Below are 120,330 nucleotides of genomic sequence, written 5' to 3' on the forward strand. Positions count from 1 at the left end.
ATTCGGTGCTGGAGATCAAACCAGAACTTAGTGCATCTTGGCATGCACTCCCAACTGAGCTACCCCAGCCAGCTGGGTTCGATTTACTTGTAATTGACTGTGGCTGTCCTAGAGAGCTGTGGCCCATCAGCCAACCAGCCAGGCTCTTAGCTCTTAAGAATCCTTAAGAGTCTTCCTGTTGACGCTGGCAGGCTTTCTTTTCTTCAGTCCTCCCTCCCTTCCTCCCTCCCTTCCTTCCTAAGGGTTCTTGCTATGTAACCCTGACTGACCTGGGACTCACTATGTAGATCCAAGCCAACCCTAAGCTCAGAGATCTGCCTGACTCTGTATCCCAAGGGTGTGTGCCACCACACCCCACCCTTCTGCTGGCTTTTCTGATGGGTCACCAGCTACAGATAACTTGTATCACTTCTACATGATTTCTACAATCTCCGTTTCCTTGTAACTGGAGTAAGTGTGCCTGCTGGCCACCAGCCTTTCCGTCCCTGAGCAGACAGGGAGTGTGTGTGTCTCTGTCAGGGAGTGTGTGTGTCTCTGGTGAAGTCTGTTTCCCAGAGGGCTCAGTTAAATAATTTTCCAAGGGACAGCACAATTCCTTTCACCCAGACACACTACATGGTCATTGCTTTTTTCCAGCCTTTGGCTTTTATGATAAAGCTGTCATGCCCACTCACTTCAAGGCCTTGTGTAAATACATTTTCTTTCTCTTGAGTGTATATCTTGGAGTTAGAATTGTTAATAGGTCATATCTAGATGCCTATATGCCGGTGATGCCTTGAACTCAGGATGCTGAGGCAGAAATATCTTAAATTCCAGGCCAACCAGATTGAATATCAACACCCACATGCCAGATCCATTCTATTTGGTAATCTCAAGATTACTTCTCAGGCTTCAGGTTTGTCTGGGTTTTGTTTTTGGGTTTTGTCACTGTTGTTTGGTTTGGTTTGGTTTGGTTTGGTTTGGTTTGTTTGGGGCAGGGAATGGGGATTGAAACAAGATTTTTCTGTGTAGCCCTGACTGTCCTGGAACTCACTTGGTAGACCAGGCCGGCCTCAAACTCACAGAGATCCACCTTTCTCTGCCTCCCAAGTACTGGGATTAAAGGCATGCACCGCCACCCAGACTAGGCTTCTGATTTTTTAAAGACTTATTTTACTTTATGTATATGAGTGTTTTGCCTGTGTGCATACGCATAAAATATGTGTGTGCCAGAAGAGGTTCAAAGAAGTCATTGAAGCCCCTGGAACCTGAGCTACAGATAGGTTGTGGGCCACCATGTGGGTGCCCAGAACTGAACTGGGGGCCTCTGGAAGAGCAGCCAGTGCTCTCAACCAGATGGCTGGAGTCATCTCTCCAGCCCCCAAATCTACTCCTTTTGTCTATTTAACCTACCTACATACAAGCCTGCAAGGGAAATGCTGCTAATCTCTACAGCCCGGATCCTGAGATATACAGCTCCTCAAGAACCTCACCCCTGCTCAGCCTCAGGTCTCAAGTACCTCACCCCTGCTCAGCCTCAGGTCTCATGTACCTCACCCCTGCTCAGCCTCAGGTCTCAAGTACCTCACCCCTGCTCAGCCTCAGGTCTCATGTACCTCACCCCTGCTCAGCCTCAGGTCTCATGTACCTCACCCCTGCTCAGCCTCAGGTCTCAAGAACCTCACCCCTGCTCAGCCTCAGGTCTCATGTACCTCACCCCTGCTCAGCCTCAGGTCTCAAGAACCTTACCCGCCAGGCGGTGGTGGCGCACGCCTTTAATCCCAGCACTCGGGAGGCAGAGGCAGGCGGATCTCTGAGTTCAAGACCAGCCTGGTCTACAAGAGCTAGTTCCAGGACAGGCTCCAAAACCACAGAGAAACCCTGTCTCGAAAAACCAAAAAAAAAAAAAAAAAAAAAAAAAACCTCACCCCTGCTCAGCCTCAGGTCTCAAGAACCTCACCCCTGCTCAGCCTCAGGTCTCAAGTACCTCACCCCTGCTCAGCCTCAGGTCTCATGTACCTCATCCCTGCTCAGTCTCAGGTCTCAAGAACCTCACACCTGCTCAGCCTCAGGTCTCATGTACCTCACCCCTGCTCAGCCTCAGGTCTCAAGTACCTCACCCCTGCTCAGCCTCAGGTCTCCAGAACCTCACCCCTGCTCAGCCTCAGGTCTCATGTACCTCACCCCTGCTCAGCCTCAGGTCTCCAGAACCTCACCCCTGCTCAGCCTCAGGTCTCAAAAGTCTTTCTGCCCAGCATCCATGTCCTTGCTGGCCGCCTGCATCTCCTTCTGTTGTTGATTTTTAATTGAATTCTGTTGTGGTTGAAGGGCATTCTATATAATTTCATTTCCTTTAGATTTGCAGAGCCTTGTCTTCCATCCCAGCAGATGGTCTCCTTGACAACTGTTCTGTGACCTCTTGAGATAGTGTTTGTTTTGCTGATAGCGGCAGAGGACCAACTGAGTTAAATTTGTTGCTAACCTTCTAGTCTTCTACACCGTTACTGGTTTTCTGTATACGGTTACCAGCCACTTAGAGGGGCGGGTTTTACAGCTTTAACCATACATTAAAATACTATTTTTTCAGTCAAATATTTTCTAGACTGGGGGTAGAACTAAGGGCCTCACACATGCTAGTCACATGCTCTGCCACAGAGCCCCAGCCTCAGCCCCCAGCTGTGTTTTGCACCTTGCAGTTTGAAGCCCAGGTACCAAGCACCTACTGAGCACCTCCTCAGTAACTACGCGTTTGTCATTTGTATCTGTCTTCTTGGTTATGTCATTGCTTCTCGTGTCCCGTTCACCACTGAGGAGCCATAGCATCTGCAAACCGTTTGCTTGGTTGGGTGGGTGGGTGGCTAATTTTTGTTTGATCTAATATATAATTTTTTGGTTACTCTAGAGGATGGGGACACAGCTCGGCACTTAACAGCTTCTCTTTTGGAGGACTTATATTAGTTCCCAGCCCACGTGGGGTGGCTCACAACTACCTGCAACTCCAGTTCCTGAGGCTCTGGCGCCCTCTTGTGGCTCTTGCAGGCATCTGCACTCACATACACATTTTCATCACACATACACAATTTAAAAAATAAAATTACCAGGCATGGTGATGTAAGCCTTTAATCCCAGCACTCAAGAGGCAGAGGCAGGAGGAATCTCTGAGTTCTAGGACAGCCTGGTCTACACAGTAAAGTCCTTTCTCAAATAAATAACAATTTATTATTTATTTGGTTGGTTGGTTTTTGGTTTTGTTGTTATTGTTTATTTTTCAAGACAGGGTTTCACTGTGGAATAGCCCTGGCTGTCCTAGAACTCACTCTGTAGACCAGGCTGGCCTCGAGCTCACAGAAATTGCCTGCCTCTGCCTCCCGAGTTCTGGGATTAAAGGCGTGTGCCACCATGCCCAGCCAAAATATTTTTTTAGTATGGCTGCTCTAACTTTATGTTCTGTTTTGTTTTGAGACAAGGTCTCTCACTATGTAGCCCAGGCTTTCTCAAACTCCATATTCTCCTGCCTCAGCTTCCCAAGTGCTAGGATTACAAGAGCAAGTCACAATGCCTGAATTTAGATTGTGTATTTCAAAATATTTATATGTTTGTTTTAGTTTTTTTGAGACAGGGTTTCTCTGCGTAGCCCTGGCTGTCCTAGAACTAGCTTTGTAGACCAGGCTGGGCCTGAACTCACAGAGATTCCTCCTGTCTCCCAAGTGCTGGGATTAAAGGTGTGCACTACCTCCTGGTTAACTACTTATTTTTAAATTACATGTGTGTGTGTGTGCCCACATAGGCCACAATGGGGTATCTGAGTAACAGGCTGCTGTGAGCCACCTAATAAGGGTACCGGAACCAAACTAAGGTCTTCTGGAAAGGAAACAAATGCTCAAGTGCTCGTAACTGCTGAGCCATCTCTCAGTTGATGGATTCTGTATTTTTAATTAATTTATTTATTGTGTATACAGTGTTCTATCTGCATGTCTGCCTGCAGGCTAGAAGAGGGCACCAGATCTCATTACAGATGGTTGTGAGCCACCATGTGGTTGCTGGGAATTGAACTTAGGGCCTCTGGAAGAGCAGCCAGTGCTCTTAATGGCTGAGCCATCTCTCCAGCCCCCAGATTCTGTATTTTTTATGGCTTTGTATTGTCCACATTTAAGCAGTTCCAAGTTTTCTCTGTGAATCCTAGAAGTACCAAGACTCTTTCCCAGTGTGTGAGAAATGGTTTGAGCACCGTATTAAACACAGATGGCATTTCCCACTCTCGTTCTCTCACAAGTGCGCGGTGGTGGCCGCAGCTCCCTGTCCTGTGGTGATATTGTAAAAAGGAACAATAGCAGTGGGGGGAGTCGTGCAGCAGCAGGTTTTATGAGCTAGTGCTTTCCAGATGACCAATGAGGTATGCTACCTAATCTTGCATGGATAAAATATCCATTCAAAATGCTAGGAGCAGGGCTGGAGAGATGGCTCAGCAGTTAAGAACAGTTCCCAGCATCCATGTTGGGCAGCTTATAACCCCACCAATGTTAAAACTATCACAAGACCCCAAGAAGATAGGGTTCTGGGCAAACCCTCTACAGCAGAAGCATCAGCAGGCACATACTCAGCCTGAAGTCTTCTCCCTTCACCCTCCTTACTCCCCTGCCAGGAAAGGCCACATTCCCGCAGACAGGCCCCGTGACAATCCACAGAGCCCTGCTTCCTGCTGCCCCTAGTGGATATTCCATAACAAGTCACCCTGTGTATGGGGTGTGTCCTCCAGCGCCTTTCTCATGCTCCTAAAATCATTATTCATGATTTATTGGAGCTGCTTTAATTGCTCGAGGCTTTGCCCAGGCCTCTGAAAACCCCAAGAGAAACTAGTTACTCACTGGGAAGCCTCGGTGGGTGGCTGACTTCTCCCGGATATCGCATGCCCGGGCAGCTCTCCCAGAGGCCGGTGCAGCCCAGAGATGTGCAGGCAGCCCACATGTCGGCAGCCCACATAGGAACCAACACTTCAAACCATCGGATGTGCTCTACAAAATTAATATGCAAAAGGCTTAAAAATAATCGGAATTGGGATGGCCCGGATGTCGGGTGTGCTTAGGGAAAGCTCCCAGAGTCCGTGAGGAGAATAAAGTCACCCCCAGCCAGCCTGCCTGAGACTTTAACCGCCAGAAACCCCTTGGCTTTCAATGAACCCCAGTGAATTAGAATTTCCCCAGGCATTTCATGCTGAGCCTGGAAGACAGAAAGGGCTGGAGCCTGGTGCCAGCCAGAGGATTCCACACACTTCTGACAACCACAGACCACCTTGCTGGAGAGATGGGAGCTGAGATCATGATGGGCCCACACCCTGGTCAGGACTGCCTAGCTCACACATCTCTTGTCTTCAGTTTAAACCCTGTAAGACAGACTACCAAAGTCACGGGATTGCTGTGCTTCTCTGGGTGTGTCCACATGTGGTTGCTGGAAATTGCTCCGGAAGAGCAAGCAGTCTGTGCTCTTAACCTCTGAGCCATCTCTCCAGCCCCACCCCCTCTCTTTTGGAGACAGGGTCTCTCTGTGTGGCCCTGGTTGTCCTGGAACTCACTCTGTAGACCAGGCTGACCCAAAACTCACAGAGATCCACCTGTCTCTGCCTCCCGAGTGCTGGGATTAAAGGCATACCTCCGTGCCTGACAACTTTATCTCTTTTAAGATTATTACTAGCCGGGCGGTGGTGGTACACGCCTTTAATCCCAGCACTCGGGAGGCAGAGGCAGGCGGATCTCTGTGAGTTCGAGACCAGCCTGGTCTACAAGAGCTAGTTCCAGGACAGGCTCCAAAGCCACAGAGAAACCCTGTCTCGAAAAACAAAAAAAAAAAATTAAGATTATTACTATTGTTGTGGTCGTGGTGGTTATTAATTATTATGTGGCGGATGCAGGGGGCCATGGGCTGCATGTGGAGGTCAGAGGACAACGTCGTGCAGTTGGTTATCTCTGTCCACCTTTACATGGGATCTGAGGATCAAACTCGGGTCACCAGTCTTGCGTGCAAACCCCTTTACTTAATGAGCTGCTTGTCCCTTTATTTGGCTTGAGGACAAGTGGTCAAACCTGGCTCTTTAGAGCTGCCTGGGTCAGCACCCAGTGTCTCACCTCAATAGCCTCTGTTGCGAGTCCATTGCCCTTTCAGCTTGCCATGGCCAGAGACTGTTGTAGATGTGCCCCCCCCCACAGGAAGATCCCTCAACTCCACCACCCCTCCACAGGGGAGACCCCACAGCCCAAAGAGGACTTAGCAGGATTCTACAGGGATACAGATTCGTCTAGGTGTTTCCTGCAAGTTATGCTCATTCTGCCCATCCCAAGCAGACCAGTGGGACCTCCCCTGGCACTGCATCAACTCACAGGTGGGGCAGAACAATTGGACAGGTGCAGGAGAGGCTTCGTCTACACACAACAAACAGTCTCAGTCTCCCAGAAGGCAGATACCACCTCTCCTCACTCTGGTCCCAGAGGGGCAAGCGGGTCTCCTCCAAAGTGGGCATCTCAGCAAGAGTAGGTTCCCAGGCAGCTCAGTCACCTGACATCCCATCCTTGAGGCATAGTCCTCTCTGCCACTGGAGTGAGAGACAATAGGGACCTTTTCTCCAGCTGGCGTGATGACTAGTTAGATTCAACATGCAGACACCCCAGAACAGATATCTGAATAGCTCTTGGTCAGTTATGGACTTGTTTAGGGTCGTACAATGTCTGCTTGGCTGTGACCCATAGTAGGTACTTATAATCACAGCCAGATGGAAGAGAGGTAGAACCCTGGCAGCTCGCTAATCTAACCTATCTGGGAAAGTTCCAGTAAAAGATCTTATCTCAAACAAAGGTAAAGGCACCTGAGGAGTGACCCTCGTCTTCCATGTGCACATGTGCGTGCTCACACTCACACCAAGGCCTCTCTGAAGCAGCCTCTATCGAACGCCGAAAGAGCCACTGGCCTGCTCATCCCAGGCAGGTCTCTGGGCGCAGTGAAGGAGCTGTCAGGGAGAGGTGCTCACAGCGTCTTCTGGAGAGGATGTGAGTATCCGTGTTTCACCAGCCCTGCTGGGAACTTCAGCCTAGACCTTCCAGGACTTCCAGCACACTCCACTGAGAAACTGGCTTCCTGCCTCAGGCTGAGCACCTCACCCACCTGGGCATGCCAGGGCCCTGGATCTCAGGACACCTGGCCCTATGAGTCACCAGCTTACCCATGCACACACCGCTTCTGAGCTGCTTGCCTAATGGCCTGAGGCCAGGTCAATACGTGTCAGAGAACTAGAAACCAAAATAGACACTCAGAAGCAGGATGTGGAGGACACAGAGCTAAAAGAAGGCTTCCAGTCCGTCCGTTCCCACAGAGTTTAAACCTGTGTGGAGGGCCAGGTGTGGTGGACCGCACCTTTAATCCCAGCACTTGAGAGAGGCAGAGGCAGGTGGATCACTAGGAGTCACAGGCCAGCGCTACATAGTGAGATCATACTTCAAAAAATAAAAGCAGCTCTGGAAAGATGGCTCAGCTGTTAAGCGCACTTGTTGCTCTTGCAGAGGACCCAGGTTTGAGTCCCATCACCCACATGGTGGCTCAAACCACGGGTATCTAGTTCCAGGGGATCTGAAGCCTTCTGACTTCCTCAGACACCCATGTGCTGCAAGCCAAACACCCATATACATACAACGAATAAATCAACAAAAATACATTTAAACTGGGGTGATGGCACACACCTTTAATCCCAGCACTCATGAAGCAGTGGCAGGCAGATAACTGTGAATCTCAGTAAACTAAAATATCAGTGCCGAAAGCCTTTTGCTTTGTTTTTGAGGTGGGCCATGCAATGGTAGTCCTGGCTAACCCTGAACTCAATACTTGTATCCCCTCCCAACATTGGACTATAGGCATGTACCACCTTGGCGGCTCGTTTTGAGGTTTTTAGGGATTTAGATTTTCGAGACAGAGTCTCACTCCACGGGGAGAGATGGAGCATACACCAGTGTGGAGAGTTCTTATGTATGGCGACAGAAGGTTGTCCCGTTAGATTCAAGGAGAAGCCCAGAGTCTATTGGATGAGCTCCGGCCACAGCCGGGCCACAGCTGGGCCACAGGCAGGGTCCTCTGCTTCTCCTGTTCCACCAAGACCCAGGAAATAGGCTGCACTTGTGCCTTGGTGGGACAGCTAGCTCGGTGACCAACTGATGTGGGATGCCCCTCTGTATACTGTGAATATGCTTCATTGCCATTGGTTAATCAAGAAGCTGCTTTCGGCCAATCCTTTAACAGAGTAAAGCCAGGTGGAAAATCTGAACAGAGATGTAGAGAGAGAGTAAACGGAGTCAAAGAGACGCCGTGCAGCTGCCACAGTTGTAACATGCCGGCACCAGTAAGTCACAGCCTAGTGGTGATACATAGATTAGTAGAAATGGGTTAATTCAAGATGTAAGAGCCAGCTCGAAACATGCTAGAGTCATTAGCCAAACAGGATTGTAATTCATGTAGTTTTCATATGATTATTTCGGGTCTGGGTGGCCGGGAAGTGAACAAGCAGCCTCAGTCAACAGGGGATGTTAGGACAACAGTTCTCAACCTGTGGGTCTCAGTCCCTTTGGGGTTCTAATGACCCTTTCGTAGGGGTCGCCTAAGACTGTCAGAAAACACAGATATTCACATTATAGTTCATAAGCAGTAGCAAAGTTACAGTTATGAAGTAGCAACGAGAATATTTTTGTGGTTGGGGGGGGTCACCATAAAATAAAGAACTGTATTAAGGGGTCGCAGCATGAGGAGGGTTGAGGACCCCTGAGCAAGGAACTTGGAGTGGCGGTTAAAGCAAAAGTCAGGTTGTCCAAGGTTCATCACCATGTAAGCCAGTCACATCGAACCCTCTAACCCATTGTGTTTGTTGAGCAACATTGTGTGTCGTGCCCCAGAGATGCACAGGTGCGCTCTGCCTGCCCTGCCTCCCAGAATCACAGTCTAGGCCACAGGGCCCAGCACAGCTTCTCTGGGAGCCCCTGCCGTCTTCATGTGGATTTTTCTTTCTTTCTTTTTTAAGAATGCCTCCAACTTCCCCACCTCCTTCCTGCCACCCAAATCAGTGCCCAGGGTCATCATGTACATGGCAGAGAGGAGCGGTGACTGCCCCTTCCCTGGTCCGTTTGTCTCCTTGGCTTTAGTGTCCTGGTCCCCAGCACAGGCAGAGGGAAAAGCAACCTTGCTGCAACGCTCATGACCTGGAGTGACCATGGTTCATGAATTCTCCTGCTTTCTCCGAGCACTCACTCCTGGGATCCGAAGGCCCCTTCTCTGGGTCTTCAGAGGCTTCTGAGTTTCCATTTTGGGAGAAATAACTTCTGAACAAGTTGCTTATATATAGTAGCCCAACTGCTTGGGTTCAGGGAGTGGTTTAATGAAGAAAGCAGGCATGGTGGTTCATGTTCCTTCACCTGCCGCTACCTCCTGGGTCCCTGCCATCCCAAAGTTTGAGTTCTGCAACCTGTGCTGGGTTCCATTCCTCCGAAGCCACCAAGTTCCTTAAGGCCACGGGGAAGCCTCAGACTTGTCTCATCCTTTGTCACCTGTGAAGACCACTGGGCCTGGTGTATGGGAAAGAGAATTCGTGGAGGAGCAAATTAGGAAGTCCTCCCCATCACTACCTGCAGTAGAGGTCACTAGGAGGGGAAGCCTAGGAGTGGAGGAGGTGTTTCGCCAAGCCCTGCTCAGTGTTCTGAAGAGCTTCCGGAGTGGGCAAAGGTCAAAGGCCTCCCACGTCATTGCTCTGGTTATAGAGAGGTTCACAAGCCCAGCTGATATCCAGGCGTGGCCGGGAATGCCGTCACCCATCAGAGCAGGTGGCCCAAGTGAGCTCCAAGACCAGAGGTTGGTCTGCTGCCCACACTGGGGCAGGTCTGTCCCTGCTGAGGCAGCTTTGGCTGGCCCAGTGCCAGAACCATTTCTACCCGTCCAAGTCTGGGTTTCTTCCTCACCCGGCAGACATTGCTTTATTCTCCTGCCCAGACATTCTCTTTTCCCTCCAGCTGAGCCCTTGAAGTCTTCATCCGGATAGGTCATGAGCATCAGATTCTTGCTAGGGTTGTGGGCACTCACTGTTCTCAAGTGAGGGAGATGTAGCCACCATCTGGAACTTCCTTGGTCAGCTAGCCCATACAGGTCCCCGTCCTGGAACATCCAGGAGCCTACCTACCAGGGCCGCCAGAGGCCAGGGCTGCCCGGAGGAGGCACCTGCGGAGAGGGAGCTGGAGCAGGGGCGGGCGTGGGCGTCTGTGAAAGCGAGCCACCACTGACAGTCCTCTGCCTCAGGTGTTCCAGCAGGCGCGCGCTCACGGCCGGCTCCAAGACGCTGCAGGCCGGCAGCAGGCGGGCCAGGTGCTCCAGACAGGCTTGGTAACCCTCGTGGTAGCTATCCAAGGACCCTGCGGACAGAGAGCAATGTGAGGCTCAGGTGCAAGCACTGTGCACGCAGCAAAGGCCGTGGGGAGCGAGGAGCGTGGTCACTCACCCGGCGCTGCAGTGGGGTAGGGGGACGCAGGCTGCTCCTGCAGGAAGCGCACGGTCATTTCCAGGATGTCCGCTTTTTCCAGCTTCGAGTAGCGGGAAGTCTGCACCAGGCCAGGCAAGAAAGATACTCCATAACAAACCGGGCAGCTGGATACCTCGTTTTTGTATCCAAATGCTAGCCAGTTGCCGGATGGTCTCTACCACTCCATCGCTCAGATCTCTTCAGGAGGCCTTCTGATCCCGAAGGAGCCCCGGGACCACGCCCGCCCACCCGCCCCACTGTGTGCCTCAGGACTCTCCACCTCGGTTTTCCGAGCTCCCAGACACTCACCTCCGCGCCCAGCAAAAGCAATACCAGCCCCTTTAGCTGGCTCAGGCTCTCGTTGATCCGTGCGCGCCGGCGCTTCTCCAGCAGCGGTTTCAGGCTCTGCCCGAAGGTGGATGGGCGCAAAGGCCACAGTTAGGAAAATCACGGGTGCCTACCCACCCTGCCACGAGTCCCTATCTCCCACTCCTACCTTGCGCAGCTCAGCCGCGTCCCCTACTCTTCTAGGCAGTCTCATGCTCCGGGGAAAAGCGAAAAGCGCGCAGGGTCCGGTACCTCGGGGTGGAGGATCCTTGTCCTTGCTGCAAGGCAGAGCTAAGAACGAAGCCGGGAACCAAGTTCAAAGCCCAGCCCAATCTCGCGCCAAAGAAGTGCGCGCCCAGACAGCCGCAGGCCTTTAAGAAGGCTGTGTCCCTGCTCCGCCCCGCCTCAGGGAGTCCGGCCAGTGGCCACTCCCACCTCCCGCCTTTGTCCCTGCACAGGGTGGGGCTGGAGAGGACGAGTCAGTGTTACCCCCCAGAGACGCCACTCTGGCCTTAGAGTCCCTTCTGTGACAGGGTCGCGCGACGTGCGGGCGCTGACTCCCTGGACAGGAAGGGTGGGTGGGGCCGGTTCTTGACTCTTCTCCAGCACCCTCTGGCTTCATTCACGCCCACCGGGCTTCGAGCTCCTCCCTGGGCCGCAAGGGCTCCAGCGGCTGCAAAGCTACGAAGCCCCGGACCTCAGGATGACCATTCGCTCTACCAACTGCCCCGAGCTGGACGTGGAAATCCAGTCCTAGCAAGGTCCAATCTGGTTCTGGCTGCCAGAACCAGAACTGAGGTCGCTGGACCCCTGGCTCAAAACACTTCGTAGAATTTAGGGCACCCCACCTGGTTCCCCGGCCCTAGAGTGTGAAAAGGAAACCTGAGCCCCACTCCCCAAGATGAGGCAACCCAAAATCCTCGGAGTTCATTTTCAATTCAATGGGCTCTGGGTTCCCGATTCCTGCTGTCGGACAGTCGGAGGTCACATGGCCGGCGAGTAGGGGCGGTCCTGGGTGTGTGCCCCGGCTGCTCCCCTCGGCCCCAGCGGGCCTAGACACGCCTCCACAACGCGTGGCCGTTGCTGCGGCAAACTGGCAGGCGTCCCCCGCCCATCTGCTGCCGGCTCCCCGCCCTGGGTCGGCTGGCAGGGCAACGGCCGCCTTCTCGGACCCTGTTGCAGCTTTGAGGCAGTCTCAGGCCCAGAAAGCGAGGCTCGCTCAACCAGAGCCAGTAGAGGCGCTCGTGGGGCGGAGCCGGGGAATGCTCTGTCCAGGGTACTGGAAGGACCCCCTCCTTCCTGCCTTTGAGCCGCATTCCCTTCGCTAGCCCAAATCCTTGGAAGTAATCCCACAGCAGGCCTTCGAAAACGATGGAGGCCAGTGCACCAGGAAGGGGACGCAAGGCAGCCTGGGCATGAAAGCTCAGCCCTCCTCTTTCTATCTATGGCACACAAGGTCCCACAACTACCACCAAGGAGTTACTTTGTGTAAGCTCAGAGCTCATTTTCGACCATCAACCCAATGATCCTAACATGAAGATTTGTCCCAGCAGGCCTTGAGATGCCTGATTCCCTAGTTCTCTCTCACAGCCCAGTCTAGCATGCCTATGGGCTAGTCCCTCACCATGTAGACCAGACTGGCTTCAAACTCACACAGATCAACCTGCCTCTGCCTCCCGAGTGCTGGGACTAATGCGCCACCTCACCCATTAATTATTCCCTAAGAGCTCAAAAAGGGCCGGTGGTGGTGGTGGCAGGCGGATCTCTGTGAGTTGGAGGCCAGCCTGATATACAGAGCTAGTTCCAGGACAGCCAAGGCTACACAGAAAAACCCACTCTCAAAAACAAAAAAGAGAGAAAGAAAGCTCAAAAAAGGACTTTAGAATTTTACAGGGCTCCATGGTTAAGAGCAAGCACTGGACTTGTGGAGGCCCCAAGCTTGATTCCCAGCACCCACGACAGGTGGCTCACAGCTAACTACCTGTGACTCCAGTTCTGGGGGATCTGGCGCCCTCTTCTGGACTGCTCAGACATAGGGGTCATATGCACAAGTCTACAAGTAGACACACATACACAGTTGAAAATAAAAAGGGGGGGGGGCTGGAGAGCAGAGGTCCTGAGTTCAATTCCCAGCAACGACATGGTGGCTCACAACCATCTATGAGATCTGGTGCCCTCTTCTGGCGGGCAGGTATACATGCAGACAGAACATTGTATACATAATAATTAAATAAATTTTAAATAATAATAATAATAAAAGGATTTGTGGGTCAGGCGGTGGTGGCACACGCCTTTAATCCCAGCACTTGGGAGGCAGAAGCAGGCAGATCTTTGTGATCCAGACCAGCCTGGTCTACAGAGTGAGTTCCAGGACAGTCAGGGCTACACAGAGAAGCTCTGTCTTGAAAAACAAAAAACAAAAACAAAACGACTGTGTGGAAGGGCAGTGGTGGCATGCACCTTTAATCACAGCACTTGAAGGCCGAGGCAGGCAGATCTCTGAGTCTGAGGCCAGTCTGGTCTACAGAGTAAGTTTCAGGACAGCCACAGCCAGGGTTACATATAGAAACCCTGTCTCAAAATATCAAATGTTTAAAAAAGTACAAAAAATAAAAATAAGGGGGCCTGGAGAGATGGCTCAGTGGTTAAGAGCATTGTCTGTAACAGCGTAAACGAATGCAGACAGATTGTAAAAATATATATACATCTTTAATGGCGAAATAGACTTACAGAACCACCATTCCCGCAGAGACCAGGAAAGCAGAAGGGACCTCTGGGAGCACGCTTGCCAAATTTATAGGCAAACATTAGCCCGAGGCGAACACGCCCCCTTAGGGGCGGGACTTATCCCTACATCTCCCCTTTTTGTCTAAATAAGACAGAACTAAACCAAATACAACTATATACAATAATAACAAATAATGAATATAACAAACAATATTGAGAACAAAAGTTTTGCTAAACATTCTATCTCAAGGAGTCTAAATAATGTAGAGAGTAACTACAATTATATAATCTTCAACTCCGTCAAAGATCTGAGAAGGGAATAAACACTACTCAACAAACGAGATATATCCAAAATGTGCAACAATTGACAGAGACAACTGACTACCTGGGCAATCACCCAAAGTCTCGTTTGCAATGTTGAGTCAACCAATTTTGGCTAAGGCCTAACATAACTGACAAACCATTATTAAAGGCAAGGAACTTTTCAAAACTATCTTACCCTGTCTTGGCAGGATATGACAGTCCTGTTTTATCCATTGATGCACGCTCTGTATCTCTGTCAGTGGTTGAGGTATGGGCATTTCTTTGCCCAAAGGCCAGTTCTGCCAAAAAGAAAGGCTCCAGGTGGAGTGTCTTTGGTGCTCAACATTCTCTCGGGAATAGAGCGGTGTTGCCAGGAGCAATTGTGTCTCACTATCACGAAACTCTGAGTTAGATTAAAGGCCATTTTCTACAGCTCTTTGAAGAGGTCGAAGATTATCTATCTATACTGAGTATAATCTCTATATATCTAGAGAACCTGATTAGTCTAATTATAAATGACAAACTTAGGTGACTATTTATCTATATAATTCTCAATATCTATCTAACTTAAAGACTAAGACAATAAACAACTGTGTAACAAATGAGGATAATGACCTCCAAATATAAACACTGTACAAATATACATTGCAATATGGTAAATATATATCAATACACAAACATTATATAAGTATCTTAATCAGAGGTAGAAATGTACACTGCAATATGGTAAATATATACAATATATATTTATCAATACAATATATGTCAATACATAAAAAATGTTTTAAACAGAGATAGAAACATGCATGCATACAATAGTCAATATAATTTAACTTTGTATCAATATACAAGAATCTATACCAATATATTTGTCTAAAAGCAATAACTCACAATTATAAATCTATTATCCCATCATTCCCTCTTTTTTTTTCAAAATGATCCCTGAGCTTATAAAATTCCTCCCCCAACCTCCCAACCCCTAAATGATGTCCCCAAACCAAGGGGTAAACTTTACTGGGAGAGGGGACGTCGTCCTCTAGAATTACTTCCAGCTGTCATGGGGGCTACGTTCTTTCTGGGGGATCCTGTGAAAGTAAAATGATGGTTAAATTTCAAGATCAATGTCTTTTAAAATTGCAAATAGTCTCTGAGTATTTTGTGGAGGTCTGGCCAGAATGTTGTACAAGATGTGCACCATTTCAGCTAATCAAGTTGGGATCGTCTTGTGCAGCTGGTATCGAAAACAGGTCTTGTAGTAGCGCTATCAGTATCATGACATCATATCAACCAGGTAGAGTTGTTGTTGTGGGGCCCCATCTTCTTCCTGGAAACTTCAAATGTCACTTCAGGAAAAACTCATTGTTCATTGTGAAAAACTTAAACATTAGTCATATAGACATATATAGACATACATATATATATTCAATGAAAGGCATGATAGATATATTCAATGAAAAGTATGATAGATATGAAGAAAAGCAAAGATGTTTTCTAAACTCATATTTCTTTCTGTCCCATATCATGGCTCTTGACATGAGACAGAAACTCCAGAAACTCTGGGTTTTTCTCTTACTAATAGGCTTGGAATTGGAGAGGGACTGAGCCAGAGTCGAACTTCAAAACCAGCTCTACATATTTATAAAGAAATGTTTAATAAGACATATATATATATATATAAATTAATACTTACAAAATGTGTCCATCCATCAGTAATTAAATATTCAGGGTCCCTCAATTTCTTTGAAGATGAGTATTTTCCTGTGGAGATAAGAAAAGAACCCTGCCTCCAACCTATCTGTATTTCTTACCATCAGTATGCTCGCCATCATTATGAAAGAATTGTTATTTATCTTTTCCAAGTGGCTTCTCTTCTTCAAACCGAACCTTTATTAACTTTGATGGTATCCACAATTTTTCCTCACCTGTGGAGACAAGAGCAAAACCCCTTCCCCAACGTAGCACATCTCCTGGCTTCCATTGTGAGGTCAGCACATCCTTGAAATAAACTGGTTGATTTAGTTCAGTAGACTTTTCCATTATCCAATGTCTTTCTGCAGCTGTTGTTCCCTTCTCATTAGCGCTGAGAAAATTCAAGGTTAACAAAGCATTATGTAACCTATTTCTGGGGGTGTTTTCCACCCCTTTCTGTTTGTTCGACATATCCTTTATAGTTCGATTTGATCTTTCTATGACTGCTTGACCTGTAGGATTGTATGGTATACCTGTAACATGCTTGATATTGTAATACTCAAAAAACCGTTGCATTTTCCTAGAAACATAAGCAGGACCATTATCTGTCTTTATTTGTGTAGGTACACCCATGATAGCCATGACTTCTAATAAATGAGTGATTACTGAATCAGCTTTTTCTGAACTTAAAGCAGTTGCCCACTGAAAGCCTGAATAAGTATCAATGGTGTGATGAACATATTTTAATTTGCCAAATTCTGCAAAGTGGAACACATCCATCTGCCAGATTTCATTCCTTTGGGTGCCCTTTGGATTAGCCCCTGAAGGCAGTGGCGTTTGGTTATAGAAAGAGCAATTAGGGCATTTCTTTACAATCTCCTTAGCTTGTTGCCATGTAATAGAAAACTCTTTCTTCAAACCTTTGCTATTAACATGATGTTTTTTATGAAATTCAGAGGCTTGTATCACACGACCAATCAATAATTGATCAATTTCTGCATTACCTTGTGCTAGAAGACCTGGCAGACCCGTATGGGATCAGATGTGTGTTATGTACATAGGGCAAAGCATGTTCCTGATCAAATCTTGAACCTGGCGAAACAATGAGGTTAGTTCTGTATCATCAGGTATAAATTCAGCAGTTTCAATATGTAAAATAACTCTTTCTGCGTATTGTGAATCAGTGACTTTATTAATAGGTTCTTTAAAATCCCTTAGCACCATAAGAATGGCATATAATTCTGCCTTCTGGACAGAATCATAAGGACTTTGTTCCACCTTACCCAAGTCTTCTGATTTGTAACCTGCCTTCCCTGATTTATTGGCATCAGTATAGAATGTACGGGCTCCAGTTATTGGAGCATCACGGACGATTCGAGGAAGAATCCAAGAAGTTCTCTTTATGGAGTTAAGTCGCTTGCTTTTTGGATAGTTGTTATTAATGTCTCCCAAAAAATTAGCACAAGCTCTTTGCCATGGTTCATTATCTTCCCATAATTTCTTTAGTTCATCAGCAGTGAAAGGCACTATAATTTCTGCTGGGTCTATGCCCGCTAGTTGACGAAGTCTCAGCTTGCCTTTTATAATTAACTCAGAGACTTTCTCCACATAAGTTTTCAGTTTCTTACTTGGTTTATGTGGTAAAAAGATCCATTCCAAAATAATATCATCTCTCTGCATTAAAATTCCTGTAGGAGAAATTTTTGATGGTAGTATGACGAGAATACAATCGAGCTCTGGATTCACCCTGTCCACATGTGCCTGTTGTAATTTTTCCTCAATCATTGTCACTTCCTTTTCTGCTTCAGCTTTTAACTCTCTGGGACTGTTTAAATTTTTATCACCTCCAAGGTTTTGTTCAAATGAATTATTAGATCAGGTGTTATTCCAATAGCTGGTCGTAGACTGGAAATGTCTCCTAACAGTCTTTGAAAGTCATTAAGAGTTCGTAGGCGATCTCTCCTAATTTGCGCTTTTTGTGTCTTAATTTTTTGCAAACCTATTTTATAACCTAAATAATTAACAGAATCTCCCTTCTGAATCTTTTCAGGAGCGATTTGCAATCCCCATTTAGGTAAAAGTATCTTTATTTCTTCAAACAGTCTGTTCAAGGTATCCATGTTTGAATCGGATAACAAAATGTCGTCCATGTAATGGTATACTATAGATTTGGGGAATTTCTTGCGTATTATTTGCAATGGTTGGTTCACAAAATATTGGCACAGGGAGGGGCTATTTAACATACACTGGGGGAGGACGGTCCAGTGGTACCTCCTCGAAGGTTGAGAATTGTTATAAGTAGGCACTGTGAAGGCAAATTTTTCTCTATCTTCTTTTTGCAAAGGTATAGTGAAAAAACAATCCTTTAAATCAATAACTATGAGAGGCCATCCTTTTGGTAACAAAGAGGGCAAAGGAATTCCAGATTGCAGAGGGCCCATAGGTTGAATAACCTTGTTGATGGCCCTGAGATCTGTCACCATTCTCCATTTACCTGATTTTTTCTTAACCACAAATACAGGAGAATTCCAAGGGCTGGTAGATTCTTCTATATGTCCAGCATCTAATTGTTCTTGTACCAGCTGTTCTAAAGCCTGTAACTTTTCCTCAGCTAAAGGCCATTGCTTTGTCCATATTGGTTTCTCAGTCAACCATTTTAGAGGCAAGGCTGTTGGTATCTCTGAAGGGACATCAATTGCTTGTTCTTGTACTGCCTGAATGGCCGGGTTTCTCCGTTTGTAATATCTTTTAATATTATTCTCAGAAATATAGGCTCTAGAAGTAGCAGGAATGTTAATTTTGGTATTCCATTGTTGTAATAGGTCACGACCCCATAAATTCATTGCGATATTGGCTACATATGGCCTTCATTTTCCTATTTGTCCCTCTGGCCCTATACATTCAACCCATCTCGTGCTCTGCCTTACTCGAGATAGGGTTCCAATTCCCAGGAGCTGAACATTTACATTCTGAAGAGGCCAATATGGATGCCAAGATTCTGGGGTAATGATACTTACATCAGCACCTGTGTCCAGCAGGCCAGTAATAAAAATGCCATTTACACACACTCTCAGTTTAGGTCTTTGATCATTTATAGAAGTTTGCCAAAACACACGTAACTTATCTTTCTGATCATTATTGCTTGTAACAGTAGGCATGGGGCTTCCTAATTGTCCTGACGAGGCACGTTCTCTGCAGAAACTGGAAATGACTGAACCATGTTTGCCATGGGGGCCTGTGAGGCCCCCCCCCTCACGTTTCCCGACTGTATCAGGTTGCCTTGTCTATCTCTTGTAGACCTGCATTCATTCGTTCAATGTCTGCCCTTTCCACATCTTCTACATAAACCTGAAGGCTGAGTCCTCCTATTTCTGTTATTTCTAGAAGATGCATTATTATTATTTCTGCAAGATGCATTATTATTATTATTATTTCTGAAAATCCGTTGTCTACAATTCCTTTTCATATGACCCATTTTGCCACAATTAAAACATTTGGTATTCTGGTGTCTCCTTTTACCATTGGAAATTGCTTCTTCTACCCCTGCTTCAGTGCCATAATCAAATGTATCAACACTGAGTGTATGCAAGACCCATTTTTCCAGGGGCGCTGATCTGAGCTTTAAAGGGCCCAAAATCCTTTTGCATTCCACATTTGCATTTTCATAAGCCAAAGACTCAATCATTATACGTCTTGCTTCTGGGTCAGATATCCCTATTTGTACAGCCTTAGTTAATCTTTGTAAAAAATCCCTAAAGGGTTCTCTCTGACCCTGTTTAACTCTGACAAATGATTCCATTCTCTGTCCTGGGTCTTGTACCCTGTCCCAAGCCCTTAAGGCTGCTGTAGTACACATGGAGAGTGTGTTTTCATCCAAATTAGCTTGTTCCTGAGGGTCAGAAAAGAGCCCTTCACCTAGAATTTTATCTAGGGAAATGTCAATTCCCTTCGCTTTTTCCTGCTGTTCTAAAAGTCTAGCCTCTTGCCTGAATAAGCATTTCCATTTCAATTGCGGTCCACTCTCGAGTACCGCAGAGCTCAGCTGGAGCCAGTCCGAGGGGGTTGCTCTGCTTGTTGTGGTCCAAGATTTTAGCATCTCTTTAACAAAAGAGGCTTGCATCCCAAAAGTCATGACAGCCTGTTTAATTTCCTTGAGATCATTCATACAGACAGGCTCCCATGTATCCTCCTTGATGACCCTAGGGTTTCTGGAACCAATCACCTTCTCTGTTGTTATTACTGGAAAGGCAGGTAGAGCTGTAGGTAGAACTTTGTGGAAATTGTCCCGGAGAGATTTACCCACAGATGTAGTTAAAATTTGCCTTTCTACCCTTTGCTCTTCTTCATCATCAGAATTTAGAAATTCCTCAATCTTTTCAATTCTATTCACCATTGCCTTCGGCAATGTCTGAATCTCCTGTCCAGAATTATGTTCCTTCAAAGCCTTCATTGAGGATTCTAAAGTATGAAATTTGTCCGTTAGAGATAACATCTCATCTTTGGACATAATTTTTATGGCATAAACCGTGCCTTCTTTTTTTTTTTTTTTGGTTTTTCGAGACAGGGTTTCTCTGTGGCTTTGGAGCCTGTCCTGGAACTAGCTCTGTAGACCAGGCTGGTCTCGAACTCACAGAGATCCGCCTACCTCTGCCTCCCGAGTGCTGGGATTAAAGGCGTGTGCCACCATCGCCCGGCTTAAACCGTGCCTTCTTGTATTGACAATCTTTCCACCAATCTGTCATAAGCTTTAGACAAAATCCGATTGTCACATTCAGCAGTTTTGATTCTCTCAGTTAATGTTTCATTTCCTACAGAAAGGGACTGAAGCTTATGATCCAAATCAGCTGTTCCCTCTTCCATAGTAATGAATTTCTCCTTAACATCAGCCTGGAGAACTTCAAACTGATTCTTGAGAAGATTGTTGTCATTCTCAATTGTTTTTAAGCGTTCAATCTCTGCCTTAAGAATCCTGGATTCGTCTCGTAAAGACTTTATCATATTTCTATTATCAAACCATTTAGTGACAATGAAAACTACAAATCCCAGACGGATCCATAGATGTGGGGTGATAGACACCTCTTGTAAAATCTCCCACATGGTACAATTAAAAAAACTGTTAAATTCTTGAATACTAATGTGTTCAGACATTTTATTTATAAAAGAAAATTTTTTTACCTGCAATGATCGGTTCCTGCCAGTGTTGGTCTCTGTGTTTTTGGAGCCTGTCCTAGAACTGTCCTGAGTTCGATTCCCAGCCACCACATGGTGGCTTACAACCATCTGTAATGGGGTCTGGTGCCCTCTTCTGGCCTGCAGGCATACACACAGACAGAATATTGTAGGCATAATAAATAAATATTTTTTAAAAAGTAAAAATAAATAAAAATAAAAAGGACAGCCTAAGGGCCCTAAAGCTACAGAGAAACCCTGTCTCAAAAATAGATAGATGATAGATTGATTGATAGATAGATGATAGATAGATTAATTGATAGATTGATAGATAAATTGATTGACTGATTAGCAGATGGTAGATATAGATAGATAGATACATAGATAGATAAATAGATGATTGATAGATAGCTTGATTGATTGATAGATGGATAGATAGCTTGATTGATAGATAGATAGATAGATAGATAGATAGGACAGTGTGGAGTCCCTTCTCCTGCCAGTTCATTCAACTCATCATCCCCAAGCCCACCCTACACTGACCAAATCCCTGGAGAGAGACTGATATGAGGCCCTAGGGTGAAGGGTGGGAACATCCCTTTCCAGAGATGAAGACTGCTATTTGAAGACCTGAGAACAGGGAAGCAAATTCCCTTTGCTATGCCAGTTACCTCGACATTAAGTGTCTCTCCCCTACCACTCCCATCCCCACTGTAAAGGAGTTTAACCAGGTGCTGCACCTCTCCCTTCAACCAAAAGACTAGCAATTTGGAAGATGGGGTCTCTTAGAAGCAGAACTTGGGTGATCAGAGAATGAGTCTCAAGCTCACTAGGACAACCTATAGCACTATGGGGACACACTCTACCCCTGATGCTACCTGGGATATCAAGAAATGTGCTGGCTCTTGGCTGGAAGAGAAGCCTGAGGATTGGTTTGCACCCAATTCAGGAGTGAGAGCTAGGGTGGGCCCAACCGAGGGATAGGAAGAGGGGGGAGGGAGCCAGAGGGGAGCTGTGGGGAGAGGGGATCAGCCTGAGAGGCAGAGAGAGAAAGCACAATTGGACAGTCAGGTTTGCCACGTCCCATCTGTGCCATCTCAGGCTTTAAAAAGCAAAGGATGGGGAGACAGCTCAGCAGTTAAGAGCACTGTCTGGAGGCTGAAGAGATGGCTCAGCCATTAAGAGCACTGGCTGGGGCTGGAGAGGTGGCTCAGAGGGTAAGAGCACTGGCTGCTCTTCCAGAGGTCCTGAGTTCAATTCCCAGCAACCACATAGTAGCTCACAACCATATGTAATGAGACCTGGTGTCTTCCATGCCAGCAGTACATTGTATGCTTAATAAATAATTAAATATTAAAAAAAAAGAGCACTGGCTGTTCTTCCAGAGGTCCTCTTGAGTTCAATTCCCAGCAACCACATGGTGGCTCACAATCATCTGTAATGAGGTCTGGTGCCCTCTTCTGGCCTGCAGGCATACACACAGACAGAATATTGTATACATAAAAAAAAAGCCCTCCTATAAGGATTAACCATTTGAATGAAGAGCTTGCACCATGCCTGGCTAGTGGCAAGGGTTTCTGCATTTGTATCACCACTGACGGCCTCTTTAAAACTGCTGGGGAGAATTTAGTGGAGTGGAAAGTCCTGATAGGACAGACAGACACACAGATGAAAGGTCATCTGTGTCCTCAAGGAATCTGAGGACTTACTTGGTACTGAATACAGACAATTCTCCCGCACCACAAGGACGTGTAGTAATACCTGGCTTTATGTCAGAGTCACTGGCTGAGTTGGGAATGACTCAGAGGCTTTTGAGTGCAGGAGCAATGCATGAAAAAGCCATGTGAGGTGTCCAGGGTCAAGGCAGCAACCTCACAGGGTGGAAGGTCTGCAGGAGTTCTGTCGTGAAGGAAGCACAGGGGAGTGGAGCCCAAGTCCAGTCATCATAGTTTAGAGACTCCTGCCTGTCTGCCAAGCAGGCATAGTTATGACACAGTAAGGAATCCAGAAATCTCTGGGGAAAGGTCACAGATCCCAGTAACAGCAGGAATGAGGCCTCACCAGCTAGGCAGAAGTGCTTGGACGCCCTTGAGCACACAGCGAAGTTTGAGTTCACCTGAGAGCTCCAGCCACCATGAATGGCGCCACCATGTGGTGAAAACAGAAATGGTAGTAGAGACTGCTCAGGACCAGGAGATTAACGATTCGGTGTTCTGCAAACAGCTTCCGTCTCCGTTTCCAGCACCTCCCTGGCTGATAGGAGTTAGGCACTCGATTGGAAAACATCGGCCAGGAATGCGCCTGGGTTCTGACAGACCTCCGCTGTGCGTAGGGGAAGAAGAGGTAGAGCACAAGCTGTTTCAAGGTTGTACGATATGCTTGCTGCGCTCCCACGGCTCACGCGCTCCTTCCTGGGAGCCTTTGCTCCAGTCCAGCAGACCTTGCCTCCTCCAGTTCCCATGATCTGTGTCCAGCCATGGCCCATAGGGTGGTTTGTACTTACCTGCCTGGACCCCCAGTGTTCTTGATCACGTGGTGATACCGACTCTTTGGACAAAGGCACTGGAACATCTGCCTACCAGCCCCCCAGCCCTCACATCCTCCATTTCTGATCTCTTGGTTTGACAGCCCTGCACCTTCAAGTTCATCATCCTCTCTCTCATCCCCCACTGCAGCCTGGGTTAATCAGAATCTCCAGCATCCTGTTCCAAACAGCTCTAAAACACTTCGTCACGCTTGTCCTTCCTTCCTTTCGTTAAGAAACAGATCCTTTGGGAGGCAGAGGCAGGCGGATCTCTGTGAATTCGAGACCAACCCGATCTACAAGAGCTGGTTCCAGGGAAGGCTCCAAAACTACAGAGAAAGCCGGGCGATGGTGGTGCATGCCTTTTATCCCAGCACTCGGGAGGCAGAGGCAGGCGGATCTCTGTGAGTTCGAGACCAGCCTGGTCTACCGAGCTAGCTCCAGGACAGGCTCCAAAGCCGCAGAGAAACCCTGTCTCGAAAAACAAAACAAAACAAAACAAAAAAAAAATCAAAACTACAGAGAAGCCCTGTCTCGAAAAACCAAAAATATATATATATATATATATATATATATATATATATATCCTATGGGTTTGGGGTTGGTTTTGGTGGTGGTGGTGGTTTGGTTTGGCTTGGTTTTTCAATCATTGTATTTATTTATTTGGGGGGGTCCATGTGCATGTGCATGTGGGGGTCAGAAGACAGCTCATGGGGGTTGGTTCTGTCCTCAACCCTCTAAGTCCCTGGGACCGAACTTAGGTTGTCAGGTTTGGCAGAAAGCCAAACTTTACCCACTCATTTTGCTGGCTCCCTCCTTTCTTTCTCTTTCTGCCTTCTTCTGTCTCTCCTCCTTTTCTTGGATCTAGACTCTAGAGACACCTTGGCATGCAGAGAGCACTGGGCACTCGGCATTCTGCACGTGATGAGACATTTTTAAGTTTATCGACAGTGGCGTCCAGTTCCCTGGCTTTGAACGTCCCTTCTTACCAACCAGATCCAGAAACAGGCACCTTCTTGATGCCCATGACAAACCATTTTCTATCTCCAACTTGCCAGGTTCTAGTGACACTTGTAGCTCCTTGTAACTGCCATCAGCTGCTGGCTTGTGTTCCCAGCACCCGAAACAACACGCAGTGGCCACTGAACCGCTGAATGAACGGGTTTGTGTCTGGGTGACAGTAGAACCCTACTCAATTTTTTACGTGCAGTAAATCAGAAGAGGAACCTGCTGCGCACCAACCCTTGTCACCCGCCAGGGCTGGGGGACGGCTCAGAGCCCGGGAGGCGGGGCAGAGAGGAGGCGTGACGGGGGCGGATCCAAGGCTTAAGCGGGGCACTCTCGGGGTCCCCGCCCCAGAGCGCTGCAGAGACGGAGTTGAGTCCCAGGGATAGCAGAGCCGGAGCTGACGGGCAGCCGCTCGGCCTCTGGGGTTCACACTCCTGCGCCGCGGGGAGAAGGCCACCCGCATGACGCCCGGAGGAACCCACTGAGCGCGGGTCACGGCGCCGACGGCGACACCATGGCCTTGGAGCAGGCGCTGCAGGCGGCACGCCGGGGCGACCTGGACGTGCTGAAGTCCTTGCACGCCTCAGGCCTGCTGGTTCCTACTCTGCGCGACCGGCTGGATGCTCTGCCAGTGCACCATGCAGCCCGATCTGGCAAACTTCACTGTTTGCGCTATCTGGTGGAGGAGGTTGCCCTCCCGGCCGTGGCCCGCGCGCGCAACGGCGCCACACCCGCCCACGACGCCGCCGCCACAGGCTACCTCTCCTGCCTGCAGTGGCTGCTCGCACAGGGTGGCTGCAGAGTGCAGGTGAGTCCACTGCAAGAGAGGGTTTGGGCCCAAAGAGGACTCCAAAGGATGGGCGGAATATAAGTGGTCTTGGCTAGGCTGAGTCCTGCAGGCTTCTCTTTCCAGAAGGCTTTAGACAAGGTGGGCTCCCGAGACTGAGGACATGGGTAGATTCCTGGCTGCTTGATATCAGGGAAACCCAAAGGGGACCGGACTCAGTAGAGCTGGTATCTCCAAGAGCAGGCAAAGCACAGATCGTAGAGGGAATGGCCTAGGCTTGGAGGAAGGTGGGGGCCGTGATGGGCCTTGGCTGACAAATTAGAAGCCTGTGTCCTCCAGGCTCAGGTCTGGAGGGGGAGTGCACAAGGTCCCATAACTTACCGTAGGCCAAGATCCAGAAACCACTAAGTCAGGGACAAAGGACGTGAGGTGGGGGAGTTCTAGGACATAGGAGGATCCAAAGGCATCAGCAACGCTGGGCCTTCCAACTCCAAGGTCCTTCCCAGCCCAACCTGAATCTTTGTGCCTGGGATAACCACCTGGTTCCTCTGAGGACCTGCCAGGGGGACATCTGGTTGAAGAGTGGACAGAGAGTCCTCATCACAGAGAACTAGAAACGCCCTGAGATGCCCACACTCCTGGGGGAAAGCTAAGGAAACCAGAGTGATGGAGAGGGGTGGGGCCGGGAGGCCGCCAGGCTTGGCCCAGAGGCTCTCCTAGGCTGAGGGAAGGGATCGGTATGATATTCTGGTTGCCTGAGCAGCCAGCTGAGGAAAGAGCACATCTGATCTCCGCCTGACAGAGACCACTGGATGGTTCACATCTATAATCACAGCACTTGGGAAACTGAGGCAGGAGGATGGCTGTGAGTCTGAAGTCACCCTGGGCCTCAGAGTTGAGACCCTGTCTCAAAAAACCAAACAAACAACAAAACCCCTACAGACCACTGGGTTAACCGCACACCAAAGGGGCGCAAGCCAGCGCCAGTCTGGTCTGCAGGGACCTAGCAAAACACAGTACAGCTCCCAGCTCCGGTCCCCCCTCCTGTGGGAGGGCAAGCCCCGCCTTCCCATCTTTCTGGGAGATTCTTTCCTTACCTTATCTCCTGGCCTTGTTATTTCCACGTGGTCCATGCCTCCCTCTTTCGGGAGGTGCCTGCCTCCCTGATTCCACATCCAGCACTGGTCAGAAGACTCTCTACAGAGGAGGTGGAAGGAACAAGCAGCCTTGGGCCGGCTAATCAGTCTGATGTCCTGTACACCCAGAAAGCTGGGGGCAGAAGCGTGGAGGGGTGACCTCGATCTCTGGTCCTGTCCAGCCCACAGATAAACAACTTAGGATTTGGGCCTCAGCACACAAGGCTCCCAGGGCCTACCCAGCTGGTGGCACCTTGAATGCAGGCCATTGGCTTCACACTGCCATCATTATCCAGAAACCCTGAGCTGCGGAGATGCCCTAGAGCCTCAGGCCCATATCCCCAAGAGCAGTGGAGAGGGAAGGCCTTTCTCCAGAGCCAAGTTACCAGACCTCCATCATTGTAGTCCTCCTTCGGCCACCTCTGGCCGGCCCATGGCTGAACTCGGGAGAACAGACTAACCAAGCCTACAATGTGCAGTAGGGAACTGAGGCATCTTCCTTACTCTCTTATGGGCATGGGCCATTCACTTTCTGTCCCATGATCCTCCCCGCCTCTACAGCCTGACAGATAACAACCCAGTCCCTGTGTCCCTTTCTTTTTTCATGAGGCTCTGAGGTCTCCCTCCTGAGATTCACCTGCCTCAGGGTCTCTGTGCCTTGACCAGAGGTGTTGCTGAGGTACCCTCTCCCTGCAGGAGAGAAGAGGCCTCACTTCTCTCCTGCAGGTCACCGGTCACCGCTCACAGCAACTCCACACTTTCTCTGGTGTCTATGTGCTGGATGCTGACAGATTGTCAGCTTCTACAATAGCACCTGCTCTCAAATGCAGCAGCCTCAGTGGGGACATCTAGGGTCTCAGTGGTTCTCTCCCTGCCCATGACCTCAGCCCCTACACACACACACACACACACACACACACACACACACACACACACATATAGAGAGAGAGGGGGGGGGGTTCTGGACCCAGAGGGTGTCTGCAGGGTTTTACCCAGCCTCTCAAAGAGCCTGCCACTAGTACACACCCACACCATTGGCTGGCTGCCCCGGGCCCTGCCCACCAGTGCCCAGCAACCTCCTCCTCCACAGGGTGAGGACACAGCTTGTTCCTGAAGCTGTGTGCAGGGGAGTCTGCAGGAGGGCAGCTTCTTGCATGGGGGTTGGGTTGTTGGAGGTATACCACAATGGAAGGCTCTGTCCCTCCCAAAGGACACCTGGGAATGAGGAAGAGGAGGAATGAGGGCTGGAGGCAAGGGGAATCCTAATGCCAGCCTGGTAGAGACCCAGCTATCCCCTCCTTGCCCACCTCGCTTAGCTCAGCAACGTAGTCATGGGCTCACATGTTTCCTAGGTGCCAGGGCTGCGCACAACTGTTGCTGTGACAAAGGGTGCCATGTCCTGGGAGCCTCGTGTACTGGCAGCTCTCCATCATGCCCCGAAGGCCTCCAAGAGCCTTTCTACCTATGGCCCAAGGGTCAAAGCCAGCCAGGAGTTGCCTAAGGACAGAAGTAGATTCAAATTCCTGAGATCTATTTCCCCTCCAAAGCATGCTCAGCTAGGCACAGCCGTTCCCTCAAGGGAGGGTCAGCACATGGACATGTGCCCCACCTCCCGGAGGAGGCTGGCCGTGGACTGAGCGCCTGGCAAGAACAGGTTCCGGCAACAGCGTTTTAACTAGCTCTCTCACCGCAGGAAAAAGATAATTCTGGTGCCACAGTCCTGCATCTGGCTGCCCGCTTTGGCCACCCACACGTGGTGAACTGGCTTCTGCATCACGGCGGTGCGAACTCAGCCATCACCACAAACACAGGTGCCCTGCCTCTCCACTATGCCGCCGCCAAAGGAGACCTTCCCTCCACGAAGCTTCTGGTCGAGCATTACCCTGAGTAAGAGCCTCTCTTTGTGTCCTTGTTCTGGTTTTGTGCTGGGAATTGAAACTGGGACTTGCATATGCACAGAGTCTGCCACGGAGCTGCACTCCCAGGCCAGGTCGCCCTCTTTGTGTTTTGAAACAGGCTCTTAAATAGCTCAGGCTGGCCTCGAACTTGCTAAGTAAAGGATTTGGGCCTTGGATTCCTGATCTATACTTTTTTTCTTTCTTTTATTCGTTTGTTTATTTATCCATATTTCTTGAGATGGGTCTTTGGTTGGCCTGGAACTTACTATGTAGACCAGGATAGCCTCAGACTCACAGAGATCTGCCTACGGGCCTCTGCCTCCTGAGTGCCTTCCAGGCCCAGCCTAAGGGTTCTCAGTCGTTCTGCTGACCACTTCCCAAGGACTGGGATTACAGGTCTGACTACCTACCACACGGGATTTCAGGACTTTTCTCTTAAGGGGGTCTCAGAGGCAAGGCTCTAGGGGATTCCTGGAGGCAGCCATCAGTGATAATACCGGATTCAGAAGCCCAAGCCTAAGACAGGTCCAGCCAAAGTGAAACTTCTGCCTTTTACACAGCCCGTCGGGGCCTCTGTTTCAGGCTCTGCAAGCAAATGCTCCTTACCTTAGCCCCCCTAGCAGCTTAGAGTTGAAGTTGAAGCTGGGCGGTGATGGCGCCCGCCTTTAATCCCAGCACTCAGGAGGCAGAGGCAGGCCTAGTCTACAAGAGCTAGTTCCAGGACAGGCTCCAAAAGCTACAGGGAAACCCTGTCTTGTAAAACCAAAAAAAAAAAAAAAAGTTGATTTGCTACACTGGGCATGCATGCAAGCCCAGGCCACTCACCCTCCTCTGGGCACTTGCCTGGATGCAGCAGGTGGTCTTCGGTCTGTGCTCAGAGTGATGAGTTAGGGGTCACCTCCTAGCCTGAGCATGACCGGAAGAGGAAGGATCAATGATCGAGCAGGTAAGAGGAGAGCCATCCTGTAGTCCCATGATTCCTCCCAGCCCCAGAGCCATGAGCAGGCTTCCTCTAGAGAATCTTCCTACTCTGCGGCCTCTCAACCCATCCGTGTCACTGGGAGATCCTGGGACAGGATGGGGACATGTTGGGGAAAGAGACTCATAGCAGAGCAAAGTGGCATAGGAGAGCCTTGGGGAGGAAGACAGTCAGGTCTGACCTGTCCTGGGCTGAGGACAAGGACCTCAGGGAAAAGACATGGATTCTCCCTAACGGTGTAGGATGTGAGCAGCCACCACCAGGACCTGAGGCTGAGGGGGCTCCTCAGTTTCTGTCCAAGTATGGGTGCCCAGCCTCAGGAGGACCTCTGCAAGATGACAGGGTTAGACACAACAAATATTCATTTCCGAGGTTGCCTCATGGCCACTGCCCACCAGGGAGCAGACTGGCAACAGGGCATAGGACAGACACTGGTGTGGACACAGGACAGCTCTCAGACCAAGAAGGCACCAGTTGTCTCCTCAGTTCTGGGTAGGCAGGCTGGGCCTGTTTGGCATCTGGCAAGGGTTTCCCTGTCTGGCATTGGGTGGGTGGGGTGAGCCAGCAGGAAGGAACTTTGCTGGGGTGGCTTCTCTGCATAGCCATTTGGTGGGCACTGAGGTGTGAAGGCTTGGCATTCAGACAAGCAGAGCTGAGGGTCAGATCCAAGTCAGTGGCCCCAGGGACTTCTGAGTGTGGGGTCTGACCTGCCACCATCAGCAGCCCTAGGGAGCGCTGGCCCAGATTCCTGTTAGCCCCTTCAGATTAGGGCCTGGCCATTCCTGTGGCAGGTCCTCAGCTAAGGCTGTGGTTCTGATGTGCTCTCAGGAGCTCTCACTCTAAGCACAGGACACCGAGTTCCTAAGATGACAGGTTATGGACTATGGACATTGTCCTGCTCTCTCCTTCAGACACAGCACACCGAGAGGTCCAGACTAGTGTGAGTGCTATGAGCAGACAGGGCTCCGAGCCTGCTCTGTGGGTTCCAGCGAAAGACCCCACTCAGGACAAGCCTAGCATCCCCCATGGGCTGAGATTCCTATGGAGGAAGACTCCAGCTCTGCCGTGCAGCACGTTCGTGAGCTCCAGCCCTTGGAGCCCCTGGAGCCCCTGGAGCCCCTGGAGCCCCTGACTCTCCCAGGTTCTGAGTAAGATCAGACCCTGGTGCTGACTCTGTGCCAAATGACCTCATTGAGGGGCTGCTAGACCACCCAGGAGTCACTAAGAATCTCAGGGAGTTAGATGGAGGGCCTGGGGTCTGATCCCTGCCAGGGTTTGTGACCAGGTTGATAAGTTACCTTTGAACACATGCCAGGCTAAGCTCAGGCAAGAAAGGAGACTAGAAATTGGGGTCTGGCCTTGGGAGTGGGATTCTCTGGGGTCACAGGGTCCAACCGGAGGACCCCCACAGCCCAGCCATGAAGCTGAGGCTCCATGCTCGCTGGAGCCTCCCAGGCCTGCTACGAAGCTTGTGAATTATTCACAGGGACTCAGCTCTCTCTGGGGCGTTGGTGAGGGAGGAAGAGTGCCATCCGTGGGAAACTCGATCCTGCCCAGGGAGGCTGTGGGTAACCATGGGCCATGGGGCTGACAAGCTGCAGAGGAGCCGGAGGGCTGGGCAGCTTTGGGAAGGGCCCTACCAGTGCAGGCCTATGCCTTCGGGGCATTTCAAAGGGCTTGAGGTCACAGGAACACGGAGTACATTCTTTTCCTCTAGTCTACCCCAATTCATTGGACTGAATCTCTCCAGAAAGAGAACTAGCCACAGAACACCTCCCTCCCACTCTGGGCAGGAGGAGGGGGTCCTTCCTCTAAAAACCCTGCAGAAAAAGGGCCCCCTAACCTGGGAGTCCTGGAGACAGATGGGCTGACAGTCTGGGACAGAAACACAAGAAACTCACGGTGACTATGGTATCTGCATCCCCAGACGGGGCGACTGAAAAGCATAAACCAGCTGGCAGACTTCTTTGCTTCCAAACTTTTTGTTTGCTTGTTTTTTTAAGACAGGGTTTCTCTATGTAACAGCTCTGGCTGTCCTGGAACTCACTTTGTAGACCAGGCTGGCCTCAAACTCACAGGCATCTGCCTGCCTCTGCCTCCTGAGTGCTGAGATTACAGGCATGTGCCACCACCGCCCTGTTTGGGTTGACACTTAACAGAGATGGTAAATCCAAGAGTCCCCTTCCCAAATGCCTTTGGGCTGTTCTCCAGCGTTTACTGCTGGAGGAGGGCCCTGGGCTCAACCCTGACTGAGCTTTGAGACTGGAGAGTAGGGAAGGCTCTGAGGTCTTCCCCTCAGGCTCTTGGGCCCTTATCATCTGTGAACATAGCCTTCTACATGTCTCTCTGTGTTTTCTTACTGTTGGACCCCATGACTAATGACGCTACAAGCTTATCTTCCTCGCTTTGTGTGCCCAGTGTCTGCACACCATGGGCCTTTGTTTGCTGATTGATGAGGAGTCTGGAATCCTGGGTCTGTGCCTGGTGACAGGTTACTGCTGGCGACCTTATCTGGAACTCCCTTTCTGAATCTCCCTGTGCCCATTTGGCAAAGGCTCCCAGCCTACCCGAGAGGCCGAGGCCATGGTGGGCACAGGGCTCCCGGCTTGGCTGCCTCTTTTCGCTTACACACTTCTTCACCCCACAAGTAGGTCTGAACTCTGCCCAGCTCACCAGCACCGGGGACACAATTGTCCCAGCTTAGGAGACACTCACATAGGTTGAGAGCAGCCCCGGCCCCCAGTTTGGAGGAATACTTCTACTCAGGGGTGTGTGGGTGTGCAGGCTGTGTCCCAGCGGGCAGCATACAGCGGCTCTGCCATAAGCCTTTGTGTATACAGAATGAGCTAAACAAAAGAACAAGAGAATACAAGGGTGATCAAGGCTCGGTGGTAAAATTGGGATGTCTGGAAGGAAGTCATGGCAGGATCCCTCAAGTTGAGGGGACCAGGAAAGGCATGGCCGTGGCTGGGGCACAGCAAATGAGTTGAGAGTCAGGCAGAGGATAGGAGAGAATGTGCTGGAAATGTCACGGGTGTGTGTGCTGTTTCCGTTGCCGTGACAAAATACTGGATAAAAGCCGCTTACAGAAGGTTTGACTCAGTTTAAGAAAAGACATAGCCCATTATCTTATCAGGCAGGAGTTTGGGGTGGAGGGAGCAAGTCAGTGGGAACCCAAGGTGACATCGTGTTCACAGTCAGGAAGCAGGGAGTTGAGCGGGAGCGGGTGATCAGCTGGCTCCCTGCTCTCTTCCCGTTTCAAATAGTCCAGTACCCCAGCCAATGGGATCACTTCCCACACGCAGGGTGGATCTTCTTCTCAGGAACTGTCCTCACACACTCACTCGAAATGTCTCCTAGGTGTGTCTAGATGCAGTCAACCAGACAGTGAAGCTGGGCCAGGCTTGCTGCTGGACTGGGACGCCCGTGAACTGGGCGAGACCCTTCCTAAAAATAATGCTGTGATTTCCATTTCTCCCCTCCCCCCCGTCCAAGCCAAGCTCTTAGCATAAACAGAGATGTGATTGACAAATATCTTGTGTGTTCAGGCCCTTCCCAAACTCCCTTAGGGCAGGTGTTATTGGCAGCAGGAGAATAAGCGCCATGGCCCTCTGGCCTCAGCCTGACGCTGCAGCGAGGGATCACTCCTTGTTCTCGGTGGCTGCGTTGGCTGTAAGCAACTCTCTAAGAACACCCCAGAAGTAGAGTGTACCCCTTTCCCTAACAGAGGGTCTTTTAGAACATATCACCCTCTTCCCCCAGGAGGAAGACTAGAAACTACTTAGGATCTACTAGGTCACCTCACACCAGCAGGCGATCTTGGAGCAGGGTTTTTTAAAATCCCAGAGTTTGGGGTTCAGAAGGAGGGTAGCAGGGCTGGAGAGGTGGCTCACCAATTAGGAGCATAGGCTGGCTTTCGCAGAGGACCTGAGTTCAGTTCCCAGCACCCACATGGTAGGTCACAACCACCTGTAATGCAAGTTCCAGGGTATCTGATGCCCTCTTCTGCCCTCCGTGGGTACCTGCATACATGTGGCACACAAACATTTATGGCCTTCCACATACACATAAAATAAAAATAATAAATCTTGGGCTGGAGAGATGGCTCAGTGTGGCGGACCTCTCGACAGGCGAGAAAGAAGAACCACCACATCAGGATTCCACTCAGATCACGCTTTACTGGAGTACCCTTGATTGATGGGGAGCAGGAAACGAGGGGGGCAGGAGAATAAGAGGCAAGAAGGGAAGGGCAGGGAGAGCATGAAGCGAAGGGGCAGGGAGCAAAGGGGCAGGGAGCTAAGGGGAGAGACAGCATGAAGCGAAGGGGTGAAGGGCTCTTAGGCAGCTGCTTAAATAGGGAAATGGCACACAGGTTGCCCTGTGATTGGCTGCCACCAACAGCTGACACCAGACCGCATCAGGATAGGCTCAAGGATCCTCATCCACCACGCATGCGGGAAGCGGGGGACGCGCAGCTCTCAAAGGCATAGCCAAATATGGAGTTGTTTATTTCCAACAAGACAGGATGTCGGCGCCATCTTGTAATGGCGATCCTGTCCGGCTCACTACAGCTCAGGGGTTAAGAGCACTGGCTGCTCTTCCAGAGGTCCTCTGAGTTCAATTCCCAGCAACCACATGGTGGCTCACAACCATCTATAATGAGATCTGGTGCCCTCTTCTGGAGTGCAGTCAGATATACAGGCAGAATGCTGTATACATAATAAATAAAAAAAAAACTTTAAAAAAAAAGGAAAAGAAATACATTTTTAAAAGTCTTAAAAAACAAATAATAGATCTTGAAAAGCAAACAAACAAGGGTGTGGGTTGTTGAGGCTCAGTGCTAGAGTCTTTGTGACACACACATGAAGCCCTGGGTTCCAACCCCAGCACCCTATAAACTGAGTGATCCCAGAACTCAGAAGGTAGAGTCAGGAGAACCAAAAGTTCAAGGGCCATCCTTGGCTAAACAGTGAGTTCTAGGCCAGCCTGGACTGCGTGAAACCCTGTCTAGGAGAGACAGCCAAGCGATTGTCCTCCACCCCCGATTGAACGGGGTGGGATGGGGACATGTATTGTCCCAGAAGCCTGTTCTGGGCCCAAATGAACAGGCAGCAAAGGAGCTGGCGCTGGGAAGGGGCCCTGGTGAGCAGTGCTCAGCCAGTCAGGTGTGGATCGAGAAGACCACTGGGTATTGACCGAAAAATAGCCCTGAGACTTTGACTGGACCCGAGCGAGGTTTGGGGGTGGGTGCTGGGCTCAGGAGAAGGCAGCTGGGAAGGCCAGCACCCCCACCCCACCAGGGGACACTTTGCCCTTCACAAGCTGCCTTAATGCGGACTCACAGAAGAGTCAGCTGGGAGGGAGAGGCTGTGCAGGGAGGAAACTGAGGCTGGGGAGGGCAAAGGACCCTGTGCTGGGGCCTCACATGATGGGTCATGAACGGACGTGGGGTGCATGGAAAGTCAATGGGCTAGAGGAGAGCCAGGCAAGAGGAGTCTGGAGGCCCCCCTTTGCAAAGGTCTCCTGAGATCCTTTTTGTCCCCTTTAGTTGAGTCCCCCCCACCATGCACACACACAGTAGACATGAAGTCTGGCCTGACATACGCTTGGCAGGACCCCTGGTCCTGGCTCATCCTCCCAGGCACAGAAGAAACAACCTAACCATAGGTTTGAGAATTCAGACAAGAAGGGACACTGTGACCCAGTTTGGGGGAGGTAGGACTTACACCTGGTCCTCCTCAGCCCTTGTCATGTTCCCAGGCCCAAGCACACCTGAGCCCACCCACTGGCAAAGGGTTCCTGAGAGAAGGGTAGAGGTCTGTGTGCAGAGGGAGACAGACAGACAGACAAGAAAGGTGTAGACACAGCATGGCTGCAGCTGCAAGTTCTCTCTCTCTCTCTCTCTCTCTCTCTCTCTCTCTCTGGTTCACATCATGGCTTTGTTTATTTTGTATCAAATGATCTTAGCCCTCTCTGCCCCAGTTTCCCCGTTTGAGAAAGGGGAACGGTGCTAACATTCACCCCTAAGACCATAGCAAGGACTGAATGGGAAGGGGCGTGAAACTGGCTAACACTGAGCTTGCAGTGAGTAACCACTCAGCTAAAGTAGCTGTTAGAGCTGGGCAGTGGTGGCACCACCTTTAATCCCAGCATTTGGAGACAGAGACAGGCGGATCTCCAGCCTAGTCTACAAAGCAAGTTCCAGAACAACCAGGAAGTTACACAGAGAAACAATGTCTCGAAAAACCAGAGAAAAAGGTAGCTGCTAGCAGTCAGAAGTCATTCTTCTTTAATTAAGAAGAGTCTCTCTATGTAGCGCTGGCTGGCCTTGAATTCACTCTGTAGAACTCACAGAGATCCACCTGCTGCAGCCTCCAGAGTGATATTAAAGGTGTGCCCCATGACACCTGCCCCCGTTTTTCTTATTGCTCTTCTTGTTCATTCCCACACCCAGTCCCAGGAGTTTTACTTCCTTCCTTATGCTTATCCATAGTTTGGGAATTTCTCCCCAGTGAGAGTGAGGGAGCCTGGGCTTCCTCTTACCTCCATGCCAAGCAAGAAGATGGCTGGTTGCCCCCTTCTCACAGCCCATGTTCTGGGCCTCCCACTCCTCAGTAGGAGTCCTGAGGGCAGAGGTTGACATGCTGGTAATAATGGGGCCCTTTACTATGTGCCAAGGCTCTGCCGGGAGGGGCAGCTAGTGACTGACAGGAGGATGTGGGCACCACGGCCCTCTGCAGTCCAGTTCCTCCTAGGTGGATGGATACCCCTGGAGGGCGGCTACCCACCAACCAGAAGGTGCTGGGAAGACAGCTCATAATGGCTCTGGCTTTCTTTGTTGTGTGAACTGCCTTGCCCCACCCTGAAAACTCACAGGCCCTGGGGGTCACCCCCTCTGGCTTCCGATCCCCGGGACCCCAGCACTCACTGTGCCTTGGTTACTGGGTGAATAATTCAAGCGGCTGAGTGTCGGGCATGAAATATTTAGCAGGCTGTTCCTGACACACCAGAGTGTGGGGGCGACGCTGGCACTGGGATTGCAGGCTGGGGCTGTGGGCCAGCAGGTATATAAGGAGAGATGTGTGGCCAACCACTGGGTCTTTTGCCGGCCCTGGACTGTGTAGGCAGGACCTACTTTTTAATTTTTTCTCTGTTTCATTTTATTTTGGGTTTTTAGATACAGAGTTTTACGATGTAGTCGAGATTCTCAGTGATTCTCCTGTCTCAGCCTTCCAAATGTTAGGATGATAGGCGTGTGCCAGGATACGCAGTGCATGCATGCATGTGTGTGTACATGTGTGTGTGCATGCATGTGTGTGCATGCATGTGTGTATGTGTGTATGTACATGTGTGTCTACATGCGTGCATGTATATCCGTGTGTGTGCATGTGTACATGCATGTGTGCATGGGTGTCTACGTGCATGTGTGTATATCAGTGTGTGTATATGCGTGCGTGCGTGCGTGTGTCTGTGCATGTGTCTGAGTGTCTGTGTGTTGCTGAGGTTGTAACCCAGAGCATTCCACATGCTACCCAGGCATTGTAATACTGAGCTACATCCGCAGCCCTCACTGGAGCGGCATGCTGAAGGATATCTAAAGGGCCAGATTCAACATGAGAGCAACACGCGGCAGCTTTGTGTTGGAGTATGGGAAGGGTGCCCACACAAGCAGTCAGGAGAGACAGGGAATGAGAACTAAGTTGGGGATGCATACAGCTTGAGCGGAGAGGCTCCAGGCTCGGAGCTGCTGGGATGGCTGTGGTTAAGGAGGGGAAGACACGCTCGTCTGGGTAAGGGTAGGGATCTAAATTATGTTGTGGGGTTGGCGCATGGGCAGATCTATCTAGAGGAGGAGGGACATGCAGACTATTGGGCCAATGAGGGAGGGGCTTAATGGGTCTGGTTGATATGTGGATGCTTATCTAGGAAGAATAGTTTGGGTGGAAATATGAAAGACTGGAGAGTAACAGGATGGATCCCCACTCCCAGCTTGATGCGTTTGTAGACTTGAATGGGCAGGTGATGGGTCTGGAGTAGCTTGTGGCTCCACCCAGTGTCCATTCCTGGTAACTGCATCCCACGCAACCCAAACCCGTTACCCACCTAGTGGCCAGGCCAGCTTCAATGCTCTTCTATTGCATCCCTCCCACCTGTGGGGATGCAGCTCTGTTACCCAGTTAGGAAACTGCTGGGCTGGGGAAGCAAGGATAAAGGGTGCTAATAGTCCAAAGTTAGACCATAAGGAAAGCCATCAGGACATGGGTCCTGCCCGTTTTTCCCCACTCTGGACCACTATCCGCGTGTCCACTGTGGGTCACACCCATCAGGCACTGAATCCCACAGATATGTAATCCTATCACATTTGCCAGTTGTGTGGCATAAGTTAAGAATGCCCTAGCCTAGGAATAACAACAGAACTTAAAAGAAATACTTGTCTGGGCTGGAGAGGTGGCTCAGCGGTTAAGAGCACTGGCTGCCCTTGCAGAGGACCCAAATTCTATCCCACCCACACGGAGGCTCACAACCATCTGGAACTCCAGTTTCAGAGGGTCTGATGCCCTCCTTTGACATCTTGGTGTACACACATAAATGTAGGCAAAGCATCCATACACATAAAATAAATATTTAAAATATAAAGATCCAGGCTGCTGGGGGGGGGGGGGGTGGCCTTTAATCCCAGCCCTTGGGAGGCAGAGCTAGGTGGATCTCTGTGAGTTTGAGGCCAGCCTGGTCTACAGAGCAAGTTCTAGGACAGACACCAAAGCTACACAGAGAAACCCTATCTCAAAAAACTAAAAAACTAAAACAAACAACAACGAAGAAGGAGAAGGAGGAGGAGGAAGAGGAGGAGGAGAGGAAGAGGAGGAAGAGGAGGAGAAGGAAGATGAGGAGAAGGGGAGGAAGAGGAGGGGAGAAGGAGGAGAGGAGGAGAAAAATATCTAGGCATGCCAGTGCACCCCTTTAATCCCAGCACTAAGGAGGCAGAGGCAGGCGGATCTCTGTGAGTGACAGGCCAGCCTGGTCTACAGAGTGAATTCCAGGGCAGTCAGAGCTACACAGAGAAACCCTGCTTCAAAAAATACCAAGTCTTAAAATTAGTTAGTTAGTTAACTAATTAATTAAATAAAAAGAAATACAGGGCTGGAGAGATGGCTCAAAGGTTAAGAGCACTGGCTGCTCTTCCAGAGGTCCTGAGTTCAATTCCCAGCACCCACATGGTGGCTCATAGACATCTATAACGGAATCTGGTGCCCTCTTCTGGCCTGGTTAAATTTTTTTAAAAAGCGGTAGGTTTAGGCACTACATAGAAGAGTTGTGTAGGCAGAAGGAGGTGGAAAGTGTCGAGGGACTCGACTGAGCCGGAGAACCCAGGAACACACTGCCTCTCCAGGCCGCTCTTGAGAGCCAGGCTAGAGGAGGCTTTGAGGAGAGTGCAGTGGGCATCCAGAACCCATGGCGGCGTGTTGTCTATTCGCAGGGGAGTGAATGCCCAAACCAGCAACGGTGCCACGCCCCTGTACCTGGCGTGCCAGGAGGGCCACCTGGAGGTGACAAAGTACCTGGTACAGGAGTGCAGCGCAGACCCGCACGTGAGCGCCCAAGACGGCATGACGCCTCTGCACGCCGCGGCGCAGATGGGCCACAACCCCGTCCTGGTGTGGCTGGTGAGCAGGGACCAGAGCAGGACAGCGCTGGGGGTGAGCCGGGGTCTCAAGGGGCTTAGTTCATGCCCCGCCCACTCCCTCCCTACCAGGTGAGCTTCGCAGACGTGAGCTTGTCCGAGCAGGACCACGACGGCGCCACGGCCATGCACTTTGCCGCCAGTCGCGGCCACACCAAAGTGCTTAGCTGGCTCCTGCTGCACGGGGCAGAGATCTCTCAGGACCTGTGGGGCGGGACCCCGCTGCACGACGCTGCTGAGAACGGGGAACTCGAGGTCAGGGCGGCCCGAGAGGGGCGGGGCCAGGCTCTGGGGCGCAGGCGCCCTCTGGCGGCCGCAGGCTCTCCTTGCAGCCTCTCTGGCGTGCAGGGCGTGGAAGGGACCCAGCCCTCTCCTCCTCTCCCGCTGCAGTGCTGCCAGATCCTCGTGGTGAACGGCGCGGGGCTGGAAGTCCGGGACCATGATGGGTACACAGCTGCCGACCTGTCTGATTTCAATGGCCACACCCACTGCTCCCGCTACCTACGTACCGTGCAAACCCTGGTATGACTTTACCCCTTTTACAGAGAAGGAAGCTGAGGGTCAGGGGTATGAAGCTTCTTGCCTGGGGTGGTACAAGGGGGAAGTGTCCTTGCCCACTGCTTGGCACCAGCTGAAATTCAAAACCATTGTCATCGGGCATGAGGCTAGGCAGAGGCCAGGAGACACTGACCACTGGGCCCAGCCAACTTCATTTTTCACCCACCCACATGTATTAGCGGACTTAACTCTTACAGACCCTCTCTTGTAGGCTGTGGTAAGTGGTCCCATTTCAAAGATGGGTAAACTGAGTGTCCGTTAGGCCAAAGGTCACACATCCATGATGGAGCCCAATGGCCTGGCGTTGACTATGAGCTATCTCTTCTCTCCTTCGGTGCTGAGGGTTTGGAATGCTAGGCAAATGACATACCATTAAGCCACACCTCAGGTCTCTTTTCACCTGTCTTTTTTGTGACCCTTCTGCTGTGGCCTCCTCAGTAGCTAGGATTACAGCCATGCACCATTACAGCTGGCAGGAACCGCCCCTCTTGACTAGTACACAATTGCTCACCTTGTAGTTAATTCATAACCGAAAAACGATGTGACTCTTGTAAATTGTTTTATTGTATGCTTACAAAGCCATGAGATGACCCAGTGGGAATCTAGGCTCAGATGTGGGCGTCTCTAAGTCCAGGGCCCTGCCCCTGCTGGTACAGTGCCTACTTTGGGGCAGTAGAGGAAGAAGACAGTCTCACAGCCCCCGCCCCCGCCCCCGCAGAGGGATGCTATCTCCACAACCTAGCCCAGACATGAGGAAGGCTTCCAGATGAAGCCCGGAAGAAAGAAGGCGGATGGCCCTGCTCTATCTGCTAGCATGTGGGGTAACCCTAGTTGGGATCTGAACAGTTCAGCATGGCCTAGGTGTCAATCATAGCTGAAGGTTGGGGGGATGAACCTCCAGAAAGTCCTCCCATCACTGGGGCACACAAGCAGGGGTAGGCACTGTGAGTCTCTGTCTGGACCAGGAGTGAGGTCCATCAAGCAGACTGTCTGCTATGGAGCTGCGAGTGTGCAGCACCGGGATCACCTGAGAGCCTGCCAGGCTGCGGCTGCCACTGCCCATAAACACCAGCGTTGATGTCGGACTCCGGCAGGCTCTCTGTCCTGTGCTGTACAGGTGTGACTCCGGCTCATCTCTGTCGTGTTTGTTGGTAATTTACACTTAAGGCATGTCCTGGGCACCATGCCTGTCACAGACTTCCAACACCTTTGCCCCCTGTGGAGCAAATACCATTATCCCCACTTTACAGATGAAGGGGTGCAGAAAGTATTGGCATATGCTGTGCTCATCATCCATAGGTAGGGAGGGGCTGGGGAGTAAAGGCTTTGCTTCTAGGCTGCCAAGCCTGCGTGCCTGGGTCCTAGCTCTTGTCTTCTGTGGTCTACAGAGCTCAGGGCAGGGTCCCCATGCTGCCCACTCGTGTTAGTTAAGAGAAGAGTACCTTTAGGTTGTCTCCCCCCAAGTTGTCTTCTGGGTCTCTCCTTTCCCTCATAGGGTAAGAACAGGGCTGGACCCCTTGAAGGGAATGAGGTAGGCAGTAGGATCTGGTCCCCTCACCCAGGCAGGCCAGGCAGCAGCCACGACAGATCCAAGCCACCAAGGTAGCTGGCCCAGAAAAGGCAAACACTAATTACAGGGCCAATGAGGGTGGCCGCTGAGCCGTTACCTGGTGCCAGCCTGCTTCCCTGTCCCAGGGGGCCTGTGACACTTCTCAGGCAGGGAGGGGCCAGGAGGGCAGGAGGCAACAGAGGAGCAGGCTTGCCGGTAGCAGGGACAGCATGGGCAATGTAAGTTAGCTCCTCACCCTAACTGCTCCCAGCAAAGACGAACGGACCTTCCTTCCTGTGGGAGGAAGAATGGGAGGGTTGGCAGCCCCAGCTGGGGCATGCCATCTAGGGCCCAACCTCCCCACCCCCATCAGAAGGGAGCTGGCATGCCAAGCAAATAAAGATGGGGTTGCAGGCAGGAAGTGGAGGTTGTCCCCCTATATGTTTCTTCCTGCAGGAGCAGCCCTTGGGGCCCTCTGCCCACAGATGCATAAAAGCCCGGGCCTTCTGCCCACTGATGAGAGCGGGAAGTCTGGTGTGGGGCTGCACTGTGCCTCCAGGGGCCTTCTTTCCAGGTCTCCGCCTACCTGAGCAGGGGGAGAGCCAGGTGGGAATTTAAGGCCGGAAATGCTGCTGGGAGGGTCTGTTCGTGACGCGCATTTGAAGAAGCTGCTGATCCTCTCAGGGTAGAAAAATAAGGAAGTGGCTTGGCAGGTCATTCACTGGGGACTTGTGGTAGGACCCCTGTTGCAGAGAGTGTGGAGTTTATCCCCACAGCTGCCCTCTTTCTTCTCAGAGCGTGGAACACCGAGTCCTGTCCCGGGATCCGTCCACTGACCTGGAGGCAAAACAGCCTGACTCGGGCATGTCCTCGCCCAACACCACCATGTCGGTGCAGCCGCTGAACCTGGACCTCGGCTCGCCCACCAGCACCCTCTCCAACTATGACTCCTGCTCGTCCAGCCACTCCAGCCTCAAGGGTCAGCGCTCTACCCGAGGTGAGCGGGCCGGGAAGAAGAGGAACCGGAGGAGCCAAGACAAAACGCATGGCTCTTCTCTCCACGTCACTCACTGTCTTGACGTGGGGAGAGGGACAATAGGGCGTGTCCGTTAGGATATACACTCCCTGCCACAAAGCCTGCATGTGCCCCACACAGGGTTTGCTGCTCTCTGGTCTAGGCTACAAACTCAGAGCTGCACATATGGACAGGTGTGCCTAGGAAACAGATAAGCACGCACAAACGCATACAAACAGATGAGCACATACAAACTTACGCTGATACTATAGATACAAACACACACCTATATTACACAAACGGGATACAGATATGGACTACTACAGATATGGACACCCGCACAAAGGTCCCCCAGACCAATACAGACACACAAATATACAGAGGGACCGGGTTAAACACACACATAACAAAAACCCTCACAGACAGGCATCTGTGTACACACTGACCACACCCTGAACAGTCCAATTACATGCAGTGTCCACTTCCCATCACTAGGTGGCGATCTGCAGAGCTGGTTTGAGTGTAGCCATCCAGACTCCTGCCTTGCCTGGCCCCTGCCAGGTGGTCCCACTCCACAGGACCCTGGAACCCAAAACTCCCTAAAGTGACCCCTAAAAACCCGAGAGCATCACCTTCCTGCCTACTGAGGAGGCCGAAGCAAGTGACCCCCATTCGCCTTGCCACTGGTTAAGCCATTTGCAGTGTTGGGATACCTTGGATCTGGGATACATTTTGCAAACTTATACACCCTGATTGCCCTTCTGCCCTCCGCCCAGGGCTTCCCAGTGCAAGAGCTGCAGATTTACAGAGCTACATGGATATGCTGAACCCAGAGCTGAGCGTGCCTCAGGGCAAAATAGGGAAGCCTACTCCACCACCACCGCCACCAAGCTTCCCTCCGCCGCCACCACCCCCAGGCACCCAGCTGCCCCCACCTCCACCAAGCTATCCAGCTCCTAATCCCCCTGTGGGGCTACCTGCGGATAATATCTACATGCAGACCAAGAACAAGCTTCGTCATGTGGAAGTGGAATCACAGAAGAAGGAGGTAGGTAGAGAGCTGGCCCTGTTGGCAAGCAGTAGGACTAGGCTGGGCCGATAGAGAACTGGCCCGGTTGTTTTGTGGTCACAAATGAGAATTTCTGGGCTCAAGGCAAGTTCAAGTATTGAAAATCTTAGCCGGGCGGTGGTGGCGCACGCCTTTAATGCCAGCACTCGGGAGGCAGAGGCGGGCGGATCTCTGTGAGGTTGAGGCCAGCCTGGTCTACAAGAGCTAGTTCCAGGATAGACTCCAAAGCTACAGAGAAACCCTGTCTCGAAAAACCAAAAAATAAAAAATAAAAAAAAAATTAGCGAGCGCAGAACTGAACATGGTGGACGGGTGGGGGCCACAAAGCAAAGTCGCCATATTCCTTTCGAGGGGGCGAGGCTGAGGGAGCATAGGCCTAGTCGGGGTAGTGAGGAGCTATGCCACATCTTGCACAGAGTGGCAGGACTGTTGCGGAGTTAGCAGAGAAAGCATGTAGATGACATGGATACCCGTAGCGTGGGGCTCACAGGTGATGGTGGCCTTCATCTTTAATGCCAGCATTGGAGAGGTAGAAGCAGGCAGGTCTCTGAATTTTAGGAGAGCCAGAACAGGGCTACAAGAGAACTTGTGTCTCAGAAAACAAAAATAAAAAAAAAAGAATGAAAAATTTAAAAAGAACACTTGAGGTGTCTTCCAGGTGGGTTAGTCCGGGAGTTTAACTTGAAGGTGAGGGCCAGAAGGTGGATGGGGAAGTTGAGCAAACACTAGAAAGTTCTGCTACCTACTGGCTGAAGCTGGCTCCTCTTCCATCAGGGTTAAAAAAGGCTCCCTCCGATGCTAACTCCCCTCCCACTCCGTAACCTCTGCGAGGGTGGAGGCTGAGCATGTGTGTGAGGAACCCTTCAGAAGGGGCGCTACCGTGAGGGGCTGGCTAGAACATCCAAGGCATTTGGACTTGCGGCTAAAGCTGGGGAGCAGAGAAGGGGCAGATGAATGTCAGGGAGGCCCGAAGCCAGGCCAGGGGGAGAGGTGAGGGGACAATCTAAGACCACAGGTGGCCAGGTGTAGGGTGGCAAACTCACAAAGCCTTGCCAGAGCCCAGACCTTGCAATTCTCTCCCCAGCCCAAGGCATACCACCTCAGGGTGGAGCTGAGTGCTCAGTTTGCACAGGTGAGCCAGGTCACAAGGCCATGGGGGCGGAGGTGGCTGTGGGAAGGACACAACCTTTACAGGGACTGCACCGCGGTCTTTACCTGCCTTCCTGTGCACCAAGCTCTTCCCCAGAAGGTTCTTTGTCATCTGGAGATGAAAGAAGGCTGGACAGAGGTTGGAGAGAGTTGAGGCCAGCCCATTTTCGCAACCAGGCGAAACAAACGAACCTTGCCCCAAACCATGCCCCCTCCCCACCCCTGGGCCTGAGTGCCAGCATTATGCCATGCCCGAGCCCCTCTGCGGTGTGTTCGTGCTGAACTGAAGGCGCTAATAGGCTCCACAAAGGGCCCTTTGTGTGCCGGTTGCGTCCCTTGTCCCCCTCAGGCGCGGGTGCCCAAACTGAGTTAAGGGGTGTGCGCCTCGGCGGCTGTAGTGGGTGCCTGCCGAAGGGGCTGGCTGACCCAGAAAGCAAATCTGGCGTGTTGTGTTTCCTGTCACGTGCACCTTGTCCAGTGGGGTACGGAGGGTCTGAGGCCACTGCAGAGACATACAAACTGGGGACTGGGTCAAGGGACAGGCCCCACCTGGTCATTAGGTCTTTGGCCACGCCACCTTTTCTCTCTCGCCCAGTGCAGGCCTTAGTGGGGAGCAACCGAGTGAGAAGTGGCTTTGTCACCCGAGCCCACCTGGCCACCCTTGAAACTTGAGGCCTGGGCGCGGGTGTGGTGTCGTTTACATGGATAGCGATGGGTTCCAGATGCGGGAGGGGAAGGTCCAGGGCGCGACCTGGGTTGGGGTGTGGGTTGGGGGCAAAAAAAAAAAGCGGTTTCGCTGCCCGAGGTCAGCCTCTCTTACGGTCCTGGCAAATGACTGAGGGCGGGTAGGATGAAGGTAGGGTACTCAGAACCTCTAGTCGGGGGAGAGGTGCAGAGGGCGGAGCCGCCCCTGGCCCGGTGTGGAGCAGCGGGGCTCCGTGACATCCCCGCCTGCCTGGGGGGTTGAGCCTGGGATTGGCGGACCCTGGGTGATGTCAGGCCGACTGAGCTCATAGGCGGGCCGCGTGCGGCCGGGCTGTAACCTGAGAGGAAGGATCAGGTAACGCAGGTGTCGGGTCCGTGCCGCCCCCGCCGCCAGGTGCACAGCGGGGGCCACCGGAACAGTCGCAGGTAGGAGCAGCCCTAGGCTGTGGGCCCCCCTGAGTAAGGAGAAGCGTTCCGGGGCACCAGCTCTAGACAAGGCCCCCTCCAGGCCGAGACCCCCGCCGGAGAGGGTTCGAGGAGCCTTGAGCTCTCACGTGCGGTTTGTGGAGTAGCTAGTAGGGTGCAGCCGAGCCCTCGGGGCGGGCTAATTGGGAACTGTCCTAGCTCAGGCTCCCCCTGGCGTCCAGGCTGGGCCTCCCCGCCCTTGGGTCCGCCCCTTCTGGCCTTAGTGGGGGCCCCTGTGCCCTTGGCCCTCACCCAGACCCCTCCCTGTGAGCCGGCCGAGCCTTCGCCCTTTTACCAAGGTCCCCACGCCCCTTGCCCCATCCTGGTCGGAGAACTGGGGGTCGGGGGAGGGGCAGGGACGCGGCCAGCTGCGCCACTCGACGGCCGCTGGCCGCGAGCCCCCTAGGCAGAGGGTGGGAAGGGAGGTGCGAGGGGCATCCGGGCTAAGTGCATCCTCCTCCACTGTCTTCCCGCAGCGGAGCTCGGGCGACGGCCACTCAGGATTGCGAAGGCAGGACTCGGGGCTGCCCTGGCACAACATCGGACTGCGCAGGCAGGACTCCGGCCGCAAGCAGCGCTCGTTCAGCAAACAGCCCAGCACGGGGGACTACTACCGCCAGCTGGGCCGCTGCCCGGGGGAGCCGCTGGCCTCACGCCCGGGCATGGCCCACAGTGAGGAGGTGCGTGCTCTCCATCCCGCATCCATGGGCCGTCCGGGCCCGGACCCTGTTGCGCGCTCCTCACTCTCTGGCCCCTCTGCACCCCCGCAGGCGGCGCTGCTCCCCGGGAACCACGTGCACAACGGCTGCTCAGCGGACCCCAAGACGTCTAAGGAGCTGCCACCACCACCGCCACCACCACCGCCGCCTCTGCCCGAGGCCCTGAGTTCGCCGCCACCTGCCCCACCTCTGCCCATCGAGGGCGCGGTCGCAGGCTGCGGGCAGCGTCGTTCCTCGTCGTCTGCTGGCAGTGAGTAGGGGCGGGATGAGGGGTGGGGGCGGCGCCAGCTGTAAAGGGGAGGGAAACCTAGAGACCGCCCCCTCCCCAGCTGCGACTTGCCTTCCTCCTTCCCGGTTCTTCTTTCCAGACCCTACCCTTTGAGGACAAAGGAAAAAAACTTTTGAGTTGCTTCGGTCCCACGGCAGGACTGGGCTGAGTGTGGCTTTTGACAAGGCCCCTGCCTTCTCTGGGCCTTCTCCTTTTTGGCTAGGGAGAGCCTCCGGGCTCTGGTGGCTGGTGTTTCTTGAGCTCTTTTCTTCCTGTACCTACATCTTCAGTCCCCGCACTCGCCAACCTTTGACTCTGGTTCCCTCAAGCTAAGCACAGCCTTGAGCTTTTCTCAGCTACGACAGAACTCACTGATCAGCTGTGTCTGGCGAGGGGAACAAAAACAATGACCCAGCAATCCATCACAACCCTTTCCTTGGGGTTTGTATGTACATGGTGATGGTGCTCATGCAGGACACCTCAGGGCCCCTTCAAGCGTGCTAGGCTTACTCTCGACCACTGGCTGGACGCTGTTGTTTAGAAGTTCAGCTAGGGACCAGGACTGCGGGACCATTCCTTCTGCCAGGGATCCTGGAAGGTTCTGGTTCTCTCATCCTAGTGAGGCAGGGCTGGGCGCAGAAATCGTACTCGGTGGTTCCAGCCCAAGCTTCGTTTCTCTGACTGGACTCGGAGAGCAGCTCCTCTGGAGCCCGTCAGAGTGTGTGCACACCTGGGCCTCTCGGTCCATCTCCCAGCTCTCCAGCCAACTCTCTTTCCTCTGCAGTCTGTCCTGGGGACAAAAGGGAAATGCTAGTCTCTGGCTGTCCCAACCAGCCCCAATGCCAAGATGGTCTCCCTGAGAGGACCGAATGGACCACCCTTGTGGGGCCCCCAAGTGGCCTGAGCCAGGGTCACAAGGGCAGGAGAGCTCCTCCCCTCCCTCCCCTGCCCTCCCTGGCCTTCTTGCTGTCCCGGTTTCACCCCAGCCCCTCTTCCTCTAACTTCGCTGTCAATTCTCTCCCCTCGGTTCCTAGAAGTGAGAGTCCTGAGACACAGGAAGAGTGAGTAGCTGCGCGGGCTCACGGCTTAGGCTAAGGCGTGGGGTGGGGGAGGTGGCTTGCCCAGAAATAAGGCAGAAAGAGCCTGGGACTGAAGAAAGGGCTTGCTAGGGGCCAGTAGGTGAGAGGGCCTGTTACCCTGAACACCTACGGCATCCCGGCATCCGGTGCCTGGCTTGCAGTTTTGCTTAAGTAAATGAGCCAGCGGCGGCATGCCTTCCTTCTCCTTGGGATGTGCTCCGGATTATCGGCCCCAGCATCCAAGGGCCTTTAGTATCACTTTGTTCTGCCCCATCCGGGGCACCAAAGACCGCTCTCCCCAAGTCCTCATTCACCTCCGCCAGCCCTGCTGGAAATGCAAACTCAGTCCAGGTATTTGCATGCCTTTGGCCTGGCCCTTCTTCCTGCATGCCCTCTCCCGTGTCCTCAGCAAGCTCCTCCTTCCACGGTCCCCCAGGGTCATGCAGTGCTTTGCCATAAATGTCTGCTCCGCTTGCCGTCATTGTGTCTGCTGTCTGTCTGTGGGTGTGGGGCCAGGGAAGGTCCAGCTGGGTGGCACTCCAGGGTCCTGAGTCTTATAGCCACGGAGGCTCCAGTCTGCTCAGTCCAAGGGTCACTGGGCTTTGCTGATGAAGGGAGAGGGCCATAGGGAAACTCCGCCCTAGTGGGGGCTGAGCCAGGAAACCTGGGACAAAGGTTGGGTGGCTAGCAGGGTAGTGCACTGGATCTGGGCAGTCGATGGTGGGCAGAGATCCGCTCAAGTCCCCAGGGCTGGCCCAGGAGCCACCATGAATTCCCAGGGGCCTCCAGGTGGGGGCCGTGTGCCCAGTGAGTAAGACTTGGTGGGGTCACCGTGGACTGGGAGCTGATGGCCCACCTTTAGGTGTCCTGATAGCTATCTGAGGTATCCCAGGAGCTGGAGAGCTGCCTCTGGGCCCAAAGGTGGGCCCTACCCATCTGGCTTGAAAGGGGGTCTGGGGTGAGGTGGGGGCAGGATGGAAATGGGAATGCTACCTACCCCCAACCAATCACCTCTTCTCTTTGGGCAGGTACCAAATCTTTCAACATGATGTCTCCAACGGGTGATAACTCAGAGCTGCTGGCTGAGATAAAAGCAGGCAAGAGCCTGAAGCCAACGCCACAGAGCAAGGGGCTGACCACTGTGTTCTCAGGCAGTGGGCAACCAGCCTCCCAGGTAGGCTCTAGACGGGTGCCCCGCCCGGGCTCCCAGTGCCTGCTGGGTGCTCAGCCCTACTGCTTCTCCCGGCAGCCTGAGTCACCGTCACCTCAGCCATCGCCACAGCCCTCGGTGTCACCTGCGCCATCTCGAGCCCGGAGCCCCACCCCACCAGCCTCTGGGCCTCAGCCGTTGCTCAATGGCAGCCTAGTGCCGGCACCACCTGCCACGCCAGCACCTGGAGTACAGCTGGATGTGGAGGCCCTCATCCCTACGCTGGATGAGCAGGGCCGGCCCATCCCGGAGTGGAAACGCCAGGTGATGGTCCGGAAGCTGCAGCAGAAGATGCAGGAGGAGGAGGAGCAGAGGAGGAAGGTGGGTGGGGTATGGCTTCCTAGAAAGCCCTGGGGTCCGCACTAAGCCTACAGCCTGTTCTGACCCTTCAGCCTCCAGCAAAGCCCTTGGAAAGAAGCAGGAATATAGGATATCCTATACATAGTGGGTCTCTGTCTCACCACGGTTAGCTGTCCCTTGAAGGGAGCTGTCAATGTTTACCAAACTCTAGTGTGCCTTCAAGTCACTTGGGACCTTATTAAAGAGCTTATTCTGCTTTGGGGACAGGGTTGAGATTCTGCATTTCTAACAAGCTCCTGGGTGGACCACACTGAGTGTGACCTGAACTCTGTCCTGGCACTGCCACCCTCCAGCCTCTGCTGCTGAGTCTTGCTCAGCGTCAATCCCTTATCTGTAAGATGATTTGGTCATCACTAGCTGCCGGACGGTCACCATTTACTCAGCCAACCAGTGTTCCCTGAGCGCCACCTATGTATTGCACACACGATTGTATCTTCTGAGGCTCACAGTGAAAATACCAAAGCCTGCTATCAAGGTGGCTGTGGAAGTTATGTGTGTGTGTCAACAAGCAGATAATGTCCCTAAGAGATGATGATGATGTGAGAACGACAGTTTGGAGTAACAAACAACTAAGCTTTATAATACACTGAGTGATCAGGGGCACAGGAGACTGAGGTGCCACCCAGCTGGTGGCCAGCTGTGGGCTGAGGGGTGGTGTATTAGCCCAATGTGAGATGGGAGCCGGAGACACACAGGAGTTGATTAGGAAGAGTCGCATGCGGAGGAAAGCAAGCAGAGTGGGAGGTCTGGAAGAGGATGTGTCTTGTGCATTTGCGTTTGGTGTGAGTGGTGGGAGTCAGGATACAAAGTTTCAGCTGACAGCCTGGAAAAGACTAGCCCCACCCCCTCTTCCTAGGAAGCCCCACCCCCTCTTCCTAGGAAGCTTGGCGACTCAACAGACTTGTGTGGGAGGTGGGCAGTACTAGATCTAGATGGATCTGGCCCTAGAAGTGGAGCTGGGTCCCGCACATTTTATGGGGTAGGAGATTGTAATTTAAGAATGGAATATGGAGCCGGCGGTGGTGGCGCACACCTTTAATCCCAGCACTCGGGATTAAAGCACTCGGCAGAGGCAGGCGGATCTCTGTGAGTTCGAGGCCAACCTGGTCTACAAGAGCTAGTTCCAGGACAGGCTCCAAAGCTACAGAGAAACCCTGTCTTGAAAAGTGGAGTATGGAGAAAAAGAATGGAGTGGAGTAGGAGGGGCATATGAAACATTGACTTGACCGCTGGGACAAGGATGGACTTGGACCACAGGAAGCCTGAGGAAGGGTCTGTGATCTGGTGACAAGAGAGGAACGTTGGGATCTGGCTTGGAAAGAGCTATGGATGGCAGGGGAGGGCCGCTGTGCTTCTCGGCTTCAGTGCCTTTCGCATGTTCTTCGGGTGGTGTAATGAGCGACCAAGCCAGGCATGGAGACCCAGTTTGCCAGTCCGCCTTTCCTGCCTCAGGCAGCACCGCAGCCCCAGCCAATGCCTTCTACCAGCAACCAAAGCGAACAGTGCTCTGAGCTGGGAGCCGAAGCCTTACTGCAATGCAATCTCCCCGCCAGCCAGGCGGCCGGTCCCTGCAAACGCAGCCCAGCGGAGCCATTACACCACCCAGGACTTGCAAAAGGTCGCCTGCTCTGCTGCGGGAGCTGGGCCAGAGGGAGACGCGCTCCCTCCCCTCTCTTGTCTTCCCCGCCTTAGCTGACGGCTGCTAGCTCCTGCTGCTATCCCCCGGAAGGCTGGAGGTACTCCCGCGAGCACAACGCCATCCTAGGGCCCTTTGGCGAACTCATGACCGAGGCCGACATCCTCCGCATCGAACAGCAAATTGAGAACCTGCAGGTGCTTCACAAGGCAAACAAGCTCGAGGCGCGCCTAGAGCAGCTAGAGCTGGAGTTGGAACAGCTGCTACCGATCTCGGCTGCTCTGTCGGCGCCGCGCTTCACCGTAGACCCACGCCGCATGCGTGGCCACGCACCCAACCTGCCCGCCTGGTGCACCAAGATCTCCACGCTGCTCAGGAGTATGGCCACGCTGCTGGCCGCGCTGGGCGGCCGGCCCGCACACCTGGCAGAACTGCTGACTGCAGACACTGGCCAACCGCTGGCACCGCTGCCAGACGCACCCTCGAGGCCTGGACCTCTCTGTTTGGGCCGCTCTCATTCACTCAGCTGGTGCCGGGAGGCCGTGGCACGGGAGATCCTCGAATGTGGCGTCTCGGTACAGCACCTCCGCGCCGCGTATGAAATGCGCACTCAGGGCGCGGCGCCCACCCCGAGCCTGCGCCGCAAGCTCCCTCAGCCCGCCAGCACCCCGGACCGGGAACCCATCCTCGAGGAGGACTACGTGGCGATCGGTTCCAGTGAGCCGCGAGCCGCCGTTGCCAATGGCCTGTGGGCTGCAGAGGAGACCCTGGACACCCTGGACCCACCCGAGCCGTGGCACCGCGAGGAAGCTTTTCCGGAGCCCGAGCAGCTGGCTAGCAGGCCCCCACTCTCCACCGAGCTGCCTGGCGTCCAGGACTACATCGACATGCGTAAAGAGCGCATCGTCTACCTCTTCCTGGAACACTGGCGCAAGTGGACCTTCCAAGGACCTGGGCGTCATGCTCAGGCGCGCCTGCGCAGACTGCTGCCCCGGGTGGTGGCCTCTGGCGCCGGTCCCCTCCCAGAGGCAGACGACACTGCCCAGCAGCAACCAGCTAGTGACGACTTGGACCGTCACCCTGAAGAGCGTCTGCTGCGGCTGCTCAGGCAGCGACAGGTGGTGGGAAAACTGCTGGGCCACTGGAGAAGCCTGCTAAGGCAGGTACCAGCGCGCCAGGTACCCGGCTCGAAGCTGACACATGGTGTGTACTGGCCCGAGCACTTCCTGCCACCACTCGACGGCGGCGCTATGCGGAGCTACGACACTCTCACCCTAGATCTCTTCATGTTAGGCTACTTTCAGCTGCTGGAGATGGGCCTGAGCCGCGAGGAACGGAAATTTCGCCACCTATTGTGCTATGAGATGTTCGACCGGCTGGGCAGCCACCCGTGGGAGCTTATCCGCCAGTTCCACCGAGCAGTGCTGGAGGAGGTGGAGGCTGGAAAGCGTGGCTGGGACGATGGCTTTGAGGATCTCAGGCGCCAGTTCTTCGGAGACAGCCCCGAGTCTGAGACGGCTCCAGAAGAGGCTCAAGAGGAGAAGGGAGAAGGGTCCGGAGAGAAGGAACAAGACCAAGAGGAAGAGGAGGAGGAAAAAGAGGAACAGGGAGAGGAGGAAAAAGAGGAGAGGGGAGAGGAGGAAAAAGAGGAGGGGGGAGAGGAGAAAAACGAGGAGGGAGGAGAGGAGAAAAAACTGGAGGAAGAGAAGAGAAAGGAGGAAGACAAGGAGGAGAGAGAGGAGGAGCCTTCTGAAGAATCCACTCCTGCTCAAACACAGGACCTGCCACAGGGGCAGCCAGAGGCCCCAGCCCCAGCACCGCAGCCGCCTCCCGCTGCACCTCCCCCAACCTCAGACCGACCTAGTTCGGAACCCCCAACTGAAGAACCCCTGGAGCTGGTGTCTGAGATGGGCGAATTCAGCAACGAGGACATCTGCCGCTATATTGACCGGAGCTTCTCCTTTTGGAAGGAGAAGGAGGCAGAACTCTTTGACATCTGAGAGCAAATGCACAGCTTAGTTTTGTGCCTGGATGCCTGTCTGGCATCTTGAGGCCAGAACCAGAGAGAAAACAACCAGATTTTTAAAAGCCTACTTCTCTGGGACCTTTGAGGTCCCTAGGAGGGAGGAAATGAAGGCATTTATGAGATGGGTTAGTCACAGGGTCACAGGGCAAGTCAGGCGTTGCTATGAAGCCAGGAAGCACAAGTAAAGGAACTCTGGGTCCCCTGAGGGCAGTGTGGTTTTGTCTCTGGTTTTGCACCGGAGTTCACAGCTACTACCTCCTTGGCCACCCGTGCAGTGTTCTGTGTGGTGTGTGATGTGTACAGACCCTTGCTATTCTGTGACATCAAGGAATAAAGCGCTCTGTCATAGGCTGTGTTGGCGCCCCCTTTCCCCATGTCATTATAGTCCCACATAGTGGAATAATTTCTGTCCCATTAAGAAAAGAGCAAGCATGGGCCAGAAGGCCCTCCATAGGGATCCGGAGCAGACCCAGGTCTTCCTGAGCTGACCCGGTGTGCGGTTCAGTTCTCTATCTTCCTAGAAATCCGGAAAAACAGACTAGGAAATTAGGACCCAGCTACTTTTCTGCTTCTTCCTTTTTACCTTCCCTGATCTATCTGGTTCCACTTCTAGGAAACAGGTTGGGTCATTGGGGAGCAGAAGGCCCCTTTTGAGCAGGCTACCACCAAGCACCATTATCTGATTGTACCATAGCAGGCCACCAAAAAGGTCTTTCTTATAAACACATATATATTCTTCTCCCCCTAAATTCTCCATGTCCCCTGGGTTGGAAATGCATGCCCCTGGCCTGCAAATCTCAAGTCAAGCTGGTCCCTGAAGCTGTGTGGTTGTGTTTTAGGAGGAAGAGGAGGAGGCCCGGCTGGCCAGCCTGCCTGCCTGGAGGCGTGACATCCTCCGGAAGAAGCTGGAAGAGGAGAGGTGAGTGTCTGGAGGAGGCTGCTGGGCACTGTCTTGATCACCTCTGGGGTTGGGATGCCATCTCATCCTGTCTCTTTCTCTTTCCAGGGAGCAGAAGCGGTAAGTTCGATCCTGGCCCAAACCTGTCACTTCTTTCTACAACCACTCACTGAGGCTTGTCCCTTATGCGCCTTCATCCAGCCCATTACTTCAGTCTTTGTATCATATCCTTTCTGCGCCCACTAATGACATAAGACCCTTAATTATTTAGCACCTGTCCCTCAAAGTCTAGCTCTCATGCTCAGATCACATTACCTCGACCCCCCGCTCCCCATCTCCTATCACTAACCTAGCTTTTCACCAACTGTATTAGCACTGTGTGTGTTAGTATATACCTAGAATCCCCACCTGGTAGGAATAGGCAGAATTACAAGTTCAAGGTTGTCCTTGGCTTCACAGCCAGTTCAAGGCCAAATTGACCTACAAGGTGACCTTGTCTCAAAACGAGAGGCAAACAAAAGCTGGGCTTTCTATCCTACAGTGCTGGCTTTTCTGCTTTAATTGTGTGTGTGTGTCTGTGTGTCTCTGTGTGGGTAGGCACACATGAATGCAGGTGTCTGTGGAGGCCAGGTGTCAGATCCCTTGGAGTTCCAGTTACAAGTGGTTGTGAGCCACCTAGTATGGGTGCTGGGAATCCAATTTGGGTCCTCTGCAAGAGTAGTCTATGATCTTAATTGATAAGCCATCTCTCCAGCCCCAAAGACAGTTATTTTAATGCCAGGATCAATAAACTTGATCATTCACATTCCCCTCAACTTAATTTCTGTACCCAGGAATCTATCCTGGTACTGCCAGCTAGAAGTATAATGTGTACCGCAAATGTAATTTTAAATTTTGTGGTAGTCACATTGAGAAAATTTTTTTAAAGATATAGGTAAACTTAATCTGAATGCTTTAATTTAATGTATGAAGTCTTATTTTAGCAGCCTGTGTGAGGGTGATGGAGGAGTCCTAGGCTCACGGCTCAGGTGGCAGAGTGCTTGACCAGAGCACAGGAAGCCCCGGGCTCAGTCTGCTCTGCAGCATTGCCTAAATCTGGGGCCTGGGACTGGAGAGATGGCTCAGTAGTTAAAACACTTGCTGCTCTTCCAGAGGACCCAGGTTCAACTCCCAGCACCCACAAGGCAGCTCAAAACCCTCTGTAACTCTAGTTCTAGAGGATCCAATGGCCTCTTTTAGCCTCCTTGGGCACCAGGCACACATGTGGTGCACAGACATAAATGCTGGCAAAATACTCATTCATACTCAATTAAATAAAATTGAAAACAAAATAACACACACATACACACACACACACACACACACACACACACACACACAAAACCAATCCTGGAGTGATAGCACAGGCCTATAATTTCAGCATGCAGGAGAATCAGAAGTTCAGAGTAACTGTGTCAACATAGCAAGTTTGGGGTCCCCCCAAATATATCACACATACAACTCTTAAGATGTTTTTCTTAAAAAAAAAAAAGCTTAGTTTTGAAAATACCATGTGTATGCCAATTTGAATATTTCAATTGCTCCTTAACTAAATAGGATTAGCAGTGATCCTGTCAAAAAAGCAAATCTATCCTTCTGCTTCTTTAGAGTTAGGGCTCAAAGCTGAGTGTTCTAGGCAAGGTCTAACCTGGGGAGCTATACCCCAGTCCGTAGTCCTGTGTTCTGAGAACCTGTCCCTAGCTGGCTGGCCTGTTCCCCTGTAATGAGATCCCCAGCATCTCAACCCTATTCCCTGGTAATTTAGATTGACAGTTCCCTAACAACTCAACTCCTGTCTCCAATGACAGGCCTCTTGTCATTGATCCCCTGAACTCTGAAACATTCAATCCTCACACAGGGCCATCTGTGTGAGCCCTGTGTGACCCAGCACCCCCTCCCGGTAACACTCCTCCACAAAATAACCCAACCTTAGCCTCCACCTGCCCATCTCTCCATGACCAACATGACCCCATAAAAACCCCAGGGTCGTAAGTGGAGAAGGCCCTGCCCTCATTTACTCCCTCTCTCCCATCCTGGTGTCTGGCCGGCCCAGTATCTGGCCCCAGGCATCACTGAGTTTTGCCACCCATAAACAGAAAAGAGGAGGAGCGACAAAAGCAGGAGGAAATGCAGAGGGCGAAAGAACAGTCTGAGAAGCTGCGGACACTGGGCTACGACGAGGCCAAGCTCGCACCCTGGCAGCGACAGGTCATCTTGAAGAAGGGGGAGATCCCTAAGTAATAAGAGTCTCTCGTCCTCTTGCGTGTAGCCTCACCAGTTCTGAGAGATGGGGAGCGGCCCCCCAGCCCCCGCCCCATCCTTTCAGGTTGGTGCGAAAGGGCTGGGAGCCTTGCCGCCCTTCCCTTCGGTGCCGGAACCCTCCCTGTTTCCCCTCCCTGGCCCCACATGCCCAGCCCTGCTGCTGGAGAATGCTTGCGCACTGCTGCTGTCGCCTGGAAAAAGTGCCCAAGCTGTTGACGCAAAAAGAAAAAAAAGATAGAAAAAAAGATGCTGCTTATTTGCATGCTCACTTACATACATTTGCATGTTCGTCTACCTTGTGCTGAGCTCTCCCCAGTCCCGTGGGTGGTGACTTTTCCTGCAGGGCGCACACCGGCTGCAGCCCCCTCCCCCACATCCCGGAACCCACACTGCCAGCCCATCCTGGGTGGAGACAGACCCCGAGCTCGGGGAAGGGGTTTTCCTCCCTCCACGACCCAGATCTGCGCTAGCCAAGGCCAGGCTGCATTTCTCATCCCCGGTGAGGGTTTCCTCTCAGTCATTTGTTTACCAGAACCGATGAAACTTGCCTGTCGGGGCGGAGCCACCGCTCCCAAGGGGCCCCATCTTAACCCCCTACCCCAGTCAAGCCCTCCCAGCCCCCAGCCAGGACCTTCGCGCTCCCCTGACCGTTTCACTGCCCCAGTGGTGTAAGTGGAGGGTCAGGGACCCTGCACCTGGAGCCGCAACTATTCCTGACCCCATACCCCACCCGTTTCCTTCCCCTATTAAACCTCTATCCGCCAACTGTGGCTCTCATTCACTCTCACTCGCCGGCTTAGTGACTTTCTCCTGGGGCCACTGGGTCGTGGCGGATACAGGAGGGGTTGATATAGGAGCCACGAAGACCACTGGTTTCCATTGCGCTCCCCAGTTCCCGAGGCGTCAGGACCCCTAGCCAACTCAACGCCCAGGGAAACAAAGGGAACTAAAGCGCCACTCAACAGCCCCAGCCCCACTGAAACACCAAGAAACTATTTAAGATATTTAATACCAACTCCAAACTCAGGTTGATAGACAGTTGTGCAACTGATCATTTGGCCCCTCTTGACATTTCTCCATGACGCTTCGCTTCCCTTAGCTGGAGCTCCATAGGGCAGGTAAGCAGGGGCGAGGCCAGCCGGTGCTGCTACGCAGGACCGTGTTAGGGGGGTAATAAATGACATAAAATGTCTACACGCGTAAGTAACGATACTTAAGGCTCCTGCGAGGGTCACTAGAATGACAACGTGACTGGTGGGTCTCACATCACGGGCCGTGCTGCAGACGGCTGCGCAGGTCCTCGGCACAGCCTTCCAACCCCATGCGCTCCAGGGCCGCATAGATGGCACCCAGGCCTGCAGGTTGCTGCTGGCGCCAGCGCTTGAGCATCTCATACTGTTGGTCTCGGAAGCGGCAGATCTCCACCTCCACGGCCTCAATTTCTGCCTCCCGCAGCCCCAGTGTGCGCACGAACTCCTTCCACCGTCGTGCTGGGACTGCATCCATCACATCATAGAGCTGCGGGCCAGGCTGGAGCATAGCAGCTGGCGAGCCTGCGGGGGGCGCTGGCGAGAGCGGAGGTGCCAGAGGAAGGCCTGAGGTGGGGTCAGGGAAGTGAAGTAGCTTTCCACGAGGAGGCCTAATGGACTTCTTTGGGCAGGCCAGATACTACTCAGTGAGGACAGGAAGTCCACCTTGGACTTGGTATGAGGGAGTCAGGCCTTCCTTAGCCACTTCAATCACTTACCAAGAGTTCTGTTTGGCGACTGATTCCAGGGCTGTGGAACCTGGTTGCAGGCCATCTCCTGAGTGTGGGATAAACCAGGGGTCCAGCTGTTGCCTACCAACTGGACAGTGGTGCAGACTTTTCCAGTACTGCCTTGGGGTGCCAGGACGGTGTGGGCACTGTCTGAGGCTGAGGGATGGGTAGTCTGGAGTGGGGAGAGGCACCAAGTCAGTCATGTGTGTCTAAACAGGCCCCTTTGCTAGCTTCTGCCCAGGGGTGGCCATTCTCTGGCTCAGGAGGCAGAACTGCCTCCCCTAGGCTCTGGGTGCGCGTGCGTGCGTGCGCGCGCACACACACACACACACACACACACACACACTCCTGTGGCCCAGCAAATCCTTTGGAGTTGTTCATCCTCTCAATGTTAGGCCTAGGGCACTTGTCTGACTCGAGGGGGCAGTCACTTGAGAGCGGGTGCTGTAGCTGGTCCTGTCACTGATAACTCAGCTCTTTGACAGATGACAGCACTGGTCTGTTAAGTCTAATCTGTGCTAGCAACCATACAGAGCACTAAGGACTGTAACTCTCCTAATTCCAGAAGCTTCCCAGTCCTGAGATAATTACCTGTGGTGAGGTCAGGGTCTCCATCTCAGTTGTGTCTGCTGAGAGAGAGAGAGACAGACAGACAGAGACAGACACGCCATGTCAGCAGCAGCCAAGGCCCCTGGACTTAGGTGCCAGTCCAGGCATCTTGAGTCCCTTTGCACCTCATACTCCCTTCTGCACAGAGTTCCAGGGGCTCTAGAGTACCTACCTAACTTTACCCCATGTCTCTGGTAACACATGTGTGCAGTTCATGTATGGACTTACCAGGAACCATAGGCTTGCAAGGCTGGCGTCGGTAATATGAACAGATCAGGGTGGCCCCAAGCAGGAATGAGGTCCCTAGAAGCACCTGGACCCAAACTACTGTGAAAACAGTAACTGGTGAGTGCCAGCCAGCAGCCATCCCCTCCATCCCAGCCTGCAGCCACGCCCTCCCCACACTGGTCCCTCCCCCCCAGCCTGCAGCCACCCCCTCTCTACACTGGCCCCTCCCCCCAGCCTGCAGCCACCTCCTCCCACACTGGCCCCTCCCCCCCAGCCTTCCCACTAGAGTTACCACCTACTCCACTTCCAGGCACAGGCTGTTGTGTAGGCATCGGGACAGATCCTGCAAAAATCCCTGCAAAGGGAGTGGGGCAGGACTGAAGGCTACCCAGGACTGCCTGGTACCTTCCCCATCTTTTAGGAGGTGGGGGTGTCTATTCTGTGAGCCTTATTCCGTCGTCCATTCCCTGAGCATCACTGAAATGTCACTTGGGTCACTAATATCAACCATCACTCTTGAGCGTCCAGCTAGATCCACAAGAATGGGAGGTTTGCATCTTAAGTTCCTGAGTGGTCCTCACACCTAGAATTAGTGTCTGTGAGGTAGGTAGCAGATAAGCAAACGGTTGAGCCAGTAAGGTGCCTTCCCCTTATTACAGCTCTGGGAAGGCAGCACAGCACCCTCATGCTCAGAGGGAAAACTTGAGATCTCAAGAGGCAAATCCAGTCTCAGTGCAAGCCGCGGAGCTTGTAACCAATAGGAGGGCAGAAGGTCTAAGGGACACTGTGACAGAGGTGACGATATACCCTATTATGTATCTGCACAACCTTTTACCAGCCTGTTGTCTGAAATGTCACTTCCATGGCCCAGCCAAGCTGCCCCCACCTACATCTTTAACCATCTCTAAACCAGTAGCTCTGTCCCCAAAGTCCCCACCCTGCTCCCAGCCTCCTACTCAGGGCATGTTAATTGAGCCCTGAAGACCAAGAGATGGTTTGTTTCAGGGCAGGAGAGGAGGGAGATGAAAGAAAAGGGTTTAGGGGAGCTGGAGGGATGGTGGTGCATACCTTTAATCCCAGCACTCAGGAGGCAGAGGCAGGTGGATCTCTGTGAGTTCAAGGCCAGCCTGGTCTACAAAGTGAATTCCAGGACAGCCAGGGCTACACAGAGAAACCCTGTCTCAAAAATAAAGAAAGAAAGAGAGAGAGAGAGAGAGAGAGAGAGAGAGAGAGAAAGGTCTTAAGGGTAGACAGCCCAGGATGGGATGGAGTACTTGGGGTACTCACCGAGGGTTGGGGGAGCAGTGCAATCTGAACATGGGAGGCAAGACAAGGGCGAACTTTCCCCGCATGGCTGGATGGAGCAGACACGCCGGCCTGACTGGCAGCCACAGCGGGTATCCGACACGGCTGAACAGTTCTCCAGGATCACTTGGAAAGCTGTCAGGGGTTCAGGAATATGGGAACGTGGGTGTGTTCAGGCTACTGACCTCCACAGAGAGAAGGAGGTACTAGCTAGCCCCACAGGTAGAGAAGTAGGCAGTTCATAGTGGACCAGAGGCCACGGCATGTGAAACAGGAAGGCCACAGGGGAAAGGAGAAGAACATTTGGAAGCAGAATACATGGTGGCCATGGAGTGGACTGAACACAGGGACCTCACACCCACAGGTTGGGCCCAAGCCAGCTTTCTGAATGGCCTGTCCGCAAGAGCCCCCTGCGCCCTGGGCAGGCCCCTCACCCCCTTCATCACAGGCTTGGCAGCGGGTGCAGTCAGTCTTAAAGTGGTTTCCCCTGGTTAAGAAGGTGCCCTGAGGACAGGGAAGGCAGGTGGAGTTGCCACAGGGCTCCGTGCAGGGGGCCGTCATGTAGTGTCCTGCGGAACCCAGGCAAATGTCAGAGTCAAACCATCCTACCTGCTTCCCACTGCTCGCCATCTCTCTGGCTCTCTACCTGCCTCCCCCCTGTGGCTGCCACCCCAGCCTCCCTGGACCCCATCCCCAGCCTGTCTCACCCTCCCCCACCCTCCTTTTCCCTGCTTCGCCCTCTTTACCCTTCCAGCCACCTACCTTTTGGGCAGCCCCTGCAACAAAACCGGCCATCCCTCTTCTGTGAGTCAGTGGCACAGTCACACGGGCCAGGAGGGCTGCCCTGGCCCTGGCCCGTGGGCAGCAGCAACAGTAGCACCAAGAGAGCCTGGGGAACATGCGGCTGCTGACCCCAGGGTGGCTCCCAGGCTCCTCCTCCATCCCAGAGCCTTAGCATCTGCTTTCTCAGGCTTCTGGGCAGAATGGGGCGCCCATGGGAGGGGGAGCGGGGCCAGTTTCCTTCTCGGTCTACAGACCCAGCTTACGCACGCACAACACACGGCGGTCCCTTGTCAGCCCTTCACCCACTTCCCCTACAATCAAGACAGGGCCACCCTGCCCCCATTCATGCCTTCTGCGATATAGAGGCCCCCAGACCCCTCTTTCCCCCGGAGCGGGAGCGTGTGCTTCCTCTCAGCGGAAGGGCGCGCCCGAACCTAACTAGGTCGGTGGGTGGAGGCAACCCAGCCTTCAGGGAGGTCGGAGTGGAGGGCTTCATAGACACTTAGCTCTTGGGCTGCAGGACAAGGCTGTTTCCAGGCCTCCCTCGATCCCACTCACCTCCTTCATGTATCCCCGTGGCAGTGGCTCCATGGCGGTCTGTACCGCCTGGGACCTTTCAGTGCTACTCTGGCCCCGCAGCCCGGGGCTTCCCCACTAGCCCAGCCCGAGTTCCTAGCCCAGGCCTGCCCGCCCGCGCCATCCAGAAAAGCCCGCCTCAGGGGATGGCCAGGGTGGGGTCTGCGGTTCTTCCGCAGTTAAGGGGGTGTGACTCTCTACCAGAAAGAGACCTTCCCGGCGCGGTGCGGTGCACTTCAGGTACTGGAAGCTGACACAGGCTTTGACTAAACCCATATAGGACACGGTTGCATCCTAACCCCACCCTCGGGCTAGCTCCAGTCCTGAGAACCGTTTCTTAGAGGTGGGTCCAGGGCAAGTGTCTTTTCTCTGGGCCTGGAGTATTTGGGATGGGGTTGGGAAAAGTTAAGATCTGCGAGAGACCTACATCTCCCAGAACAGCTGGGTGTGGAACCTGGGATGGATGGAGCCCCGAGTTAAGCAATACCCTCTAGAATCGTCTAGAAGGGTTCAGCAAGGGCGGGGACAAGAAGCATTTCCTGGGGGCTCCAATTTAATGGTGACCTCCTGGTTGTGGCAGGAAACAAGTTGATCTTGGGGTACTAGCTTACAGTATCTTCCACAGGGGCCCCACTACAGCTGGGACCCACACACCCCAGCCAGCTCAGTGCATGTGAGCAGGGAACAGATCTGGTTCCAGAACCACAGGACTCTCTCCTGGGGAGTATATACAAGTCTTTATAAAAGAGCCAAACTCAATAAATACGCAGCTTGACAGAGTCCAGCCCGAGCCTCAGAGGCAAGCCTGAGTTCAACCAAATGAGGGTGGTGGGGGAGGGCTGCTTGGGAGCCTCGCCCAGAGGGTTAGGGCCAGCCATGTCAAGAGCAGAGGAAAAGAGGCTGCCTGGGCAAGGGGTGGAACTCGGCAGAGTCCTTCTCCATTCAGTCCAGTCCGGCAAAGTGCAAACTGGCCACGGGGTGATGGGCAGCCATCCTGCCCGGCACACGCGGCAGCGGTGAAGTAGGTACCATACCCCCAGGTGGCAGTGTTCTCTGCTGTCCCTTAGTCAGTGGCACCCTTGGGGTCTCCTTCCGCTCACACCTCTCTGTAAGGGGCGGGGAGAAAATCCATCCTTGGTTGATGCCATTCACGTGATGGCTTTAGTTAACCCTGCTCTTCCCCATGGTCCTTTGACCCCTTCCCTGCTGCCTACTACAGATAGTCCACAGGAGCTGGGGCAGGTCTGAAGCTCCTTTTCACACTCCATCCCCACGCTGATGCTCGCAGTCATGGCTACATCACTACCCACCCAAAACTCAGTACTATCCACGCCACACTGAGTCATCCGGTCCTCCCCCAGCCGGGCCACTCACGAGGCTGTGAGCGTGGAGTTAAGCAGCAGGGTGGTCCTGATCCGATAGAGCTGGGCCAGGGTCAGCTTCCTGTGCTGAGCGGAGATTCCTGGGGGAGGCTCAGGCTGCACCCTGGGAGCAACCCCTGAAGGCATGTCTCTCCTGGCACAACCTGTAGGTCCCCTGGTCAAGTGGCTGGCTCTGTTCTCAGGTTCTGACAAGTCAGAGCCACGGCCAGGGCCACAAGCCCCTGGGCAATTCCAGCCAGGCCCACCTTCCTGAAGGGAGCTCCGAGTCCTAACCCCAGGGGCCGTGGTGACCAGGCACAGTTCTGACAGGCTGCGGCTGGGAGCTAGGGGCACTCCACAAGTGGCAGTTCCCGAGAGAAGCTGTAAGAGACTAGCCTCAGATTTGGACTTGAGCAGGCGGGGCAGACAAGGGATCAGCTGGACAGGAGTGCGGCGGCGGAGGCAGGGTGAGGGGGTCTGTGGTAACTCCGGGGGCTGGGGCAATGGCACTGGCTCTACCACAGGGGGTGGAGCCACAAAGTCTTGCAAAGAAGTGGGGGACAGTGTGCCATAGGCAGAGTCCATGGAACAAGAGCGGCCGTCCACCGGGCCCAGGGGCAGCAGCTCGCTAGTGGGAGTGACGGATGAAGCCGTGGTGCTAAGTGAAGTCCCGTCCGACTGGGAGCTGAAGGGACCACGGTCAAACTCCGGAGAAGACAGCGTCTCCCCAGGCTCTACCACAAGCATGGCCAGGGTCTCCGTGGAGCCATCTGAGGCACTGTAGAGACAGAAGGCGAGTCAGCCAGCCAGAAGATCCCTAAAAAGCCTAAAGCAGCCTAGAGAACCAGGGGCTCTGAGGTCAGGGCTTCCGGTCCTATCGTCACTGACCCGAGACACCTGTGCATGGCTGCAGGCAGCGACACGCAATGGGTCCACCATGCCTGGACTCTGGTAGGAGACAGAGCTGTCCCCTAACAGTCCCACTGGGTTCATAGCATGACGCTATTCAGAGGGCAATTCCTATGTCCTGGGCTGCCTGGGGTCACTTATCCTGATGGGCCCTACTGAATGCTCTTTATTGTGTGTGTGTGACCTGGTCTGGCTGTAGAGCCCTAGAGCTCGCTACAAAGACCAGGTTGGCTTCAAACTTCTGGCAATCCTCCTGCCTCCACCTTTCAAATGTTGGGATTAAAGTCATGTACCTTAGCTTGGTGGGTAGATTGTATGTCGACCTGTCTCTTTTCTTCTTCTTTTTCTCTTTTTTCTTTCTTGAGACAAGGTCTCACTTTGTTGCCCAGGCTGCCATACACTTGAGATAATCCTCCTGCCTCAGTTCTCAAATGCCGGGATTATAAGCACGAGGTTCGAGTTTACCGGGTAGTCTTGGATAAACGTACCAGTGCTGAGAGTTGAGGCTGTTGCTGCTCTTTCGCAGGATGGTGGGGGAGCTGGTGGCCGAGGTGCTGCTCTCCCCCTCCTCTTCCTGTTCATCCTCCTCCTCTTCCAGGCTCTGCAGGGGCTGGCTGCCTGGATGCTCCTCCTGGGCACGCAGCTGTGCACGCAGCTGCTGCAGCTGGTTCTGCAGAGTGAGTAGGCAGACACAGGATGAGCTGTGAGCAGCAGACCCCAGTTCCCTGCACCTGTCACTCTGTTCTCACCTGGGCATTGTAAATAGTGTCCACCCAGCTTCGGCATAAGGCCTGGCTGCTGGCCTGGAATGTGTAGGCCCCCACAGCACTGTGGAATTCATTCAGGTAGATGAGGAGGAAGGAGCCTGGTCATGGAAGGGCCAGGTTAGTATCAGAGCCCTTGTCTGTGGCAGCCCCTTGACCAGGAACAGGGGGCCAGAATTCCTCACCAGGGTCCCGAAGCTCCCGGCACACAATCTTGTCCACCAGCAGTGGTGGCCTGATGACCTTGGTTCTCTCAGCTTTCTTCACGGCCTTGGTCACCAAGAGCAGATCAGTGAACAGGAAGCAGTACACATCCATCTGTGGCAGGAAGCAAGAGCTGTAGGGTCACGAACAGGACCCTGAGGTCACTGAAAACCTCTGCTGTTGTTCATTTTCTGTTGTTGATTTTCAAGACAGGGTTTCTGTGTAGTCCTGGCTGTCCTGGGACTCGCTCTGCCTCTGCCTCCCAAGTGCTGGGATTAAAGGCATGTGCCACCACTGCCCAGCTTCATACTTTGTAAATTTTAAGCAGGTAACCAACTCTGCTGTGACATCTGTCACATGTTCTTAGGTCAACGCACTGGTTAATTCCTATGTTATTCTTGTTTCTAGAGACAGGGTTTTTCTGTGTTGCCCTGGCTGTCCTGGAACTCGCTCTGTAGACTGAGCTGTCCTTGAACCTCTGTCTACCAAGTGCTGGGATTAAAGGTGTGCAACACCATGGCCCTGGTTAGTTTCTTTGTCAGTTTGACATGAGCTAGGGTCATCTAGGAAGAGGGACCCTCAACTGAGACAAATACTTCCAGATTAGCCAGTAGACAAATCTGTGGGGCATTTTCTTAATTAATGATTGATGTGGGAAGGCCCAGCCCACCACAGGCAGTGCCATCTCTAGGCAGGTGGCCCTGGACTATATAAGAAAGCAAACTGAGCAAGCTAGAAGGCATCCTTCCAGCATGACCTCTGCTTCGAGCTCCTGCCCTGACTCCCCTCACGGATGGCCTGTGACATGGAAGCCAAAGAAATGTTTTCCTACCCAAACTGCTTCTGACCACGGTGTTGTATCCCATCTATCAGAAGCAGACCAGGACAGTTATCACATAATTAACTAGGCAGCTATGAGCCACCGACTCAGGCCCAAGGGGGAGTCAGGAAGGATGGTGCCTATAAAGTAAGAGTGGGCGGGGCAAGGGCTCAGGTGTAGGGCGGTCCTGGGGTCACCTTGCTGTCTCTTCCCTCCTTCATCCTCAAGCTCCCTTCCACCAGCAGCTGCCGAATCTCTTCAGGGGAGGCGCCAGGCATGGGTGCGGTCAGGTCCAGATGCAAAAATTCCTTCAAGAGCTTCAGGTGGAGGGTGCAGATGTCAGGGAGGTCAGGGTCAAATCTGAGAGGCCCCCAAAGGAGATTTGCAGAGCAACCACCCCCTCTACTAGCTAGAGGCTCGGTGCTCACCTTATCCACCTCGTCATTGCTGCCCTCCACAACCTCGTAAGCATCAATCCGGCTCACCACCCCTGCCAGCCGCTGGCGCTCCTGTCGCTGCCGCATGCATGTGTTCACGTGGTGGATGAAGCATTCCACAGAGCTGATCTGAAGACAGACGATGGGGTTTAGGGCCAGGATCTGGGAGAGACACAGACTGGGAGGGCGGTATGTTCATAATTCGAGTTACCATGGTGATCACCGCTTCCTTGGCGCGCGGCTCATCCGTCTTCCTCAGCACTGACTTGAGTAGCAGTGGGTATTTGGTGAGCCGCTGGTGGGGCTTGGCCAACATGTCACTCAGCTTCAGGCGCTGACACTGCTGGTGCTTCTCAGCCCACTGTAGAGCGGGGGCGGAGCTCAGGCTTAACCTCGCCCCCTCAGGCCCCGCCTACCCAGCTGTGCCCAAGGTCCTGCACCCAGAGCTCCAGACCCTCACCGTGACATAGGCGCGGAACAGGTCGTTGTCGCGCAGCAGGCCACGCATGTATTCCATACAGCCCTCCTCCTCCATACAGTATCGGATGTATGGCTTGAAGAGCGAGCCGAACTGGTCCGGGGCAGAACCACAGCACCTGTTACTTCAGGATTTCAGGGGCCCCAGGGGCTTCCCATACCACCCCGGAGGGGTTTCCAGGACAGGATACTAAGTCTCAAAGATACCACCCACAATCGGGTGGCAAGGACTCAAACCCAGGTCACCAACACGCACTACTTCCTCTCTTGGCCACAGAGTTAGCCTGGGATTAGGGTTAGTGGGAACTAGAGGGAATGGACAGACAGACAGGATCTAGCCCTGGGGGATTTTCAGTGTCCCTGCCCATACCATCTGTTTTTGTTTTTGTTTTTTTTTGGTTTTTCGCGACAGGGTTTCTCTGTGGCTTTGGAGCCTGTCCTGGAACTAGTTCTGTAGACCAGGCTGGTCTCGAACTCACAGAGACCCGCCTGCCTCTGCCTCCTGAGTGCTGGGATTAAAGGCGTGCGCCACTATCGCCCGGCTTGCCCATACCATCTTGAAGCCTTTGAGAAAGTCCCCAGGCTGCAACAGCGCCCGCGTGCGCCGCGCCTTCTCCAGCACCGGCACCATCACGCTGCCCCACAGCCTGCGGTGCAGCCGCACAATCTCAGGGATGTTGCTGAACAAGCGTTCAACCTCCACCTAGACGAACACAGGCGCGGGTCGGCTCCGCCCCGTCCCACCCACTCCTCCCTGCTAACCCCGCCCCTGCCCCGTACCTCCCCCGACGCCGCCCCAGGCCAGGTCGCACCTCACACAGGAGCCCCGACTCTTGCAGGTTAAGAAGACAGCACAGGAACAGCTGTAGGGGGAGGGGACGCTGCAGCAGGGGTAGGGGTGGGGTTCCCAGCCCTGAGGCCCTACCCAGACTCTTAATTACCCCTTCCCCCTAAGGCCCTTAAGCAGCTAGAGAGAAAGAGGGTGTCTGGATCGCCAGACCCAGAAGGGCCAAACCAAGCATGGTCTAACTGGGGGGAGGGGTCACCCTGACTGTTCCCACCAGGAGGAGAGCTGGGGAGAATGGTTTCTCAGCAAACCTGGAAGGTTCTGGGTCACCTCTGCCCTGGTTCCTCCTCCCTCCAGGGCAGGTGCTCGCCCTCCCTTGTTTAAATCCCCTAAGTGCCTATCCACTCTTTGTTCCTGGCGACTTGACAGATAGCAGGTGTTCAGAAACAACCGTTGAACAGCTAGGGCCTCACCAAGGATAAGTCAGCTTCACCTGGCCGGCAAGACTGATGTCCCGTCCCGTCCCCGCCTCCCCCCCCCCCCCCCCCCCCCCCCCCCCGCCCCACCTCCCAGACACCTCAGAAATCCACACCCAGGATGCAGCCTGGAGCCCTTTGATTTCCCTGCTTTCAACCACCTTCAGGTAACCACCCTGCTTAGCCGAGGGTACACTCAGCTGGCCTCTGCACCCGGGTCCCACACTCACGTTGGTGATCACACGCAGCTTCCGGATGTAGGAGACTTCTGTATGCAGGAGTTCCCACACTGCCTCCTGTTGGTGGCACTGCCGCCGGGTCAGCTTCTAGAGGGAGGGGCAGGACAGGTTAGCCAGTAGCCTAGGATGTGTGGGGACAGTCACGGAGGGTGGGCAACCCTGCACACAACGTCCTCATTTTCTTGACAGGAACACAGAGATCCGGAAGGCGAGGCATCCCCATCATTTGGATTGCGACTGTCAAGACACCCAAGATAGCGCCACTATAGTGGGCTTCCTCTACCACAACACAGCCAAACAGCCCCCTTTCCCCAGCTACACCCACCTCCCCCAGCTACACCCACCTCATGCCCATCAATGAGCTCCCTCCAGCTGTCCTCCAGCCTCAGGCTTGAGTTATCTTCATCTTCATCCTCATCCTCTTCCTCCTCCTCCCAGGAGTCATGGTCAAAACGCAGCCTCCTGGGCATCCGGGGTAGCCCGAAGAGGCTGTAGGCATGCAGTTTGCCCTCCAGCTGTTCCATCTTGTCCACTTCCTGGAAGGAGACCCAGGGCCAGGGTTAGGGTCAGGGTCGGTTAGCTGCTCTGCCCTGAGCCCTTGGCGCCACATACCCGCCCAAAGGCACTGGTGCTGGGGCTGGAGCTGAAGAAACCGCTGAAGCGACTGGCTGCCCGGTTCTTCCAGCTCTCGCTGCTCCCACCGCCGGTGCCTCCACTGCTGCCAAGAGGCAGAGAACAGCTGGAAGGCGTGGAGGGCTCCTGCCCCGGGATGCTCGTCTCCCCCAGGAACTCAGACATGTTCTTGCGACGGCGGCCAGGGGCCTGGCCAGGGAGGAATGGTCAAGCGCAGCTCCCACTAGCCCCACAGCTCCACACTGGGGCTTCCGGAACACAAATCAACCACGCAGGCAGAAGTGTCTCTGCATCCTTGACCCAGGGTACCACCTCCCCTGAGACCAGATGTCCAGACACAGATTCACCCCAACTACTGCCCCAGGCCACCCAGCCATAAGCAGGGAACAGGTAGGAAGAAACTCAGGGTTACACACACACACACACACACACACACACACACTCTCTCTCTCTCTCTAAGAAGCCCCCACAAGCAAGAGCTTCAAAAGGTTCCATTGGTGCTGAAGAGATGGTTCAGCAGTTAAGAGCAAGAACAAAGAACACTGGCTGCTCTTGTGGAGGGCCTGGGTTTGGTTCCCATCACCTACACGGTATCTGGCAACTGTAATAACAGTTCCTGGGGATCTAATGCTCTATCACGGCCTCCAAGGACGCTGAATGTATGTGGCACACATACATACATAAGCAAAGCCCTCATACACATAAAGTAAAAGAAAAAAAATCCTAAAAAATTTAAATGCTCACCGGGCAGTGGTGGTGCACACCTTTAATCCCAGCACTTGGGAGGCAGAGGCAGGGAGATCTCTGTGAGTTTGAGGCCAGCCTGGCCTATGGAGTGAGCACCAGGACAGACGCCAAAGCTACACAGAGAAACCCTATCTTGAAAGAGAGAGAGAGAGAGAGAGAGAGAGAGAGAGAGAGAGGAGAGAGAGAATCTCTGAAAGAGCCAGGAGTGGTGGTACATGCCTTTAATCTCCTGGGAGGCAGAGCCAGTGTGATCTCTGTGAGTTTGAAGTCAGCCTCCACTATATAATAAGTTCCAGGGACAGGCAAGGATACACAATGATACCCTGTCTCAAAAATAGATAGATAGATAGATAGATAGATAGATAGATAGATAGATAGATAGAGATAGACAGACAGACAGACATAGATAGAAAGATAGATGGATGGATGGATGGACAGACAGAACAACAGAAAAGAAAAGGGACAAAACCCACGAAACATTCATACCCAGTGGGTAACGTATTCTGACTTCCCAACACAAACATGCTGTTGGGAAACCTCATTCTTCCTGCCCTACAGATAACATACCCCACGTCCTCTGACTCCCTGGGCACTAGAACAGAGACAAAACCCACCATCTAGACCAGTTACATACAGAGAGAGACCCCTGTTCTCACAGCCAACCACACCTTGCAGAAATGGGACCCAAGCCCCAAGAGAGATGCCGAGGAGAGTCCAACATGACTCTTCCTTAGGAGGTTTCCTGCCCTACATCCGTCCCGACAGGCCCTCCTGCTCACCAAGATGTCCAGACTGTTCTCTCGGCGGTTCTGAGGGTCCACACGCTCCGATACAGGTGGCCCAGCTCCTGTGGGCCTCAGGATGGGCAGACTGAGGGACTTGGAGTCCTTCACTCCCAGTTCCACTTTGCCTTCATCTCCCGGCTTGGCTAGCATGGCATGTGGAAGCGCAAGATGCCCTCAGTGCCCAAGCACAGGAGGCACAGAGGCCCTAGTCCTCTTTCCCCTGAGGATTCCTGTCTAGGCCTCACTACCCTCCCTGGAAGCCCCACCCTGCCAACCCAGCAAAGACACCTGTATGTTAATGAGTCTGTTCAGGAGCATGGCCAATGGGAACCTGAGCCCAGGAAAGACTCCACAGCTTGGAGGCCCCAACAAGCCCCAAACACCCCACCCAGCTAGCTGGCCCTGGAGCCTGCTGCTCTGCTCACCTTTGACCCTCAGGTAGTGTCCTCCAAACCGGTAGGCCTCAAATGTGAGGGACAGAGGTGTGTTGGACTGGTCCAGGTAGATATCCACTTTACCCAGTGCGATGCCTTTCCTTTCGAACACAGGCAGGAGCACCTCCCTGCCCCCAGGAAGAAATGCATGTTTTAAGGGAGCGATCATGTGACTCCCCAGCCCATCCACAGACACAGTTCCAGCCACCTCCCCAATAAAAACACAAAACGCAGCAGGCACAGCATCTCACACGCAGGTACAGACACCCGCCCCCAGGGCCTTACAGGTCCTCTTGGGCACACACGCAGGTATAGACACCCGCCCCCAGGGTCTTAGAGGTCCCTCTTGGGCACACACGCAGGTATAGACACCTGCCCCCAGGGTCTTAGAGGTCTCTCTTAGGCACACACGCAGGTACAGACACCCGCCCCCAGGGCCTTACAGGTCCTCTTGGGCACACACGCAGGTATAGACACCCGCCCCCAGGGACTTAGAGGTCTCTCTTAGGCACACACGCAGGTATAGACACCCGCCCCCAGGGACTTAGAGGTCTCTCTTGGGCACACATGCAGGTACAGACACCCGCCCTCAGGGACTTAGAGGTCTCTCTTAGGCACACACGCAGGTATAGACACCCGCCCCCAGGGACTTAGAGGTCTCTCTTGGGCACACACTCAGGTACAAACACCTGTCCCCAGGGCTTTACAGGTCCCTCTCGGGCACACATGGAGGTACAGACACCCGCCCCAGGGCCTTACAGGTCCCTCTCGGGCACAGCTGTACAGTCAGGATTAGAGTGCACAGGTGAGCCTCGTGACCGTGTCACATCCACATGGGTCTGCCCACAGGAAGGGTGTGCACATACATGGGAGTGCATAGACACACGTATACACACAGAGAGACGCAGGCAGGCAGATGCTTGCACACACACACACACGCGCACACACACACGCACGCGCGCCAGGAGCCTTGACAAAGGAACTCCATCTGTCCTACCCCCACTTCCTCCTCAGGCCCTACCCCAGTGACTTCTTCTTCATGGCTGGCACAATTTCTGTTTCAATGTCCACGTTGAGGTCAAATTTCAAAGTGAAACACTCCTTGCTTGGGTCCTGAGGGTACATGTATCTGTTAGCATCTCCACGGCCACCCCACTGCTTACCTGACACATCCTGTGGTCCAGATAAATCCCAACAGGGGCTCCCCGGTCCTACTCTTACTCCCAGAGTTCCACCGGCCCAAGGAGTTCCAACCCGCCCCCGCCCCCATCGCATCTGGGATATGCAGGCAGCTCTGAGCTCATCTAGACCCCCATCTCTGGCTGGAGTTCTCAGCAGGGAGACTAAACTCAGGGAAAGAAAAGGCCTGGAAGAGAAGGGGGTTTTCTGGGAGCATGGCCCTCCTGGCTCCTTACATCTGTGTGCCTCCTTCTTGCTTTCTTCTTGGAGATCTTTAGGCCGGTGCTCTTCCGGTCCCTGTAGGGAGGCAGATGTTGAGGTGCAGGTGGGTCCTTCCCAGTGTGGATGTAAGTGGGACTCTCCCACCCTTGATCACTAGGAAGTTAATTTGGATGCATTCTACCAGGCTGCCTCTGTGGGACTGTCTGCCCTCTGGTGGCCATCAAGGGAATCACACACAATGGTTAACTAGTCAGGATGAGCCAACCAGGCGTGTTGGCCTGAGCAAGGGTCGTTTCCTCTAGAACAAGGCAAGGCAGGGGTGCAGAGGGATCAACCATCATCTCTGGAGAAGGACACTGAAGTGTGTGGTCCCTGGTCTCACTCCTATGGTGATGCTTTGTTCACAGACCACACCTACCCTCTTCCATCCACACAGTCCTCCTCTTCCTCCAGATCTGCAGCAGGGCTAGTGCGTGGGGGACAGGAGCGGGTGGAGACATTCCGGGCCAGGACAGAACCTTTGAAGAAAGGGAGCAGGGGTTATAACCTGACCCCGCTCCCTCTATGGTCCATCCTTAACCCTGAAATCGGCCTCTTCCAAAGGCAGAGCCTGGAGCTCCCCAGCGGCTCAGGCCCTTCAGTTCTGCCAAGAATGGGATGTTCGTTATTATCTATTTCCCCAGACCCTGAAGGACCACAAGCCTTTGGATGACATACCAGTGATGCCCCACTCCAAATACAAACCCACCTGTAGCCTCAGTTACCTTTCTACAGCACGAGGATAAGAAAGCCATGCCTCTGGAGGCTGTCTCCGACAGGGACCAAATCCATAGATCTTCCTTTTAGGCCTCCCCTCCCCCCTCTACCACAATCACACCTGAAGTCCCAGGAGCCCTGGAGGAGTGGAGAGTCCCTTTGTGTCTCTAACCAGCTGGGAAAGGTGACAGTCAGACTGGGTGTCTTCCAGAGCCAGTCTATTCAGCAGGTGAGTGTAAAACCCAGGATCCATCTTTGGAGGCCCCTCCCTTGTGCCCCTTGAACCTTGGTCCCTCCCTGAGGAGGGTCAAGGTAGCCCGCCAAAGCTTGACCCCTCCCCAGAAAGGTCAAAACCACTCCCCCAGGCTATTTAAGACTCCTCCCATTGGTAAAGTTGGCAGCTTTTCGGTTCCCCTCAGGGCCACCCGAGAGCTCAGGAGTCCAATTAAACCTGGATATCTTTTAATTTCATATGGTTTGATTTGGCTTGATTGGGATTATTTTGCGTCGGCAGACAGCTCGCATTAGAAAATATTCCTAACATCTTGGAGGTCCACGGGGTGAGGGCAACCTTTCCCGTGGCCCACAGCCACGTGTTGAAAGCACCCTTGTCCATCCGCACCCCCCCCCCCCAGATCTCTGTGCCAGGCTACAGCGGCTGTGTCTTGGTGAGTCCTTTTTTTTTGTCCATGCTATAGGGTTTTGGGGAACCCATTAATGTTTACTTTTGTCGATTATCCGACTTTTGTGGAAGACGCGGGTCATATCCAGAGCGTGACCCAAGCGGTGGAAGCTGACTGAAAGCTGAGGTGGATTTTGTTTGTTTTAGGGATGCCTGGCATTCAATTTTAACAGCCCCGTTCTGGTCTAAGAGCTTTTTTTTTTTTTTAAGTATTTTTTTAAAGTTTTTCGAGACAGGGTTTCTCTGTAGCTTTCAAGCCTGTTCTGGAACTAGCCCTTGTAGACCAGGCTGGCCTCGAACTCACCTGCCTCTGCCTCCTGAGTGCTGGGATTAAAAGAGTGCACCACCTCCGCCCGGCCGCTGTATTAGTCTCAAGCCACACAATTGGGCATAGACTTTTAAAATGGGCGCTTACAATTCTAAGCCAGATCCGCTATCGCCCTGGGATGCCTCTTACAAAATCTTTTTTTTTTAATATTTATTTTGTAAAACATTCTGTCTGTGGTGCAGGCCAGAAGAGGGCACCAGACCTCATTACAGATGGTTGTGAGCCACCATGTGGTTGCTGGGAATTGAACTCAGGACCTTTGGAAGAGCAGGCAATGCTCTTAACCTCTGAGCCATCTCTCCAGCCCTCTTACAAAATCATTATAAATTGGGACTGTCTGATACAATCTGTCTCGAACGGCTAATTTCTCTATGCACTAAGATTTGGCCTCAATACTATCTTGACAATGAGACACATTGGCCACCAGAGGGAAACCTTGAGCTTACCGTCCTCCGGGACTTAGAAAATTTTTGTCGCCGCCGTGGGGACAAGTGGACAGAACTCTCCAGTGTCTGGGCTCTGCGTTCTCGCCCCTCCCTCAGTAGCCAGTGTCTTGCGGCGCCTCCAAATTGCCGGTCATCTGGGAATTGAGACCCTGACAATTCCAGCTGGACCATGCAACCAGAGGCACTGGCACCTCCCCCGCTTGAACCCTCACTACCCACCCCCCTCCTGAGGAGCTACATTCTCCACATTCCTTTCCTACCCTGCCCTCACCTACTCCCTCACTAGCTAAACGGAAGTTCAAGATCAACTGTCCCCTTACCCACCAACCTCCCTCCAGCCCCCTCCTCAGCATCTCCCAACCCTTGGACCCCCTATGCGCACTGGGCTAGCCCCGCCCATCCCTCCCCTGTCTCCTCCCATACCAGGTCACCAAAATTCTGCCCATATTCCATTTTCTCTTCCAGATATCTCTCAGATGGAAAAGCGGCTGGGTTCCTTTTCTGCTAATCCTTCTGCTTATATTAAAGAGTTTTGTTATCTGTGCCAGGCCTACGATCTAACCTGGCATGGCTACTGTGTCATCCAAGCTTCTACTCTCACTCCTGAAGAGCCAAGTAGGATTCAGTCAGCAGCTAGACAGTATGCAGACCAGACTCATCTGGCAGACAGTACAGTTCCTGTGGGGGAAGTGGCTGTGCCAGCCACAGAATCACACTGTGACTACCAACCTGGTCAAAGCAGCCAACAGAGGCAGGGCATCATGGTTTGTTGCCTCCTTCAGGGTATGGAAATGGACTCAAATCGGTTACAAGAGACCATGGTCCAATATACCAGGCTAGATCCAGCCTCCCCAGCGGGAGCCACGGTCCTAGCTACCCATTTCATTTCTCAGTCAGCACCAGATATAGGAGAAAGTTAAGAAAGGTTGAGGAGGGTCCCCAAACCCCTATACAGGAGTTGGTGAAAATGGCCTTTAAAGTTTTTAATGCCCACGAAGAAGTAACTGAGTCTCTCCGACACACAGGCAGCAACCCTGCAGGCTCAAGCCTTAGCAGCTGCCCTAAGGCCACTGGAAGAGGGACAAGGGAAGTCAACTATGAGGCTTCATCCTGGTGGAACCAGCCTAAGTCAACCTCACCCGCGGGCTGCTTCAAATGTGGCCTAAATGGACCTCCTATGAGGCCATGCTCTATCTTCCAGCAACCTGGACAGTGGAAATCAATGCCCTCATGCGGGCTCGTCCTCTATGCCACGCCACGGAGGTCCAGGCTCACCAACATCAGCAAGTGAGACTGTGCCAGCCTTTAAACTTCTTAGCCTTGTAGAGGATTGATGCAACCCAGACTTGGTAATTCCCGTAACCCTATCTGAGCCTAGGGTAAAGCTGCAGGTAGCGGGTAAGTCCGTTAGCTTTCTTTTGGACACGGGACCTACCTATTCTGTTTTAACATCTCACTGGGGCCTTATGTTCCCCTCATCAATTTCGGTTATGGGGGTAGACGGGACCCATTCCTCCCCACTTAAAACGTTGCCACTGCCCTCAGGAAACCCCAGGCAGCGTCTGCAGTAGTCACTTCCACTGACACAGTCCAAGAGACCCGCCTGCCAATGGGAACCTCCTCACAAATGGTTAAATTAATTGCCTTGACTAGGGCACTCCAGATAGCCAAGGGCCAACGGGCTAATATCTACACTGCCTCTAAATATGCCTTCTTAATAACCCATACCCATTCTGCACTCTGGATGGAAAGGGGCTTCGTTACTACCAATGGCACTCCCATAGTTAACGGACCCCTTATAGCCAACCTTTTGGAGGCCCTCCAGGTCCCTGCAAAAGTAGCCATTATTCACTGTAGGGACACCAGTCCTCCAAGGACCCAGTGGCCTTAGGCAATCAGTGGCCCGGGGGCTTCCAGCTCCTCAGATTCCACAGAACATTTTGTTCTTAACTCCCTCCTATCAGCCCTGTTACCAACCAGAAGAGGAACGAGCTCATAAAAAGGGGGGCACAGAAACAAAGGATGGGTGGCTCTTTTTAAATAACCGTTGCATCCTTCCTCAAGACCAGGCATTGTCAATCATTTCAGACATCCACCAGACCTTACACATGGGCCCTAAAGCTTTGTTCTGCTTCTTGGAGTTTGACCCCACCCATCTCTGACATCGTATTTCACAGGTTCACTCCTGCCAGACCAACCCACAGTGGGCTCTCCACATACGTCAGTCTCTACACCAGCTTCGTGGACACCGACCAGGTGAATATTGGCAGGTTGATTTCACCCATATGCCTACTCATAAAAAACTCCGTATCTGGGGCTGGAGAGATGGCTCAGTGGTTAGGAGCATTGCCTGCTCTTCCAAAGGTCCTGAGTTCAATTCCCAGCAACCACATGGTGGCTCACAACCATCTGTAAAGAGGTCTGGCGCCCTCTTCTGGCCTTCAGGCATACAGACAGAATATTGTATACATAATAAATAAATAAATATTTAAAAAAAAAAACTCCGTACACTTTTACAGGATGGATAGAAGCGCTTCCGGCCTCCAGGGAAACGGCAGATGTGGTGGCTCAGGTACTCCTGGACCACATCATTCCTGGGACGATCCCACGGACCATCCAGACTGGTGATGGGCCAGCCTTCACTTCCAGGGATGTGGAGCTCATGTCAGAAGCTCTCAACATCTCCTGGAAATGCCACACCCCCTACCATCCACAATCCTCGGGAAAGGTCAAGAGGGCCAATGGGCTCATCAAACAACAGCTAATCAAGCTCTCCATAGAACTCAGGTTATCTTGGCCCTCCCTTCTCCCCATTGCCCTTACTCACCTCAGGGCCACGTTCCCCTAGGGCCTGAGCCCTTTTGAGCTGCTTTATGGAAGGCCCTTTCTCCTTAACCATCACCTCCCAGTCCAAACTCCTCCACTGGCGGGGTACCTACCCTACCTCTCCCTTTTAAGGTCCCTTCTCCGTTCACACGCTGACAGTTGTCTCCCTGCCACCACACCAATGGACCCTAATGTCCCTAAACCTGCCCCGTTCTCCCCAGAGGACAAGAGTGCTCCTCAAACAATTAACTCCTAGGTCTCTCGAACCTCGATGGACAGGGCCTCACACAGTAATCCTCACCACCCCCTCAGCTGCCAAGCTCTTGGGACACCCATGCTGGTATCAACTCTCTAGGCTCAAGTGGGCACCTACTCAGGACACTTGGTCTGTCCAGCAGTTAGGACCTTCCACCCTCCGGTGGATGCCACAATGAAGGGCCTACCTGCTCCTCATCCTGGCACACTCATCTTTGGTGATGCAAACAAGAAAGGTAATAACAATTTTTTTTCTCGTAGACACCTGCCTTCTTATCTCCTTCAAGAAGCAGATGCCTGGGATGCATCTCCAGGATGACAGTGTACAGGATGCCTTTCCAGCCACACCTCTCGCTGTGTGGACCCACCAACACCCAGCTCTCCCCACCCACACGTCTCCCGTGCCCGCAGGAAGTAGCCAGACTTGAGTCAACGCCCCTTTTCCAAAGAGAGCCTAAACGTTGGTCATAAGTATCACCTCAGCTTCCTATCACCCCTTATACAAACAGTCTGGTATGTAAATCCCAGTCTCTGGCCTCCATCTTTGGAGGCCCTACCCCTGTGCCCCTTGAACCTTGACCCCTCCCCAGGAAAGGTCAAGACCACTTCCCCATGGCTATTTAAACTGCTTCCCCAAAAGAAAAAATATGTGGTCCTGCCCCCCCGCCCCTCCCCCTTGTGGTCGTGTTGACAGCTTTCCGGTTCCCCTTGGGCCACCTGAGGGCACAGGAGTCCAATTAAACCTGGGTATCTTTTAATTTGGTTTGATTGGGATTTTGTGTCGGCAAAGAGCTCGCGTTAGAAAATATTCTTAACAGAGAGGTTTCTGATTCCCTTCCCCAAGTTCTTTCCAACCACAGTGGCCACCAACCTGCTCTCCTAGGCCAGTGGCCTGGTATGGAGAGTTCGCCCAGAAGCTGCTGGCCTCAAAGATGGGCAGAATGAGGAAGAAAGGGAGCTCCTGTGCTGACCCTGGCCAGCGGCAGGGACAGCTGCAGGAGGTAAGGAGATTTATCTGTAAATTTGTATTTCGTTCTTGTGTTCTTCACGTGGCCCTCCCTACCAGGGTTCCAATAGCTAACCAAGCACCACTTCCACCAAGCGAGGGAATTCTGAGCTGCCCTGACTTCTAGAGGCCAGGTCTGCTCTCGGGCTTACCTTGCGGGGGCAGGTCAAAGCGAACATGTCCATCATAGTGCATGGCGCTGTGGAACTTGCTGTCACAGGCCTCACACAGGTTGAGGGGCCCCCGGCGGTGTAGCTGCTGGCAATCAGCATGGTGGCATACCTGTGGGTGAAAGGTACAGTCAGAATGCGCTCCAGAGAGACACACCAACACTCAGACCACTGCTGTGGTCGTCCACCATCTTCTCCATGAGAGGCCCTCTGCTCCCCTTAGCCGAGTCATCTGGACAGCCTTCCCCGGGCACCCACTGCCTGTTTCCAAGGAATGAGCGAAAAACAAGCCCTGCTCCTGAGACTTCAAAGGATCAACGGTGGGGCAGGGGCTACCGGACCTTTCTGGCAGGAAGAGCCCTCGGAAAGATGCTTGAGACTTCTTCAGTCAGTATCAGAACACCTTAAGCTGTGATTAGCATCAAAGTCTGGCTGCTTGGACCCTCGGCTCTTGGCTCTGCGGTCTGCCTGAGTCTCGAATAGTAGATTCCACCCAGATTGCTACAGACACGCGGAGCTCCCGAGGAGTCCAAAGCAGGTGCTGTGGCTCACACGCGCATGCCCACACACACACACCGGCCTGGAGACTAGATTTGTATCTATCATATTTATCTATATTTATCTCTTCCTCCCCCTTCCTAGAGACCTGTCGGCTTTGTAACCTTCTAACTGCCCAAGGCCTAGGAAATGGCCTGGCCCCAATGCAGACCCGCTTCGCCTCCTGCTTTTCCACAAAAATTTTTAAAAATATCAAAAAAACAAAACAAAAACCAGAAGCTAGCAAGAAGCCCACAGCCTCCAACCATGTCCACACCCAGGGCAATCGGGTCTTCCTATGATTGGCCCTGATCCAATCTGCTGCCAGCTCCTCCTCCCAGATCTGCCCTCACACTTTCACCCCAGACCTCCCATTTCCTGAATGGTCAGGTTTCCCTCCCTCAGCACAGGGCAGGCTACCCCTCCGCCTTAGAGACAGTCCTGGGCACACATCTGCTCACCTCACCCTTTCAGGGAAAGCCGCACAGGATCCGTCTTCACGGCTTAAATGCAATTCTCCACTCTCCCTGCCTTGGCCTTGTGACAGATCTGGGTTATCAGAGGTTTCTCGTTTTGAGATGGTGGGAGTACTAGATAGGGCCTCGCTCTATAGTTCAGGCAGGCCTCAAATTCAAAGCAATCCTCCTGCCTCAGCCTCCCTAGTGCTGGTATTACAGGCGTGAGCCACGGTGCCTGGCTCTCCCCCAGTTTTCATCTTAAAATAGTTCAAGCCCACAGAGAGTTCTAAGAATAGTTCAGCCGGGGGCTGGAGAGATGGCTCAGTGGTTAAGAGCATTGCCTGCTCTTCCAAAGGTCCTGAGTTCAATTCCCAGCAACCACATGGTGGCTCACAACCATCTGTAAAGAGGTCTGGTGCCCTCTTCTGGCCTTCAGGCATACAGACAGAATATTGTATACATAATAAATAAATAAATAAATATTTAAAAAAAAAAAAAAGAATAGTTCAGCCTTCTGGATTCTGAGACTATCTGCCTCCTCTCATCCTTTGTGTCTCTGGTGCAGAAATCCCACACGGCCCTGAGTACCAAGAGCCCAGTAAGTCCTCAACCATGAAGCATTCCTCTCTACTCTCTTCTCGGCCTCACCAAGCTGCAAGAACCTGTGATCCTCCTCCTGACGCTGCCCTACAGGACCTAGGATGACAGGCCTGTACCACCAGTCCTAGCTGATGTCCTTTTCTTTTCTTTCTTTTTTTTTTTTTTTCAAGACAAGACAGGGTTCCTCTGTGTAACAGTTCTGGCTGTTCTGAAACTCACTCCATAGACCAGACTGTCCTCGAACTCAAGAGATCTGCCTGCCTGCTGGGATTAAAGGTGTGCGTGTGTGTGTGTGTGTGTGTGTGTGTGTGTGCACGCGCGCGCGCAGATCAGGAAAGAACCTTTAGGAAGAAATTCTCGAGGGTGGTAATGGCACATGCCTTAAATCCCAGTACTCAAGAGGCAGAGTCAGATGGATTTCTGAGTTCAAGGCCAGCCTGGTCTACAGAGCTAGTTCCAGGACAGCTAGTACTGTTACACAGGGAAACCCTGTCTCAAAAAACAAACAAAACAACAAAAAAAGAATTCTCTACCTTGCACTGTGGGTTTCAGGGAACACAGGGAAACCCTGTCTCAAAAAACTAACAAAACAACCAAAAAAGAATTCTCTACCCTTCACTGTGGGTTTCAGGGATTGCGAAGGGTCATGAGCCTCTCCCAGCAAGCACTCTTACCTTCTGGGTCATCTGGTACACCAGCTCCCCTTTCTTGTTTATGTATAGATTTATTGACTTAGAAACAGGTTATTTCCTGCAATGCCCAGGCTGGGTACAAATGATCCCCCTGCCTCAGCCTTCCAAATAGCTGGGACTTGTGCCGGCAAGATTTTCCTCAAAACCCCACACAATGTCCAAACCTTGACAGAGTCCAACTATTGTCCTCTGTGCTCACACGTCCTCTCCCAACAGGATCAAGGCCTTCGCAAACCCTCCCACCCTGAACCCGACTGGAAATCTAGGCTCACACAAGAATCTTCATTTGCTTCTCTTTTTTTACTCATAACATTGACTCTCTGGAGGTGTCTGAATGTTTGCCAGGACAGAACATCACTGATTCTTTTCATCAGAACACTGGATATAGAGATCACTTGGGGAATCTCCCTAAAGCCCCTTTCCTCCTTACAGTGTGTGTGTGTGTGTGTGTCGTGCACACACATGGAGGCCAGGAAAGTGAGTGAGTGTGAGTGTGAGGGGGCGGGGAGAGTGGGAGTGTAGAAGAGTTTCAGGTTGGTGGTTTCAAGCCACCCAGCGTGCGTGCTAGGCACTGAACCAGGTCTCTCCGAAGAGCAGCCAGTGCTCCTAACCGCCACCTCGCCCTCTACCTGCTCCTGGTAGTTAGCAAAGAGTTAATGGCTCACACTGAATCTGCCATCATCTCCGGTCACCTCAAGGGTGACCACAAACACTGATGGTTTGTGCCTGAATCAATCACTCCTGCCGTGGTGCAGGCTACAGGGATTTCCCTTTTCTTTGTCCTGGGCAGGAAAGGGAGGGATAAGAGGCTCTCGTGTACCCCAGCTGGCCTGCAACTTACTACGTAGGTGAGAACGACCCTGCTGTTTCCCTTTTTGTTTTTATAGGTTCATTTTATGTCATGCATGTGAGTGTTTTGCCTGCTTGCATGTGTAACATGTGTACCGTGAGCATGCAGTTTCCACAGAGACCAGAAGAGGGCGCCAGGTCCCTTGGAAATGGAGTTGCAGGTGTGCTTGTAAGCCACTACTTGAGGGGCTAGGAAGGACTCAAACTTGTGTCCTTTGGAAGAGTAGCCAGTGCTTTTAATAGCTGAGCCTTCATGCTGATGCCCTGATGGTATCTCAGAAAAATGGAATCCTAGCCTGCTAACTCCCCAGCCCCTAGCTGGTTGGCTGTCCATGGGTGGTCAGAGGGACTCACAGCATATCCACTCAGAACCCTCAGTGACTCTTCCTCACTCTGAGTAAGAACAGAAAGTCCCCAACAGAGCCTGTGATGCTAATGTTCCTCCCTTTACCTTGTCTCCAGCCTGGCAACCCTGCTCCCTTCCTCTCCTGAATATTCCACCCTGGTGCCGCCACACAGTGAGCCCCACAAGGACTCGTATTTTAGTCTACCCGACTCAAAAGCCTATCTCCAGGCCTAGACACACCCAGGCTGTCAGCTTTTGTGGCAAGTGCCTTTCCCCCACAGGGCCATCTTGCCAGCTCAGTACTTGTATGGTTTATTAGTTAGATGCTGGAGGGTGTTTGGTTGAGAGTACCTGAACAGAGACGTCCAAGATGACAGACAGACGGAAAATGGCTGAGACAGCGGAGGAAGGGACGGAAGTGGGGAGTGGCAGGGAAGTAGGGGAAAGTCAGAGCTCCTTTCCAGGGGCTGCGTTCAAGTCTTCTCTGTCATTTCCTCTCAACCTCCTTTATACAGGTAAAGCTCAGAAGACAAACTGCCAAAGGTTGCACACCCAGCAGAGCCAGGGCTTGAAGCCAGGGTGTGGAACGCCAGACCACAGATTAGCCTCTTTCCTGCCACTGCCAGGTACCAGACAATGGAGAAATAAATGGGAGGGGGAGGTGGACCCGAGTTAGCCTTGAGGGAGGGTGGCTCCCAGGAAGAAACCAATCTGAGTGTGAGGCTTGGTGTTCGGGCTCTTGTGTCTCTCCTCTCCCCCAGAAAGGACCGTCGGCAGGCGGCCCACTTGCCCCAGGGGAGATGACAGGAACTGAGTCCTGTGCATTGGCAGCAATGGACATTATGATGACCCAGATTCCGGACAGCGGGTAGCCAGTTCCAGTTCCTGTGTTAATCCACTGCTAATGAAGGCAGGAAAACACGTACCTGCCTACAGCCACAAATCCCAGGGAAGGCAGAGAACAGCCTGGCTTTGTTTAGTTAGGGGCCTCCCAGCTTCAAGAGCCTCCTCCTGACAGTGATCTGGGGGGGAGACACCTGCTCCCCTTCAATCTTTGTCAGGCACTGCCAGGCTTCTGGCTCTAGCCCCGCTGCTGACTAGGATAACTTCAGCCTATACACCAGCTAAGCCTGGTTCTGGCTCAGTGTGGCAGACAGTAAGCACTGCTCTAAGTCGTGTGTTCAGGAGAAGGGTTCCCAATTAGGGGCCAGGATTCTGTTTTTAAATTAAGTCAATATCAAGACAGCAGATTCGGGCAGGACGAGGTGGCTCAGGCCTTTATGCCCAACACTCTGGACACAGAGTCTGGGAGATCTCTGAGTTCAAAACCAGTCTGCTATTCATAGTGATTCCAGAACAACCAGAGATACCCAGTGAGACTCTGTCTCAAAAGCGAAAGTGCAGGAGCAAGAGCGGATTTGTTCAGTGCCTTCTGGCTGATGCATCGGACATGGCAGCGATTGCTGCCTCCACCTCTCCTGGCCTATAGTGTAGGTTCAAGGGACCCACAGAGTCAGTTTGCAGGAACTGAACCTGAGTTTCCATACAAAGTAAGCAGGCTGTTCTGGAATAGCCAGAGAAAATCGCAGGCTCAGATCAGAGGTTGAGGCTGGGCCTGGCAAAGCCCTCTTGGGTAGCCTTCCCACTTCCTCATATCCCTCTTGCCAAGTAACAGAGTCTCCCAGCACTAACTAAAGTAGGCTCCTTCCTGGCGCTAGACTCTCTGATCTTTCTTCCTAGAATCCCCCGACTTCCTTACTGTCCTCCAAACCCACCTCCATATGAAACAGCACCCCACTCCACAGGAGAAAGTCAGCATGTCGGTAGGGAAGTTCCTCTGGAGACAGACACACACACACAGAGGACACAACCATCCCCCTTCCACCCCACTCCTAGGCCAGGGCACAGAGCTCGGAAAACAGGCTCTCTGCTCACACAGGGGCCGAGACTAAGGGCAGGAGAAGCAGGGCCTGAGTGGCAGAGGGTGTGGGACAGAGGAAGGAAGGGGGGAGGGGCGGCTTGGGCCCCACAGGTGTGTCCGGAGGCAGCAAACACAAAAGGCCCAGGGGTTGAGGGGCATCTCTGCCCACCAGCTTCTTAATCCCAAGGTGGGGACCCCCCTCTCAAGCCCCCACTCCCAGCTGTATACAGTTCACAGGTTCAGCCACCCTGGCCCTCTGGAGTGGGGGACAGAGAGGACCCAGTTAAGCGTACCCGCTAGTCTTTGGCCCACCCACGCCCCCCTACCTGGCTGTCGCTGCTGCGGGTGTGACCCCCGACCCAGGGGGACTGGGAGTCTGGGGAGGGCAGCTCGGAGCCCGGCCTGGTTGCTGCTCGGCGCCCGGAGACGCCGGGTCCTGTCCCCATGGTGGCTGGAGGAAGCGGCGGTCTGCACTGCGCTCAGGACAAAGCGCGCAGCCCCGCTTCCTGCCATTGTGCAGTCGCGCCTGGGAGGGGGTGGCTGGATCGGTGACACCCCGCGGAACCCCAGCCACTCCCAGGCAGAGCCACTCAGCTTTGAGTACAGCTTGGAGACCCTGCCTCTGGGACTGAGCCCACCCCAGGGGCTCGAGACACAGCACAAGACGGGTGCAGCAGGTTTAAGGATCAAATCCCTTAGGATCCCGCCCTGGGCCAACTCTTTGCTGGGACTCTGGCATCTTGTTGCATCCTGTGTTGAGTCCCATGCCAGCTCCATGCAAGGTTCTAGGGGACCCACACCAGACACACCCACACATAAACCCCAAGCAAGAGCCTGGGGATCTCTGCTCCAGGGGCAGAGGTAGAGACTCCAAGGCAACACCTGACCTGGGAGAGAAGCGGGAGGTGGGAGGAGGGCTGGTGAGAAAGAGTGGAGGAGCTGGGCAATCTTCAGCTGTCCCCCGGGAGTTGGGCCAGGGAAAACCCTCAGCCAGGCAGGCTTTCGCGGGAGGTCACTGGTATTGCTAGGACGGGGCACTGACGCCAGAGGGCGCTCAACACAACATGACAAGCCGCCAGCTCTCCCCCCACCCCCATGGGGGTGGGACTGTCTCCACTCTGGTTAGCAAGGGTTTCTACACTCATTCCAAGGAAGGGGGGGGGGGGCACACTATTTTTTTGGTTGGTTGGTTTTGGTTTTTCAAGACAGGGTTGATCTGTGTAACAGTCCTGGATGTCTTGGAACGCGCTTTGTAAATCAATCTAGCCTCAAACTCAGAGATCCGCCTGCCTCTGCCTGGGTGCTGGGATTAAAGGCAAGCTCCAAAACCTCCCAGCTGAGGGGTGCGGATGACACCACTATTATCCCTTCCCGTTACCCAGGGGATAAAGCAGACTAAAAAAACAAGTGCAGAGTCATGGCTAAGCCCAGACTGGTTCATACAAGAACTCACTGGGTAGCTGAGAATGGCCTCGAGACAGGGTCTCCAGAAACTCCAGAAAGCTGCGATCACCACGGTGGGCGCTAATTTTTTTTGTTGTTGTTGCTGCTGTTGTTTCAATTTTGTTTTTAGAGACAGGGATTTCGAGTGCTGGGATTAAAAGCCCACGCCACCACCGCCTGGCCACGAGCGTTATTAATGGTTGTCAGTCGTCAACCTGACTACATCTGGAGTGAACTACAACCCAGAAACGGAGGACACACATGTGAGATGATGGTTTGCTTGGTTTGAAGGAGATGAATCCACCTCCAGTCCAGACCTTTGAGGCAGGAAGATACATCTTTGATCTGGGTCATACCTCCTGCTGGAAGCCCAAAGAAGGGCACGGAAGGAGGAAGTCTTTGCCTACTAGCAAGTCCATTCCTTTCCTGGCACTAAGACTCCTTCAGGATTCCAGAGTCTACCATAGACCGGCTGAGAAAGTCAGTCTTGTGAACTCCTGGACTTTCCAGTCACAGCCCGCCATGATTGGATCAGCTGGCGCATAGTGATTCTGTATATAGAAAGAGATTCATTCTATAAATTCCGCTATTCTAGAGACCCACACCTGGTTCCCCAATTCTGGGAACCGAGTGCTAGGCAAGCTTCTACTGATGGAACTATATCCAAGCCCTGCTTTGTTAACAGAGCATTGTTCAAAGACAGGATCTCACTCTTGTAGCCAGCCAAGGTTGGCCTTGAATTTGAGCCAATCCTCCTACCTCAACCTCTTTTATTTTATTTTATATTTTTATATGCACAGGTATGACGGTGTCAGATGCCCTGGAACTGGCGATACAGACAGCTGTGAGCTGCTATGTGGGTGCTGGGAATTGAACCCAGGTCCTCTGGAAGAACAGCCAGTGCTCTTAACTGCTAAGCCATCTCTCCAGCCCCCTACCTCAGCCTCTTAAGCGTTGGGATTATAGGAGTGAGCCACCATGCCTGGCTTAAACCCAGACCTTTGACTCAGGTTGTGGCATCGCTTCTGTGGGCACTCCTCAGTCCCCTCTGAGGAGCACATACTGCCACTGGCACATCTACCTCCTAGATAGCCCTTGCATCTGACACCGTGGAAGACGGCAGGAAGCAGGGACTTCTGAGATGGTTCTTAGGGCAGCAATTAAGCATTCACTTCAAGGGCTACCTTTATCCCCAAAGCCAGATCACTCACCATCTATGAGTAACTCCCCTGAAAACCAAAACAAAAAATCTCACCAGAAACTGATTGCCCTTATCTCCTAGGTGGTCCCATGTAGTCATCTGTCCTCTGGCCTTCTGGCTGACAGCCCTAGGGCTCCCCAAGCTCAGAGCCCTCACCCCTCCGTACAGAACTGTATGTGCTCTCAATTGGCACAGGGCCCCAACCCTACCTCCCCAAAGGACTCTCAAAAATAACGCCGTGGCCTCCTCCTTAGTCCCTAAGGTCAAATGAATCCCTTCTTAGCTTTCTTATAACATGACATTATTCTGCTTCCTTGTTCTCCGTCATTCTTTCCTGCAGAGGCCAGCGGCCTAGCTCTCTGGCTCACTCGGTGTCCTTGGCCTTCAGCACACAACCACAAGCAAGAGCAACAAACAAAGAAAAGCAAAGGAAGGGTCTTCAGCTAACGAAGAACTTGGGACAGAGAAGTTCTCAGGGAGGTTATCCCACCTGGGGCCAAGGGTCAACCAGAGCCTTCCCCACAGCTTAACTAAAAGGATTTCTCCCTCTTCCTGGAACCTATAGGTGACCTTGGGCCTGCTGGCCTCAGAAAGATGAGCTTCCATTCAAATTCTGGTGGTCCTCAGCCTGCCCCGTGGTCAGACAGCTGCTGCCTTCCACTGAGTCCTCCCAACTTCCTGTCCAGGAGTTTGAGCATCAAATCCCACTCAGACTGTGGAGACAGTGACTGTCCCCAACTTAACAGGAAGAAGTTAAGGCCCGAGAGGCAGCAGGTTCCCCAAGGAGTCGGCAAATGCACGTCTGTGCTTGGAACTGCTGCCCACAGCCCAGGCCCAGGGTGGGGCAGGGGCATAGCACAGGCTAAGTGGTGGTTTGGACAAGGTCTTGAAGACTACCTTCTTGAGAAGAAAGCAGAGCTCAAAGACAGCTTGGAGGGATCCCAATGGTATGGGGGTAACTAAGTCCCGGAAAGTAAAGATCACTGGAGCCAAGACATTTTACCTCAAGAGGACTTCCGAGTGACTGGGCTCTTGTCATTCTCTGTCTTGGCTATTCTAGCTTGTGGGGAGGGGGGGTGGAGGGCTGCTTAGGGGACCAGGAACTGCGGGGGGGGGGGGGTGGAGGGCTGCTTAGGGGACCAGGAACTGCTGCCCCTTGACCAGAACGTAGGGTCAAGTTAGTGACAGAGTGGGGGTGAGGGAAAGAGCCAAAGTTCCTGCCATGAAAGGGGAAAGGCCTCCCTCCTAACAGACTGCAAGGAGCTAAGGGGCAGACCTGAGGTCCTGGCCCTTGGCTCCCTGAGGAAGGGGGCCCCTTTCCAGACCAGCCTGGCTCCAGGGTGTGAGTCAGGGCTGCCTTGCTGAAACTGATACCCAGAAACCAGATGCAGAAGATGATAAATATTGGAGTCTCTGAGGCACCCCAAGCAGGCACTTTCCTCTCTAGGACACTTTCCCCAACCCCAGAAAGTCAGAGAATTCTGTGGCCATCGATGGTCCACACAGGGCCAGCCTGGAATAAGAGGAGTTCTGGATCCAGTAGGAACTATGGATCTGGGGCAGGACGCGGAGCCAGCTCGGTGCTCGGCACACAGCAGACGGCCCCAAAAACAGCAGCCGGGGTTCTTGTCTGAAAGACACACTTGCCCTAGGCTTCTCTAGCAGGGCTGGGCTCCCCTGAGAGATGGCCCAGGGCTCTACCCGCCACCTCAGATATCCAAGGGTGGAGCCTGCATGCGTGGGCAGGCCAGTCAGGGTGGGGTGGCTCTGCCAGGCCGCTCTGACTACAGGCGGTTCACGGGCCTCTTCCTTTCCCGAAGGCTGGGCCTCACCCTTTTGTCCTATGGGTCTCCAGTCCTGCTTGGAGGCAGAGCCTGACCTTAGACAGATGGCACAGGAGCAGAAGCCAGACTACAGCTCCCTCAGCACAGACCCCTTCCTTAGCCAAGGTCCCGGCTGGGCCGCGGTCTGTGAGTTTTACCCCCCTAAGGCAGCACCCGGATTCCAGGGACCTGCTTCACCAGTGGCGCTCCAGAGGATCATGGGGAAGGAATTCTTAGAGATTTTGTGCCCCACCTAGCCCTGCTCTCGCCCAGCGGCAGCAATCTTCTCACCGCGTGAAGGCAGCGCTGGCCGGCCACCACTAGAATGTGCCACAACAGCTGTTGTGTCCTAGTAGGCACTGGACCTTGATGTGGGACCCAGGAACAGTAAAAACCCAAGAGCAAGGTCACTGAGGAGGGTCACCCAAGGAAGGGGAAGCATTTGTAGGGCCTAGGGACCCTTAGACTTCTCTTTCCCTGTCTCCCACCAAGACTGGCAGATTGGTCTCATTCATTGGTTCATCAGGCAGCCTGAGGCACAGCCTCTTGCGACCCCTGCTGGCCCCCAGGGACCTTTTCATCTGAGACCAATCGGGATTCCCGCATGGGACAGGGTCATTCCCTACATCCCCACCCTCACTAGCCAGTGGCCCTCACCCCACGGTCAGACTCCTCATGGCGCAGGAGCAGTGTTTGAGCACATTCCCTCATTAAATAAGAAGAGAGGTGTCAACGGGAACCATAAGCAGGGAACTGCGGGCCTTGTGAGGCCCCCTAACCTGGACCACTGAGGGATGACACTGCCTCCTCCTTATAGCCCAGGCTTGAGCTACACACGTCAAACCCAGAGGTGCACAGAGCCCAGAGCAAGGAGAACAGCAGACACGGGCCCTGACTCACCCATCAGGCTGAGACATAAGGTGTCACAGCAAAATCCTGCTCACCAACCAGAGGGTGGCAGGAGGCCAAGCGGTGGCTCTGGGGGATAAGCTAGGATCCTGGATACCAGGAGTGAAGAGTGGGCTTCATGGCATATGACAGGCTGGCACTCCACCCATCTATAGCAGTCAGAGTCCCCGGTCCTTCACCTGGGTTTCAAGAGAGGACACAGGGAGAGGAGGGGCTGTGACAAGCTGTCCCGACAGGAGCAAGCAGGGGAGCAGGCTGAAGCACCCGCAGCCTGAGTCGATGAGGAAACGGCCTCAAATCAGACTGGCTTCTGGGTATCTGAACAGGGTGTCCCAGAGGTGTGCCTGCCTCTCTCTGGGTCCTTACAAAAAACATGCATTGATTTCTATTTGACGTGTAAGTATTTCATCTGCATGTACGTATGTGCACCACAGGTGTGCTTGGTGCCCACACAGGTCAGAAGAGGGTGTCAGATCCCTTGGAACGGGAGTTATAGACAGTTGTGAGCTGCCATTGGGGTGCTGGGAACTGGATCCAGGTTCTCTGCAAGAGAAGCCAGAGCTCTTAACCAATGAACCATCTCTCCAGTCACCTTACCCCCTTTTGGAGAGGATTTCATTGTATAACCCTAGCTGGCCTAGAACTCTCTATGTAGACTAGGCTAGCTTTGAACTCACGAGTTCTCCTTAGTATTCTGAATGCTAGGATTAAAGGCAAGCGACCACACCTGGTGTGTTGTTTTTATTTTTATGTGTGGGAATGTTTTGTCAGCATGTATATATGTGCACCAGGTGTGTGCCTGGTGCTGGAGAAGAGACTAGGGTGTTAGCCCCCATGTTGTGATCCACCATGTAATGCTGGCAATAGAACCCAGTCCTCTCCAAGAGCAGCCAGTGCTGTAACCCCTGAGCCATCTCTCCAGTCTCCCTCTCCTCTATGCTTTTTTATTTATTAAAGATTTATTTATTTTTATGTGCATTGATGTTTTGCCTGCATGTGTTTGTGTGAGGGTGCCAGATCTCCTGAAACTGGAGATACAGACAGTTGTGAGCTACCATGTGGGTGCTGGGAATTGAACCTGGATCCTCTGCAAGAACAGCCAGTGCTCTTAATCACTGCGCCATCTCTCTAGCCCTGCTTTTTTTTTCTTTTTTAATAAAAGGTCTTGCTATGTATCCATCCTAGGCCAGCCTCAAACTCACAATAATCCTCCTGCCTCAACCTCTTGAATACTATAATTACAGGCATGTACTATCATGCCTGGCTGGGGCCCTTTGCAATTGGCCCATGCCTGTCACCCTTGGGTGGATTGTAGCTCTCCTCTCTCAGCAGCCTGTAACTTACTTAGGACTGGGGGGTAGAGAGCCACAGTGGAGCAAACAACCCAACCTTCTTTCCTTACCACAGAAGGGTAGAGCTGGGGTTCCAACTACCAGCACTGGCTCTGTGGAACTGGACTCCACCAGGCAACTCCTCTCCTCTGATCTTACTTGCTGGGCAGGTGCCCCGAGTTTTCAATTGCTTCCCTCAGATTATTTAGCCACAGCCTAGGCAATCGACACTCATGGCTTCTCTGGTCCTGCCCTGTTCAGCAGTGACAGGACCACCACCAGCTCACAGCTGACCAGCCTCTAAAAGGACCATCACCTCCAAAAGCCCCCAAACCTGGCCATTCCCAAGGGAAGCTGGTATCCTGCCTCTCACTCCCAAAGCACTGCCCAGAGAACAGGCCAATCCTGTCACCTTGCTCATGGCATCCCACCTACCCCTGCTCAGGGACATCACAGGTGCAGTTCACTCTCTCCTTCGGCCCCGAGGACACAGGCCTTCACCTGGACACAACCCCAGATTACTCCTTTCTCCACTCCACAACACTGAGAACTCTGGGGGTTACATCTATACCCACTCCATCAATCCTAGGCTCCTCATCTGCTTGAATACGCTCAAGGACGGGGGGGGGGGGGGGCTCATGACTAGACAATGGAGGAACAGCTCCAGACGTTGAAAACGTCTCTATATAGAATCAAATCTCGCCTCCCTAGCCAGGCCCTAAAGAGCAAAGCAGAAAGCATCACCTCTCTCCCTGGTGGCTGTGTGGGACCCTAGAGCAGGAAGTCCTGACTGAGGCTCAGGCCCGGCCCTGACGAGTCATCGGCACAGCGTGTTGGTCACTCTGCGGAAATGGAGTTGCCTCTACCACCCAGAGTGGGCTGCTGGCATAAGGCACACGCTGGGGCTAGCGTAGGATTCTGAGCAAACACAGCTTCTACGTCAATATTCCCAAATCCTTCAGTGGTCCAGTATCGGCCCTCTGCCATGTCCCCTTATGACCCAAATTGCGGAGCAGACTTACCAGAACGCTTGCCACAAGGAGGCCCAGCAAAGAACAGGGCATCAGTCACCGCCCTACGGCTATTTTGTGGGAGGGCTAAGGACACCCATGACACTCACCTGCCTTGGTCACCCCCCACCCCCAGTGTGTAATATGCACTTATCGGGCAGAGTCTGGTATGGAGCCCTGTGAAGTCTCTCTCTCAGGGAGAGACAGAGGGCACACCCAAAGCCTGGGAGATAGGCTTGCTGATTCCCCCCACACAGTACGGATGAAGTCCATGATGGCATCGAGCATTCCCATACGCCATGGCATGCACACCGGGCACTGCACTAAGCATGCTACACAAGGGGCTTCTTTTCATCCCGGACAACTGAAAGAGGCGCACTGGCCTGCCCAGGGTCAGACAATTGCAAAGAAATCCTGGAACTCGACAGTATGAGCTATGTATGCATCCTCATCCTGGACAAGGAGAAGCAGTACCACGTCTCTTTAGGGTCTCCACGGCATACAGCCCTGCCACTCAGGACAGGACACGTAGAGTGCTCCTAATGCAGCCCACCTTCCTTCTCTTCAGGGTCTGTCCTCTAGGGACCACTCTCCCAACACCCCTCCCCTGCTCACTCTGTTCTCTGTCTCCACACCGCCTATTCCCAGGACCAGAGTTGACTCAAGAAAGTCCACCATGGTTACCCTGGCTCCAATGAGTTCCAGAGACGGAAAGCCGGGGTGAGGCAGATCTCAGAAGTCCCAGCACCCAAGGGAGCCCCCACCAGACTCAGGTGCAGCCCTGTCTGCAGACGGCCTTTCCTGCTAGCAGCTCCTGGTGCAGCTGGAGATTGAGACCTTGTCCTCAGAGAGTCTCACCCTGGGGCAAGCTCCACCACGTAGGCAGGTTCCTTTGCCTCTCTGAGCCTGAGCTTCTCCACGGCACCTGGTACATCACCACAGTGCTAAGTCAAAGCACCAACAACAATCTTCGTCATTCTCTCCCCGAACCCTGTCCCTGTCCTCTCTGCCTCCACATTCCTCTCTATCTATCTCATCATCCCCTTCCCTGGTCCACTCCTGCTTTCTTCCTGTTACCGCCCATACCTCCACTTCCGTCAGGGTATCCTCTCCTTGCCAGAGATGACCCCATCGTTACAAAGGAGCTGAGCTGAAACCCAGCAGGCGAGGGTATGTCTGAAGGCTACAGAGGGCCAGCTGCTGAGACCAGCCCTCTTCTCGTGCCACTTGGGGCCCTGTGGGGGGTGGGACAGTGTGTCTTGTCCCTCTGTCACCCCTTCAGGACAGATGCTTCAGGCTCCCAGCAGATGTGCTGAGGGAGAACTGGCCAGCTTGCTTGCCAATCTGGGGGAGAGGCAGCCAGCCAACACCAGAGCCCAATGCCAGGCACCACCCGTGCCAGCAGATTGTATCTGACATCACTGCCGCCCCCTTGCCTGGTGACCACGGCAACTGGAGGCCGCCCCCTTCTCTTTCCACCCCCAGAACAGTCCTCATGTTCCTTCTGACCATGGGCCTCCTGTACCGGATGAATGGTGGCGGTGGGGCGGCATTTTAAATCTCCCCCACAGCTGGCAGGGCCAATCTGCGTGGCGGTAGGAACGTGGGCGCTGGCTTTGCACACCTGACTCCTGGGTTCGGATCCCCAGACTACCACTAGCCGGCCACGTATTCATAGGTCAACCATTTCACGTGTCTGAGTCTCAGTTTCCTCATCTATCCATAGGTGAGGGGATTAAGGCCAGGACCTACCCCAGAAGAGAGGAGCAGGCTGCTACAGCTCTCAAGAGCTATTGTCACACAAATGTGTGCCAGGAAGGGGCTGCCTCTAGGAGTGTGGGGCCTTGTCCAAGTCACAGGACCTCTCCGATCCTTGGTATCTTCATCTGGAAAGCAAGGTGACAATACCTTCCCTGCTGAGCTGCCACAGCCTTGGGTAAGCGCAGAAAACGTGTGGCACGGAGCCCAGGGCATCAAAAGATATTCTTGCTGCCACCTCTCTCCCTGGCTCCCTTCTTCTCAGTTTATCCAAGGCCAGTGGCCCCCCTCTTCTCCCCTCTGCCATCTCCACGGCTGTACTCAAGCCCCACAGTACCCCAGAACAAAGTCCAGGTCTGAAGTGCGGCCAGGTGCCGAAGCAAACCCTGGGGACCGCTTGGCTCCCATCTTCTCAGGCAGTGACAAGGACCCCATGAGGCTGATCTTGTTTTGATTAAAGTCCCCCCACTCCACTGTTCCTCGCCATGGACACCTTCTCGCCTCCTAAACCAGCCACCCTGAATCTAGAGGGCACCGCTATGCCCTGGCAAGGAGACCATGGATGTCCTGGGAAGTGAAAACTTGTCCTCCCTGCCCCAAGCTATCCAGTCCCCTACCTTGGCAGCCCGGCCCTTGTCCATGCAGGCTGGGTTCTGGCAGCGCAGCCCCTTCTCTTCTGCTGGGCTCTGGTCTTCTGTGGAGAAGCAGAGGGCATCAGTTCATGGATGGTGGCGGGGACCCACCCTCCCCTGGGCCCTGGTGGCCTCCAGACCAGGGGACTGGTAGGGCAGACTGCTCAATCCTGCCTTCAAAGGAAGTCAGTGTCCTTTTCTCTTTTAAATGCCAACTTATCTGCAGGGGAATCTGTTTGCAGAGCCTTTTTCTGTGCAGTTCCCCGGGGAAATTGTCCAGATTCCAGGGGGGAGTCCTTGGAAATCAGCTACTCCCTCCCTCAGTCCCACCAGAGGGAGGGGGGTAACTCAATGGTCTCCTGGGGCCCCAGACTTTCTAAGCTATTCCAGGCAGGGCCACGGGGAGGGAAGAGGGGTTCAAGGGTCCAGGATGCCCTTCCTAGCCTAGTTCACTAAACTCAGACCCTTTGAAGCTAGACATTCCCTTCCCGAGGCCTGGGGCGACCTCTGTTCCCCGCTGTCCATCTCTGACCATGAGTTTGGCCCCCTCCAAGCTGATGCCTTTTCTTCTCGGAGGCTGGGGCGCCGCAGCGAGGGGGCAGGGGCGAGGGCAGGGCAGCTGCAGCCAGCCCCGGGTGCAGAGGCCGGCGTCCACCGGGCTCCAGCAAGGCCCTCCCCGGGGCAGGCCCGGCCCCCACCCCGCGCGGAGCCCTCCGAGCCACCCTGGCGACCAGCCGGCCTGCAGGGCGGGAGCAGACGTCCGCCGGGTCGCACTCACCCATGGCGCCGAGCCGCCCGGAGCCGAGCGCGGGAGCCGGGAACCGAGCGCGGGAGCGGAGAAACCGAGCGCCGCGGCCGTCTGGCGCGCGAGGCGGGGCGGGGCAGGTGGGCGGTGGGAGGAGCGCGGGGCGGCCCGCGGGGGGCGGGGAGCCGGCGGCCCCCGACGGCGCCTCCCCCAGAGACGGGGTGTGTCCCAGGTGGGGTCCCAGGCCCGGCCCTGCTCCCCGCCCCGCAGGCCTCTCCACGGATGGCCGCGCGCGCGCCTAGTGCGCCCCGATTCCTCTCGGCCTCCTGCATCGTGGGCCGCACGGCGGCGGTGGCAGCGGGGGCTGCTGCTGAGGCCGGAAGTGCCTCCAAGGAGAAGGCGCCTCCTGCACCCAGACACGCGGGTCGGCGACACACACGCACCCCCACTGCTCCATGCCGCGCCCCCACTCTTTCTGAAAGGCTGCCACCCGCGGTCCCAGGGTCTAAGGACGCGGTGGAGGTGGGCGGGCCAGGGGCGGGTGGCCTCCTTGAAAGGCAGCTGCTGTGGTTTTAGTGTTCCAAGCTCAGCAAACACACAGAACTTAAGTTTCGCAAAATTGCCAGCATTCCCCCAAGCAGCTCAGCACTCAGAGACCGCCCCTCCCAACCCGGCAGGCCCTCACGGGCTGGGTTTTTTCGGCTAGTTAGGAAGGTTTCCCTAATGGTTTATGGAAATGAGATTACCAATAGGTGGACAGCTTTTATTGTTGGGTTGTTTTGTTGTTTTTGAGTCAGGGACTCACTGTGTAACCTCGAATTTACAGAGATCCACCTGCCTCTACCTCGGGAGTGCTGGAATTAAAGTCGTGCACTCCCACACTCCCCACAGGGACAGCGTTTTTTTAAACCCTTGTTTAAGAAGCCCAGGATAAAGGATTTTGCTGCCCAAGTCTGACCCCCAACCCAAGATGGAAGGAGAAATCCAACTGTCCTCCGGCCTCTCTGCAGGCACGTTTTGGCAAATCTGCAAGCACACACACACACACACACACTAAATAGCTCTGGCTAACCTTGAACTCACAGAGGTCAGCTCTTCTCTGCAGCTCAAGTGCAGGTATTAAAGGTGTGGGCCACCACACCCAGTTTAGAAGGGGGACTTTTGTAAAACAACAAAACTCCTCAGGGTAAGGAGAGGCCCTGGGGCAAAGGGCTGTGGTGCAGGGGAACCTGAGGCCTTTGGGCTGAGACGAAAGCTTTTGCAGCCGCCCCTCAGGCTTCTCTAAAGACTCTGAGACCACCCCTGCACTTGGCTCACTTTCTCTGGTCCAGCCACACACCATAGAGCAGGGACCTTCTCGGAGTCTCTGCCGCTCCAGCTGTCCAGCGCACAGGTGGGACTGACCCTCAGAAGACCCTGACCAGGCTACCTGGGTCACCAGTCCAGCTGACCCCAGCTGCCTTGCCTTTCAGGGGCTAGCTAACTCCACGACGTTCACAACTACAGCAGCCATGGGGGGGATTTCCCATGCACCCCACCCAAAGAGTTTGCTCCTGGAAGATTCCAGGCCTCTGGGTTCTTAAAATATCAGTCAGTTTCTAGCATCCTTTGACCCCAAAGACCTCAGAATTCTGAGTCCTTATTCATTCTCCCCAAACCCCTCCCCGGGGTTTTATATAGCCCAACCTTGAACTCATGAAAAGGCTGAAGATGACCTAGAATCTCTGACGATCTTGGCTCCTCATCCTAGAAGCTGGGATTACAGATGTGCACCTTTTGTTTATCTGGCTCCTTACTCAGGACATTCGGTTGTTCCTCTGCCACCAGAAACCTTGTGCCCTTTAAGTCCTGCTACACCTGTTCCAGGACAAGCCACCAGACAGACTGTGGTGGCCACAGCCTGAGGATGTACTTCTAGATGTATCTCTCCAGTGTCGTGTCCCTCACTCATGTTTCTGGGTGCTATGGCCTTTGCCTCCTGGGCTCATGTTCAAAGCACAAAGTCTCATGGGAGAAGGACTTTGGCATGTCTCAGGGCCCAGCGTGGTGCCTGGGCTGAGGGAGCAGGCAGAGAGACAGACAAGCCCCCCCCCCAACCCTGTCCAGGGCAAGCATGACCTCCCTTCCAGGAAATCTGCTGTCCCTGAAACCCAGGTGGAAAGGGTGGGCCTGGAGGGCGACTTGAGGGGACACCTCCTTCTGTGTTGTCATATCTTGAACACACTGATTGGGCAGAGGTGGCCACCTAGCCTAGCTAGCTTGGCCAATTAGATCTGTTCTCACGAGAGTTTGAACTGGGCCCTGAGGGCTTAGAGAGTCAGTCTGAGTGGACAGGAAGCCTCAAGCTTGTTGGGAAGCAGTGAGAAGGGGGCTTTCAGGAGAAACTAGTCAGTGGAAAGACACGGGGCAGAGAGGATGAGGAGGTCTGCCACTGCTACCTGTCCTGAGCTTACCCAGGGCTCCTGTACCTTAACCCGGCCCCAGGCAGACCTGGAACTCTGAATTTGCTCTTCCTTGACCCCCAGCCCCACCATGCTAGAGATCATCTCCCTGAGTCTGAAATGACCCAGCTGACCTTCTGCTCCTCTGGCTCCTGCTAGCCTGAGGAAAGTCAGGGTCACTCATCCAGGAAACAAGCCCACTAGCTCCTCGCCCCCTGTGTTAGTCACAGGACACCCAGCTTTGGCTCCCCGCTACCCCCCACCCTGCAGCACGTTCTCTACCAGAACTAGGCAGAAGCCAGAGCCGGCAGACGTGTTTTGTTTGGCTGAGCACAAGATTTCAAAAGAATCTCAGTTGGTTGCCAACTTTGAAAAGTCAGTAGATTTTACATAAAAATCCAGATTGTTGGCTCCCCTTGACAAACCAGAGGAGCCTGGCAGCTCTAGATCCATATTCCAGAAGGTTCCAGTTCTCAAGTGGTGTCTGTCTCAGATCGGTTCAAACCACCGCCATCCAGAAACCTTGCTACACCCTGTGGCTCACACCAGCCCCTCCAGGGCTACTTGGGCACTTTCCAGGGCTCTCTTTAAGGCCCTTTCTGCACTGGCCAACAAAGTCTTGCCCATTCTTCTTGGCTCGGGAATGCTGTTTTCTGCCCTGTTGCAACACATTTTAGATCCAGGTGGATCTCCCTGCTTGACCCGCCCCACCCCCTGTCCTGGTCTGTGCCTTTGAAGCAACCTATTATTTTCTCCCCGTCCTCTCCAGATAGCTCCCAGAGCAGCCCTCACGTGTTGAGCACCGAAGGGAATTCTGCCTGCTCCCTTGAAGGCTTCATTTCACAGTCAAACCTTTGTGGCAACTGCTAGTCCCAGATGGGAGCCACTGGCCCCTGCAGTGAGGCAGCCCAGGCAAGCTCAACATTCGGGCGCCCTGTGTATATGCAACCCGAACCAGATCCCTTAAGAAATAATTTATTTTGTATGTATGTATATGTTTGTGTGCTTATGCACATATGTGCAGGTACCTGCAGAGGCTAGAAAAGGGCATGAGCCTGCCAGCTTGGGTGCTGGGACGTGAACTCAGATTCTCTGCAGGAGCAGCAAGTGTTCTTTGCCACTGATACACCTTAGCAGTCCCTTAACCCATCTTGAAGACTTAGTGTGGGGTTGGGGGAGAAGGTAAAATGTTTCAATGATGTTTGTTTTGGTTTGGGTTTTAGTTTTTTGAGACAGGGTCTCTATCTAGTTCCAACTATCCTGAAACCCCACTAGGCCTAGCTGAAACAATGTATTTCTAGAAAAAAAATTTCAGCCAGGCAGTGGTGATGCACGCCTTTAATCCCAGCACTCTGGAGGCAGAGGCAGGTGGAGGGACAGGTTCCAAAGCTACAGAGAAACCCTGTCTCAAAGCCAAAATAATGATGATGATGATGATGATGATGATGATGATGATGATTGAAGAAGACACCTTACAACAACTTCTGACCTCCACATGCATATAATACATACAGTCATGTATATATGCCATACACAAAAGCAGTTAAAGAAGGGGAGAGAGAGAGAGCAAGAAGGCCCAGCACTTGAGAGCACTGACTGATATTCCAGAGGACCTGGGTTCATTCCCAGTACCCACACAATGGCTCCCAACAGGCTCTGTATCTCCTGTTCTAGGGACTCTGGTGCCCTCTTCTGACCTCTGCGGGCACCAGGCACACAAGCAGCACACAAACAGGAAGGCAAAACACCCACATACATAAAATAAATAATTTAAAAATTAAACTGAAATTGAGGCCAGCCTGGTCTACAAGAGCTAGTTCCAGAACAGGCTCCAAAACTACAGAGAAACCCTGTCTTGAAAAACCTAAAAAAAAAGTTCTATTGGGTGGACTTGTTTCCAAACACTTGAGAGTAGAAGTATGATCACTGCCTCTGTTTATACATGAAGAAACTGAGTCATTCTAGACAAGCAAACTCATCTAAGGTTACAAAGGCAGCCAGCCAGTGATGAGACTGGAACCAGCCTATGTCTCTAGGACTTCAAGCCTGACCCTAACCATCAGTCTACAGAGCCACCATTGTGCCCGGCACAATTAGGTATTAAACAAAAATAAATAATCCTTCCAGCATGAACGAGCGCCTTCCTTCTTTCCCCGTGGGCCTTGGGCTAACACAAATGCACCTGTCCTCAAATTCTCCGGCAGAGCCCTCATCTCGGGGCTGGCACACTCCCAGCTGTCTACTACCTCCCAGCCCCAGGGAGGACCACCAAAAGGCTGCCCCTCCCAGGAAAGAGCTGTGACCTTGGATGCCCCCTCCCACGCTAGCCCTGCCCTCCCAGAGGCCTGTCTATGCCTGAGCAACTGTGCCAATCCTTGATGGGATGCAGTACTCCCCAGCCCCTCCCCCACACATACACACTGAGAAGGCTGAAGAAGGCAAAAATTGTCTCAGAATAGGCCAGAAGCCAGAGGGCTGTGCCCTGAACCAGTGACCACTGGCCCGGATATCTGCCACTCCCGCTAGCAGACCCCAGTCTGGGCATCCCAAAAAGCCTAAGGGAGAAATGGAACAGGGCCGGGGTGCAGCTCAGCTGGTAGGATGCTCGCTGAGCATGCAGGAAGTCCTGGGTTCAATTCCCAGCCCTGCATGTGAGGTGTGGCAGAGCCGCCTATCCCAGAAGCTCACAGGCTGAGGGAGATGTCAGAGCCAACATCAGCTACATAAGGCGTTGACACAGATTTAGATGTCCCTGGGAACATGTCAGTGGAGGAGCTGCCGCCATCAGACTGATCTGTAGGCAAGTCTGTAGGGTGTTTTCTTAAATTAATGATTCTATGGGAGGGCTGGTGCCACCCACTGTAAGGTGGTCTAGGCTACATAAGAAAATGAGCAATGGCGAGCAAGCCAATAGAAGCATTCCTCCGCAGCCGCTGCTTCATCCTGCCTCCAGGTCCCTGCCTCTGCTTCCCCTGATGGTGGACTGCAAGCTGTAAGTCAGATAAACCCTCTCCTCTCCAAGTTGCTTTTTTTTAAAAAAGAGATTTATTTATTATGCATACAGTATCCTGCCAGCATGTATGTCTACATACCAGAAGAGGGCGCCAGATCTCATTGTAGATCATATGGTTGCTGGGAATTGAACCTAGGTCCTCTGGAGGGGCAAGCAGCCAGTGTCCTTAACCTCTAAGCCATCTCTCCAGCCTCTCCAAGTTGTCTTTGACCGTGGTGTTTTTTCACAGCAACAGAAACACTAAGACAGAGGCCAATCACTAATACATGAAACCCCGTCAGAAAATAGAATCATTGAGAGGCAGCGGTGGCACACGCCTTTAATACTAGTGCTGGGGGGGGGGGGGGCTGGAGAGATAGCCCAGTGGTTAAGACCACTGACTGCTCTTCCAGAGGACCTGGGTTCAATTCCCAGCACCCACATGGCAGCTCACAACTGTCTGTAATTCCCTGTTCCAGGGGACTCAACACACCCATGGCAAAAACACCAATGTACATTAAAAAAAAAAAAGAATAAATACAGAGGCAGGTGGATCTCTGTGAGTTCAAGGCTAGCCTGATCTACAGAGTGAGTTCCAGGACAGTTGGGACTGTTACACAGAGAAACCCTGCCTTGAAAAACCAAAAAGAAAAAGGAGAAAGAAGGACAGAAAGAAAGAAAGAAAGAGCAAGCTTGAGCCCCTTCCCAAAGTGCTATGGCAGTGTTTCTCAACCTTCCTAACACTGAGACCCTTTCATACAGTTCCTCATGGTGTAGTGACCCCCCAACAATAAAATTACTTTTGTTGCTACTTCATAACTATAATTTGCTACTGTTATGAACCATAATGTAGATATCTGATATGCAGGATAGCTGATATGTGACCCCCCTCAAAGGGGTCATGACCCACAGGTTGAAAAGCCTTGTGTTGTGGGAATTTGGGGTGTGCGTTAGTTAAATGCGGATCCCATGGAGGAATAAGCACAGGCCATGGGCCTTAATGCAGCTCCTGCCTACAGCCCAGATTCACCGCTGCCATCATCCGGGTGCCAGAGTCTAACCATCACCCCGCACCCACCCCGCACCCACCCCGCACCCACCCCACCCCCTCAAGCTCAGTCAAAGGTGGGAAGACACATCTAGAACTCCTTCCTGTGGCTAGGAAAACTGTCCACACTGTTTCAGCACGTAACTTGTGGCCAATTGGCCACTTCCTCTGCCCGAGGCTGCCATGGGTCCCTGCTCATCTGTCCATCTGCCGGCTGTGGGCTTCCTCCTAAGGCTCCGAGGAGGAACTGAGAGAAGGACAGGAAGAGAGGCTGCAGAAAGGGTTTGAGATTCTGACTCTGGACAGCCGTGCTCCACGGAGGGGCCCCACCCCCAACCAGGCTTGGCTGGTTCCAGGACCCAATACCCACCCACGTGGGTCCAGGCCAGGGGCTGACTGGCAGCAAAGGACTGAACCCACACAGACAGCTGTGTGCCCTGGTTCCCCCACCCAGCTGCCTCAGCTCCTCCCGGGATCAGCTCACGTGCCGTTAGTGCCTCGCCAGGACTTCTGCCCACCGTGCAGAGAACTGGACCTGGGAGCAAGTGGGCGGGAGAGCCTCAGCTGCGGGCTTGGGCTTAAGGTACATCTGAGTGCTGTCACGGAGCTTCACAAGAATAAAGGCACCAAGAGACTAGCCCTGCCCCAAGAGGATAGGCATGAAGATTCAGGACCAGGGCTTAAAGCCCACCCAGGGAATGTCAGCTAGGGGATCTGTGTGTCTGAGGAACCCAAAACTGCAGGCAGTTGGTCATTATGGAACCCCAGAGGCAAGAGAACACCCTAGGCAAAAGAGAGACAGGAGAACCCTGGAGAGAAGGAGGTTCGGCACATTGCAGTTGCCACCGTTGTGCCCGTGAAGCTCAGTCCATTCCTGCTGAGTCTCCCTGGCTTGCAGCCTCCCTGAGACTGGGTTTCATGGAACTTGACAGTCAGCAGGACTAGCGAAGAAGATGGGCCTCCCGCAGCTGGCTCCATCCCACCTTCTGATTGTGGATTTCTCTGGCTGAGGCCAGATTTCAGCCACATGTTTCTCCCCACACCTGCCCCTGCATCCTTTCTCCTCTGCCACTTTGCCATGCTCCTCGCAGACCCATGTTCAAGGCAGCGTGGCCACTGCTCAAGACACTTGGACACACTTCTAATGGAGCCCAGAGCTCGGGCCAGCATGGGCAAGAAACCCATCTCTGGCGCTGGAGAGATGGCTCAGTGGTTAAGAGCACCGGCTGCTCTTCCAAAGGTCCTGAGTTCAATTCCCAGCAACTATATGGTGGCTCACAACCATCTGTAATGAGATCTGGCGCCCTCTTCCGCCGTGTGGGCATACACGGAGGCAGAATGTTGTATATATAATAAATAAATAAATCTTTATTAAAAAAAAAAAAAGAAACCCATCTCCTCCCAGCAGTGACAGTTGGCAGCGGGAGGGCTGTCCAACACACTTTTCATGCCTCCATGTGGTCCAACGGCTCCCCCAACTTCTCATGGCAGACCCAAGGCCTAACCTAGCCCTCTGGACACAGGACAGTCTCGTGAGAGGACTCTAGGCAAGCTGGGGAGTTCATATCCCTGGTGAGACTCCCGCTCTCTTTGCTTTGGCCTCCCAGAGCATGAGGTTAAAAGTAAATGAACCAAAGCTGGAACCCAGCCATTCTGTGGGCTAGTCATCAGCTTCTGGCTTGGCTGCTGTGGTCCAGGACTGTTTTCCAGCAACCAAGCCAGAACAGATCACAGGTCAGGCCCACAGAACCAGTCCAGAGCGGATCAACGTTGCTGAACTTAGACTGGCAATTACAACAATCACAGCCTGCCCAAATTGGGCCCTATCTGACTGCCACTGTGGGAGGTGATCCACCCAGTCACCCCAGGAATTGCTCTCAGCCTCTCATGATAACACGAGGGATACTATTTTCCCCAACTATGCCAAGGCCCTAGAGCTGAGCACCCCAAAACTTTGCCGGGCCTCTTGAGGACCACAACCTCACCATGGTTCTGTTTGCGTATTTATAAAGTGGAGGATAACATGGCAAATAACCCACATCCCTAAATTAGATCAGAAATATTCTGGAAAAGCTCAGCCCCTGGCCTTATCTTGGAGGAAGGGATAGGGCAGAGCCAGAGCCTTGGCCTGACTAAGGCAGGTGGCCACTGCTACCACTGCTCTTCAGCTGAGACTCCAAGGTTAGTGAGGGGCAGGCGTGCCCAGCTGGCCACCCGGAAGGATGGAGCACTTTGACACGTTCATTACCATCTGATCATCACGTTTGGGGCCCTGTCCCTTCTGCGGTGGCTCTCCAGAGGGACCCCACACCACCATAAGCAAGCGATCTTCAGCAACACATGCCCAGCCAGCAGGCCACAGGCTTTGGCCAGCAAGAGTGGCCAGGCAGACCAGGTACCCACAACTCCTCCAAGTCCTCAGAGGGAAATGGCTGTACCTACCCTCCAAGTCCTCAATGATATCCAAAGCCGAGCTCCAGGAGAAGCGTTCCACGGCCCCCAGCTCCAGCTGGGTCAGGTCATGGGGCAGGGTCTCCAGCTCATAGGTACCCCGCTTCCTCCAGTAAAGAAACATGTTGACACCTGGGGTTCCCCTTGCCTGGCCCGCACCTTCAGAAGCTGGGTGGTTCTGGGGACCTCAGTCCCTGAGGCCTGGACACGGTGGTACCAGGATGCAGAGGGGCTGCAGAGACCAGTGGGGCAGGCTTTGGGCTGGTAATCATGGCCCTCCCCAGGGAGGAAAAGGAGCATTCTGGGAGTGGCCGAGGGCCTTACATCTGACCAATGGCCGGGGCCCCTGCCTCACACAAAGCCCCTTTCTTCCCCTCCTACAGACATTTTACACATTTTGCCTTCCCAGCCCCCTCAGAGCCCCCACCCAGGAGATGGGCCGTCCGTCTGGGGATGCAGAGGCCTGGAAAAAAGTGCAATTGTTTCCTGTCTCTTTGCTAAGATAAGTTTTCAGAGGAGAAAAATGTGCTGCCCCAGGGACAATTCCAGGTCTCCACCATGACCTATGACCGGAACAGCCCCAGCTAGCTCACAGATTCTCAATGAAAGATGAAGGCACCTGTGGGAATGCCAGGAGGTACCCTGAGAGCATGCTCCAGGCTCTCCCCGGGAATTTCAGATATATCTCCTGCCTCTGTTGAGCGAAGGGTTTCCAGGGAGTCAGAGGGCACAAGCCCTTGCCTAGTAGGCCAGTTATGCCAGCTGGACTTTTTCTGAGCTTCTCTTCACCCTTCACCAGGCTCCCAATCACCATCTCCTTCCTCAGCCTGTGACCCACAGCAGGGGATGAGCACTGGGTGGTTGAGCTTGGGCCAGGGACCCCTAGCATCATCAGGGAGCCTCACTGTTCCCTGCAGCATAGGCCCCAGGTCAGGATCTGAGAAGGACGGAGCGGGAGTGAGGGCTCGGTGGTACAGAGTTTAAGACAGGAACCAGGGGAGGAGGGGTAGGACCTAGCTGCATGTGTGTGGTCTGGCTTCCGTCTCAGGCAGGGGTGGGGGTGACAAGAACCATGGAGGAGAAGAACCAACAGCATAGGTTGGAAAAGAGAAAGTTCCAGGCCAGAACTTGTCTCAGCAACAGCAAAGCTGGGCATGGAGAATCAAGTCTGAAATCCCAGAAGTCAGAAGGCTGGGACATGAGAATCCAGAGCCCCAGGCCCTGGGAGGTTGGGTCAGTAGAATCGAGAGCCCCAGGCCAACTGGAGCTATATGGCAAGATCCTGTCTCAAAAAAGAAATACCAGGCCGGGCGATGGTGGCGCAGGCCTTTAATCCCAGCGCTCGGGAGGCAGAGGCAGGCGGATCTCTGTGAGTTCGAGACCAGCCTGGTCTACAGAGCTAGTTCCAGGACAGGCTCCAAAGCCACAGAGAAACCCTGTCTCGAAAAAAACAAAAAAAAAACAACAACAACAAAAAAGAAATACCAGTAACAAAAATCTGAAGCTGGAGACGAAGACAGCTCGGCATTTAAGAGTTCTTGCTGCCGGGCGGTGGTGGCGCACGCCTTTAATCCCAGCACTCGGGAGGCAGAGGCAGGCGGATCTCTGTGAGTTCGAGACCAGCCTGGTCTACAAGAGCTAGTTCCAGGACAGGCTCCAAAACCACAGAGAAACCCTGTCTCGAAAAACCAAAAAAAAAAAAAAAAAAAAAAAAAAAAAAAAAAAAAAAAAAAAGAGTTCTTGCTGTTCTTCCAGAGGACACGAGTTCAATTCCCAGCACCATGTCAGGCAGTTCACAACTGTCCGAAACCCCGGTTCCAGGGGACCTCACACCTCCGGCCCCTGTAGGCACTGCTGCACGCATGTGCACACACCGTGCAGACATGCACATAATTCAAATTAATAGAAATCCATCCTTTTTGTTGTTTCTCTATGTTACCACGGTGTCTGTCCTGGAACTTGCTTTGTAGACCAGGCTGGCCTCGAACATACAGAGATCCCCCTGTCTCTGCCTCCCAAGTGCTAGGATTAAAGGTGTGTGCCACCATGCCTGGCATAAAAATAATGTTAAAACAACAGCAAAAGCCAAACCAGCCTTTTCCCTCATTCAAAAACTGAAGGCAAATGGATCACTAGAAGGTCTCCTGGAGTCACCCCCAAAAATTCATCCCTGGAATCTCTCACCATGTCTTTTGAAACCACCAAGACCTTATCCCAAAATCCAGGCTGAAAATTTTCCCAAGTATTTCTCCATCAGTAGGCAAAGACACAGGCTTCATGGAGTTGTGTTAAGCCATCTTTTTTTGTTTTATTTTCTGTGTCTGGGTGTTTAGCCTGCATGTATGTCTCTGTACCGCTTGTCCCGGTGCTCTTGGAGATCAAAAGAAGGCACGAATCCCCGAAACTGGAGTTACAGTGGCATGAGCCACCATGTGGCTGCTGGGAATTGAACCCAGATTCTCTGGAAGAACAGCCAGTGCTCCCACCCCGAGTGACCTCTCCATCCTCTGGAAGAGCAGCCAGTGCTCCCACCCCTGAGTCACCTCTCCATCCTCTGGAAGAGCAGCCAGTGCTCCCACCCCAAGTCACTCAAGATTCTGGACCCAGTAAAGAAAGCATGCCATGCTTTGTACACAAAAATGAAAAGATCAGGGGTACAATACCTGCAAAATACCATAACACATGAAATATTTAAAAATATACAAAACGTTAATACTTCTCAAAAAGCAAAGCACAATAAACCAAACAAAAGCCCTACTACGAGTTTAAGGCAGCCCACGGCGGCTCTCCCGAGAGAGGAGGGCACCTTCTCTACACCACCCGCAAAGAAGAAGCTGAACTCTGAGCAGAAGCTGGGGGCATGGAGAGATGTCTTGGAGACATCTTGCCGCTGCATAGGACCTGGGTTACATTCCCAGCATCTTGTGGTGACTCACAACCATCTAACTTCAGTCCTGGGGGTTCGGAGTCCCTTTTCTGCTCTCTGTAGGCCACAGGCACTCTTGTCGTGCAAAGCAGCCACACACATAAAAAACATTAAAAAACAAGTAGAACTTGGATTTAAACTCAGGACTGTCCATCTTGAAAGCCAACCGGAGGCCAGGAGACAGGACAGCAAGGTGGCCGTTAGAAATCCAGACTTGAGGCGGGCCTGGCGGCACAGGCCTGCAACCTCTTCCATTACTCAGGAAATTGAGGAGGAGGACCCCAAGTTCAAGCCAGCCTGGGCAACTTAGTGAGGCCCAGTTTCAAAACAGAAAATACCAAAAGGAGGTTGGATATACAGTTCAGTTGGCAGAGAGTGATTGCCTGTTGGGTACAAAACCGTAAACTTGATTTCCGTTATTGTATAAGCTGGGTGTGGTGGCTCATGTCTTTAATCCCGGCCTTGGGAGGATCAGAAGTTTAATGTCACCCTCAGTTACACAGCAGGTTCGAGGCTACGTGAGACACCCCCCTAACACACACACACACACACACACACACACACACACACACACACACACGTGTGCAAATATAAAAATGGCTGAGACTAGAGCACAGAGATAGTGTGGGGCCAGGGCGCAGTGGGAGCGTGGGGCCAGGGCACAGTGGGAGCGTGGGGCCAGGGTGCAGTGGGAGCCTGGAGCCAGGCACAGTGGGAGCGTGGGGCCAGGGCGCAGTGGGAGCCTGGAGCCAGGCACAGTGGGAGCGTGGGGCCAGGGCGCAGTGGGAGCGTGGGGCCAGGGCACAGTGGGAGCCTGGAGCCAGGCACAGTGGGAGCGTGGGGCCAGGGCGCAGTGGGAGCCTGGAGCCAGGCACAGTGGGAGCGTGGGGCCAGGGCGCAGTGGGAGCGTGGGGCCAGGGCGCAGTGGGAGCGTGGGGCCAGGGCACAGTGGGAGCGTGGGGCCAGGGCGCAGTGGGAGCGTGGGGCCAGGGCGCAGTGGGAGCGTGGGGCCATGGCACAGGGGGAGTGTGCTAGGATGCATGAGGCTTTGGGTTAAATCCCAAGCACTACAAAAGGGGGAAGGGGAAGGAAATAAAAGAAATTCAGACTTCAGTGTGGTAAAGGCACCCTGCACTGGCTCCCAGCCATTCGCCGTCTGACCCTGCCTCTAAATCCTCAGCCTGTCAGGTCTGAGGGACCTGGCCTGGGCGTGGCAGTATCAGCCCTTCCAGATCCGATGCCTGCAATAGAGAGGCACAGGCAGAGGGAACTAGCTGCTTTGCTAAGGGTGGTAGAAGGGTTACCCCAGGCTGTAGGGGAAGGGGAATGGCAGAAATGGCCATCCAGGCAGGCTACACACCCTCCAGCTGAGGGCTAAAGTGCCAAGAGGCAGCACAGGCCTGCCTGCCTCCCTGCCTTCCAGCCTCACAGGGTTGTGGTGGACAAGCACAGGTCCCAAGCCTAGATCACAGGCATCTACATAGACCCGACATGAAGCTATGGGGTGCTGGGGGTGTCCTGGCTCATGTTCAGTACAACGTGGGTCTGAGCTTTCAGCAATGAGACTGTTCAGTGCCCACCAGCACCCTCTCCAGTAAAGGCCAGAGCTGCAGAACCGGCAGCAGGACTGGGCAGGAGCCACACCTGCCTCTGATTTCAGAGTAGCCAGTCCAGAGCGGGTCACCAGATGGGGAGGAGCTTCTTTCCTACCCTTCCACAGACAAAACACAGGGCCCTGCTCCAGCTGGTGTGCACCCACCTGAGAGGTCACAGTCCTGGGCTCACAGAGCCCTCTTGGTCACCTCGGGGTACAGAGCTAGGGGCCAGAGCAAGTCAGGTGACCCTGAAATGGAAGCCCATTCATTCAGCCCTAGGCTTACCTCAAATTCAGGGCTCCTGGGACCTCTGTTTCCACGTGGAGTGTGGACCAATTGGTAGTTTCCACTTGGGCCTCCTGGGGCTGGAAACCTTGGACCCCAGAGGCTTGCCCCTCGTCCAGATTTCTGGATCCTTCCCAGTTCCAGTGAAAAGCTGCTGGCCCAGGAGTCAGAGACAGGACAGACAAAAGTACAGGGAGCTTGGAGACCCCAGTGCCTGGCAGTGGCATCAGACTGGAGAGAGGTTGAGTCCTCTGCCAACCACAGCTGTTTCCCTACAGTCGAAAGTGCCTTCTGAGGGCCTTGCCAGGGACCACTGCAAGGTCTTGCTGAGTAAGGGGTCGAAAGAGGAAGAGGTGCAGGTGGCCAGAGCTGGCCAACGCCATGAAATGACACAGCTGTCATCCTTGGCTCTGGGCAGTCTTTTGTGAGTGAAGCCACGGGGGTCCTTTCAGTCATTCTGGATGACCTCTGACCCTAAGAGCTGGGCCACTGTAGGCAAGTCTTTCTGGGTTGGACTTGGCTCTGAGTCCTGCCCCCTGCTGCAGTAGCCGGTGGGTGCTGGAGTGTCAGATTCTCCAAAATGGATTCAGAGGGGTGTGGGCAGAGGGGCGAGGTTTTTTTTTTTTTTTTTTTAAGATTTATTTATTTATTATGTATGCACCAGACCTCATTACAGATGGTTGTGAGCCACCATGTGGTTGCTGGGAATTGAACTCCGGACCTTTGGAAGAGCAGGCAATGCTCTTAGCCCCTGAGCCATCTCTCCAGCCCCAGGGGCTAGGGTTTAAGAGCGAATATTGCTCTTGCCAGGGACTGGAGTTCATTTCCGGGAACCCGTGTTACAATTGCTGTAACTCAACTCCAGGGGATCTAACATCCTCTTTTGGCTTCCTCAGGAATTGCAACTGTGTGTGTGTGTGTGTGCGCGCGCACAAGCGCAAGCACTTAGGTACACCTCTGCCACTGCATTGGTGGTGGGAAAGACACCTGACTCACAAGGCCATACATGAACTATGGCAGAGAGACAATGCTGACCCTGAGGGGAATAGCAATTGGGGAATTTTGTTTTTAAGACTTCTGTATGAGTATTTTGCCTGCATGAATGTCTGGGCAACATATGAGTGATTAATACTGATGGAAGACAGAGGGCAGCAGATCTGCCTGGAACTGGAGTTACAGATGGTTGTGAGTGATCATGTGGGTGCTGGGAATTGAACCCCGGTCCTCTCTTACCCTCTGAGGCATCTCACCAGCCCCAGGGGTGGGCTTTTCCCCCCTCTCCCCAACAGGACTCCATGCCTCTCACCAGGCAAGGCTCACTATGACCCTTTGTGGTTTCCTGGGATGCCTGGGGCAGGTGACCGTCTCTTTCTCCTCCTCCTGGTATCTGAGGCCCATCAACATGCTGGGACAGCTGAGTAAAGCCAGCTGTATGCCAGCCGCCCAGCCCACTCGCGTGTGAGGTGGCCCTCTCAGGTCTGCCATGGCGCCTGTTGAAAATTAAGTTGCATCAGGGCGCTGTTATATAACCTGGCAGGGACGGATGCTGGCTGCTCCCCAACCCCTTGGCTCTTCTGCTTTGGCTTGGCCCCTGTAACTTCCAACCAGACTTCTGATCCAGGTAAACAGGAGAATCACCCACCTTCTGGAAAATCACATGTCGAGGGACCAGTGGCCCCTGGCAGTAGGCAGGGTGCTCAGCATTGGTTCCTGCAGGAGGGCTGAACGGCAGAGCCCAGTGTGGGCAGCACACGTCCCTCCCTTCGGTATTAATTTTAAAGGTCAGATGCATGGCTGAAGTCTCAGCCTATTTGTGGGTAACCTCTAGGTCTCTAGCCAGCCCCTCTCTACAGCCTCAGCCAGACCCCAGTCCTTCCCCAGTCCCTTCTGCCTCTGACAGGCTCCAAGCACTGTTCACAGTAGACGGACCAGGGGTGGAGCAAGCACTGAGGATAGTCAGCAGTTCCTCGGGCCTCAGTTTCCCCTTCTCCCACCCCGAGGACAAACAGGCCTGCTGAGACTCCAAGAGGGGATGAGAGTGCACCCCCACCCTGTGCTGTCCTGGGCCTGTGGTAAGGGGGCTGCTCCTGACCTGGGAAGCAAGCCTGCAGGATGCCTGGCCACCTCCCTCATGACCTCCTCATGACCTCCCTCATGACTGCATTTCCAGGCCTTCCTCCAGGACCCCCCTCACTTATGCCCTCTCTCATTCCCACTTAAGCCAGGGACCCAGTACGTCCTCTTCTCTGGTTCCCTAAGTGGCATGTGCCAGGTGCTAACATTTGCTGGACCCCTCTTTGGGTCAGGGTCCAGACAGGGAGCCTGGGGATTTCTTTCACTTCGCTTAAGGGCTGTGTAATTGTTATCACCGTTGCCCCCATTCTATGGAAAGGAAAACTGAGACTCGGGGGGGACAAAGATTTGCCTGGGCCGGCTTGGAGGCTGGGATAATATAGTGGGTGCTGCGGCCTTATTCTCCTACCATAAGCCTTCAGGTATCCATCCCAGACTGAACCAGCCCACCCTGCCCCTCACCACTTAGTGCTCATATCCCAGTCTGGCTCCCTCCTGGATATGCATCCTGCCTTGGACTCTGAGAACACAAGCTTCAATCCTCCCCGACCTTATAGCCACTTAACTATGGGCCTCTAAAGCACGGGGACAGTGCAGATAACAGGCCCCTCAGAGCCGGGAGGTCCCAGGGCCTCCCACTCCTGTGGGAGGCTCAGTCATTGTCCCATAGTTGGCCTGACCATTGTCACCACCCGGCCACCCACCACAGCCTGGGGACAAGCGCGGCCTGGGGCTGGCTGGCTGCACACCAGCTGCCCACGCCATTCTAGACTTTGCTTCCAGAATGTCTAAGTGCTCAGTCCCTGCCCTGTCCCAGGCTCCGGCCTCACCCTGGCCTTCCCTTCCAGAACCAGCCAGGGTATCTGGCTGTGGCATCTTGGGCAAGTGGCTCAACCTCTCAGGGCCTTAGCTCTCTCACCTGTAGATGGAATTTACAATATTGCTTCTCAGGGTGGCTCTGGGGACTGAGTTAGTCCACAAGACTGACCTTGCCATCAGTGTCTGTGTGACATGGAGGACTTAGAGACGATAGCCAACAACACAGCGCAGACAGACAGACGGAATATAAACCTGAACTTGTCACTTCTCCCACTAAAATCCTGCTCTTTCCTACCGGGGGCGTGGCCACATGCCCAGAGCTGGTCCCTCAGACCCCAGGACCTGACCGTCAGGCTCCTCCCACCAGCCAGTGTTGACCTGTGGGAGGGTCTTTCCTGCTTTAGAGGACAGGCTCACTCTGGGCCTGGAGCCTCACTCCCAGCCCTGGCCGATCAGCTCCTGGCGTCTCTCCTCCGGATACAGAACCCATGCCCGGCCTAGCCCAGAGCTGTAGGTACCAGGGATGTTCTCAATGACCTGAACATGAGTCAACTCACAGATAACTGTCCTTAAACAGGGATTGACTTCCAAACCCCTCTAGGCCTGGTCCAGTGGGTTCTGCCTCACCTGTGTGGGCAAGATGGCAGACTGCCTCACTTCGAAGGGGACCTGGACACTTGGTGGTAGGCCAGAGCTGACAGCTGCCCTCTGCCCCAGTTGTCCAGCCAGCTGACTGCCTGAAGCATCTCAGCTGGGTGGGGAGAAGTCTAGGTTTCCAGAAGCCTATGGCAGCAGCAGAATGGCCACACTCCAGTGAATCCCGGCTGCTGGCCACACAGACTTTCAAACCTGGCCAGACAGACGGAAAAGGCTGAGCCCTCTGGAGGCTGCGTCTGTCCAGGGAACAAAGGCTTCTAGACCAGTCTCTGACCACAAGGAGAGCTTGAACTCCCAGGGCAGCTGGAATTTCAAAACATCTAACCCACTGTTGGGATACTGACCCTGTTGGCTGGAAATGACTGTCACAGTCTGGTGGACGTGCCCAGCTAAACCAGGCTGCCTCTGACAGGTTGGTCACTGTACTAGGAACCTCAAGGAGATGTGTGGAGGGGAAACGGGAAATAATGGAGCCAGAAAAGGGCCCCTTGCCCCTAAGGGGCCTTCACTTTTTCTTATCCTGAGTGGTTGTATGCCAGTGGAAGTTACCAGAAGACAGTGTGTGTGACTTCAATTTTATTTTTGTTTTCTTTTTTTTAAAGATTTATTTATTTATTATGTATACAACTTTCTTTTTTTTTAACTATTTTTTAATATTTATTTATTTATTATGTGTACAATATCCTGTCTGTGTGTATGTCTGCAGGCCAGAAGAGGACACCAGACCTCATTACAGATGGTTGTGAGCCACCATGTGGTTGCCGGGAATTGAAATCAGGACCTTTGGAAGAGCAGGCAATGCTCTTAACCACTGAGCCATCTCTCCAGCCCTGTATACAACTTTCTGCCTCGATGTATGCCCGCACGCCAGAGGAGGGCGCCAGATCTCAGTACAGATGGTTGTGAGCCACCATGTGGTTGCTGGGAATTGAACTCAGGACCTCTGGAAGAGCAGCCAGTGCTCTTAACCTCTGAGCCCTCTCTCCAGCCCTATTTTTGTTTTCTTTTGTTTTTTCTTTTGAAACAGGGTTTCTCTGTAGCTCTGGCTGGCCTCGAATTCAGGAACTCAGTCTACCTACTCTGGCCCTTTACCCCAAGTCCATGCTACCTCGTGCAGTTATGTATATAGGCTCTAAGTTTGTGGTCCTTCTGCCTCTGACTCCACGAGCTGGGTCCTACTGACATGAGCCACTATGGCCACCAGGCTTTCCTTCCAGTGGCTCCATGGGGCTGACAGACAAAGCTCTAGGGAACCACAAGCCTTACAAGAAGATTAAAGTCAGCTTGCAAAAAATTAAAACAAAGTTTCTCTGTGTAACAGCTTGGCTGTCCTGGACCTTGCTCTGTAGACCAGACCAGCCTCAAACTCACAGAGATCCACCTGTCTCTGCCTCTTGAGTGCTGGGATTAAAGCCATGCACCACCATCACCAGGCAGACAAGTTTCCAGAGTCAGTTATCTCCTACTACACAGGCCCCAGAGATGGAACTTGGGCTATCAGGCCTGTTGCCAATCCCCCTTGACTGCTGAGACATCTAGCTAGCTTCTGTAGATACTTTTTGAAATGTAGCAGTATTTTTTTGAGTGTAGTGACACAGGCTCACAATGTGGGAGGTGAGGCTGAAAGATCAGGAGTTCAACACCAGATTGGAGTTAACTACAAAGTGAATTCAAGGCCAGTCTAGGCTACAAGAGGCCCTGTTTCAAAAACAACAGCAACAAAAAGCAAACCAAACCCTTGAGTAACTAAAATTCCCAGACAGGAACTTTACCACAGACACAGTGACAGTCACTGTGACGGTCCTGGACAATGAAAATGGTGCAGAGAAAGCTTACAGGCAGCTGGCCCGTACACAGGTCCTTGGCCTGCACAATCCAGGCTGTTTCAAGCTCCCTCTGTAACTGAGGGTCCTGGGTCACACTGTTTATCATAGCACACAGAAACTGCAGGGCTGAAGCAAGTTTTGAGCCCAGCATGGGCTCCAGAGTGACTTCCAGGACATCACGGGCTCCCAGCATGGGCCACAGAGTGACTTCCAGGACATCACGGGCTCCCAGCATGGGCCACAGAGTGACTTCCAGGACATCACGGGCTCCCAGCATGGGCCACAGAGTGACTTCCAGGACATCACGGGCTCCCAGCATGGGCCACAGAGTGACTTCCAGGACATCACGGGCTCCCAGCATGGGCCACAGAGTGACTTCCAGGACATCACGGGCTCCCAGCATGGGCTACAGAGTGACTTCCAGGACATCACGGGCTCCCAGCATGGGCCACAGAGTGACTTCAGGAACAGCACAGGCTCCCTAGCAAGGCTGTCTTAAAAGCTTCCTGTAGAAAGAACTAGAGGGTTAGTTATGCGTGACGTGTCCCTCTACCTCAGTTCTCGAAGCATGAGGTCAGATCCCACAGCGGCTGCACACACCCACACCCCTCTGCCAAGAGCCAGGGCATGTCAGTAATGGGAGTGGATGAAGAGCGCCGGGGATCACGCGAGGGAATGCCTGCACAGCCTCCCACCTCCTGTGCTCCTAAGTTGGAAATACAGTCATGTGACCAGACCTAGAAAGTGAGCAAACACTGAATACAGGGCAAGCGGCATCCAGGATCTTGAACTCATCCACCCAGAAATTCCCTTTTTCTAGTCCATCCTCTGTGGTCCTTTTTCACAGGTGCAGAGGTAGACGGGCATCTACAAAGGCATCATTCACGAGAGGGACCCAGATGCCCATCACGAAAGACAGGCTTCCGGGTGAGGGGTCTACGGAGGTGGGCCAGGAGGCAAAAGCTTTGGCTGTGCAGCAGAGACGACCTGGCTCCATTCTGGGCACCCCTGGTGGAAGGACGGGGGACACCCAAGACTGTCTTCTGACTTTCACAAGCAAATCAAAGTGAGCGTGTAAACACCACGAGGCAAGGAAAACATCATGGTGGGCTGCGCTGGCTCTGTGGTAAGGCACTTGCCTGGTGTGTGTGAGGCCCTAGGTTCAGTTGGCACCACCACAAAAGGGGAGAAAACAACTGAGGGGTACAGGAGTTTGGGGGCCAAGCCTGTCCTAGCAGAGGAAGTCGAACTCTAATGTATACAAATTGGCCATCTGTAGGGAGGTGTTAGGTACCCTTAATATTTTTTTTTCTTTTTTTTTTAAAAAAATTTTTTTTTTTTTTTTCGCTGCTGGTCCCTGAGCAATGGCTGGTCCCAGGCAGGGAGACACATGGCGGGCGGGAAGAAGACAGAAACTTGGATAGACACGACATGCAGGGTGAGGTTGAATGTTTATTCAGGGGGTTATGGAGGAGGAAGGGGGAAGGGGGAAGGACAGGGAGAAAGGGAGAGAGAGAGAGAGAGAGAGAGAGAAAAGAGGAGAAAGAGACAGAGAAGGGGGGAAGCAGAGAAGTAGGGAGAGAGGCAGAAGCGAAGCTGCCTCTCCGAGAGGAAGATGGAAAAGAGCCCCTTAATATTTTTTTTAATAATTTATTTAACTTTATTTCATGTGTGCTGGTGTGAAGGTGTCAGATCCCCTGGGACTGGAGATACAGACAGTTGTGAGCTGCCATGTGGATGCTGGAATTTGAACCCGGATCCTCTGGAAGAGGAGCCAATGCTCTTAACCTCTGAGCCATCTCTCAAGCTCCCTCTTAATATTTTTTAAAATGTTATTGTGTTTGTGTATATTCAACATGACATGTATGGAGGTCACAGAACAATTCTGGGGTCGAGTCTCTCCTTTCACTTCTGTGTGGCTGCTGGGGATGGAGCTCAGGTCACTGGGCTTGCATGGCGAGCCTATCTACACACGAAGACCTCTTCTGGGCAGCCCATTAGACATTTTTTTTTGACATTTTTCTTATTTGACCTTCCAAATCAGAGTCCATGGCTAAAAGGTTGAGAGGACTTTGAAGACAGGGTATGCTCTGTATAGCTCTGAGCCCTGGCTGTCCTGGAACTCACACTGTAGACCAGGCTGGTCTTGAACTCACAGAGATCTTGCTGCCTTGCTGGGATTAAGGGCGTGCGTCAGCCACCTGATTTCTAAACTCCTGATCCACCCAGTCACAGATGACTACAGACACTTTCCAGCCTGTGGAGCAATTCTGAAAGGGTCTAGAACAGCTTGGCCAGTATGGGTTTTGGTGGCCTCTCTGGGACCTACTTTTCCCCACTCCACTCCCTGTCTTCTCTGCAAAGAAACAAACTCGCCAGTTTCTTAATGAAGGCAGAGTCAGCTTTGCCGGGACTGAGTTCACGCTTTGCCCTCCAGTCACCTGGCCTCACTGCTTAGCTGTAAACCCAACACTCAAGGACCTCTCCTTTGCTGAATGCCAGTCTTAACTTCTCTAGATGGATCCCTAACCCTAACACAGAAAAACCTCAGAGCTCTCGGCCCATCCAATCTGTTTCCTTTCCACTCTGGTCTCCTGGGCACAGTGTATTTGAAATATTTTAATATGTAGACTCCAGAGCTTGCATGGTGCCACCCCTGTCCTTTCCTAGAAAGCAATAGCAGGCAGAAGCTCCTCTGTGATTCCCATGGCCAGCAGCAGATACCTGGCTGGGCTGATTGGGGAAGAGAGGCCTGAGAGTTAGTTAGGTGTCTTTTTCTACTTGGCAGAGTTGGTCATGTCCCAGAATCTAATTAAGTTCAAAAGCATTAGAAAAACTCTAGCCAGTGATTGTTGGCTGTCCTAATGACATCAGGCTGGAAACCATGGCAACCCCAGGCTTCTCAGATTAGGCCCTGGTCTGTCCAGTTGAGCTCTCTCTGCTGATTCCCAAGGCTTTGCTTACTCAGCTCTGGCGTGTGCGGTGCAGGCTCACCCCATGCCTGGGTGCATCTCCTCTATGCTTGCAACCTTGCCTGCCCTCCAGCTGCTCTTTCCTGGCAAAGCCTCGGGGGTATTTAACGTGCAAGGCTTTTCCAAAGAGGCCCTACAGGTCACATGGGTTTCCCCTCTCAGCACAGATGGCCCCCTTGTTTATTTTAGCCACTGTTGAAGCTGGGTTCGTCAGCAAAGTCTGGTTCTCTTCGCTGGGCCATGCCAGGTCAGGGCAAACCAACTGCCCTGAGCTGGGCTGCATTCTCAGAGGTATCTCTTACACAGACACCAGTTTAGGGTTCATGTATTTTTTTTTAAATATTTATTTATTTATACATATGAGTGCTCTATCTGCATGTATGCCACCATGACAGAAGAGAGCATCAGATAGAGGAGGGCACCAGAACTCATTACAGATGGTTGTGAGCCATCATGTGGTTGCTGGGAATTGAACTCAGGACCTTTGGAAGAGCAGGCAGTGCTCTTAACCACTGAGCCATCTCTCCAGCCCGGGTTCATGTATTTTAAAAGCTGTGAACTTGCTTGGTGGTGTTGGCTTGGTGCCTTTATCCCAGCACCTGGGTAGCAGAGGCAGGCAGATCTCAGTGAGTTCCAGGACAGTCAGGGCTACACAGAGAAACCCTGTCTCGAAAAAAAAACAAAACCAAAAAACCCAAAAAACTCTGAATTCTAGGCAGATGTGGGGGTGCATATTTTCTTTTATATTTCTTTTTAAGATTTAAAAAGCCTCTCCTCTTCCCCGTAACAGTCCTAACTGTCCTGGAACTTACTTTGTAGACCAGGTTGGTCTCAAACTCAGAGATCTATCTGCTTCTGCCTCCCAAGTGCTGGGATTAAAGGCGTGTGCCACCACCACCTGGCTTCAGAGCATTTTGCTTGCACGTATGTTTGCATGCATGTGCACCATGTCTGTGCCTGTGGAGGTCAGAAGAGGGCACCAGAATCATGGCTAGCTGTGAGGCACCAAGCAGTGCTAGGAATCAAACGTGGTTGTGTCTGCGAGAGCAGCAATGCTCTCAACTACTGAGCCAAGTCTCCAGTACGTGGCTGCACTGGGGCAGCAGAGGCAGGAAGGGATTCAAGGCCAGCCTAGTCAACACAGTCAAGCTCAGGCTGAGACCCTGCTTCAAACACACAATCCAGTAAAACCCCCTTCCAGGTCACCCAGAGACACAGTATCCTTTCCTAGCTTACACAGCCTCAGATAGGGAATGAATAGTGTCTGATGGGATTTCTGGGAATCAGTCTCCTTTCAAAGCTATTTTCTTTACTTTTAATTTTTTTTTTTTTTTTGAGACAGGTTTTCGCTGTAGCTTTTGGAGCCTGTCCTGGAACTAGCTCTTGTAGACCAGGCTGGTCTCGAACTCACAGAGATCTGCCTGCCTCTGCCTCCCGAGTGCTGGGATTAAAGGCGCACGCCACCACCGCCCGGCCTGTGCTTTCTTAAGTGTTTAAATAATTACTTGGAGTCAGGTGGTGGTGGTGGTACACGCCTTTAATCCCAGCACTCAGGAGGCAGAGGCAGGCTGATCTCTTGAGTTTGAGGCCAGCCAGGGCTACACAGAGAAACCCTGTCTCAAAAACAAAAACAAACAAAAAAACCCAAATAAATGATTACCTGGAATATCTTACACACTGAAAGCATACAAATTCATTGTTCACAAAAAGTTTAATGATCAAATTCATAGCAAAATGGGAGATGTCAGAAAGCACATACAGTGGGGAATGGTTCTTTTTTTTTTTTTTTTTTTTTTTTTTTTTTTTTTTAATATTTATTTATTATGTATACAATATTCTGTCTGTATGCCTGAAGGCCAGATGAGGGCGCCAGACGTCTTTACAGATGGTTGTGAGCCACCATGTGGTTGCTGGGAATTGAACTCAGGACCTTTGGAAGAGCAGGCAATGCTCTTAACCACTGAGCCATCTCTCCAGCCCCGGGAATGGTTCTTAAACTTACAGTCACCTATGCCGTGGGCACGTTAAGGGCTGTTTTCCACATGGGCATAGACACTTTTTTTTTTTTTTTCAGTTTTTCGAGACAGGGTTTCTCTGTAGCTTTGGAGCCTGTCCTGGCACTAGCTCTTGTAGACCAGGCTGGTCTACAAGAACACACAGAGATCCACCTGCCTCTGCCTCCCGAGTGCTGGGATTAAAGGCGTGCGCCACCACCGCCCAGGGCGCATAGACAATTTTAAACACAGTACTGTAAGGGCTTTCAAAGATAGAGTTTATCAGAGCAACTGAGGACCTGCCCTATCGCTGCTCTCTCACAGGACGCAAGGCAACAGGACTAACCTGAGGGGAAGCCTGACAGGCGAGGGGCTGTGCCCACACCATGCCCAGCCTTCAGGAGGGACAAAATGTTGATGCTCACCTTCCAAGAGTTTGCAACCACCAGAGACAGGTACACAAGAATAATCACTACCATTTTCCACAGCTTGAGCCTTGGCAGGGCCTTTTATCTTATCGACAATCCCGTTGCCCTCCCCCAACACCCGGAGAAGGAAACAGACCCAGGCTAGACTCCCCACAAGGTGGCTTCCGCGCAGGTCCACCACTACTACGAAAACCATTGCCAGACCAGAAGAGGCTCGCCCCCGGAATCCCAGCAGATCAGAAGAGGCTTGCCCCCGGAATCCCAGCAGACCAGAAGGGGCTCGCCCCTGGAATCCCAACAGAGGATCTCAAGCATGGCAGCCTAAACTATACAGTTAGTTCTATGCCAGCCTGGGCTAAGATGCTGTGGAGTGGGAGAGTGGAAAAAAAAGATGAAAGTAAACAGGAAATGGAGGTTCAGGAACTTGCTTCAGCAGCTGAGTGCTTAGGTGACAGAGTCCTGGTTCATCCAGCAGCGTTTCCCACAGCACATTCAAAGGGGCTCTGTAGTGGCATTTCATTTGTATTTTAATAAGTAAAGCTTTGCCTAAAGGTCAGAGTAAAACAGCCCCGCTGAAAAAAAAAAAAAAAAAAAAAAAAAAAAAAAAACACAGCCCCGCTGGTCAGCCTATCAGGTAGTAGCCACACTAGTTGCCATAGAAACTGGGCGGTGCACGCCTTTAATCCCAGTCCGAGAGAGGATTATAAAACGGGAGGAGACAGCTCTCACACAGTCTCGTTCTGAGATTCCTGGAGACAAGATCACCATTTTGTACTGAGGTAGAGGTAAGAGCCAGTGGCTGGCTGCTTTGCTTTTTGGATCTTCGGACTGAACCCCAATTTCTCTGAGTTTTATTGTGGTTCAGGGCTCTTTATCTACACCATCTGATTTGCACACTATGTATGGATCAGGCAGTTCTTTTTTTTTTAATTTTATTTATTTATTTATTATGTATACAACATTCTGCCTCCATGTGTGCCCGCATGCCAGAAGAGGGCACCAGATCTCATTACAGATGGTTGTGAGCCACCATGTGGTTGCTGGGAATTGAACTCAGGACCTCTGGTAGAGCAGCCAATGCTCTTAACCATTGCGCCATCCCTCCAGCCCATCAGGCAGTTCTTATCAAGGAGGTTCAGTACAGGACGCAGCAGCTTCCCTGCTCCTGGCCTCTTACCGCACTCATCTCTGTCCAGGCTCTGGAAGAGCACATCACTCCAAGGACCCGGGCTTGTTCCCACAGCCTCTTCAGGGCCACCTTCTTGGGCCTTGAGTTGTCCATGATTTCCGTGGGACAGTGATTATGGGAACACCAGACCCCCTACGTCTAGGAAATAATTTCTAGATTCTGATTTTAAGAAGCCACAAAAACTAACTTGGAGTTTGTTGTTGTGTGGTTCTGTGGAGTTCTTACGTATGTAACTTGTACACCACACTTCTAAGATTCCAGGGGACCAGAACAGACCATGTAAACAGAAACTTCACACAAACACACCTGTGATCCCAGCACTTGGGAAACTGAGGCAGAAGGATCATACATGAGGTCAGCCTGTTCATAGCAAGATCCTGGCTCAAAACAGAAACCTCAAAAAGATGGCACAGAGAGTCCAATCTCTTTC

The 120,330-nt window shown here is 53.0% G+C and overlaps 4 protein-coding genes across 20 annotated transcripts; 1 reads left to right on the forward strand and 3 right to left on the reverse strand.

The window, feature by feature from the left end:
• Positions 1–7,742: 7,742 nt before the first annotated feature.
• Hes2 (hes family bHLH transcription factor 2) lies at positions 7,743–11,169 on the reverse strand. Its single transcript, XM_041652703.1, has 4 exons — positions 11,007–11,169; positions 10,820–10,915; positions 10,490–10,589; positions 7,743–10,403 (listed from the first exon to the last, which is right to left on the reverse strand). The coding sequence occupies exons 1-4, from the start codon at positions 11,049–11,051 to the stop codon at positions 10,171–10,173; spliced, it is 474 nt and encodes a 157-aa protein (XP_041508637.1). The 5' UTR covers positions 11,052–11,169; the 3' UTR covers positions 7,743–10,170.
• Positions 11,170–24,585: 13,416 nt separating this feature from the next.
• On the forward strand, positions 24,586–55,993 carry Espn (espin). 4 transcript variants are annotated; one of them, XM_041651358.1, is made up of 14 exons: positions 24,586–25,065; positions 27,874–28,067; positions 38,536–38,722; positions 38,812–38,994; positions 39,130–39,261; positions 41,642–41,843; positions 42,638–42,909; positions 45,726–45,929; positions 46,020–46,218; positions 48,344–48,489; positions 48,565–48,846; positions 53,387–53,466; positions 53,554–53,565; positions 55,581–55,993. In XM_041651358.1, exons 1-14 carry the CDS (start codon positions 24,772–24,774, stop codon positions 55,723–55,725), a joined length of 2,532 nt encoding a protein of 843 aa, XP_041507292.1. In that variant the 5' UTR covers positions 24,586–24,771; the 3' UTR covers positions 55,726–55,993. The 4 variants fall into 4 exon arrangements, with proteins under 4 accessions (XP_041507292.1, XP_041507293.1, XP_041507294.1 ...); XM_041651359.1 differs by having other exon boundaries at positions 24,591–25,065; positions 45,726–46,218; positions 48,344–48,846; XM_041651360.1 differs by lacking the exons at positions 24,586–25,065; positions 27,874–28,067; positions 38,536–38,722; positions 38,812–38,994; positions 39,130–39,261 and adding exons at positions 41,044–41,085; positions 47,271–47,297.
• Positions 55,994–56,359: 366 nt separating this feature from the next.
• Positions 56,360–61,522, reverse strand: Tnfrsf25 (TNF receptor superfamily member 25). Of its 4 annotated transcripts, none has more exons than XM_041651355.1 (8): positions 60,410–61,522; positions 60,082–60,216; positions 59,630–59,782; positions 58,638–58,697; positions 58,343–58,438; positions 58,097–58,134; positions 57,494–57,677; positions 56,360–57,341 (listed from the first exon to the last, which is right to left on the reverse strand). In XM_041651355.1, the coding sequence occupies exons 1-8, from the start codon at positions 60,603–60,605 to the stop codon at positions 57,013–57,015; spliced, it is 1,191 nt and encodes a 396-aa protein (XP_041507289.1). In that variant the 5' UTR covers positions 60,606–61,522; the 3' UTR covers positions 56,360–57,012. The 4 variants fall into 4 exon arrangements, with proteins under 4 accessions (XP_041507289.1, XP_041507287.1, XP_041507288.1 ...); XM_041651353.1 differs by having other exon boundaries at positions 58,343–58,441; XM_041651354.1 differs by having other exon boundaries at positions 58,097–58,131; positions 58,343–58,441; positions 58,635–58,697.
• Positions 61,523–61,707: 185 nt separating this feature from the next.
• On the reverse strand, positions 61,708–94,704 carry Plekhg5 (pleckstrin homology and RhoGEF domain containing G5). 11 transcript variants are annotated; one of them, XM_041651340.1, is made up of 24 exons: positions 94,238–94,704; positions 93,445–93,521; positions 92,822–92,955; positions 77,932–78,061; positions 71,899–71,998; positions 71,495–71,555; positions 71,101–71,192; positions 70,071–70,207; positions 69,640–69,788; positions 68,093–68,302; positions 67,825–68,016; positions 67,472–67,567; positions 66,791–66,841; positions 66,532–66,681; positions 65,962–66,072; positions 65,713–65,862; positions 65,493–65,630; positions 65,262–65,381; positions 64,226–64,358; positions 64,026–64,141; positions 63,765–63,946; positions 62,381–63,145; positions 62,081–62,112; positions 61,708–62,047 (listed from the first exon to the last, which is right to left on the reverse strand). In XM_041651340.1, exons 1-23 carry the CDS (start codon positions 94,534–94,536, stop codon positions 62,103–62,105), a joined length of 3,603 nt encoding a protein of 1,200 aa, XP_041507274.1. In that variant the 5' UTR covers positions 94,537–94,704; the 3' UTR covers positions 61,708–62,047; positions 62,081–62,102. The 11 variants fall into 11 exon arrangements, with proteins under 11 accessions (XP_041507274.1, XP_041507281.1, XP_041507275.1 ...); XM_041651341.1 differs by having other exon boundaries at positions 61,709–62,112; positions 93,445–93,518; positions 94,238–94,703; XM_041651343.1 differs by lacking the exon at positions 66,791–66,841 and having other exon boundaries at positions 61,709–62,112.
• Positions 94,705–120,330: the final 25,626 nt, after the last annotated feature.

Source organism: Microtus oregoni, unplaced genomic scaffold (genome assembly GCF_018167655.1).
Source record: "Microtus oregoni isolate MIOR12 unplaced genomic scaffold, Mior012 000005F_ref0000423, whole genome shotgun sequence".
Classification (NCBI taxonomy): Eukaryota; Metazoa; Chordata; class Mammalia; order Rodentia; family Cricetidae; genus Microtus; species Microtus oregoni.

Bases quoted from the DNA above. Each gene is read 5' to 3' on its own strand.
- Hes2 (XM_041652703.1), bottom strand. From the start codon at position 11,051: ATGAGACTGCCTAGAAGAGTAGGGGACGCGGCTGAGCTGCGCAAG. The intron at 10,916-11,006 runs GTAGGAGTGGGA...ACCTTCGGGCAG, and splicing joins ACGCGGCTGAGCTGCGCAAG to AGCCTGAAACCGCTGCTGGA. The intron at 10,590-10,819 runs GTGAGTGTCTGG...GGCCTGGTGCAG, and splicing joins TGCTTTTGCTGGGCGCGGAG to ACTTCCCGCTACTCGAAGCT.
- Espn (XM_041651359.1), top strand. From the start codon at position 24,772: ATGGCCTTGGAGCAGGCGCTGCAGGCGGCACGCCGGGGCGACCTGGAC. The intron at 42,910-45,725 runs GTAGGTAGAGAG...GTCTTCCCGCAG, and splicing joins TGGAATCACAGAAGAAGGAG to CGGAGCTCGGGCGACGGCCA. The intron at 48,847-53,386 runs GTGGGTGGGGTA...GTTGTGTTTTAG, and splicing joins AGGAGGAGCAGAGGAGGAAG to GAGGAAGAGGAGGAGGCCCG.
- Tnfrsf25 (XM_041651352.1), bottom strand. From the start codon at position 60,605: ATGCTAAGGCTCTGGGATGGAGGAGGAGCCTGGGAGCCACCCTGGGGT. The intron at 59,783-60,081 runs GTGAGGGGCCTG...AACCCCTGACAG, and splicing joins CCAAGCCTGTGATGAAGGGG to CTTTCCAAGTGATCCTGGAG. The intron at 58,698-59,629 runs GTGAGTACCCCA...CTCCCTTTGCAG, and splicing joins CACTGCTCCCCCAACCCTCG to GGATTTTTGCAGGATCTGTC.
- Plekhg5 (XM_041651340.1), bottom strand. From the start codon at position 94,536: ATGCAGGAGGCCGAGAGGAATCGGGGCGCACTAGGCGCGCGCGCGGCC. The intron at 68,303-69,639 runs GTGAGCAGGAGG...CTCCCTGGCCAG, and splicing joins AGAACAGTCTGGACATCTTG to GCCCCTGGCCGCCGTCGCAA. The intron at 68,017-68,092 runs GTATGTGGCGCC...GTCTCCTTCCAG, and splicing joins GCACCAGTGCCTTTGGGCGG to GAAGTGGACAAGATGGAACA.